Source organism: Leptodactylus fuscus, chromosome 1, assembly GCF_031893055.1.
Source record: "Leptodactylus fuscus isolate aLepFus1 chromosome 1, aLepFus1.hap2, whole genome shotgun sequence".
Lineage (NCBI taxonomy): Eukaryota > Metazoa > Chordata > Amphibia > Anura > Leptodactylidae > Leptodactylus > Leptodactylus fuscus.
The window spans coordinates 196,319,442-196,421,752 of NC_134265.1; the positions used below are offsets into that span (position 1 = coordinate 196,319,442).

Here is a 102,311-nt window from a genome sequence, read left to right on the forward strand (position 1 = left end):
ACATCAATCCAAATGAGATCAGCCTGGCTCAAGGTGGATCTGGGATTAAAGACGCCAGGCGGACACTTTTGGCTGGTGATTTTAAAGGATAAATTACTTTAGGCCACAGATCACTTATCTTAGCAACCTGTAATAGACATAATAGATATAAATCCAGCACGGTCATCTTGTAAAATATCCCCCGCTTAAAAACACAATGGGGTGCAAATCCAAAAAAATCCAGAAAACTGCAGACATGTTTCAAACTCATGCAATGGTTCTTTATGATAGCTAGCCTATACACTGCAAGGGCACACAGTTCTACCTCAGCCAGGGGCAATGCTATTCAACTCCCCCTAAGTGGCTTGCTATACTGTACACCAAAACACACAGAACTGGATACAACAATTAATAAACGATAAGCCATATCCTAAATGATATTTATTAACTTGTCAATACAAATACATGAGATCTGTCCTAAAACTCAGCTCCTTAGGAGCTCGTGTCCACGTTTAAGATCCAGAATGCTTCCCAGATAAAATGTGCTCTAGACCAATTTCCACCTCTCAGAGGCCTGTTACCCCTTTCAGTTTCAAATGCTCTTACAACATCACCTTGATGAGTCTCAAGGAAGTGTTGCGAAACTTGCAACCCACATAATGAAGGTTACAGAGATGCAGGTGACCACATAAGCAATGTGTGTACTGTTACAGTTAATGAAAGATTGGATAGGATAAGCCACATTGCTGTGAATGGAAGTGAAGATTTTTTTTCTTGTCTGCAAATTTGCATAAATTATATCTGGATAAACCACATTTCTGACAACCATGTTTGTTTTAAGCAGGTATCCTTTGTATAACTAATGATAAATACACTGGGTGGCATACCAAGATTCTGACCATACCAATAAGGGCTCGTTCACATCTGCGCCCGGCATCTCCGTTTATACAGGTTTCCATTTCCTGCCCGAAACTGAGCAGGAAACGGAAACCTGCAGGCATGTTTGAAAAGTGTCCGGCCGTGAGCGCCGGTGAATGTTTACAAAAAGGGGTATGTATTTGTAGAACAGGAATGTAATATTACGACTTTATAAAGCATTGTTGCAGCACCATGTGGATTATACAGGGTGGGGCAAAAGGTGTGAACCGGTTTTAAAGGGATATAAAACAAAAACAACTCAACTTACAGAAATTATGTTTATATTGCTTAATTCAGTTCAGAATCTAGTTTTTTTACATTAAGTTTTAAAGATGATATCAGGAAGATGGCGGCCGTCAGCAGCCATACACTCTTGAAGGCGAATTCTGAAGTTTTCAACAGCTCTTCTGCACATTTGGATGGGTATTGCCGTAACTTCCTCCCTGATTCTGTCCTTAAGTTCTTCCAGGGTATGTGGACGATTCTTAAAAACCTTTTCCTTTAGGTACCCCCAAAGGAAAAAGTCACAAATGCTCAAATCTGGTGAGTGCACAGGCCACTCCACGTCACCCCTCACAGAGACGACGGTTTCCGTCTTCTGCTGGCCTGAGTACGGAGTAGTGTGAACCCAGCGTAAGGGAAAATCTTTTGCAAACAAGAAAGTGATCCACCATGAAAGAACATTCCAGTTGTATTAAAACTTAACTTTTAATATCAAAAATCATCAATCCACAAGGAAAAATCACAAGATACTGAGTGAAAATATAAAAAATTACGAAGGCATACTGAAAGACAGACGGAAAAAAGCCACATGAAAAGCCGCTGATGCGTTTCAGGGCGTATGCCCCTTAGTCTTAGTCAAGGGAAAATCTTTACCTAGCATCACTTTTTCCACACCCTATTGTGCACAATACTAGGAGATTGTGAAAATCATCCCAAAACATTACTAAAATGTCACTTTATCCCCAAAGTTTTCATTTTCACAAGGGGTTAAATAATTGCTCCTGAACACGGCAATACCCCACATGTGATTATAATCGGCTGTATGGGTACATAGAGGGGATCGGAATGGAAAGAGCGCTATTTGGCTTTTGGAGGGCGGATTTTGCTGAAATAGATTTTGGGTGTCCTGTCGCATTTGCAACTAGAGTACCAATACAGTGGAAATCCGCAGACATGTGACTCCATTTTGGAAACTACACCCCTAACAGAATACACCAAGGGGTATAATGAGTAGTTTGACTTTACAGCTTTTATTTAAGAGATTCTACCATTAAAACACTTTTTTTTTCTGGTTGAAACATAGGCTTAAGAACGGCTATTCTTCTCCTACCTTTAGACGTCTTCTCCACGCCACCGTTCCGTAGAAATCACGATTTTCGTTGGTATGCAAATGAGTTCTCTTGCATCACTGAGGGCGGTCTCCAGCGCTCAAACAGCACGGGGGGGGGTGTCCCAAATGCTGCGAGAGAACTCTCCAGCGACGCCTCCTCTTCAGGAACCTCCTCTTCACACGTCCTCTTCCAGTGAGGGCGGTGAAACTTGTAGGCCTCGGGCAGAGCCGACTGCGCACGCCTGCGGCCACAAGACAAGTGGCTGCTTACACAGTAAGTAAGCGGCCATTTTCTTGTGGCCTGTGGGCATGCACATCAACCAGAAAAAAAGTGTTTTAATGGTAGAATCCCTTTAACATTGGAACGTGAAAATGAAAAATTACTTTTTTCCCAATAAATCGTCCGTTTAGTCCCAATTGTTATATTTTCAGAAGAGGATAAATGAGAAGAAACTCCCTAAAGTTTGTTATACAATTTCTCCTGAACAAGCCAATGCCCCATATGTGGTTACAAACTGCTGTTTGGGTACATGGTTGGGCTCGTAATGGTAAGAGTGCTATTTGGATGGCAGATTTTGCTAGAATAGTTTTTGTGTGCCATGTTGCATTAGCAGAGCCCCTAGAGTACCAATACAGTGGAAATACCCTAAAAGTGACCCCATTTTGGAAACTACACCCCTCACAGAACATATCAAGGAAGCATTTTGACCCTACAGCTGCTTCACAGAGTTTAACATTGGGACATGAAAATGAAAAATTACTACTTTTTTTTTTTTTTCCAAAAAACAGAAATACGCTCACAGAGTTTATATATTCCCTTCCTGACACAGCCAATTGTGTTTTAAAGGGTTTTTATCTTCACATTAAACAAGCTACAATATATTTCCTTTATTTTTCTCATGATGTATCCATATGAGGGATGTTTTTTTTGCGGGATGAGATGCATTTTGTAATGACACCCTTTTTAGTGCCTACGACTCATTAAATACATTTTATTAACTCTTGGCGGATTTTAAAAAAAAAGCAAAAAAAAAAAAAACCCCAATCAATTCTGGCATTGTGTTTTACCTTTTACATTTTTGGCCATGCAGCATACAGCATAAGTAACATGTTCCCTTCAATCTGTGGGTTGGTACGATTATGGCGATGCTCAAATTATATTTTTTTTACACGTTACTAATTCTGCAGAACAAAAACACATTAGGGGCGATCAATGATTTTTGCATTGCCAAGAAATGCGTAACATTTTTATTTTTCAGTTGACAAGAGTTGATGGCTTATTTTTTGTAGGACAATCTGTGCCTTCTATCGGTACTGGTTTGGGTACGTATGACTTTCAATCGATTTTATATTTTGCTGCATCCCTATTCTTATTTATTAGGTATTCTGTAGTGACTGGTACAGTGCCAAACAACTGATTAATGCGTTTTGTTTTTTTTTAATAAAATGGGCTAAAGGTTTTCTCCCACTAATTACAGACCAATGAGTTTAATGTCTTTTGTAGGGAAACAGTTTTAGGGGCACTTAAAAAGGACCTTTCATGTCCTCATGCACATGCGGTTTTATCTACAATTAGAAAGCTGACAGCGCGCTGAATTCAGCACAATGTCGGCTTTTTCCCGTTATGTGCCTCGGGGCTGGAGATATCAGTGACGTTAGTTTCCGCACCAATCTTTGCCCACTGTCAGAAGGGCTTTCCTGATAGTCTAGCAGGGCTGTGAGGAACGCCCCTCCTGACAGTGCTCATCCATAGACTTGTACTGGGGGGACGAGCCTCAAAGCTTAGCTTCAGGAACTCACCCTCTGACAGTACAGGACTATGGATGAGTACCTGTTAAGAGGGGCATTCCTCACAGCCCAACTAGACAGCCAGGAACACCAATCTCTCCAACCCGGGGCACATAACGGGAAAGCCAACAGTGCATGAGGACATGAAAGGTCCTCTTTAAGTGACTATATACGGGAGTATGAAACTGTACATAATAAGTTATTATAAGAGACAGACAGCATGGTTTTTCTAAGGCTTTTGACACCATCCCTCATAGACTTTTAATGGGTAAAATCAGGTCCATTGACTTGGAAAATATAGTTTGTAACTACATTGAAAGCTGGTTAAAGGATCTTATCCAGATCCGTATCATCAGTTATAAGTGGTGTTCCCCAGGGATCTGAGCTAGGTCCATTGTTAACTCATTTAATAATGATATAGAAGATGGGATTAATAGAACGGCCTGTATTTTTACAGGTAACACCAAGCTATGTAGTACAGTGCAGTCTATGAAGGATGTACCTGATACCTGCTGGCTTGGACAGACAGTGATTGAGCATCCACTTGGAAAATGAAGTTTGATGTGCTTGTATATAAAGTTATGCATCTGGGTAAAAATAATTTTTATGCAACATATATCCTGGTGGGAGTAAAGCTCATATAGAAGGACCTGGGTGTACTTGTAGATAATAGATTGAACAACAGCATGCAATGTCAATTGGCTCCTTCTAAGGGCAGCAGGATATGGTCATGTATTAAAAGGGGTATGTATTTGTAGAACAGGAATGTAATATTACGACTTTATAAAGCATTGTTGCAGCACCATGTGGATTATACAGGGTGGGGCAAAAGGTATGAACCGGTTTTAAAGGGATATAAAACAAAAACAACTCAACTTACAGAAATTAAGTTTATATTGCTTAATTCAGTTCAGAATCTAGTTTTTTTACATTAAGTTTTAAAGATGATATCAGGAAGATGGCGGCTGTCAGCAGCCATACACTCTTGAAGGCGAATTCTGAAGTTTTCAACAGCTCTTCTGCACATTTGGATGGGTATTGCCGTAACTTCCTCCCTGATTCTGTCCTTAAGTTCTTCCAGGGTATGTGGACGATTCTTAAAAACCTTTTCCTTTAGGTACCCCCAAAGGAAAAAGTCACAAATGCTCAAATCTGGTGAGTGCACAGGCCACTCCACGTCACCCCTCACAGAGACAAGGCGATGGGGGAACATTTGCCTCAATCTCGCCATTGAAATCCTAGCAGTGTGGGATGTAGCCCCGTCCTGTTGGAACCAGATGTCTCCCAGATTACCGTATTTTTCGGACTATAAGACGCACTTTTTTCCCCAAAATTTTTGGGGAAAAGAAGGGTGCGTCTTATAGTCTGAAGGTGGCGCCTGGCATTCGCTGTAATAGAGAGGCGGAAGCCGGCAAGTGATAGACGCCATTACAGGTGCCGGGGCCTGAGACATCGCTGCGCTCCTCTGCCCTGCATGAAGCCAGCAGCGGCAGGGGCTCCTCCGTCCCCCCCGCTGCTGGCTTCATGAAGGGCAGAGGATTGTAGCGATGTCTCAGGCCCCGGCGTCTATCCCTCCCCGGCATCCGCCTCTCTAGTACAGCGGATGCTGGGTCAGTATCCGTGGCCCCTTCTCCCCCGGGGCCAGTCCCCACCGGCCCCATACCTGTAAAGTTGCAGGCCGGCTCCTGCGCGGCGATATCGCAGGAGCCGACCTGTTCGGGTGACAGCCGGGAGACTAATGAGGCTCCCAGGCCTGTCACTGCTGTATTAGTATTGCGGCTGGTCTCTATGACCAGCCGCCATAATACTAATACACAGAATGTCCCATAGACGGCAATACAGTTGTATTGCCGTCTATGGGACTTGCGATCAAGTGACCGCAGGTTCAAGCCCCCGGGGGGGAATAAAATAGTAAAAAAAAAAAAAAAAAAAAAAAAAAAAAAAAAAGCTTTAAAATATGAAATAAATAAAAGTTCTAAATCACCTCCTGTTTTTTTTTTCAATACAAGGTGATCTAAGCAATAGATATCCCCCAAAATGGTATAACTAAAAAGTACAGCTGGCCCCGCAAAAAAAACACTCTATGCATCCCCGTACAGCTGCAGGGTCACCTGTCAATGTGGCCTTGCAGCTGTTGCAAAACTACAACTCCCATATATTAAATATTTTACCAGTTTTTGCTTCAAAATTTTTTTCCCTATTTTCCTCCTCTAAAACCTAGGTGCGTCTTATAGTCCAGTGCGTCTTATAGTCCGAAAAATACGGTAGTTGCTTCACTCAATTCTTCCAACTGAGGTTCAAAAAAACTCTTCTAACATTGTCACATAATGCTCAGCGGTGACAGTGACGGTTCGCCCATTATCCTCAAAAAAGTAAGGACCAATAATCCCAAACTGGGATACTGCACACCATACAGTCACTTTAGGGGAGTGAAGTGGCCTCTGGTGAATTTCCCTTGGGTTTTCATTAGCTCAATAGTGAAAATTCTGCTTATTAAATAGGATCTTTCATCAGATCGGGCACATGCAGTTTTATATACTGCTGGAAAGCTGACAGTGCGCTGAATTCAGCGCACTGTCGGCTTTCCTGATCTGTGCCCAGTGTAAAGCGCTATCGGTCCTGGTACCGTAGCGCTTTAGTGTCAGAAGGGCATTTCTGACAGCCAGGGACACCCTTCTGCCCAGCAGCGCCTATCGCGCTGTACTGTGGAGCGGGGAGGAACGCCCCCTCCCTCTGCTCACAGTGCTCGTCCATAGACGAGTATTATCAGGAGCGGGAGGGGGGAGTTACTCCCCGCTCCACAGTACAGTGCGATAGGCGCTGCTGGGCAGAAGGGCGTCCCTGGCTAAGTGTCAGAAACGCCCTTCTGACTGTAAAGCCCTACGGTACCAGGACCGATAGCGCTTTACACCGGGCACAGATCGGGAAAGCCGACAGTGTGCCAAATTCAGCGCACTATCAGTTTTCCAGCAGTATATAAAACCGCATGTGCCCGATCTGATGAAAGGTCCTCTTTAACAGCTCCACACAGGTGGAAGTGGCCTCGTCACTACTGAAAAATGTTGAATTTGCTGGAATTCTCTCCAACATTTCTTGGCAGCAGTTTAGACGATTTTCAAAGTCACGGGGAAACAGCTCTTGAACCACCATTATTTTGTATGGGTGAAACTGTAAATCTTCGTGCAAAATTCTCCTTAAAGATCTGCTAGACATGCCCAAAGCAACTCCATGCCTACGGGCTGAGCGCCTGGGAGACACTTCAATAGCATTTCTTACCAGGATGACATTTTGAGGTATTCTTACTGTTCTGGGTCTTCCAATTGCTGAAGGAGTTGCTGTTGAACCAGTTTTTTCCAATGTCCTAGCCCAACGTCTAATTGCATTACGCCCAGGGACGTTACCCCCAACAGGGATATTGAAGTGTAGTCGGAAGGCCCTCTGCGTGGTGATAACAGAACGGCCATTTTCAAAAAACGTCCTCACAGCAAACCCACGATGCTCTCCCGTCCAAGGCATAGATGCTACTGACAACTAGACCCTCCCACTCCCACAACGAGGCCCCACCACTCTTTCCACCACCACCACAGGCTGAGTGCTAGCGGTCAAAACCGGTTCATACCTTTTGCCCCACCCTTGTAGTTTAGTTCTGGGCATCAGTTCATAGAAAGGATGTCCTAGAGTTGGAAAAGGTACAACAGAGGACCTCAAAGCTAATATGATTAGCCTTGAAGAGATGATGCCTTTTGCACATCAAAATAGCATAGATGCTATGGAAATGTAGAACGCTCATTTTCTTCACTTGTCCCTTAAGTAGCGTCCTTTCCCATCTCTTGGAGATCCATTCCACTGGATCTATCCCCTGTCCATACACACACACACACAAAGCTTTTTCATTCTCAGTGCACTGCAGAGAAGAAATAATTTTGTGCCCCCAATGAAAATTTATCTATGACAATACTGTCCGAATGCCTGATCTGACTTGGATACTGTGATCCTTCACTTGACACTACCTTCCAAACTGTACTACACTCCTTGAACTTTAAACACAATCATATTTGTGACTGGGACCAGAAACCTGTAAAGAAAGATAAAATCAATGTAACACTAGACCTTCAGACTTGAGACTGCGGTAATGTTTACCCAAAGAACTCCTCCCTCTAGATTTTCCCTCCATCTGGCTCAGGGTAAAGAATGTATTAAATCGAGAGATATGACCATCTGCCTTTGCAGGGAGTGTGTTTTTCTTCTTCCAGTGTTGCATAATGAAATTCAAAAGGACCCAGTTGTAGAGTTGAGCCCATTTGACTACATGCAGTCAAGCAGCCCATAAGAGACATGACATGCCGAACGAACAGAAGCATTGCTTGAAGTTGAACTTTTAATTCTAATATATATATATATATATATATATATATATATATATATATATTTTATTGCGCTTCTTAGAACCCCTAGGGGTCTTGAAGCTCAGGAGATCTGATCACCAATGCAGTGCAAGCGGCATAAAGCCTGGGTAGGAAAGCTAATGCCCAAGATCACTGATAAATGTGTAGTCTCCCATTAGTGAAGGGTCTGATGGAGAGAGTAGTACGCTTCAAGGAATTTTTGTTGTAGAGCTTTATTTAACCCCTGATTGCAGGCATTAGGGCCAGGTCTTTGCTGTATATTACACTCCTGGGCCCCCTGTGTAATATACTCCTACAGGAAAAAGAAGCAGTAACATGAGCAGCTGCTGAGCCTACACTTCTAAACCTTGTAATGAACCAACAGCAAGACAGGGAGAAAAAAAATGGAAAATATCAACCATATGGAGAACAAACCAAAGATGGACTAAAAATATCCCAATGAAGAAATACAGACAAGAGGGGAAACAACACACATCATGGAGAAACTAAACTAAACTCTACAGCCACCTACAGCAGAGACCCGGAGGCTATGGCGTCTGCTCAGCTCCAGTGCAGCTGCCATATTTAAATACCAGACATCCGCCGTACTATTATGGCAGATGTTAGAGAGGGGTTAAAGTCCTTACAGATGGTGTGCTCACCTAAGGCAGTTGTGTTAAGCCACAGCTACAAAAACAGCATTGATCATCCAAAGAGGGCAGCAATCACTGGGATGTGTCAATTCAGGATTTCCAATACTGTAAAATTTGATGAAGGATTGGGGGGGGGGTGTCAACAAATGGCTGAAATTCAATCTCTGAATTCTAAGAGAGGGTGAGGAGCACAGATCTTGGGAGTTTTCTGACTTTTTATAAAGCTTTAGAATGAAAATTCCTTGAAGCATACTACTCTCTCCATCAGACCCTTCTCTAATGGGAGACAATACATTTATTTCAATGAATGTATTAAAAGTTCCAACCAAAAATGTCTGGATATTTTTTTTTCTTTTTTAATATCCAACATAACATACCAGAATTAGTCTTACCAGCACCTGTGATTCTGCCATCAGAAGGTTAAAGTGGAGAACTATCATATTCTACTTTTTACCTTGAAAGTTGTGAATGGAGGAAGAGAGCACTTCGGATTTTTTGATATACTTTTTTTTTTTTTAATTCTGGATTCTTTTCCGCACACATTGCTTCTGGTATTTCTGTTGAAGATTCATCATTTTTGGCATTAAAGAAAAACACCTTGTTTCTTTCCCACTCTGGCATTTTAATTTGTCACTCTTATTCTATTTATCGGATGGATCATGTTGCCTAAGAAAAGGAAATTTCCTCTTTTTCTCATCCGTCAGAAAATGGCAAGTTTTGTATCATACATTTATGATAGAAACCCTTCCATTTCTATTTAAAAGTGCATATAATTTTTTTTTTTTTTATACACTGGAATTTTTTTTTTCCCGCTGTGCTCGTCATGAGCTGGTCTTTCTGCTTTCTCTGCCTGAAAATCAATCACAGCTTGTACAACCTTTAATAATCATTTTGCTTCATTAGAATTTTTTTTCTTATATTTTTTTATGAGAATTTGATGAACCATCTGAATACAAGCAAATTTGTAAATCCTCATCCATACATGTTTTAGAGGAGAGGTAGGAGAACAATGGGGAGACATCTTTTCTTCTTTATCTTTAAAAGGTTGATGATGGAGCATGGAATGCATCTGGGTTTGCTGGAAAAATTCTCTCCAAAGCTGAGCGTCCTAAATCCTTCAAGACTTTCTTCCTCACAATATTATCCATACTTTTTTTTTTTTTTTTAAAGAGTTTTTAGTTTAGTAGCTACATCCTTACCATTGCACAGAAGAGGAAAAGTGGAGTGGAGTAACTTCCACCACTTTTCTGTCCCAAACATTTTGTGGCAACATTGAGCAGGGATCCACCTTAAGTAGTCTAACCTCAGATCAGAGGCATGATTGTGTCGTACCTGGCACGCTGCATTTCAACCATGTGCCTCCCTCCTATTGGATGCAGTGTAGAATAGAGGTAGAGGCATCACACCTAGTCTACTACACTGCTCCCTTTCTACCCAGTCATAGAGAGAAAAGTATGAATATACTTAAACAAGGTGGGCAGAAGGACTCAAATGTCTAAAAACTAAACTTACTTAGCCAAGATGACAAAATGTGCTAGCTCATATTGATACTTTATTACTCATCTGGAAGGGACAGGAAGACACCAAAGAGTTGCTGTAAGAGGACTTTTTAAGCTTCCTGTCCATACCTGGTGGGAGAAGTTGTTTATCAGAGCATTATAGAAGGTGCAGATTGAAAAGCCCTGGCATGGTATGGACTGTGGATCTTCAACAGAGACATTAGGGTTTTCTTGTCCCTGGAGCTCTCATAAGTGATAGGGAAAGTTATAAAAACTGCCATTTGTTCACTTGGCCAATTGTTTAACCTATTTGAATAGTAACTTCCCTGAGAGCTAATTTGGTGCTGAGCATATCTTAACCCCTTCCCGCCGATGGCACTTTTTGACTTCCTGACCAAGCTCGATTTTTCAAAACTGACATGTGTCACTTTATATGGCAATAACTTTGGAACGCTTTAACTTACCAAAGTGATTTTAGATTGTTTTTTCGTAACACATTGTACTTCATGTTAGTGGTAAATTTTGGTTGATATGTTTTGTGTTTAATTATGAAAAAATTTGAAATTTGGTGGAAACTTTGAAAAATATGCATTTTACAAAGTTTGAAATGATGTACATTACATACAGATAGTCAGACTGCCAAAATTATATCCTAAATCTCATGTCCCAGATCTCTGCTTTATGTCGGCATCAAACTTTAGGCGCCCTTTTAATTTTTACAGACATTATAAGATTTACAAGTGAAACAACAATATTCAAAATTTTCAAGAAATTTCCAAAACCCATTTTTTAAAGGGACTAATCCAGTTATGAAGGGGTTTTGAAAGACCCTTGTATTAAAGCCCCCCATAAATCACCCCATTTTCAAAACTGCACCCCTTAAATAAGCCAAAACAACATATACCTAGTAATTTAACCCTATAAGTGCTTAACAGGAATTAATACAAAATGGAGGTGAAATTTTCAAATTTGAATTTTACTAATATTTTCGTTTAGCCCTAGAATTTGCACATTCACAAGGGGTTAAAGGAGAAAACGCATCCCACAATTTGTTAGGCAAGTTCTCCCGACTACCATAGTACCCCACTTGTGGGTGTAAACTAATATATGGACGCTCAGCGAGACGCAAAAGGGAAGGCGTGCCAAAGAGCTTTTAGAGGGCAGATCTGGCTGTGATCAGTTTCAGGAGCCATGTCGCATTTACAAAGCCCTTGAGGTGTCAAAACAGTGGAAACCTCTATAAAGTGACCCCATTTTGAAAACTGCACCCCTCAAAGAATTTATCAAGTGATGTAGTGAGCATTAGTAACCCCGAAGTGAATATGTAAGCTGTGCGGAGTAAATTGGGTACACCAAATCCTATTCTATTTTCCCACCAGCTCCTATGACATGGACGAGGAAGAGGGGCATTCTGGGGGATCAGCGCTGGTGTATTCTCTCTCATAAGCTCTAAATATGGGGGGTCCCCTGAAAACGCTCGCACAGCTTATACATTTCCTTCTAGTCGCAACCACTTATGTCCTAATGATTTGGCGCCTTTTAGTGTTTTTGTCTTCACATTGTACAAGCTAGATTTTTATTTTCTGGCAATGTGGCCATATGAGGGCTTGTGGTTTTAGATGTGCTTTTCAATGCCACCATTTTGGGGCCTGTAACTTATTGACTACATTTTATTAACTCTTTCTGGGTGGGATGTAAAAGGAAACATCAATTCTGGCATTGCTTTTTAGCATTTATTTTTTTTCCCGCGCCGCATACAGCATAAGTAAAATGTTACCTTTATTCTGCGTGTCGGTACGGTTACGGCGATACCTCATTTATATTATTTTTTAATGCTTTGCTATTTGTGCAGAATAAAATTCAATTTAGGGAAAAAAATCATTATTTTTGCATCGCCATCTTCTGAAAGGCATAACATTTTTATTTTTCGCTAGACAGAGCTGGTTGAGGGCTTATTTTTTGCGGGAAGATCTCTTCTTTTTATTGGTACCATTTTGGTTTTCATCTGACCATTTGATTACTTTTTATTGAGCATTTTGTAAGGGAAAGGTGGTGAATCATTATTTTGTGCGGTTTTCTACGTTTTTTTTTACGCCGTTCGGGTTAAATAATGTTTTAATTTCATTGTTCAGGTTATTACGGACGCGGCGATACCAAATATGTAATGTTTTTTTCTATTTTTCTTTATTTTACATAATAAAACATTTTATATAATAAAACATTTTATATGGGGAAAATGGGATTTTTGGGGCTTTATTTATTTATAATTTATTTTAAACTTATTTAAACTTTTTTATTTTTACTTTTTTTTTCTGTCCCCATGGGGGATTGAAGCAGTGATCGGCTGATCACCGCTTCAATACATATACACTGCAATACACGTGTTACACGTGTATTGCAGAGTATAGGAAGCTGTCAGCCTGTGTAGACGCACAGGCTGACCGCTTCATTTACGGCAGGATCAGCCAGGAGTGAGGACGGGGTAAGTGATGGGGCAGACCCGGGGTCACTGATCAGACCCCAGGCTGCCCCCTACGAACACCGGCACCCCCCGAAACCGGCGCGGGGGGTGCCGATCGGCACCATACTACACTGTAACCCCGGAGGTGCCGGCGGTCATGTTGATCGCCGGCATATCAGGGGTTAACACCCGCGATCGGACCCGGTTCCGACCGCGGGTGTTACAGGGCATTGTCAGCCGTGTATTACGGCTGACACCCGCTGTGCATGGTGCGCACACAGTTTCTGTGTGCGCACCATGCATCCGCAGTAATAGTACGGCGGTTTGCGGGAAGCCCTTCCCTGCAGCGCCGTACTATTACGGCGAATGTCGGAAAAGGGTTAAAGGAGCTGTCCAGGATAAACTGATAATTAACACCTAAACTAAACTCGATTCCGCCACCTAAATTCTAATTTACATCAATTGAAAAAAACAAATTGTATTTACCCATATCGCTGGAGCAGTCATGTGACCACCCCTGGACACTTTCTGATAATCCAGTGATGTTCCATTTCATCACTTCCAAAATGTAACGTCGCCACTACTCTTCCCGCTCCCCATCAATACTTACCAAGGCTTCCTGTGTCTGGGGAACAGGTCTTCCTCTTATCTTCTAGTAGTGGGCTAATTAGCTTAGCCAGGGACACTGGGAGGGGCTAGTAAATGGGCAGGATCACTAGTCAGTGAGAGTGGCAGAGGCTAGGCTTAGTGGGACAGGCAGGGTGGGATTGGCTAGTGAGATGGAGGATTTCGTTACATGAATGAGGGAGGACGAGGCTGAGGGAGTTAGTGCAGCAACGACACAGGAAGCAGCACAGCAGGAAGCTACAGCATGTAAACCAACACAGAGAATGCAGCAGCAACCGGAGACGCCCAGAAATCACTCCAATAACTGCTAAAGGTATATGGGTGTACTTATTAACCCATCACTAGCACTAAAACACTTTTTTTTTTTTTTTTTTAAAAAAAAAAAGGAGGTTTTTCTGTCTGGAAAACTCCTTTAACTCTAGAACACTACTGTATCCAGTATGGAAAACTTACTTCATTTAGAATTGAAATGTTACATTTAGTACTGCTTCTGTCTTCCCACTTTACAACAGATACTGGAGATTTGATTTTAGGCAAACAACGTCTTTTTCTTTTAATAAATAAAAGTGTATTCAGTGGAAAGAAACTCAGTTGTGTTAAACTGGTACACATCTCCATTATTCCATACAACATGTCCATATGTCCCCTGGATGTCTGTCTATCCTGATAGAAGAGAGCAGTGAAGACAAAAATTGCAGAAAGACGACCAGTGAGGAAACTAGACCCAAGGAATATGTTACAATGGCAGAAATGATTGAAATCAATGTCATTCGAGACAAAACTCAAATAGAACTGCACTTAAAAAAAAAAAAGAATTATAAATATATTTATTTTTTAATACAATGCTTTCACTTGACCAATTCTTTTACATACTTCCAGCCCTCTGCTGTGTAATCACAGATGTTGGTTGGGGCTGCAGAAAGAGCGGACACAGACTTCTGTACTCCTAGAAATAAAAGCAGAGCATAAACAGAAAAAGCAAGTTAGTAAGAGAGATGCAATGAAACATGATGAAGCTTTAATAGCATTCATTTGCGCTCCTGAAATAATACATATATCGTCAAAGTTATATAATGTTGCAATACATTGTTCACATCTCTGTGGCTTCCTTATAAAGTGAAATCCATGACTATGTTAGATCCCTCTTACTATAAAAATGATTGAACTCCATTAAATGCAAAGAGCTGCACTGCAAGAACAGTGAAGATAGAACCAAGGGTGAATCAGAAAAAAAACCCAAAAAACAGCTGATGCAAAAGAAGGTTATAACCTACATTTTCATGTTTACACTAGGCCTAATGTCCTATCTAAGTTTTTTCCATCTAAGTTTTGGTTCTTCTAAAACCAAAGATCAGTTTTAGGCTAGGTGCACACTTGTGCTGGGCTCTTCATCTGGAAAGCTGGACCGCTAAACATCGGTTACCCGCGGACACCATAAACTACAATAGGGTATGCTGGGTTTCCGTAGTTTTTATACTGAAGCCAGAAGAGAAAAGTCCACTGTGCAAATGTGCACCTAGCCTTAATGCAATTCTATACATATGAACCAAAACTGGAATCAGCCTTTAGGTTCTGTGCATACAGAAGTACTCTAGCAATATGCACACATGTCATTGTGGATAGAGAATTACTATTAGATGACAACATCTGGAGTCTTATCTGAGGGAACACCACTAGCATGATATATTAGTACTGAATAACTGCTCTGCGTTCATCATGGGCATTCTAAAGAAGGCATAATACGTACCCCAGTTCCAAGATTCACCGACGGAGAAGTCCAACTTTGGTGTAGTTGGAAGCTGTAAAGAAAAGAGGTTGCATTAAAAGCTGCCATGATCAGATTTTTTTTTTTTTTTTTTTTTTAAATCTTGTGCAACAAAACAACATTAAAGGGTTTGGCCACTTTCAGACCAATAATAAGAGACAAATATTATTTGAACAATTAAAAGTTGTACAATTTCCCAATATACTTTCTGTATTAATTCCTCACAGTTTTCTAGATTTCGGCTTGCTGTCATTCATTCTGTCATTTCTAGTGGATAAAAGTCTGACCATGGTCATGTGATTTACCGTCCATGGTCATGTGATGAGGACACAGGTGCACAGCTGATTACCAGATTACTGTGCTGTGACTGTAACGAGCGGCACCTGTGTGTTCATCACATGACCATGGACTGTAAGTCACATGACCAGGGTCAGACTGTTATCCTCTAGAAGTAACAGAATGAATGACAGCAAGCCGAGATCTAGAAAAGTGTGAGGAATTGATACAGAAAATATATTGGAAAATCGTACAACTTTTTATTATACAAACAATAACATTTGTCTCTCAATATTGGTCTGAAAGTGGCCAACCCTTTAAAGCTGAGGCCCCACGGGCCGTAATCGGAAAGAACCGCGGTGTGAACGCATTGCGGTTCTTTCCATAGCGCTTTTAAGTTCACAAAGTTTTCCTCTGCGAACTTTCTCTTAACATTATATCTACGGGAAAGCCGCCTGCGTTTCCGTAGATATAATTGAACAGCTGCAACGGCTTTGCAAATCACAGTGTGTCCTCGCTGCAATTTTTTCCGCAAAGTGGGGATGGGATTTGCATGAATCCCATCCACTTTGCCTGCACTGTACAACGTTGCAATTTTTCCCACAGCGGAGACGTTTACGTCCCGTTGGGCCCCGGCATTAAGGCCCCAATGCAAAAAAGCACTGTCGGAAAACCACTGTGACAATGCACCACGGTCTTTCCCTCATTGCTTTACACAAAAAGCAAAAGACTTTCTGCTTCCATTATACCTATAGGGAAACTGACAACGTTTCCACAGGTATAAATGACATGCTGCGATTTCCAAATCCGTGACCATTTTGGAAATTGCTGCGCGTATTTTCCCTACTGTGAGTGTATGGGATTCGCTAGAGGTAGGCTGATGTCTTCTCCGTCACGTGCTGACGTGTGGCGAAAATCCTAGGCACACGTGACCGCTGAGGCCAATCAGCAGAAGGGATCCATGATGTCACAGCTAGTGAATAGTTTCACTTTGAGAAGACATCGGAGCAGAAGGACTGGAACATGACAGGCGAGTATGATTTATTTTTTTATTTACCTCCCCCCACCATTGTCCAGGCATTGGAAAAAACAAAAACACCTGGGCAACCTCTTTAAGGACACATCCCAAATTTAGCAATTGCACATAAAACTCAAGCCTCTCAACCACACTATCTACCTGTACACCAAAGTAATCTGCCCACTCATGTAGTGCAGGGGGCACAGCTGCAGAGGTCTTCTTCAGAACGTCTTGGCCTTGAGCTCCACTTCCCAGCAGGCCATAGTCATAGGCCACATAGACAGCCCCTCCTGTCAGCAGCACCTTGGTGGTAAACCTGCAATGAATTGTTAACCAGAGTCAGCCTTTTATCATTACAACTACAGTAATAACCGTTTCGCTTTCCGGTAATTTCAGGAGATATTAGGCGGCCTGCATTAGTACCAAACAGTCCAATACCGACACTCACATCCATGGAAACCAGGGTCATATGAACTGCACTACTTACTTCAGCAGTCTCACAACGGCAGGAGCCATGACTCTAACAAGGACACCCTGAAGCCTCGGCGCATCCGGTCACGTGGATACGAACTGCAATGCACGCCGGTACTTGTAGTTCTCTTGCCCTATTCTTCATGTCACCGTGCCTCTTGGGGTGACGGGTAATGTAGTTTTCGGGCATTGCTTTATTATGGTTTTATTCCTGGCGGTAACGTCTCCAGGACGAGACGAGTTCACACATGCTGGTTTCTCGTTCGGCCGTTTTGGAGCTGGTTTAAAAGAATCCTCAGAAAAATCCACCTGTTGTGTGAATTTTAGTTCTAGAGTTCCCATTTTCCAGACTAAAACAACAACCCATCGAAAGTTAGAAAAAACACAAAAAGTCCTTACAGTTTACATCTGGCAGTGGTGTTTTTTTGCTGAAAAACTTGTGTGTGAAAGCACATTATATTTTGTGAGCCAAATTCAGGATTGGCACACAGACGCCAGGTTCACATTTCGGTTTTCGTTCTTAGGGGGCGTTCACACTACCGTTGGTGACCATCAGCAGTGTCCGTAGCTGTTGTCCCTTACAAGATTTAAGCAATGGACACTAGTTGAATTGACAGAAATCTGTGAAAATTTCCATTAATTTCAGTGGGATTTTATCTTGTGTCCGTTTACACCCAAGTCCGTTTTTTTCCAGCGGACAAAAAAATCCTACATGCAGGAATTTTCTGTGTTAGAAAAAAACGGATGGCAGGTGTCCGTTATTTTTTTTAACATTGAAGCCTACGGGCAAAAGACTTATTATGGACAGTAACTGATAGCCATCAGTTACTGTCCGTTATGATAGGTGTCCTTTTTTTTTTTTTTTTTTTTTTTTTTTATGGACACCTTCATAACGGAATCCAACGGTAGTATGAAACCCTATCTTATTGTTTGCTTTGGGACCTGACCCTGTAGACCAGCGATAGCGAACCTTTTTGATACTGAGTGCCCAAACTGCAAGCCAAAACCCAATAAATTGTCGCGGAGTGCCAACACGTCAATTTAACCTTAAAACTCTGTGGATCTACAATTATGGACCCACAAATTACAGCAGTGTGAATGGGGCTCTACAGAGCTTGTACTGAAAGGTAAAGGTCTCTGCATTTGGTACTTTTTGAACAATTAATATTCACATAACACAGGATCTGTTTTATAGTGACCGTGCAATGTTATTACAGCCTGAACTAATATCATGTCTGCTATAAAACAGATACTGTGATATAAGTAGTGAAGGGCCCCCACATACAATACAATCTGCCCCGCAGTGGCCCCCACACACAATACAATCTGCCCTGCAAGTGGCCCCCACACACAGTACAATCTGCACTGCAAGTGGTCCCACACACAGTACAGTCTGCCCACAAGTGGCCCCCACACACAGTACAATCTGCCCCACAAGTGGTCCCCACATACAGTACAATCTGCCCCGCAAGTGGCCCCCACACGCAGTACAATCTGCCCTGCAAGTGGCCCCCACACACAGTACAATCTGCCCCGCAAGTGGTCCCCACATACAGTACAATCTGCCTCGCAAGTGGCCCCCACACACAGTACAGTCTGCCCCGCAAGTGACCCCCACACACAGTACAGTCTGCCCTGCAAGTGACCCCCACACACAGTACAGTCTGCCCCGCAAGTGGCCCCCACACACAGTACAGTCTGCCCCGCAAGTGGCCCCCACACACAGTACAATCTGCCTCGCAAGTGGCCCCCACACACAGTACAGTCTGCCCCGCAAGTGGCCCCCACACACAGTACAATCTGCCCCGCAAGTGGCCCCCACACACAGTACAGTCTGCCCCGCAAGTGGCCCCCACACACAGTACAATCTGCCTCGCAAGTGGCCCCCACACACAGTACAGTCTGCCCCGCAAGTGGCCCCCACACACAGTACAATCTGCCCCGCAAGTGGCCCCCCCACACAATACAGTCTGCCCCACAAGTGGCCCCCACACACAGTACAATCTTCCCCGCAGTGGCCCCCACACACAGTACAATCTGCCCCGCAGTGGCCCCCACACACAGTACAATCTGCTCCGCAAGTGGCCCCCACACATAGTACAATCTGCCCCGCAGTGGCCCACACACACAGCATGAAATGGTCCACAGTAGCCCCCTCCCACACAGCATGAAATGGTCCACAGTAGCCCCCTCCCACACAGCGTGAAATGGTCCACAGTAGCCCCCTCCCAAAAAGCATGAAATGGTCCACAGTAGCCCCCTCCCACACAGCGTGAAATGGTCCACAGTAGCCCCCTCCCACACAGCATGAAAGGTCCACAGTAGCCCCTTCCCCAAACAGTAAACACACAAATATACTTACCTGAAGAGCTGCCGGGCGTCCTCTCTTCTGTTCCCTGCGCGCGCTGATGACTTACGGCATCACGCCCGCGCCGGTGCAGAGGTCACACTCAAATGCTCTGGATGAACATTTGCACAACCAGCTGAAGGCAGCGATTGCTCACTAACGGGGAATCCTGTACCGGATTCCCCGTTAGTCAGCGATCCAGGCAACCGCACGCATGCCGGCAGAGGGAGCTCTGTGTGCCCTCTCTGGCACGCATGCCATAGGTTCGCCATCACTGCCATAGACTGTAATGGGGCCCGCCAGGTTTCCACTCAGTTTCCACTCAAAAAATGCTGAGAGAAGAGTCCATCTTGCAGATCTTTTCTTTCAGCATTGGAAAATGCATGGACAATGAACAGAGTTTTTGAGTGCTGATTTTGATGCTGAGTTCTATGGGTTCCGCTCACTTTATTTTTACACTTGTGGAAATTTTCCGCTACTGGAAAAAAAGCTTCCTTCAGGCGGATTCTACTGCTAGCGATTTTTTTCAAGGTCCTTACACTGTGCTGGAGGAAAAAAACAAAAACCTCAAAAAATACTCCAAAAACTGCTTCGAAAAAACTTTTCCTAATTCCTGAAGCGGATTTTTTCCTTGCCAAAAAACTCCTTGTGCATTGACCCTAAGAGTTCATTCACATAGAGTTTTTTGGCGCTGATTTTTACACTGAATCCGCCTCCAAAAAAAGCCTCCTAATAGAACTGTATTGGGACGAATACAATGGACCCTTACATAGGTGATGCTCCACTAATTTTGGCACAGCTGGATTTTTTTTTTTCTGGCACCTACCATATTCAAGCATTCATTGCTGTTAATTTCAACATAGCTATGCTCTCTGCTGTTAGGTGGGTGGTCCCTGTGTTTGTACTGCAGGAGTGGAGTGGGTGCCATGGAGAACAGGTATCAGCAGTAAGAAATAGCTGACAGACACCCACCTGTAACACCCAGTGACTGCGGGTGTTAACCCCATAGATGCCATTAACAATCATGACTGCAGCATCTAGGTGTCTTTGAGTAGTGTCCCCCCCCCTCCCCATGATCAGCCATCCTGAGGCTCCTTTATGCTCAGGTGTTTCAATGGCAAACCAGAGCTGATGTGTTGCCCCAGGTCTGCCTAACCCCTTGTTCACATCTGCGTTGGTATTCCATCCGCGGGAGTCCACATGGGGACCCCCCTGAACGAACTATCGAACGCATTTGCAACGGTGTGCAGTGAAAGCACACGGACCCCATAGACTATAATGGGGCCCATATGCTCTCCGCGTGCTGCCCGCATGAATCATGCGAACAGGAAAGTAGATTGTGAAGTACTTTTCTGTCTGCATGTTCCCTGCGGAGATCTTGCGGCAAGCACACGGACCCCATTATAGTCTTTGGGGATCCGTGTGCTTTCACTGCAAACCGCTTGCAAATGTGTTCGGTAGTCTGTTCGGTGGAGTCCCCATGCAGATTCCCCAAACGGATTACTGACGCAGATGTGAACAGGGCCTTAGTTAGTTTAGATGCGCCTTTTTTGGCCATGTACCCTTTGCCCCTTTTTAGTCAAAAAGGTGAAATAGCCCCTTTCTGATTCATTGTAACCTTAAGGGCCCCTTTCCATTGCCCATGGACTGGAGTGCATAGTCATAAATGCAGCATGAAAAGGATCTCCATTTAGGCCATGCCCCCTTTTCTCACCAAAAAGCAAAAGTGCAAGAGCAGCTTTACAATGTGAAAAAAAGTGCAAATGCTTCAAAAATTACAAGATAAAATTATTGATAAAACCAGCAAGAGCTGCAGTCTTTTTAGGTAGTACATGAATGTTTCAAGCATGGGAGAACCCTCACAAAGAATTCATTTCATCAGCTGCTAATATTTATTTGCACACTACATTATTCTTGATTTCAGGCTTTTTTACGTGCTATAAGAACATAGCTAGAATGCTGACAGTGTCGGAGTTAAAGCCCTGACCTATTGTACACTTTCTGGAATGGTAATTTCCGGCATGTGATCACTTAAGTACCATAAATACAGCTCATAGGTTCCAGCTTAACAGGGTGTATTAATTTATTCAAGTTTTCAAAGACGTTGTGTGAAGTCAAACCCAGGAGTGGATTGTAAAAAAAAGCAGAAGCAGCAGCCGTCCTTCAAACCTAAACCTATAAACATACCCTGAGGATAAGCATCGACACAGAAAGGACTTTGACAGGCCCATAAACTGTGATTACATGCCGAAATATTCCACTTTCTAACATGGGCTACAAAATAAAGGGATTGTGCCTGGTCATACTTGTGGCACTAATGGCATACATGTACAGCGACACTTTTGATCCAGGTAAGTAAAATAAATTACATGACCAGTTTACAGGTGGTGGTTTGTATAACATGATAGCATTTCAATGAGGATGTGTTCCGTAAGTAGTATAGTCTTCTAAATGCATCAGCTAATGTGACGGTAAATGGTGTTTCATTGTTTTAGGGTGAGAAATGTTGTGCATTTTCTTTTGCCCATATTACAGATTCTCTTTAGTGTAAAACTGTGATCGTAGCCTTTTCCTTAACATCTTGAAGCACAAACTCTAGATGTTTTGAACAGTGACGCAGATTGCACTTGCTAGCACCTTAGACAAAATGATTATCATTAAATGTTTCCATCATAGCTACACCTGCCATTTCCCAGAAGACTTTTAACGGGAGCCTGGCATGTAAAAATTCCTGTTCACCCTGTAGGCATCGTGATATAGAGCAGATTGACGTTTAGTTTTGTAAAAAAAAAAAAAATTACCGTATTTTTCGGACTATAAGACGCACCTAGGTTTTAGAGGAGGAAAATAGGGAAAAAAAATTTTGAAGCAAAAAATGGTAAAATATTTAATATATGGGAGTTGTAGTTTTGCAACAGCTGCAAGGCCACATTGACAGGTGACCCTGCAGCTGTACGGGGACGCATAGAGTGTTTGGTTTTTTTTGCGGGGCCAGAAGTACTTTTTAGTTATACCATTTTGGGGAATATCTATTGCTTAGATCACCTTGTATTGAAAAAAAACCCGGTGGTTTATGATATATGATTTTCTACTTTTATATATACGGTATATTCTAGGGACAGGAGGTGATTTAGAACTTTTATTTATTTCATATTTTTAAAGCTTTTTTTAAATTTTTTTTTTACTATTTTGTTCCCCCCCGGGGGCTTGGACCTGCGGTCACTTGATTGCAAGTCCCATAGACGGCAATACAACTGTATTGCCGTCTATGGGCCATTCTGTATATTAGTATTACGGCTGGTCATAGACCCAGCCGCAATACTAATATAGCCGTGACAGGCCTGGGAGCCTCATTAGGCTCCCGGCTGTCACCCGAACAGGTCGGCTCCTGCGATATCGCCGCGCAGGAGCCGGCCTGCAACTTCACAGGTACGGGGCCGGTGGGGACCGGCCCCGGGGGAGAAGGGGCCGCCAGTCCAGACCCGGCAACCGCTGTAATACAGAGGCGGATGCCGGCAAGGGATAGACGCCAGCACAGGTGCCGGGGCCTGAGACATCGCTGCGCTCCTCTGCCCTGCATGAAGCCAGCGGCGGGGGGACGGAGGAGCGGAATAGCATCGCCGCTGCCGCTGCTGGCTTCATGCAGGGCAGAGGAGCGCAGCGATGTCGCAGGCCCCGGCACCTGTGCCGGCGTCTATCACTTGCCGGCTTCCGCCTCTCTATTACAGCGGATGCCAGGCGCCACATTCGGACTATAAGACGCACCCTTCTTTTCCCCAAAAATTTTGGGGAAAAAAAGTGCGTCTTATAGTCCGAAAAATACGGTAGTATAACTTTTTATCTGTTCTTTGATTTTTTCACTTTCTATCACTGATTGACAGCTATTGCTGTATATAGTCATAGAGGGAGTCTGTCAGTCGCTGATAGGACCACCTCCTTGACGTTTGAACATAGAACAAACAGCGCAGATAAATGACAATTTAGGGATCAGGGATGTCGCATATGCCCTGTGCCATTTTATTTTCACAGGTTTAAGATACATATGGTGTTAATGTCTTTGCCAATGTAATAGTAATTTTTAAGTTTTATAACATTTGGGGCTAAATTTTCAGTAAGGCCTGGTTCACATCTACGTTTGGTATTCCATTCGGTGAGTCTGCTTGGGGACCACCCGAACAGAATAACGAACACATTAAAAAGCAGTGAGCAATGAAAACACACAGACCCCTCAGACTATTATGGGGTCAGTGTATTTTCTGAGCAGTGTCCGCACGAATCAAGTAGAGACATAAGTGCTGCTTGAAGTACTTTTCTCTTCTCATGACTCATACGGACACCATGCGTAAAACACACGGACCTCATTATAGTCTATGGGGTCCATGTGTTTTCATTGCTCGCCGCTTTTTAATGCATCCGGTATTCGGGACTCCCCATACCAAACGGAATACCAAATGCAGATGTGAACCAGGCCTATGTAATGGGCTACAATACCAAAATGTTACTACTTGGTTGACAAAATAAACTCATACCAGAAAATATCATGAAATTTAAAAAAAACGTATAGATCTCCATTTTTGTTAATTTCTTTGTAGAAATACAACAAAAATGTAGCACAAATAGTGGTATAAAAAAGGGTTGTCCACAACCCAAGATAGGTAATCAGTATCAGATTAATAGTATCAGTTGTTTTAGCTGCTGAAAGCCATACACATGGTACAGTGGGGAAAATAAAGTATTTAGTCAGCCACCAATTATGCAAGTTCTCCCATTTAAAAAGATGAGGTCGGCCTATAATTGACATCATAGGTAGACCTCAGCTATGAGAGACAAAATGAGAAAACAAATCCAGAAAATCCCATTGTCTGATTTGGAAAGAATTTATTTGCAAATTATGGTGGAAAATAAGTATTTGGTCGATAACAAAAGTTCATCTTAGTACTTTGTTATTTATCATTTGTTGCCAATGACAGAAGTCAAACGTTTTCTGTAAGTCTTCACAAGGTTGGCACACACTGTTGTTGGTATGTTGGCCTATTCCTCCATCAGACCTCCTCTTGAGCAGTGATGTTTTGGGGCTGTTGCTGGGCGACATGGACTTTCAGCTCCCTCCAAAGGTTTTCTATAGGGTTGAGATATGGAGACTGGCTAGGCCACTCCAGGACCTTGAAATGCTTCTTACACTACTCCTTCATTGCCCTGGTGGTGTTCTTGGGATCATTGACATACTGAAAGACCCAGCCACGTTTCATCTTCAATGCCCTTGCTGATGGAAGGAGGTTTGCACTCAAAATCTCATGAGACATGGCCCCATTCATTCTTTCATGTACACGAATAAGTCGTCCTGGCCCCTTTGCAATGAAATATCCCCAAAACATGATGTTGCCACCCCCATGCTTTACAGTAGGTATGCTCTTTGGATGCAACTTAGCATTCTTTCTCCTCCAAACACATGAGTTGTGTTTCTACCTAGTAGTTCTACTTTGATCTCATCTGACCATATGACATTCTCCCAATACTCTTCTGGATCATCCAAATGCTCTCTAGCAAACTTCAGACAGGCCCGGACATGTACTGGCTTAAGCAGTGGGACACGTTTGGCACTGCAGGATCTGAGTCCCTGGCGGCGTAGTGTTAGGGTGCATTCAGACTACGTAACGCCGGGCGTGTATGAGAGCCGTACACGCCGGCATTACGGCAGACTGCCGAACACTTCCCATTCACTTCAATGGGAGCGCTCGTAACAGCGGCGTTTACGAGCGCTCCCATTGAAGTGAATGGGAAGTGTTCGGCAGTCTGCCGTAATGCCGGCGTGTACGGCTCTCATACACGCCCGGCGTTACGTAGTCTGAATGCACCCTTACTGATGGTAGGCTTTGTTACATTGGTCCCAGCTCTCTGCAAATCATTCACTAGATTCCCCCTGTGTGGTTCTGGGATTTTTGCTCACCGTTCTTGTGATCATTTTGACCTCACTGGGTGAGATCTTTCATGGAGCCCCAGATCGAGGGAGATTATCAGTGGTCTTGTATGTCTTCCATTTTCTAATTATTGCTCCTACAGTTTATTTGGTCTCACCAAGCTGCTTGCAGATTCAGTCTTCCCAGCCAGGTGCAGGGTTACAATTTTGTTTCTGCTGTCCTTCGACAGCTCTTTGGTCTTCATCAAAGTGGAGTTCGGAGTGTGACTGTTTGAGGTTGTGAACAAGTGTCTTTTATACTGATAACAAGTTGAAAAAGGAGCTATTACTACAGGTAAGGAGTGGAGGACGGAGGAGCTTCTTAAAGAGGACCTTTCACCACCTGGGGCTCATGTGGTGTAATACACCGCTAGAAAGCCAACAGTGCGCTGAATCGGCTTTCATGTTCTGTGCCCCCGATGAAGAGCTATCGGTGCTGGTACCGTAGCTCTTCACTGTCAGAGGGGTGTTTCTGACAGTCAGTCAGGAACGCCCTTCCTCACAGCAGCGTCTATAGCACTGTACTGTGAGAGGGGGGCGTTCTTTACTACCCAGTGATGACGCTGAGCAGTGAGGTACTATCAGGAGGGGAGGAAGGCGTTCCTCACCGCTCTCACAGTCAGCTTTCTAGCGGTATATAAAACCGCATGTGCCCCAGGTGTTGAAAGGTCCTCTTTAAAGAAGGAGTTACAGGTCTGTGAGACCAAGAAATCTTGCGTGTTTGTAGGTGACCAAATGCTTAATTTACACCATAATTGGTAAAAAAAAATTCTTTCCAAATCAGACAATGTGATTTTCTGGATTTGTTTTCTCATTTTTTCTCTCATAGTTGAGGTCTACCTATGATGTCCATTACAGGCCGACCTCATCTTTTTAAGTGGAAGAACTTGAACAATTGGTGGCTGATTAAATACTTTTTTCCCCACTATATATGGCCAGAAGCAACTCTTCTCCTCTTCAAGTGAATGGAAGGAGTGTTGCAGTTCCCAATGCCACCGCTATAGTGTACGGAATTACCGTATTTTTCGGACTATAAGACGCACTTTTTTCCCCCAAAATTTTGGGGGAAAAGAAGGGTGCGTCTTTGTTAAATATTATGTTTACAATATTCTCTAGCAGACATGGGGTTAACACTAGAGATGAGCGAAGAGTGTTCTATCGAACACATGTTCGATCGGATATCAGGCTGTTCGATGTGTTCGATTCGAATCGAACATCACGTGGCAAACTCCAAAAAAATTCGATTCCCCTCCCACTTTCCCTGGCGCTTTTTTTGCACCAATAACAGCGCAGGGGAGGTGGGACAGGAACTACGACACCGGAGGCATCGAAAAAAATCGGAAAAAGTCATTGGCTGCCGAAATCAGGTGACCTCCATTTTAGACGAATAGTGGATTTCAAATCCGGGTCATATGAGAATGTGAACTTTGTGACTAAGAGACAGGGATAGCTGTACAGGCAGGGATAACCTTTATTTAGGTAGGAATGTTATTAAAAATAACTTTTTGGGGCTCTATCGGGTGTGTAATTGTGATTTTTGTGACATAAACTTTTTCCAATAGGAATTGTAACATCTCTGCCTGTTCGGGTCACTGCACCACCCTCTGCTCGCATGCTGCGGCGCAGGAGGCGTTTGAAGTTTGAGAATCTGCTTAAAGTTTTTAGTTGCACTGTGTGAACACGGCTCTAGTCCTTAATTGGATTTGCACCACACCCGTCTTCTGCCAAGGTTGCCTCTGTCCATTAAGTGGTTAATCTTGCCTTGCCCTGTGATTGACAGCTGCCTTTCTGTGTACTCCATGGGCGGGTTCTTCCTCCCTATTTAGCCTTGGTTCCCATTCACACCAGTGCTTGTTATTGCCGTGCACATACCTGCTCTTACTGTCCCTGTTTGCTTATACTATTATACCTGACCTTTGGCTTTTCTCATTGACTGTTCTCTTGACTCCGATTTGGCACTGCATTACTCTCCTGTTACCGAACCCTGGCTAGCTGACCTCCCTTTGTTGTTGTTCGTCTTGTCTGCGTTTTGTGTTTCACATATTCAGGGAGGGTTTGTCCTCGTGGTTGTCGCCTATTACCTAGGATAGGGCCTGGCAATAGGAAGGGAAAGCGGGGGGCTTCACCTTAGGGCTCACTGTCTCTTGTGCCCCTCCCAGGGTTTAACAGTTCTGGGAATTGCTGTCTTAGCAATTCCCTTACATAATAACAAGCCCAAAAACCTACATCCATTGCTTCCCTACAGACAGCATGGATCCTATTCAGTGCTTTGCAGCCAAGTTGGAAGGTTTGACCGGCCTGGTAGCTGAGCTAGCTAAACAGGTTCAGACCCTAACTGACGCTGCTGCATCATCCCCAGCTGTTTTGGCACCTTACAAGGTCAAGATGTTACTCCCGGATCGTTTCTCAGGGGACCGTGAAAAATCTGAGACGTTCAGGGAGTCTTGTCGCTTGTATTTTCGGATTAATCCACATGTGACTCAGGCCCAAATGGTGGGAGTGGTTATATCTCTGCTACAGGGGGATCCACAAGCTTGGGCCCTTAAACTCCCTCCTGATGCTGATGAGTGGTCTGATGTGGAAAAATTTTTTAAGTCTCTGGGCTCTATCTATGCTGAGCCAGACCACATTGCGCTTGCGGAATCGCAACTCCTCACCATGCGGCAGGGAAAACGCTCTGCAGAGGAGTATTGCGCAGAGTTCCGTAAGTACAGTATAACTGCAGGTTGGTGTGAGTCAGCTCTAAAGGCTCACTTTAAAAAAGGTTTGTGTGACCGTGTTAAGGAGCTCTGGGTTGGTCACCCAGATCCCCCGACGCTTGAGAAAGCCATGACTTTGGCGGTCCGTATTGACCGCAAGATCCGAGAAAATTTAAAAGAGAGAGTAGGGTCTGTTGCCTCCAAGTTTTCTGTCTCTTCCTCTCTCTCCGCTGAAAAACCTACCTTTCCTCCCATCACTTCTGGTGAGGAACCCATGCAACTGGGAGCTATGGACGCCAGAACACGACGAGAACATCGTCTCAGGAATAACCTGTGCCTGTACTGTGGTTCCTCTGGTCATGTCATCCGAGACTGCCCTATCAGACCATTGTTACCTGCGAAAAAACTTCAGTGCCTGAGTGGTAATCAGAAGAACCACTCAGGCAACCAGGTATTTGGTGGGAATAACAATAAGATGTTGTTATCTGTGTCTTTGTCCTCTGGGGACAGATCTGTTTCTGGCAAGGCCCTAGTTGACTCTGGGTCTGCAGCAAATTTTGTTAAATATTCAGTTGTTGAATCTTTGGGCATTGAGCTTTTGCCACTGGACTCGCCTATGTCTGTTACTGGAGCAGATTCTACTCCACTGGCCAGGGGTAAAGTCAGTTTTAAAACCCCCTTGATCTCTTTGCAAGTGGGTTCTACACATTCAGAGGTCATAAGCCTGTTTGTTATGGAGAATCTCTCTGCTGATGTTATTTTGGGGTTCCCCTGGCTGAAGCTCCATAACCCTATTTTGGATTGGGGTAAAAAGGAGTTGGTAAAGTGGGGAGATCAGTGCTCATCCCACTCTATTGCTTTACATTCTGTAGATTGTGTCAGTGAGGAGAAGGTCTCAGCTACTAAAAGTTGGGAGCGCCCCTCCGGTATTAAAACCTGGTGGTATCAGAAACGCCGGATGAATAAAAAATGTTTGCCTGGTTCTCAAGCGTCTGTGGTTCAAGCAGAACCAAAATACAAGGCAGGGAAAACTCAGAATCCCTCTAGAACTGGTTTGTCTGGTGAGGGTCCGGTGGCCCCTCATAAAAGGGGGGGTACTGTAACATCTCTGCCTGTTCGGGTCACTGCACCACCCTCTGCTCGCATGCTGCGGCGCAGGAGGCGTTTGCAGTTTGAGAATCTGCTTAAAGTTTTTAGTTGCACTGTGTGAACACGGCTCTAGTCCTTAATTGGATTTGCACCACACCCGTCTTCTGCCAAGGTTGCCTCTGTCCATTAAGTGGTTAATCTTGCCTTGCCCTGTGATTGACAGCTGCCTTTCTGTGTACTCCATGGGCGGGTTCTTCCTCCCTATTTAGCCTTGGTTCCTATTCACACCAGTGCTTGTTATTGCCGTGCGCATACCTGCTCTTACTGTCCCTGTTTGCTTATACTATTATACCTGACCTTTGGCTTTTCTCATTGACTATTCTCTTGACTCCGATTTGGCACTGCATTACTCTCCTGTTACCGAACCCTGGCTAGCTGACCTCCCTTTGTTGTTGTTCGTCTTGTCTGCGTTTTGTGTTTCACATATTCAGGGAGGGTTTGTCCTCGTGGTTGTCGCCTATTACCTAGGATAGGGCCTGGCAATAGGAAGGGAAAGCGGGGGGCTTCAGCTTAGGGCTCACTGTCTCTTGTGCCCCTCCCAGGGTTTAACAGTTCTGGGAATTGCTGTCTTAGCAATTCCCTTACAGGAATGCATTGGACAGCGCTGATTGGCCAGAGTACGGAACTCGACCAATCAGCGCTGGCTCTGCTGGAGGAGGCGGAGTCTAAGATCGCTCCACACCAGTCTCCATTCAGGTCCGATCTTAGACTCCGCCTCCTCAGGCCAGCCTTCGGCCAATCAGCGCTGGCTCTGCCGGAGGAGGCGGAGTCTAAGGTCGGACCTGAATGGAGACTGGTGTGGAGCGATCTTAGACTCCGCCTCCTCCAGCAGAGCCAGCGCTGATTGGTCGAATTCCGTACTCTGGCCAATCAGCGCTGGCCAATGCATTTCTATGGGGAAAAGTTAGCTTGCGAAAATCGCAAGCTGACAGGGATTTCCATGAAATAAAGTGACTTTTATGCCCCCAGACATGCTTCCCCTGCTGTCCCAGTGTCATTCCAGGGTGTTGGTATCATTTCCTGTGGTGTGATAGTGGACTTGGTGACCCTCCAGACACGGATTTGGGTTTCCCCCTTAACGAGTATATGTTCCCCATAGACTATAATGGGGTTCGAAACCCGTCGAACACTCGAACAGTGAGCGGTTGTTCGAATCGAACCTCGAACATTTTAGTGTTCGCTCATCTCTAGTTAACACCCTACTGACATCATATCTGCTATATTCTGGGTACATGGGTGCGGTTAGAGTACACCATAGTAGAAATCTCCTTACATAGCAGCAAGATGGAAGGTAACACCCCCTCTCATGAATATAAATTAGTGACAAATACACATGTCTAGGTCTGTCTTTGGGAAGAAAACCAGGAGGTCGGTCGTTGGGAAGACCAGGGTGGGTGGTCCAGGCAGATGGTCATCCATGAGAGGGGATCCATGGGGAATCTATGGCAGGTCTGTCTGCTGTCCCTCTCTGTCATCCTGGACAAGATGTCGTGAATATCCCAGATGACCAGACCAGATGATCAAGCATGAACCAAGCTGTAACTTCAAGATATCCAGATAGAAACCCAACTTATCTGAAGATGTAAGCTATTGACAATTGATTGATATGTGTTATTTGGACATTTTCCCTGTTCCTGTGTTTTCCTTCAAGATGTTTAATTAAAGTCTACATTTTTATAACAAGCTGACTCCTCCCATCGTGATAAGGCCTACACCACGTGGCACAAGTCTCACCCGCAAATACAAGATATTTAACAGTCTTATAGTCTGAATGAGGCCGCAATACAGACCCGACATCCGCTGTAATAGGAAGGCGGATGCCGAGGAGGGTTAGATGCCAGCACATGTGCCGTGGCCCGAGACATCGCTATGCTCCTGCCCTGCATGAAGCCAACAGCGGCAGGAGTGATGCTGCTATTCCGCTCCTCCGTCCCTCTCCGCAATAGCGATGTCTCAGGCCCCGGCACATGTGCCGGCGTCTAACCCTCCCCAGCATCCGCCTATTACAGTGGATGCCAGGTCTGTATTGGCGGCCCCTTCCCCCCCACCCAAAGTGTAAACTCCCCCCCCCCCCCCCCCCCATACCTGTAAAGTTGCAGGCCGGCTCCTGCGTGACGATATCGCAGGAGCCGACCTGTTCGGGTGACAGCCGGGAGCCTACTGAAGGCTCCCAGGCCTGTCACTGCTATATTACCGTTACGGCTAGTCTATGATCAGCCGTAATAGTAATATACAGAATGTCCCATAGATGGCAATACAGTTGTATTGCCGTCTATGGGACTTGCAATCAAATGACCGCAGGTTCAAACCACCCGGGGGGAATAAAATAGTTAAAAAAAATAAAAAGCTTTAAAAATAATAAAAAAATGAAATAAATAAGAGTTCTAAATCACCTCTTTTCCCTAGAATACAATGTGGCCTTGCAGCTGTTGCAAAACTACAACTCCCATATATTAAATATTTTACCATTTTTTGCTTCAAAATTTTTTTCCCCTATTTCTTCCTCTAAAACCTAGATGCGTCTTATAGTCCAGTGCGTCTTATAGTCCGAAAAATACGGTACATACACTGCCCATAGGTGCCTGTCCATACACTGTAGCGCCTGGAATTGCAGCTCTGCTCTTATTCTCTTGAATAGGAGCAGACAGCTTCATTCAGCCGTATACCTCGTATATGGCTTTTGGCTGCTGATACTCATCTAGACCCTGACCGATCTGATACTGTTGACAAACTTTGCTGGTTTGTGGACAATTCCTATAATATAGTGCAAGCACATACAGCACTAGGTTTTATATATTTTGAAAAAACATGAGGTTAAAATTTTTTTTTCCAATTACCAATAAAAGACAATTGATACTGATATCTTTTTTAATAAAAATTTTCACTGTACAAAATCAATCAGTATGGAAAATTGTTGTTTTTTCGTCACTTTACCATCCTCAACAAGTAATAAAAAAATTATCAAAGTCATGCGTACCAGAAAATGGCATCAATAGAAATGAAAGGCGCCAGCATATGGTGTGAACAGGAATTAAAATGAAACATAGTTCCCTCAAGCACATTAGTAAAAGCTGAAAAAAAAGGATCTATCTCAAAATGATGCCATCACACAAAAAATTAGCCATCATATTGTCTCTTATTTTGATCGGAAGTTTTGAGTGATGTCTAGGTGTCTGTGGGAGCTCCTGGTATCTTCTGCCTTTGTTTACATGGTGTACCTTACACACTACCTCCCTATCACTTCTCCCCCCTCCTCTCTCAGGCTGTATTCACACAGAGTAACACCAGCCGTTTTTTGTGTGCTTTTTGCACATAGCGCCGCGTTAACGCCGCGTGTACGTGGCGTTAACGCCGCGCTATTTAGCGGTGGCGTTGCACGGCGTTAATGGCTGGCGTTACTCTGTGTGAATACAGCCTCACTGTGTTACATCCCCTCCCTGTCTCCCTAGCTAAGCTACGCTGAGCTATCCTGCCTAAGCCCACCGCATCATACTTGCCTAGCTTCCTATCTGTGAGATAGCTCCTCATTTCCTCTTCACTGTGCGCAGGCTGGAGACGCTGCACACAGTCCGGAAGTACCTGTGAGGCCTGCGCAGTAGAGATGGATTGCCATCTCTACTGCGCATGTCTTACAGTGACCGCCAGACTGCACAGGTGCTTCCAGGAGGAGGAGTAAACTAGAAAGTAAGGTGGGGGAGAGGGTTTAGTTTAGGGGAAGATTTGTAGTTTATCTCGGACAACCCCTTTAAATAGATTGACATTCAATGTATTCCAAAATATCATAAACATCTGCTTTTGATATTGGCTGCAGCGGCTCAGAAAACCATATTTACACACTTGGATTTCTCCTAGGGTTATCTCCATTGTTTTGTTCCATGGGAAGATACCTGGGGTATTTAATATGGATAGATTACATGCAACTCTGAATAAAGACACACAGACTAAAAGATTCTTTTTAATTTGGTGAAACTTTATTTGGACACCTCTTTTAGCAACAACAAAGGCTTTGGGGTCCATTCACACTATTTTGGCGCTGAATCCGTATCAGAATCCACGTGAAAAAAAACGCCTCCCCATAGAGTTTTATGGGTATAATTGACTTGCTGCGATTTTCTAAAGTGTGGCGTTTGAAAATGCAGCTTTTCCACTGCAGATTTTTTTCTGCAATGTGTGGATGGGATTAGCTGGAATTTTTTTCGCTAATACGTAGGAATAGCCTTAAGAAAGGCTATTCTTCTCCTACCTTTAGATGTCTTCTCCGCGCCATCATTCTGTAGGTAGGCACGATAGGCGCTGCCGTGGAGAAGGACGTACATGGTTCACTGTCAGGAACGCCCTTCTAACTGTAAAGAGCTACAGTATCGGGACCGATTGCTCTTCACCCGGGGCACAGATCGGGAAAACCGACAGTACGCTAAATTCAGCGCACTGTCAGCTTTTCAGCAGTATATAGAACTGCCTGTGCCCAAATCGGTGAAAGGTCCTCTTTAAGCAGGACCTCTTTTACCTAACCAGAAATCATTGTGATCAGCATATTTCTCTTCATGCCTCTTTCTCTTACAGCAAGCCTTGCGGATGCTAGGGTTCTAGTTACTGGTGCCAGCACTGGTATTGGGGAGGAGATGGCATATCACTACGCCAGGGCAGGAGCATATCTTGTGCTGACTGCAAGGAGGGAAAATGTTCTGATGACAGTAAGTATGTTATATAAATTGATATCTTTATAAAATGAAAGCTAAAATGCTGGCATACCATGGGCTTGTTTATTGCTGTGATTCATCCATGAATGCAGATTTCTTCCTGTAATTTTAGTTTTCTTGTCAATTTTAGTGAGTCTGAAGGCATTGTATACCTGTCTGTAAATAGAAAAGTGCACATTTTTAACTGATAAACTTTTTAACCACTTCTGTACTAGACTGTCTTGGTTGTGTCAATGCCCGAGAAATCGTATGCTGAATGCTGCTTGCTTCTCTATGGAAATGGGGTAGGAAAATTCTCCCTGGCACTACGACGGATGACTAGGCCCTGCCTGAGGGTGTTTGTCAGCTGTACTCAAGCTAAGCTTGGCCCCGACAACTTCTGGCTCTCTAAACACGGAGTCCTAAGAGACAGGTGGGGAGAGAACTGAAAGAGGCTAGGGACTGGGATACTAAAGGCGGTCATCATAATCCGCAGTGCTTTTACAGTGATATTGTCAACACTGTCCCAAGTAGGGCTCACAAACTAAATTCTTGATAGTATGTCTTTGTAGTGTGGGAGAAAACCTAGGCAAAACTCACGCAAACACAAGGAGAACATACAAACTCCTTGCAGATGTTGTCCTTGGCTGGATTTGAACCCAGGACTCTAGCGCTGCAAGGCTGCAGTGCTAATCAGAGTCTAAAAGTTATCTCTATGCAGCAAGTCAATGGGAGCTGAGCTGCAGTACCAACATTTGGCAACTACACAGGGCACAGAGCCAACTACTTCCATCTTTGTGCATGTTACGGTACACAGACTAAATGGCCCTCTAAACAGCTGACGTTGGGTTCACACCAGCGTTCGGTGTCCGTAGTCAGGTTTCCGTCTTCTTCCTCTTCATTTTCTGCTATGTGAACTTACTCTGAGGGCTAGGATAATAAAACTGTAATCGGACGTATTATGTTAGAGGCTGGGATTGGAAACTGAAATTCAACCCTGGCATTTGAAGCAAACAGGTCCACTTGCTGTATCGTAAATGTGAAATAAGTTTGCACACTTGTGGGTTGTGGCTAAAGTGGTTTATATAGCATTTATAGAATACAAATTGCATGTATGCTACTAGTAGCCCCCCTCTACACACCTACTTCCCTAGATTGGGTTCTCTTTTACAAATATGGCACAACTCCACACTGCTTACTTGATCTCTTATCACGGCAAGGGAAGAGTCCTCCCCATTAATGCTGAAACCTAAGACAAACAGCAGCCTGCTTTGGTGCTGCCACATATTGATGTTCCAACACTGCTCCCCGCTGTATCCTTACTGCACGTTTCTGAAAAACCCATAGACTTTCTTGGGTTTTAAGACAGCGAAGGCTCTCACATTTCCAATTTTCACTGATTTATCATGTAATTAAGGCCAAAATGGATCAATGCAGATCAGAACTGAGTCATGGATTTTGAGATTTGTGATAAAATGAATGGCCATGGGAATAAAGCTCTAGGGTCCTTTGACACTGTATATGTTTACTGTATGCACCAATACTGTTTGCAATGCTAGAACAATTTTGCTGCCTTTTGAGTTCTATAGCAGTTCACAAGTAATAATCTGAAGATATCTGACATCAATCTCTACTTGATTATAGGTGAGAAAGAAGTGCCTGGAACTTGGGGCAAAGAGTGTGTCTGTGGTTGTCGCTGACATGGGATCATCAGAGGCTCGGGAGAGGGTTCTAGAGAAAGCTGTTGCTGATATGGGTAAGACAAGGGAAAGCACTTTGCTCACCTTTATCCCGATGAGCAACAACCAAGCTGCTGACTCCTCGCCGCCGGTACGCGGAGCGGTGCAACATGCGCCGTGGCCTGGTACGGTTGGGGACCCCTGGTGTAAAAAATACAAGTGTAAAAATAAGACTCCCATTGACTTCAATTACATTTTTTTACATGTGCAAAAAAAACACGTCAAAATACACGTGTAAAATGTCATTGAAGTCAATGGAAGTCTTATTTTTACACGTGTATTCTTTATACGTGTACTTTGCCAAAATGAGCGCGCATTTACTTTGTGTGAATGGACCCTTAGATGATACTGAATTAAACCAGTCAGCTAAGCAAAATCAGGTGCTTCCACATCTAAGGCCTACAAAAAGAATTCTTTTTCTCTTTGGACTTTCTCCTGCTTTATTGTTTTTATAGTTTTATAACACATTGGATTTGATTACACGCCATACAAAATAATTAGAACAAAACGGTAAATTGTGATCTGCATCACTTGCAGTTATACCTTTATTGTACTCAGAGCTTTAGAGTTCTTTACAGAAGGGAATCTTGTTGCAAAGGTTCAACCTACTACATCTGTTTTGTTTTTTTCCCCAGTTTTGCAGCTGTTGCTCTTTTATAAAAGAGACTGGCTATGAACATTTTCCTAGATTTTTGTTTCTAGAAGATTGTGTCACTGTAACATGATAAAAAAACAACTTTGCTCCTATTTACCTGAATTCACCTGTATCAAAAATGGCCCCCAGCCCAGAAATCACCACGGAGACCAGTGGCTCTGGGTAAGATTGTGTGAAAGGAGTCTTTGCAATGATTAGAGACGTCTCCTCAGATGTTTTTCTGAAGGAAGCCTGATGACTGATTTAATCTAGAATCCCCTGGCATGTCCCAAGAAATGATGATCGGCAATCTATTTAAAGGAAAACTATAAGGGGTCAGTTATTATGTGTGCCTTTTTTCATGCATTTTTTTCATGCCTCTGCCTTCTGTTCAGCTGATTTACTAAAAAGGCAAATTGTGTCATAAATTTTGCATAAAATTAGTCTAATGAAACTTGTGATTTCAGAACTGTTAGATACCGTATCTTGGGTTATGTTAACTGTGTATTGGAGTGTGGTTGTCTCGGTTTTTTTTATGCCTTTATGAAAAAGGGGCATTTTATAAATTCAGTGGAAAATGTTACTCCAGACAAAACCCACTTTCACCGACAAATAAGCAATATGATGAGCCTTGTGTAAAAGCCTTAAAAATAGGTGTAGGTACTAGAGATGATCGAGTACAATTCAAAACTACCGTTTCGAATAGCACACTCCCATAGGAATGAATGGACACAGCCGGCACGCAGCCAAGGCTGGCATCCTGCCGCTTAACCCCCTGCGCGCCGGCCGCTCCCATTCATTCCTATGGGGGCGTGCTATTCGAAACGGTAGTTTCGAATAGTACTCGCTCATCTCTAGTAAGTACGTTGAATACTGCAACAAACCATTTCAGATGCTACTTTTGGCTAGTGTACCTCTTAGTGTAAGATTATTGACTACTAGATATGCCACTATGATGCACTCAAAGATATTTCGGTAACAAAAGATAATAGGTAATGAAACTGTATAAATGTTTTTTATATTTTTTTCACCTCCTATCCACCTATTATGTTCTGAGGCCTAAGGTGACCTCAGAGTATAATAATTTACAGTCATCTACAGCAATACATGTTGCGGCAGCCACTTTAGTTAATCCAAGATGAATCTGTCGTCCTACTCATTAACTGAACATTCTGGAGTATTCAGATCGAATCCAGTTCGTTACAAACCAAATCACCAATCAGCTTTCCTCTATAAACTTATCCGTTTGCTCTAATATTGTAATCGCTTACATATATAAGCATTGAAACTCACAATTTAATGATAAAAGAAAAAAAGATCAGCATCCCTCTATAGACAACGTTTTTGTAGCAGAATTCAAGAGTGTGCCTCTGTTTGCTTATGTGTCATAGATAGATAAGAAGGCTGCTTCTGATTTTTTTGAGAACCTTGGAGAAGAATCAATAAGAAAATTTTCTATTACAAATGTAATACAATAGCACCAGGACAACCAATAACAAGTGGGCATGGATGATGCTGTTGCTAGGTGGCTGACTTAACCCTTTATGTAATGCCGTTTGCAGTCATAAGCTGAGAAGATCCAACATCTACCTGCAGCAATTGTAAATGGAGGTCTGGAAATAATAAATACATTATTGATCGGTCCCTGTGGGGTTTAAAATAATTCAAGATAATTTTTTTTGGGTGCAAGAACAATACAGAGAGCTGCATTATCTTTGATAAAATCAAACTCCTCGGGAGAAGTATCTAGGTGAGCTGTTGTAGTTTTCCCTTTTGAGAATGACATGAGAGTCTCCAATAGTGACACAGCCATGGTTCACTGATATATAAAAGTCAATTCTACTGCCCTAGGCGCTCTAGCTAAGCGAACTAAGCATTCAGGAATACTGGGATCTGAAATGTTCCAAAGTATGATAGCAAAATAACTTTCCAACATTCCAGGTCACTGAATATTTAGGCATTAAAGGGGTAGAAGCAACTACTCCCCTCAGAAATCAGAAATAAAAATTGGGCAATTAGCAATTCAGCACTGAGCCTTTGGACTTTCACAAAGAGATATGGTTATCAGGAGAAACAAGATTGGAGGGTCACTTTGACTGCTCATAGCTCTACAGAAGGTGCATGACCAACTGTGAGACCTGGGAGAGTTGGACAGATGGGAGCAAGAATTAGATGGGGGAGGGATAACATGGCCTTCAGTTTTTTTGACCACTTGGCCTATACAAGAAATAGCCCTGTCCCACTTGGAACTGTTTTGTAACAGGGAAGAGAGCCATAGTTGCATTTTTTACAAGTGAATCTGGAAAGGGCTACACTATGTGTTCCTCTCAAGGACTCCCCAGGACATAGGGTAGCTGAGTTCTATGACTTAGCCTCCCCTATTTCCTCCAACATTTAAATAAGGGAATATATATATATATATATATATATATATATATATATATATATATATATATATATATATATATATATATTTTATCCCCCAGCATGAACTGTACCTTCAGGATGCTCTCCAGTCGTGCTGCTTTGGTTTCAAATATTGATAGCTCTGACACCATGCAAACTGGGAACGCAAAGTTAATCAAACTGGAAATGTATCCTTGGGTTAAAGTCAGGGAGATCTAGGTCTCCTTTCCACATAAAGCCCAAGGAAGTAAGATGGGAAATGTAACCCTTTCCTCATATAAATCCTCCCTACTACAATTTTTATCCTGCAAAGATAATTTTCATTAAGGGAGTTTGCACATAGTATCAGTTGTTCTCCTTTTCCCTCCATTTCCTGGTTTCATTCCATTTTTTTGGATGGGCTAGCTTGTGTGATGTATATCCCAGGCCAGCAGGGTGCTCCTGAGACTGGATTTGCAAACAGAGACAAAAGAGGCACTGAGGATAAGCACTGTCCTAGCCCTTCTGAGCACTTTGAGGACCTGACAGAAGACTCCATTAGCCATCAGTCAAACTGAAGAGAAGAGAATAGCAGTGGCAGGGAATAGGGTCTGACCTCACCAGCCTGACCACTGCAGCAAAAATGGTAAATGTGGTTGGCGTCCTAGGTTGGCTCCTGATTGACTGTCAGAATGATATTGCTGACTGGTTGCAGACATGATCGTCTGACAGGAGTCTTGCAATAATACAAGTTTTTCCAGTTAGATAGTGCTTGCTCTGAAGAAGCATCTGCCTTTCTGATAAACTCCCCACGGAAGATTTCTCCTGAAGGAAAATTCTCTAGAACTAGGAAGCACATCACCTGTTCTGAGGAAGGAGACATTGACCACATGAGTAAGTGGTGGGCTGCACTGTATGTTCCTGTCAGAGTTCCACAAGACATAGGTCTGAGGATATATATAAATAAGTACTGGACACCTGGAAAAGGAAGCACTATGTGTTCCCCAGGACTTCCCAGGACATGGGTTAGCTGAGTTCTATGACTTATCCTCCCCTATTTCCTCCAACAATTAAATAGGGAAATATATATATAAAAAGAGGGGCATGTTTTAGTTAAATACATGACCCTGAACTACCTTAGGCTGAGCTGGTTCAGAGTTACATACACCTCACTGCTTGAATGAAGACTTTTCTTTCCCTCACTTCCAGGTGGCTTCTGTGGTAGACAGGCAATGCAAAAATGTGCTCAGATCTGCTCCTTAGATAAAAAACAGAAGTTATTTAAAGATGAGCAGAGTGGGAAACTTTTTTTCTCAAGCAGATCGGTCCATTTAGGAGTTCTCAGATGTCATTGAATTTACACACTTATTGTTTGGGTCTATGTTCATTAAAGAGGATGACTTTGTTAATATATTGTTATTGGATTCCCAGACATTCAAGCCCTTATATTGACCCAGCAACCCAGCTTTGTTATCTATTACATGTCTGCACAACAACATCCTAGTGACATTGCACTTAAAAATGAACTGGCAGATGCTGCAAACCTCTATAATTTGTGTTTGATAAGGCAGACCATGAGGACATGTTTCGTCTCGAACAGTAGGGGCCCTGTTGTCATCCAAGATGGTGCAGATCTGCCCTTCTGATTGGCTCACATCAGCTGACATGGCTTATCTGTTGCCTAAAGCACATGACTTTCCTAATTTAGAATCTTCTAATCTGTTTGGCCCAGAGTTTATCAAGGCAGTTAAGATTGGGTCTAGGAAGTCTTTCACTGAATTGAAATGTGTATTTATAACTAATGGGCCCTTTGGTTAAGATGGTCGCTTTAACAAATCTTAGGGGCAGAGCCAGTGGCTTAACTAAGAATGGTGGGGCCCCATGGCGAACTTTTCACATGCCCCCCCTCCTCTCCGACCGCCTCCCTCCCCCGACCGAATCCCCCCAAGCACCCCCCCAACTGACCCCTCCAACAGTATTATGTCTCATGGTGACCCCTGTACATAGTATTGTGCTCTATAGTGGCCCCTGCATACATTAGTGGCCCCTACACACAGTATTATGCTGCATAGTGGTCCCTGCACACAGTATTATTTCCCGTTGTGGACCACTCATGAACAATTATTATACTCTGGGGTCTTTTCAGACTCCAGAGTATAATAATTGGAGACCCAGGGGAGGATACAAACATTTAAAACACTGTTACTTACCTCTCCCATGCTCAGGCGCACTCTGAGCTGATGTTGGCCATCTTCAATGATGGAAGAGACGTCAGTTGAGCTGGGGCTTGCGTCACGACGCATAAGGACACAAGCCCCAGCCCACGTGACATCTAGGACCTCACACAAGTAGGCCTAAAGCCTTCCGGAGCCAAGAGAGTTAAGTAACAGAGTTTTTTTTATGTTAAGCTCACCTTCCCTGGGCCTCCGATCATTATACTTGGTGGGTTTGAAAAGATATTGAACATTAGTGGCCCCTCTACACAGTACATGTGCCACAATGACCCGTATGGTTTTCTTTCCAGATGTTGCAAAAATTTCGGATTTTGTAGATCCCAAAATTTTTGGGGTACACTTGAGATCCCAGAGTGTAATGATTGGACAAATGATCGATGACAAACACAAAAAACAATGTTACTTACTCATAAAATTAACACTGTTACTTACCTCTCCTATGAACCCAAGGAATGGAAAGCTGAATGCAGGAGTGAACCTAGTGTATGAGCCGTAGTCCAAGTGTGGTAAGTAACAGTGTTTTTTTTTTACCTACGGTCATTATACTTGGTTCTCCAAAGAGACACCCCCCCCCCCTCCCCCCCCGAATATAATAATAGCAGTTTCAGTTCGGACATATTCAGTCCGAACAGAACCACCAGGCGAATCTCACGAGATGACTCTCATGAGGATTACCCAACAGATAACCTTACTGCGTCTGATATTATAGGGGCCCTCTGGAGGACAGAAGGGAAAGCGGAGGCTGCTGTGAACAGGGAAAGGGGTTAGGAAATTGGGCCTTTTACCTGCTGGGTTCACTTAAGCAGGTAACAACCTATTTATAAAAAAAAAAAAAAAAAAAACAGCAGAGGCCCACTAAGGTCCTGGGCCCTGTAGCCCTGTAGCAGCATACAAACAGGAGTCACAAAAGTACATACTTCCGTTACAAAAATAAATAAAAAAAACAGGATGGAAGATAGTGTCTGTCATCTTAGTTACTTTAGTGTCAAGTACCAAAAAACCCTGAAGTACACCATAATTTTATGTTCTTTAGAATAAATAGACAGAAATGACTTCTATCTATCTATCTATCTATCTATGTATATATATATATATATATATATATATATATATGCCCTGGAGGCCTCACCAACCCCAGGCCTCACCCTAAACGACCGGGAGGTGAAGTTCCTGCTATACGCCGACGGTCTCCTACTCCTGGCCCCCACCGAGAAAGACCTCCAAGAAAGCCTTTCAGTGCTGGAAAAATTCAGCACCACATGGGCCCTACCCATCAACCAGAAGAAGACCAAAGTCATGGTATTTCAAAAGAAGGGCCACAATAAAGCCTCCACCCCACAATTCACACTGAACAGCTCCACAGTGGAGAAAACCAACAGCTACACCTACCTGGGGCTGGAGCTCAGCCAATCAGAAAGCTTCAAAGCAGCAATAGAAACCCTGAAAGCAAAAGCCTGCAGAACCTTCTACGCCATCAGAAGACAACTGTACCACCTCAAACCACCGGTGAGGGTCTGGCTGAAGATATTTGACGCAGTCATCTCCCCGATCCTTCTCTATGGCAGCGAGGTTTGGGGCCCAACCACCTACCCAGACCAGTCAAAGTGGGATTCCAGCCCAACAGAGAACTTCCACCTGGAGTTCTGCAAATACCTGCTCCATGTCCATCGCAACACCTACAACATGGCCTGCAGGGCAGAGCTAGGCAGACTCCCCCTATGGCTCACCATACAGAAGAGGGCGCTAGCTTTCCAGGCACACATCCAGGGGAGCAAGCCTGACTCCTACCACCACCAAGCTTGGCTAAGCCACCTGAGCAAACCAGACACTCACCAACCAAACAACAGCCAACCATCAAACCAAAAACACCAACAGATGATAACCAAGGCCGAAATAAAGGTGACCACAGAGGCAAACAGAGAGCGGTACATTGAAGAATGGAAAAACGAAATAAATAACTCCAAGAAACTCACCATGTACCAATTCCTACAAAGGGACTACACCATGGCCACCTACCTGGAGAGAATACGCCACCCCAAACACAGACAGACCCTGAGCCGGTACAGACTGAGCGCCCACAACCTAGAGATAGAGACGGGGCGATACAGGCAGACGTACAAGCCACGGGAGAACAGACTGTGCCAGCACTGTGACCAGGGGGCCCTAGAAGACGAGACCCACTTCCTGCTATACTGCACCAAATACTCAGCTGTGAGGGCCGTCTACTACCAAAGACTGTCTGCCCACATCCCAGACTTCATATCTGCAGACGAGAAGAGGAAACTCTACATCCTACTGGGAGAAGAAGAGGCCACTGTGGAGATCGCTGCCCAATACGTGTCCAGCTGTCACCAAATAAGAGGAAGATGAGACTCCACGGACTGTTATATTTATCCCAATACATGTTATTCAATTGCCTGAATTCCATTGACTGAATAAAAGTGTCTGAAAGCTGCTTCACAACTGATCATGAATAATTCTGCTCCCCACTTGTATCTAATAGTAGAATCAATGGGATCTAGCTATCTGACATCCAGGAGTGTCTAATTTTGTAAGTCTTCTGTCCCAGTAGGTTCAGGAGCAGCAAACTCTTTCAAAACATTACAGCATAATAAAAACGAAAAAAAACAAACAGATATTCTGTTCTGCATATCCAGAATAAATAATCACTCTCTTAAGGGAGGGTTCACACAGAGTAACGTACCGCGTGATGTGGCATGTAGACGCCGCGTGAGCTTTTGTGGGCCGTATACGCTCCCATTGATTTCAATGGGAACGTGGATCATATACGCGGCGCTATTTTGCGGCCGTGATTTTGCCGCAAAATTACGGCCGCAAAATAGCGCTACGTATACGATCCACGCTCCCATTGAAATCAATGGGAGCGTATATGGCTCGCAAAGGCTCACGCGGCGTCTACGTGCCACATCACGCGGCACGTTACTCCATGTGAACCCTCCCTTATTAGATTTATCTGATAAGTAAAAAATGATTACTTATCAAAAGCCATTGATCTGAAATATGCCCAGAACGTGTCCTTTTGACATTTATTGGGCCAGTATATGTTGGTGTTGGCAAACCTTTTTTTTTTCCTAATGGTTCCTAGCCACCTCTGATACCCTGCTGTCTCCAATGGTAAACTAATCCACTGAAAGAGGCAGAGTAGTTTGATGTATATATTTGTAAGTGTATATCCAGTGTGTATGCATGTCTGTAACTATGTTTGTGTACTACATGCAAACAATGTAACATATTTATCAGTGTATTTCCACCAGTTTTCTGGTGTAGCTGTATTAAAATATGTTGTGATAGGACTGAAAGCCATACCGTGCAGTATTTACAACACTGTACCATTCTAGCCATAACTTTAGTCATAGATTTTGTTTTTCAGTCACCTTTCTAGATTTGAATAATTGTGTCAGCGACTATATTTTGTGCACTATACTATAGAGCAGTGATATGCAACCAGTGGTCCTATATCTGTTTCACATCTAATATATCACTGCACCACAAATCGGGGGGCCCCCATTCCCCCAAATATTGGAGATGTAGTTTCAGAACAGTTGGAGTACTGCAGGTTGTAGTATTTAAAGAGGACCTTTCATGTCCTCCTGCACATGTTGTTTTATATAGGGCCTATTAAGGTATCGCTAAGACTGAAACCAGTACTATGTAAATTTACCTTTAAAAAGTGTAATGAAATCCAGTTGCTTATGATTGTACATGGTGGAAAGTGAGGGTGCAACTTTCTTACAAGAGCACCAAATACCTTATCCCGGACCTGACTTGATGATATGTATCAATCTTTACTATCATATTTATTTGCTATGACCCATGCTAATAAGTAACTTTGTACTTTTTTACTGATAACACTGTCCAAGGTCCTTCACCATAGTGCTTACTATGCATGTTCTCTTAGGAATAAAGCATGTATGTATTTCTTTAGGTTCAAAGTACTGTAGTTAAATAAAAAGCCATACATTTTAGCCTCAGTTATTATAATTTAATGACAGATTTTCTCCATTATATTCACAATGTTTGAATGTTTACACATTAACTTTTCCAACTTTCTGCTGAGGAATCAACTGGATGGCATCCTTCTCCATTTACTTGAAAAGCTCCCATCCAAAGTGATTTCCCTCTATAGTGTTATATTGCTAGAACATAGAAGAAGAATAACTTGGTGGTGGGAATCAAATTTTCTGAGAATCTCACAATCTTTAAAATGAAGGGGCTTTGGTCCTAGATAAACACTGTTTTTTCACAGTCTTTTCCTGTATAGCAACATAATCTGTACAGTGAACTTCAGCACAGCCCTATTCACTTGATTTGGACAGCATTACAGTCGCCTGCAGAGTAAGTGGCCAAGACTTCCACTGTGCAGAACAGCCAGAAGGATCTTGGTCCCTTTGTTTTCAGGATTCTGGTGCCCAGAGATGTTTTGCCAGGTTTCTTTCTTGTTGGCGCATCCTTTATGTTTCTAGCAACTAACCATTTGCCCCATTGTAATTCAATCCCATAATCAAGTGTATCAACTGAGTCTACTGGAGGTGAGTATTATTTTGGCATTAGCAAAATTTTTCTCACAAATATCTGTGAGGTTCGCCTTGTGATTTATTTCTGACTGAACACATCTAAACCAGAATTGCTAATGGTTTTATACTCTGTTGTTTCTTCAGACCTCAACGTATAATAGGCAGAGGTGAGTAAACATAACAAACATTGTAACTTAACTCCCCTGGACTGCGGTACGTGAGTGCCCATCCTCTTTGGGTCTCTTCCGGCCTTCTAAATTATATCAGAACTGGTGTCATGACCCTCGTATCTGCTGAAGCTAATCAAAGGCACTAGTGACATCATCCAGGAGGCCCAAAAAGAATGGAAAGCGTGGGCTTCAGTTTTTTATACTCAAGGGTCTGAAGAGACCCCAAAGTATAAAAATAAAATAATAACATTTTTGGGTGAGGTGCCCCAAACAATTCCTGTTTGGCGGAACCTGAATATTTTGGAAAATTTTAACAAGAAAACTCTGTGACTGGGACTGCAGACAGAGCAGCAGAGAAGTGAGGAGAGGTGAGTATCAGTGTTTCTTTAAGTTAAACTTTGGTGTAAATTGAGGGGGAACATAAAGCTAGGGTCAGATAAAGGGGGGCATTAAACTTGGGACAGATGAATGGGGGCATGAAACTGGAGGCAGATGGAGGGAGGGACATTAAACTGGAGGAGATTGAGAGATATTAAACAATGGTGGTCACATTAAGCTGATGGCAACTGGAAAGGTACATTAACTTTAATGTCCCCCTCCATCTGCCGCTATGGTTTAATGTCCACTTCCAGCTGCCCCAGTTTAATGTCTCCCCTCCAGCTGTCCCAGGTTAATGTCCCCTTCTATTAGCCCCCAGTTTAAACTGGGGCATGAGGAGAGGGACTTCATACTATTGGGAAGTTGGAGGGGAAAATTATAATGTGGGGCATATAATGTTAGGGTGACTATAGAAGCATTATACTGTGTGGGGGCGCAAAGTAAAATGGATTACAATGGCAGAGTCAGCATATAAGTGAGTGGAGGTAAATTTGCTACAGTGCACATAGCGCACCGTACATTTGGTCCCTCTTTCTGTTCTTTGAAAGTTGGAAGGTATGCACATTATACTGTGTGGAAGAACCACTATGGAAGATTTTCCTGTCCACAGGGATCTTTGGCGTGAATGTGGGGTTGCAGCTTTCTGAAGAGTGGGGAGCCCATGGTTAATATGCCCTATAAGGCTTGACTGATTGATAGGGGTTTCAGCTGATCAGCAATGCGTCTTGAGAGAACCACTGTAATAAATTATTTTCAACATGATTGCAAATACCTGCAATGTTTCAATTTAAAGATGGCCGTAAATGTAAGGTAGATGTCACTAAATCCTATTATATCAGTGGGAATTAGCGACCACCTAATGTCTATGAGAGTGTCTTAATTTCAACATGCCCAACCCTTTCACACTCAATGTGCTTAAGACTAATGCCAAACATTGTGGAAATACAGCTTCTTTTTTTTTTAAATGCAGATGTTGCTGCAGTTTTTTGAGCCAAAGCCAGGAGTGGATTGAGCAGAAGGGGCAAGTATAAGAAATTCCTATATATTTCCTGTTGCTTTTGTAGCCATTCTTGGCTTTGGCTCAAAAAACTGCAGCAACATCTGCAACACAAAAAGCTGAATTTGTGCAATTTGTGACCTCAACCTTAGGGTGCATTCAGACTACGTAACGCCGGGCGTGTATGAGAGCCGTACACGCCGGCATTACGGCAGACTGCCGAACACTTCCCATTCACTTCAATGGGAGCGCTCGTAACAGCGGCGTTTACGAGCGCTCCCATTGAAGTGAATGGGAAGTGTTCGGCAGTCTGCCGTAATGCCGGCGTGTACGGCTCTCATACACGCCCGGCGTTACGTAGTCTGAATGCACCCTAACAGTGAGTCATTTCCCTCTCACTACTTGCACACTTGATTTTGCAGTATTCTAGAACTGTATAAAAACTGTTATTGGATACTTTTTTACTGGATGCAGCTACATGGAATAGTTCAGTCTGTTGTCTATTCTTTCGAAGCATGGATCACCCAGGGTGTGCCAAAATGGTTAAAGGGGTATTCCCACTTCGCATACTCACCAGTCTTCACTGCTGTAAAATCTTCTTTCTTCCTGGTTTCTTGCGTCATTTGGTGGGCGGGGTTTCACATGCAACCTGATGTTTAGCTCCGCCCGCAAATTAGCATGTAACTCCGCCTATGGGGCGGCTGAAGGACCTGTGATGTCATCAAAGGTCCTCAAACAACACTATATGCACAATATTGGACTATGAAGTACAGGCAGGAGCAACTCCATTCTGTGTTACATACAGAGACTGCCTGTCTCTGCCATAATGAACACAATTGAATTAGCTAGCCTGATAATTGGGAGAACAGAAGACGAGTTCAGAAATGAAAGCAGCTCCTCTCCCCTATCTGATAGCAGGAAGCTAGGTCATGTGGTGTAGACACAGGAATAGCTAGAAACACAGGCTCGCTCCCGTGCACTTAGCCCCTCCTCCCTCCCCCCTGAGAGCAGCAGATACATCACTTGACTTTTGAGCAGATAAGTCAAGGGCTGTGTCAAAAATGAATTGAATAAAGTAAGATAGTGGACAAACAAAGCAGTTTTGCTGAAGCAGTGTATTTAGGAAAAGTCTTAAATCCACATTAACAAGCAGTATAGATAGGATCCTTGTGATGGGACAACCCCTTTAAGAGACATACTCCTACTAATAATTTTAGAGCATCGACATCAATGTGGAATAGGTTAAGACTTGTGTAACAAACATCACTCTTAAAAAATTCTCCACATTGTGCCTGGGAACTTTGTGAATAATTTAACTGATTATTTCTATTTTATATTTTTTATTTTTTCTAAAGCAAAATGTAGTCACTGTTAACTACTCTTTTATAACCTTACAGGAGGTTTGGATTATGTGGTGCTAAATCACATTGGATACACCCCTTTTGAGATGTGGGATGGAGATGTAAATCACACGAGATGGCTAATGGAGGTTTGTTATATCCTGATACATACTGTAGAAAATACATTTATTGTCTAACCCATGGGAGAGATCAGTAACCTATATATTAAAAAAAAAAATTATTCTGAGTTAAAATTCCCTACACTTGTGCTAGGTTCACACTAGTGTTAGGGTAAATCCCCCCAAGATTCTGCATAAATCAACGGAGAGAAAAATCCTGCAAGCAAGTACTTTTCTCTCCAGCGATTTCAGTGTAAAATCGGGGTAAATCTGACAGACCCCATTATTGTTTTACACAATATAGTTTTGTGGATTTTCGCGTGTAACTGCTTTTTTAAGCGGACAGGGTTTCCTTCTTTCAGGTCCCCATGCAGACTCAAAATACTTAATCTTTAACTGGTCAGACATTAACTCAGCTACCCCAATAGGTGACACTAGAGAGAGTCTTCTACCTTTTGGAGCAGAACTAATTTACATACCTATTCCTATGGAGCAAAATGACTGAAAGGGCTCGTTCACACGGTGTAACGTGCCGCGTGATGTGGCACGTGTACGCCGCGTGACCCTTTGCGTGCCGTACACGCTCCCATTCATTTCAATGGGAGCGGGGATCGTATGCGCCGCACTAGTTTGCGGCCGTGAATAAATGCACGGCCGCAAACTAGCGCAGCGCATACGATCCCCGCTTCCATTGAAATGAATGGGAGCGTGTATGGCACGCAAAGTGTCACGCGGCGTACACGTGCCACATCACACGTGCCGCGTTACACCGTGTGAACGAGCCCAAAGACTCCCTATGTCAGCTCTACACAGGCAAACAGTACCGTCCAGAATTAGACCAAAACCGCTACCAAAACTTTGGAAACCCCCAACTAAAGCCCAATATAACGCATTTAAAGGGGTTGTAAGTTTCTAATATTGGTGGCCGATCCTTAGATGTTAGATCTACAAGGATCCAACACACAGGACCAACTGCTCCGGGACATTGTGTCTTCCTGTAATGCTTACATGCTGGGAGCTGTGCGTATGGTGAATGCCAAGGACTGCTAATGTATGTAAACATTACCGGGAGCCACACTGTCCCAGGGCAAGAGATCTGCAAGTGGAACCAGGTATCAGACCCTTGCACATCTAATATTGATTGCCTATCCTAAGAATAAAAAAAACAAAATGATTTGCTCAACCAAATATTAGAACCATGAGACATGAGTATGAATATTCATGGCTGCAAAAAATGTACTCCAGACTGAGATGGAGGCACAATTGGTATCAGAAAAACAATAAAAAATCCAGCATGCCAAAAAAATAAAATGTAACTTTTACGTCATATTAGATAAAAAATAGTCCATTAACATGAATACATGAATCAGATAAGAAGAAAATACACTTACGCGTTTTAGGAATGCATGGTGGATCGCTGTGAGTAAGGGAGCCACCATGCATTCCCGAAACGCGTCAGTGTATTTTCTTCTTATTTGATTCATATTATTGGACTATTTATTTATTTATTTTTTTTAATCTAATATGAAGTAAAAGTTAAACTTTATTTTTTTGGCATGCTGGATTTTTTATTGTTTTTCTGATACCAATTTATCCTAAGATTAGGCTATCAATATTAGAAAACAGATAACCCCTTTAAGGTCAACAGGGTCCATCTGCAAATGTGTGAAAGCTCAATGCAGTTTGGAACAGTATGATTTTGCAGAATTAGCTTTGTGTTTAGTGCATGTAGTGTATTTTAGAATATGTAACATTTTATTATGAATGCATTTCTTTGAATTGGATTCCCTATTTAGATATTTTGGATATTTATAGCATTTCATAGTATTTACCAAAAATGTCTGATAGGTGGGTTATTATCTCCTAACTCTACCTTCTGGATCTTCAAAACCAAGAGGGATGTCCCAACAGATAAATGTTAAATTGTTACTGTATTAACTCAAAATTGTTTCATTGCCTTCCAGGTAAACTTCCTCAGCTATATTCATCTTGCTACTATGGCTCTCCCTCACCTTGCAGAATCAAGTGGCTCTATTATTGTGCTGTCTTCTCTCACAGGTGTTGGCAAAATTTTTACAATGCGTTTATGTTCCTTTTGGTTGTTACCTTGTAACTCTCTCTTAGATAATAATAATGACCTTATTGAGGTTCTTTTGGGACTTGATGGATCTTCAAACATTTCTTCCATAACAAGAAAATGGCCTTCGGTTGCCAGAAGGAGCCCTTTTCATCATGGTAACCAATCTCATGCCATGTTCTCATTTGTGATGGTTTGCTGTGTAGGCACCATATTTAATGACATACATGTATGGCAGACTCCAAAATTAGCTAGAGGGGATTTCCAATCTTGATGAAGTATCCAGAGGATACATCATCCATGTCAGATTGGTGGGATTCCAATACCTGGCAGTCTCATTAAACACCTGTTCTCTGCAGTTGATAAACAGCCAATAGAGCAGAAAGCAGACAGTCGTGTTCCCTGTGTAGTGACATGGCACGGTTACTGCAGATCAGAACCCATTCAATAGACTGGGAACTAAGCTATTGTCTGCTTCCTTTTCCATTCTCCAAGTAGTGGTTGAATTGAGACACTACAGATCAGCTCCCATTCTATTAAATTTATTCTGTTCTGCAGTAACCTGGCCATGTCACTACTAAGGGAACACAGCTGTCTGCTTTCTGCTCTTTTGGCTGTGTATCTGCTGCTGGGGTAAGCTGATCCATGGGAGTGCTGGGCCCCCCCTTCAGTCCGATATTGATGACCTATTCTTCGGTTAGGTCATCAATATTTTTAGACTGGAAAACCCCTTACCCAAAACCCATACATACTCAAAATCACTTAAAAGCTATGGCCACACATAGTTAATTGGAGCCCAAAAATGCTGTGGGGAAAAAACCCAGCAGAAAAAAAGTAGCTTCACTGCTGTGTTTTCCATTTTGCCTCCATTCATAAGTCTATTCGGAAAACAGAGTGTTGTCACAGATAAAATGAACATGCTGCATTCTTTAAAAATGTTTGCCTTTTTGAAAGTGCCATGTTTTCCACAGCATTTGTTCTACAATGTGGTAATAAGATTAAAAAAATCTCATTCATTCAAAAAATCTCTGAGTGGCAAGAGCAATACTCCTAGGGCTGATGTCCCTCCCCAGTGCACAACTGCCTCATTTACATAAGACTTACATAAGACTTCAAAATCTGCAAAAGTCACATGCATAACAAAAAGGTTGCTTATCACGGTAGTGTGCTCTATAAATGGCCATATTAGCCATGTATATCACTGGGAAAATTCACAATGGGCCACTGGGCTGGCAAGCTACCTGCCCTGAGACTACAGTATTGCTGCAGAGTGCAGCCTGCCAGCCCCCGCTCTATACCTCCAGAGCGGAGTCCGCCGGGCGGCACTGAGAGTATGTGTTGGATAGATCTTGCAAGATTAGTAGCGCCAGATTTGCCTAGTGGTTTCATTCAGAGTGAAGAGGTCCGAACTGAAACTGCCACTACTATAGCTCTGTGGACTTTCTGTGAAGAGCGATGTGGGAAAAACAGTGATGCGTTACCGCCGCTGTTTTTCTTGCAGCGCTTTTTTGCTGTGGGAGGTTACATGGGGCCTTAGCTTTAGTAAAGCCCAAGTGCCACCATAATTAAGTGAATTTCTCCCTTATATTATGCCCCTGATTCCCCCTGACATAAATACCCTAAAGGCTCCTTATATAAATTATGTCCCCTAACCTCTCTCGTATTCATAATGCCACCTAATTGTCCTTATATAAATGACCCCGCTATTGTCATAATGCCCCCTGAATCTTTCCTTATAGTTATAATTCCCCCTTCTAACGACCCTTCATACTAGTAAAGCACCCACAAACTGCGCTAAAAAACAAAACAAAGAAAAGTCATACTCGCCAACCTGCCATCCTTTGGTGAATGAAGTCGCGTCCTCCTCTTCTTGGCCCTACGCTCTATGCGCAGGGTCTATGCATAGAACGTCTGCATCTAGGAGCAGGAGGCACGTTTCTACGGCATCATCGTGCCCACCTGTGCCAAGGGCATACGGTTCTGTCTGGTGTCAGTGTCTTGTAACCTGCAGGCCTGAAGTGGCTTGTGGCATGCAGACTCTGATCTAGTCAAAAGTAAAACATGTATTAATTGGAGCACCAGGGTGGGCCCCACAGAGGCAGTGGACCTGGGGCAGCCGCCCCCTTTACCCCCTCACTAGCTACACCACTGGCAAGTAAAGATATTTCTCTTTTGAATAAAGTATATTACAAAGTACCTTGCATTCTGTGCTAATAATTTATAATGGATTTCATAGTTGGATGTACGCTTTCGAAATAAGTTCAAAATACATTTCTTATATGTGCATACACATGGTTAATTGTATATATATATATATATATATATATATATATATATATATATATATATATATAATGTGTATATTTTTTTCGGAATTGTAGTGCAAGGACAACGCTTTGATTTCTGTGGGTTAGGCTCCCAGTTAGATCGTTTTTATGTGTTCCAATTATCAAAAAGTTCTTGTTCAATTGTGTAAATTGTGTATGTTTCCTTCTAGGTAAAATTGCAACCCCATACACCACATCATATGGTGCATCAAAGTTTGCCCTGGATGGTTTCTTTAGTTCATTGCGACATGAGCTAGCCATGAAAGGGATTCCCGTTTCCATCACACTTTGTATCTTGGGCCTAATCGATACTCAGTCAGCAATGGAGAAAGTAAAGTAAGTCTGGGTTTATGTCGTACAATTTTGTACGTGATCCAATAAAATCGGCTTTTATTTGGTAGGATTATTGTATTTAATTAACAATACATATTCAATTAATTGGACATGCTGCACAATAGATCTCATGATTTTACATCGTGAATGAATTTTATGCTTAAACGGGTTTTATTAAAGATTTTCAATATAATACAAAACGAACAGCAAACATGAAGTCGAGCAATAATGAAGAAGCATAACAGTCCGCGGGCCGGGAGGCCAAAAAGACCCCCCTCCGCACAAATCAAATATAGCCCAACGAGAAAAGAAAAAAAAAAAAAGGGAAAAGGAATAGACAAGAAACAAACAAACAAACACAAGACGAAGACTAAAAGAACCACAACGGAAGCAAAAGAAGAAAAGGAGAAGAAAACAGACGGCCATGTCACACTCAAGCAAAGGCAGAAGAGAAGGCAGACGACTCCTGGAACATAACCCAGGGACGCCAACGAAGTTCAAACTTGGAATAGTCAGGGGAATCCTCCGCCACCAAGGCCTCCATCCGCTGAATAAGAAGGAACTCCTGGAGGAACTCAATCAAGGAGGGAGGGGTAGGGCTGCGCCAGTGTCTGGGGATGACGGTCCTGGCGGCCACAAGAAAGTGCCCCAGGAGGTCCTTCTTAATCTCCGACAGCTTACCATGGATAACCGACAGAAGTGCCAGCTGGGGAGAGACAGTCACCGAGCGTCCACTGACCCTGGAATACAAAGAAAACACCGCGTCCCAAAAGGGGCGCAGAACGTCACAGTCCCACCATATGTGCAACATAGTACCCCTAGCGGAGCCACAGCGCCAACATAAGTCCGGAACAGCGGGAAAAATCCTATGGAGAAGCACTGGACACCTATACTACCGGGACAGAATCTTATCATTCCTCTCCTGAGCACTACACGGGAGGGCCAGCTTGTGAGATAGCAAAAAGGACCGGTCCCAATCCGCAGATGACAAACCCACAGGAAGGTCGGCGTTCCAAGCGGCAACGTAGGGAGGGAGTTCCGCAGTGACATCCGAGAGGAGAACATCATACAGTAGCGAAAGGGCACGAGAGGGGGGGGGGGGGTCTGACGCCCAACATAGGATTCAAGGGCTAATGAAGGAGAAGAGAGGCAAGGAGTGAGCGAAAACTGCTTCAGAAAGGACTGGAGTTGAGCGTACTCCAACCACGAGAGGCACAGGTCAGGGTGAGAACTACACAGCTGGGCGAACGGAAGGAGCGGAGAACCACCCACCACCTCCTGAAGACAAGTAGAATCCGCTCGGTCCCAGCAGAGGAACCGGTCAACCGAGCAGCCAGGAGGGAACATAGGGTTGTCAAAGAGGGGAGTCAAAGGGCCCGGGACACGGGCCAAGCGGCCAGAAGAACAGACCAGATCCCATACTTTCAGAAAATGCGAAGGGAGAACGTAGAGGCCAGGGGATTTAGGATGAATGTGCGGAGGGATCCATGGCCAAGAGGAAAGCGAAGACGAAATCAGATCGAATTCGATGGAAACCCACTGCTTATCATGGCGACGGAACTGCCAATCGAACAGACGAAGCAAAACCGAGGCACGATAGTAAAGGCGCACATCCGGGAGACCAACGCCACCCCTATATTTACGCCGGACAAGAGTACTGAACCCCAGTCTGCTCCGAGAGGAACCCCACACAAACTTCCCAAACAACAACTGTACCCTGGCTAAAAAAGCGCGTGGAAGAGGGATGGGCAAGGCCTGGAATAGGTACAGGAACCGAGGGAGGACATCCATCTTAAGGGCATGAATGCGACTAAACCAAGAGGGGAGACGAGCTCCATAAGAACGTAGATCAGAGGTAATAGTATCCAAAAGCGGGAGATAATTAAGCTGGAACAGGGAAGCAGGATCAGGAGAAATACGGATCCCCAAGTATTTGAAGGAGGAGGGTTGCCACCGAAACGGAAAAGATCGAGACAGGAACTCAGCCTCTGAAGGGGGAAGTGAGACATTAAGAGCCTCGCTCTTAGATAAATTGACCTTAAAATTGCTAAGGGCACCAAAACGGGAGAATTCACGTAAGACAGCCGGAAACGAAACCCGTGGTTCAGAGACATACAGCAGAAGATCGTCCGCATATAGCGCTGCCTTGACCATACGGGAACCCAACTGTATACCGTGGACATTGGGGCAACGACGCAACGCCACCGCCAGATGCTCCATCACCAAGGCAAAGAGCAACGGCGAGAGGGGGCAACCTTGGCGGGTACCATTGCGGACCGGAAAAAAATCCGAGATCACTCCGTTCACCCGGACCCGTGCCGACGCATTCCCATAAAGAGCCAAAATCTTGCCCAGGAAACCGGAGCCAACCCCAATCTGTGCAAGGGTCTCCCGGAGAAAACCCCAATGAATGCGATCAAACGCCTTCTCGGCATCGATCGAGAGCAAACAAAGAGGAACCTTAGAGGAGCGGGCTATAGAGATGGCCAAAACAGTTTTGCAAACGTTATCACGCGCTTCCCGACCCGGGATGAAGCCGACCTGATCACTATGAACCAAAGCGGGCATGAAGGAAGAGAGGCGATTCGCCAACAATTTCGCATATAATTTCACATCAATATTGATTAAGGAAATAGGCCGGTAACTCCCCGGGCATACAGGGTCCTTACCAGGCTTAGGAAGCACAGTGATCAGGGCAGATAAAGATTGCGCGGAGAACGGAGACGAGTCCCCCACACTATTAAACACCCGCGCCAGATCCGGGGAAAGGAGGGAACTGAAACATTTATAAAAGCGAGCAGGAAACCCGTCCGATCCCGGCGCTTTACCCGCGGGTGTAGACTGGATTACCGCGGCGACTTCCTCTAACGTAAATGGCGACTCAAGGGCTTCCGCGTCAGAGCTAGAAAGAGAGGGAAGAGCAGTGTCGGCTACATACTGTCGGATCTTGTCTCTAAGCACTGACGGGTCCAAATCCGCGTAATGACCGTGAATATCATACAAGTTTGAATAAAACGAGCGGAACTCCGCAGCAATATCAGTGGGGTTATGAACAAGACCACCCGACCCTGTACGCAGGCGCGGAACATACGCAGGGGAATCTCGCGGATGAAGACGACGAGCCAGCGAGCGACCACATTTATCAGCAAACTCATAATAGTGTTTCTTAACGCGGTCCCTAAAGCGCAGATATTTCCCGTCTAAGAGGGCGCGAAGTTCCTCCCTCGCATTAAGAAGCTCCGTAAAGGTTAAACGGGAGCCAGACTGTTTGTGAGACAGCTCAAGGTCATGAATATGGTCTAAAAGGGCGGTAACCCCAGCGGCTCGCTCTCTCTTAAGACGAGCGCCGTGTTGGATAAGAACCCCCCTCACCACGCACTTCATAGCCTCCCATTGCATAGGGAGAGAAGTGGGATCAAGAGCATGATCGAGCCAAAAATTCCGAATGGTCTCCCCGACAGCCTCCTTACAGGGGATGTCTTTCAAAAGGCCCTCATGCAAGCGCCAGTTAAAGGGGCGCCGGGACAGACCAGGAATGTCCAGGGACAAATGAACAGGAGCATGGTCCGACCAAAGAACCGAATCAATGCGAACTACCGGGGACCATGAAAGGGCATGATGGCTAGTCAGGAAAAAGTCAATGCGACTATGCGAGTTATGAGCCGGGGAGAAATAAGTATAATCTCGACCCTGAGGATTTAGAATGCGCCAAACATCAACCAATTGGGAGTTATGAAGAGCTGACAATAAGCGGCGCAATTGCGAGGGAGCGTGGGAGGGGCGCGGAGGGGAGGAGTCAACCTGAGGGTCCAGGACAAAGTTAAAATCACCACCCAAAACCACGACCCCCTCACTAAAGTCTGCCAATCTGCGGATAAGGGACCTGCAATACGCCAACTGACCCTGATTCGGGAGGTAGCAACCAGCCACGGTGAGAATCGTACCACCGGTGCGCAATTTCAAGAAGAGGAACCTACCCTCAGGGTCGATACAGGTGTCCAGAACCTCATGCTGCAGAGAACGGTGGATAGCAATCGAGACTCCCTTGGACTTAGCAACTGGGTTGACACTGTGGAACCACTTAGGGAAGTAACGGCTGCGGATATCTGGGACGTGGTCCTTCTTAAAATGGGTTTCCTGCAAAACAAGGACATGTGAGCGCTGTTTATGCAACTGATACAAAATCTGATTACGTTTTTGGGGGACATTGAGACCCCTGGCATTGAGGGTACAAAAGTTAACAGAGGACATGGCCAAGGAAAAAAAGAAGAGGGGAAAAAAAAAAAAAAGGGAACGAGACAACAAAGGGACAAACGAAGAACAATCAAGGGAAACAAATAAGAAAAGAAAAAGGAGAAGGAAAATAAACGAAAAATGGACAAACAAGACCAACTAAGTGGGGTGGAGGGAAGAACTCCACACAAGAAGGTGGGGAAACGGCAAAGAAAAGAGTTGCCAAAGACCACGCAAACAGAAAGCGTGGAGACCCCGGAGGGAAACGGGCTTTTCCAAATAAAGAAGCCGGCACCCCATCCCAGGCCCCCAGGCGAAAACCCCAAAACCATGAATATTCTAACACAAAATAAAACGCTGACCAACAAAATATAGCATCAGGGGTCCGCACGACACCACCTAGGGCATCTTTGCAAAAATAGGAAGAATAATGCAGGCGGACCAAACAAAACAACAAATCCGTAGAGAGGGCGGGAACCCTAAAGGAAAAAGACACAAGCAAAACATGTCCCAGAACCCTCCCACGAAAGACCACCCAAAAAAGGGGAAGAGAGTCCACTTCTAGCGAACAGGAATGACAGCAGAGACTTCAGCAATCAGGTGGAAGCGCCAGAAGCAGCCAGAGACAGAACCACCCCCTCCGGGGAGCGGGTCTTACGACGCCTCCTAGAGCGCCTCTGAGGACGAGCAGGGGGAGCCGACAGAAGATCACCAGGGAACGGGGGCCAGGAAAGGGCAGGAACCGACGGGAGACCCAAGGCAGAAGCAAAATTGTAGAGTTCATCCGGATGGGACATGGAGACGACCACCATGACGGACCTGTAGGCGGAAAGGGAAGCCCCATGTATACGGAACTTGGTGCTGGTTGAGAACTTCCAAGAGGGGTTTCAGTGCCCTCCGTTTAGCAAGGGTGAGGCGAGACAAATCTGGAAGCAGCTGCAACTCAGTGTTCTGAAACAGGACCTTCGGGGCTTCCCGGACTTTGCGCATAATCGCCTCCTTCAGCTGATAGCGGTGAACCCTGCAAATGATATCTCGAGGCCTATTGTCGCCAGGAGGGCGCGCACCCAGAGAGCGGTGCGCGCGGTCAAGTTCAATGGGCGAGTCCAAGGGGGCCCCCAGAATCGAATTGAAGATGGAGCGCAAGGTAGCATCCAAATGTTGTGGCTCAACGGATTCAGGAAGACCCCGCACTCTAATATTATTACGCCGATTGCGATTCTCCAGGTCATCCAACATATCGGACAGCAACCGCAGCTGTTGAGTGTGAGAAGCAATGGTAGCCTCATAAGAGGAAAGCTGAGACTCGTGGGAGGCAGAGGCCGCCTCAAGGGAATCCACCTTGGTTTCCAGTTGTTGTACAGAGGAACGGACCGCGGAGAGTTCCGATTTGTAAGACTGCTCAAGTCGCACCACATAATCCTCCATATCAGACTTGGTGGGGACTGCCGCCAAATGGGCACTAAGGTGGCACAACTCCACAAGAGTATCAGCAATGGAGGCAGAGGAAACACCAGAACCAGCAGAGTCATTAGCAATACAAAAACGAGGTCCACAATCCACAGGGGCTGAAGGCAATCCAGGAGGGACCGGCAGAGAAACAGATAAAGCTGGACAGTCCTGGAGAGGCCGGGGGGGGGGAGCAACAGGAAGGGAGCCGGAACCCCTAGGAGCAGCAGACAATGGGGATAGGTCACAGTCCGCAGGCCGGTCACAGGTTGGGGACAATTGAGTCAGGGGCACTGTCTTTGGAGCCAGGGACACTGCAGTAGGGCCCAAAAGGGATGCAAGGGACGGCTGTGAGGAGGGGGACACAGCATGGGGCCAGGCAGATCTGTCCTCATCCCAGGCAAGGCCCGTGGGAGCAACAGCCAGAGACTCCTGAGCAGGGGACAACATAGGGGCAGCAGGAGAGGGCGGCAGAGAAGGCCAGGAGCTGTCTTGACCAAGCGCAGGCAGGAGGGAGGGCAGAGGAGAGTCCAGGCCTACCTGACCATCGGCACCCATACCAGAGGACAGTAGAACAGGGCTGCAGGGGAGCCGCGTCGGTGGATGGGAGGCACAGGACGGCAGAACATCCGGGCCATCGCTGGAGACCGGAGAAGAGCCGCCCGCATCTTCAGAAACAGCCGGGGAGCGAGACGGAGATGTAGCAGGCCGGCCGCGTGGAGCGGCTGCAGTTGCGGGCGCCATCTTGGATCCGCCCGACAAGGAGACCTCTTCACTGCGCGGCACCCGGAGGAAGCGGGCGATAGAAGAAGATCCCGGAGGGGTGGATGAGGATCGCTGGGAAGGCCTGCGGTTCTTCCCCATCACCAGGTAGGTAAAAACAGCGTCGGTCAGCGGGATAGCAGCGTTTCACCCAGGGCCAGAGACGGAGCTGAGACAACGAGCGTCCTCACTCCTCCATGGCCAAGCCACGCCCCGTGAATGAATTTTAATATAAAAATGCATGCCTTTTTGGATATGTTTTGGTGGAGAGTACTTTCAATCTTTCAATTCGCATGTCTTTCATATACCCAAATTACTTCAAAACTATAATTTACCATATATATGCTTTATTTTGGCATGAAACTTTAATCACGCTATTATAAGGCTTTCAAGTGAAACAGCAATTTTCAACAACATTTCCTAAACCCATTTTCAAGGGACTAGTTCATTTCTAAAGGGGCCTTGAAAGATCTCTGTAATAGAAATCCCATAAATCACCCCATTCTCAAAATGCACTCCTGAAAGAATCCAAAACGATATTTATGCCGGGTCCCCACATGCTGTAAATCCGTTGCAGTTTTGGAAATCGCAAATTGTCAATTATATGTACAGAAACGCAGGTGATTTAATGGTATAATGGAACCAAAAAGGTCCGCAGAGCTTTTTGATGCAGCCCGCTACGTAGGGCCTTAGGATGTTTCTTAACCCTTTCAGCATATCACAGGAATTAAAACAAAATGGAATTTACAAATTTCAATATTTTCACTAATATATCCATTTTTCCCTAGAAGTTACACATTCACAAAGAGTTAAAGGACAAAATACATTCCACAATCTAATACGCAATTTCTCTCAAGCAAGAAATTATCCCACTTGTGGATATAAGCTGATGTATGGACACACAGTAGGGTGAAGAATAGAAGGAGCGCTATTGGCACCTGAAAATGATTCCAGTAAAATCTGCCCTCTAAAATACCATGTTGTCAGTGGCGTAACTAGGAATGGCGGGGCCCCGTGGCGAACTTTTGACATGCCCCCCCCCCCCCCAACCGACGCTGAAGACCTCGACCAACTGACCCCTACCACCGCCGCCACCCCCCCGCACATTTCTGCACACACTATATTGGCCCCCATATTGGCCCCTGCACACAGTATTGTGTCCCCATAGTGGCCCCTGCACACAGTATTGTGTCCCCATAGTGGCCCCTGCACACAGTATTATGTCCCCATAGTGGCCCCTGCACACAGTATTATGTCCCATAGTGGCCCCTGCACACAGTATTATGTCCCCATAGTGGCCCCTGCACACAGTATTATGTCCCCATAGTGGCCCCTGCACACAGTATTATGTCCCCATAGTGGCCCCTGCACACAGTATTATGTCCCCATAGTGGCCCCTGCACACAGTATTATGTCCCCATAGTGGCCCCTGCACACAGTATTATGTCCCATAGTGGCCCCTGCACACAGTATTATGCCCCATAGTGGCCTCAGTACACAGTATTATGTCCCCATAGTGGCCCCTGCACACAGTATTATGTCCCCATAGTGGCCCCTGCACACAGTATTATGTCCCCATAGTGGCCCCTGCACACAGTATTATGTCCCATAGTGGCCCCTGCACATAGTATTATACCCCAGAGCGGCCCCTGCATAAAGTATTATGTCCCATAGTGGCCCCTGCACACAGTATTATGTCCCCATAGTGGCCCCTGCACACAGTATTATGTCCCCATAGTGGCCCCTGCACACAGTATTATGTCCCATAGTGGCCCCTGCACACAGTATTATGCCCCATAGTGGCCTCAGTACACAGTATTATGTCCCTATAGTGGCCCCTGCACACAGCATTATGTCCCTATAGTGGCCCCTGCACACAGTATTATGTCCCTATAGTGGACACCCATGAACAATTATTATACTCTGGGGTCTTTTCAGACCCCAGAGTATAACAATCGGAGACCCAAGGGGGGGATACAAACATAAAAAACTCTCTTACTTACCTTTCTCCCGACTCCCCTCCTCTCCGTTGGCCATTTTCCGGGACGTCATGTGACAGGGCCCTGCGTCGCGGGTCATATGACGTCACGCAAGTAGGCCGAAGCCTGCGCGGAGACTGGAGAGGTAAGTAACAGTGTTTTTTATGTTTCTTACCTCTCCGGGCCTCCGATCGTTATAATCGGGGGGGTCCGAAAAGACCCCCGAGTATAACAGTGCTTGTGGGGCCCGCGGTGTCACTTACCGATCCCGGCCCCTGCCAGGATCGGTAAGTATATGGGGCCCGTTACCGGCTGGAGTAATTCCAGCCGGTAACGGCCTATTAAAAAAAACAAAAAACGCAGCAGTAGCGGCTGTCACCGGGCCCCCTAATGTCCCGGGCCCTGTGGCAGCTGCTACTGCTGCTACCACGGTAGTTACGCCACTGCATGTTGTATTTGCAGAGCCCCTGAGATACCAAAACCATACAAAATAAGTGACCCCATTATGGAAACTAGATTCATGAAGGAACTTATCAAGGGGTATAGTGAGCATTGTGACCCTACAAGTGCGTCACTGAATTTTTTACCAATGAATGTGAAAATGACAATTTTTTTTTTTCAAATAAAACCTCACTTTAGCCCCAAATTTTTAATCTCCACAAGGGATTTTAAGAGAAGATGCACTTCACATTTTGTTTCACAATTTCTCCTGAACACGACAATACGCTATATGCTGTTAGCTGGTAACATTAATGTACGGGCTCATGGCAGATCTCGGAACATAAAGTGCACAAATTAACTTTTTGAAGATAGATTTTGCTGGAGTTTTTTTCTTAGGTACAATGTCCCATTTGAAGGGCCCCAAGTTGCCAAAAGAGTGGAAAGCCCCAAAATCTGACCCCATTTTTTCAACTAGACCCCTCAAGGAGTTTATCAAGCTGTATAGTCACTATATTGACTACACGGCTGTTTCATGAAATTTGCTCTAAAGAATGAAAAATGACATTTTTTCTAATAAAACATGACTTTAGCCCCAAATATGTGATGTCCACTAGGGGATAAAGGAGAACAAGAACCCCAACATTGCTACGCAATTTCTCCTGAACATGGAAGTACCCCATTTGTGTATGTAGACTGCTGTATGGGTACACGGTAGGAATGATAGAATGCCATTGAGCTTTGAATGAGTTTTACACGCTATTTCTGCAGTGGTCTAAAGGGCCAGAACAAACAGTACGTCCTTCAAAGTATTAATCTAGGGGTATCATGGGAATTTTTAGGTTTTTTTTCTTTGGGGGTGAGGTTGGTATTATTGGAATACCAAATGGAAAAAACTGGAAATAAGTTATTCAAAATAAAATGTATTTTGGAAAATGAATACCCAGTAGAGGTGTAAAACTTAGAATGAATGTTAACAGAGGTATGATAAATGTGGAAGCAGTCTCCAATGCAGAGGCCTAGTTTACAGGGACAGGTCTGACAGTAGAGAGTGGTGTTTTTCCTAATCCCTCTAATGCAGCAGTCACACCAGCATTCAAGGACTCCGTCCCCTATTTTGCTTAAAATATGTAGAGAGAAAAGACGTGCAAGCAGGACTTTTCTCCCTGCCGATTTCAGGCAGAAACCCAGTGGAACACATTATAGCCTAAGTAGGGTTTCTATTTTTCGGGTCTCCAAGTGGATCAGAAGAACGGATACCCTCTCCATCCTGTTTTGCAAAAATAAGTGTTTTTATGATTTTTTTTCCTGAAAATTCAGTTGTTTTATACAGCACAAAGGCATTATAGTGGGCCTAGACTTTCTCATATGGCTGCAATACCTGATCTGAAAGATCCACTCCTCCCATGAAGTGGTTATAGTTTTATGTACATACAGGCTTGTTGGTTTGTTTGTTTTTCGAATTGTGGCACATGTTGGGGTACCTTTGGCAGCAAGACACGTTAGAAGGGGTACTGTTTTATAGAAATTATCTATATATAAATAATATCCGTGGTCCAGTATGGGGTGGACAAAATCCCATACTGTACTCCCACTTGTTCCCAGGACAGGGGGAAAACTGGTGGCTCAATTTTGGAATCTTTGCCTTCATATACACAAAAGTGTACTGTGTATCCAGATATACTTCTCCAAGCTTTGTGCATCTTCACGCCATACTTGGACCTTGTGTTTGGGAAAAGTATAATCTGCATTTAAGACTGAGGCTCCACAAGCACTGTGGGAAAACCATGGCAGAAATGCATTGTGGTTTTTCCCACAGTGATTTTCACAGAAAGTCTGCAGAGGTTTCCTAATAATTGACATGCAGTGATTTGCAAAACCGAAACGATTTTAGAAATTGAGCGTATTTTTCTGCAATGCGTGGATGGGATTCACTATAAATATAAATTCAGGCGACTGGACTACTAAATTAATTGCAGGGATCCATGTGAAGTCACATGAGCTAGGCTGCTCTCTAACAATCTGACGCCTTGGGGGGGGGGGGGGGGGGTTTCATCATTAGAGTAATCATTGGAGGATGACGACGATAAAAAATCTCACCTCTTTTCTACTCCTGGTGTCAATGTCTTCAAAAAGCAAGGAGAATGCCTCCTCAGCACTAAAAAGACACTTAGTAATTTTTGATTGTAAACTAGCCTCTGCCCACGACTTCGTCTGAGGGTTGTTGGCGTTGATGATCCACCTATATTCAGCAAATTGCTGCCGTCGATGGTTTGCCTGCTCCCGCATTTCGGCAGCTCTCAAGCTCTCCTACTGCTGAACTTGTTCCTCACACCATGCCTGTGATTGTTCCGGCGTGTCTGCAGCTCACTGGGGCGCCATATAATGAGTGTGTTGCTGGTGTTGATGATCCGCCTGCTCCAGCGTTTCAACAGCTGTGAAGCTGGCCTGCCACTGAACTTGTTCTTTGCGCTGTGCCTATGATTGTTCCGGCATCTCAGCAGCTCACTGGGAAGCAATATAATGAGCATGTTGTTGGCGCTGAAGATCCACATGCTCTGGCGTTTCGGCAGCTCTCAAGCTGGCCTGCCGCTGAACTTTTTTCTTGCAATGTGCCGACCGTCGATGGTTTGCCTGCTCTGGCATTTCGGCAGCTCTCAAGCTGTCCTGCTGCTGAACTTGTTCCTCACACTGTGTCGGTGATTGGTCCAGCATCTCAGCACCTCGCAGGAAAATCATATAATGAGCGTGTTGTTGGTGTTGATGATCCGCTTGCTCTGGTGTTTCAGCACCTGTCAAGCTGGCCTACCACTCTACTTGTTCCATGTGCTGTGCCTGTGATTGTTCCGGCATGTCAGCAGCTCGCTGGGATGCCATATAATGAGTGTGTTGTTAGAGTCGATGATTCCTCTCAGCTGCGCTTGAGGAGAACTGTGTGACTTCTGGGTCCTTCATAGCTCTCCTTGTTTGTGACAAATTTGATTTCTTTTTCCAGGCATGTTTAAAATGGGCAAACTGCCAATTTGGCTTAAAGGTGTTTGCCTACGTCCTTTTATGAGCACTGGAGTAGATCAGATAATATGCAAATGTGTATACACACTGTGGATTAGCGTGTGTTTACACAGTGTGATAACAGACCTGGCTGAGATAAGGGTGCTGCTAAGTGCTGTTTAATATAGTATGTGAACTTAAATTCATAACAGTCATGAAGCCATGTCATTTACTGGGATAAAAAGTAGCCTATATTTTAATCAAGGTTACAATCTATGTGCCGAATTTCATTCAAATCTGTTCAGCCGTTTTTGCGTGATTGAGGAACAAACATCCAAACACACAAACTTTCACATTTATAATATTAGTAGGATTAGTAAGATAGGATAGGATGTAATTTTTTTTATTTTTTTTCAGCTTTTTTAAGCACAGAAACCTTCTTCCTTAATGCCCAATTAATATCTTGATATGTTTATACTCTTGCTATATAACTGTGGGTATGCAGGTTTTTTGTTTTTTTATTCAAGGGCAAAACAAATTTTAACAGAAACTCCCTCCACAACACCGATTGTGTACATGTTTCTGGGACTGTGTGAGCAAGAACCAGATTCTGCTCACAGTGTGTATAGTACATGACATCTAGTCTCCATTCACCAACTGAAAACTACAAATAAAGCATGCAGAGAGAGAAAGTGCTGAAAAATGCAGAATGTAAATCATATTACTGCTCAAGTACACACACACGTTTATCACAAAAAGTCAGATTTCTATTAGTAACCAGTGTATATAGACTTTCTTTGTCGGTCATTAATGGGCCTTATTCAACCGCAATTGAGTTTCTAGGCCAGTTGAGCTGTAATAATTTGGGATCTCCTGTACTCTCACATGCAGGTGCCAGGCTGTGTACTCACAGGTAGGCACCTGCTCCAGTGTGTCTCCTGAAAGGAGACCCAGAGTGGTCATCAGTAGAAGGTGCTGTCCTTTCCCCTTCCTGTAATTTAACTTTTAAGGAGAGTCTATCATTGTTATAGTGATTTTTAACTAAGCATATATTTGCATAGCCTTTAGAAAGGCTATTCTAGACATACCTTTTATTTATTGATCTGTGCTGCTGTTTTTGAATTAGCCTGTTTTTCTTCATATGCTAATTATCCTGCATGGAGCACCAGAAGCCTTCTCGCCATTCCCTGAGCATGGCTCGCCTCATCAGCATTCCTTGGTTCTCACCACCCCTTCTTTACACTTGATCCCTCCTCCTACAGTTCTTCACTGCTTCCTTCGGACCAGCTAGTCACATACAGCAGGATTACAATGGCGGCGCTGATCAATTAAATAAAAGGTATACCTGGAATAGACTTTCTAAAGGCTATGCAAAGATATGCTCATTAAAAAACCAATATAGCCAATGATAGACTCCCTTTAAAAGTTAAATTACAAGAAGGGGAAATGACAGCATCTTCTCCTGATGACCACACTGGGTTGAGATTCCTTTCAGGAGACCCACTGGAGTTGGTCATTCGTGTCTTGGCTCAGTTCTCCTTTCTCCCTCAATTACCAGATCTCCTTCCAGATTAGCTGCCTTCATGTCAAAAGGAAGTCTAGCTCATTGCCCCAAGGAGAGGTAGGCAAAATAGTTCTGCTTTTTTCAGCAGTGGTCCCAGTTCTATCTACTTATCATATCTTTCGTTATCAGAGCTTCTGCTCGATGCTCTGACTAAACATAGAAGACAGTACATATTAAACCTATATACCGGTAATGGCACAGAATTATTCCTCAGGCCCTACCAATTGCAGCCTGTCTTCACAGAAGTGTGCCACTACTTTCGATTAATGTAATGATGTACTGTGAAAAAATAAAGAGGCTTCAAGGAAAGAGTCTTTGTATTTCCAGACACTTTAATTATTCTTGTTTTGTTACATTTAACAGGGATAAAATAGCCATGCCTGCATTTCCCGCCCATGATGCAGCGCTAGCAGTGGTGTCAGCTGGAACAAGTCGCATAGAGGAGATGTACTATCCCTGGTATGTAAGACCACTCTGCTTCTTCAGAGAATGGTTTCCACAAAGCAGATCCTGGATGATCCAGAAGTCATATCAGTACAAACCAGAAGAGACAGTGACAACATTCTGATAATGCACAGATTTTTTTTTATTTGGTTATGTGCGTGTTCACAGACATTGCAAGGCACGTATAGCTTTCATACATTAGTAAGGCTTGGAGTAATTGGCGTCCTGCCGAAATAATGACAGTCATTTCCAGACGGTGCCTATCATGCATTGTACAGAGGGTTTCCAGTACTTGTACTAAAGTCATCGAACACTCACATTCAACCGTTCCTGCTCCAATTGAAAAACTGATGTTACCCTGACAACTGCTGCTTTCCTCCTACAACATAATACAACTTTGGTGTCTGATGTGACTTTGTACAGATGTATTCACTCCTGTATTTTACATGATGAAGATCCATTACACTTTTTATCCGTAATAACAAAGAAATGTATTTTACTGTATGTAAAATCACCAGAAGTCATACAGTCCTATGAAAAAGTTTGGGCACCCCTATTAATCTTAATCATTTTTTGTTCTAAATATTTTGGTGTTTGCAACAGCCATTTCAGTTTGATATATCTAATAACTGATGGACACAGTAATATTTCAGGATTGAAATGAGGTTTATTGTACTAACAGAAAATGTGCAATATGCATTAAACCAAAATTTGACCAGTGCAAAAGTATGGGCACCCTTATCATTTTATTGATTTGAATTCCCCTAACTACTTTTTACTGACTTACTGAAGCACAAAATTGGTTTTGTAACCTCAGTGAGCTTTGAACTTCATAGCCAGATGTATCCAATCATAAGAAAAGGTATTTAAGGTGGCCAATTGCAAGTTGATCTCCTATTTGAATCTCCTCTGAAGAGTGGCATCATGGGCTACTCAAAACAACTCTCAAATGATCTGAAAAGAAAGATTGTTCAACATAGTTGTTCAGGGGAAGGATACAAAAAGTTGTCTCAGAGATTTAACCTGTCAGTTTCCACTGTGAGGAACATAGTAAGGAAATGGAAGACCACAGGGACAGTTCTTGTTAAGCCCAGAAGTGGCAGGCCAAGAAAAATATCAGAAAGGCAGAGAAGAATGGTGAGAACAGTCAAGGACAATCCACAGACCACCTCCAAAGAGCTGCAGCATCATCTTGCTGCAGATGGTGTCACTGTGCATCGGTCAACTATACAGCGCACTTTGCACAAATAAAAGCTGTATGGGAGAGTGATGAGAAAGAAGCCGTTTCTGCACGTACGCCACAAATAGAGTTGCCTGAGGTATGAAAAAGCACATTTGGACAAGGCAGCTTCATTTTGGAAACAAAAATTGAGTTGTTTGGTTATAAAAAAAAGGCGTTATGCATGGCGTCCAAAAAGAAACAGCATTCCAAGAAAAACACATGCTACCCACTGTAAAATTTGGTGGAGGTTCCATCATGCTTTGGGGCTGTGTGGCCAATGCCGGCATCGGGAATCTTGTTATAGTTGAGGGTCGCATGGATTCCACTCAGTATCAGCAGATTCTTGAGAATAATGTTCAAGAATCAGTGACGAAGTTGAAGTTACGCCGGGGATGGATATTTCAGCAAGACAATGATCCAAAACACCGCTCCAAATCCTCAGGCATTCATGCAGAGGAACAATTACAATGTTCTGGAATGGCCATCCCAGTCCCCAGACCTGAATATCATTGAACATCTGTGGGATGATTTGAAGCGGGCTGTCCATGCTCGGCGACCATCTAACTTAACTGAACTTGAATTGTTTGTCCAAAATACCTTTATCCAGGATCCAGGAACTGATTAAAAGCTACACGAAGCGACTAGAGGCTGTTATCTTTGCAAAAGGAGGATCTACTAAATATTAATGTCACTTTTCTGTTGAGGTGCCCATACTTTTGCACCGGTCAAATTTTGGTTTAATGCATATTGCACATTTTCTGTTAGTACAATAAACCTCATTTCAATCCTGAAATATTACTGTGTCCATCAGTTATTAGATATATCAAACTGAAATGGCTGTTATAAACACCAAAATATTTAGAACTAAAAATGATTAAGATTAATAGGGGTGCCCAAACTTTTTCATAGGACTGTATATGTCATGTCGTTTCTCTTTGATGATGTTGTATGCTTACTCTTATACATTACAAGAGTATTTTGTATCACTTTGCAGTAAAGAAAGCAGCTAAGCAAATAGTTAAGAAAAATACATTTTGGAAGTTGACATTAAATGCCTAACTTTTTAATGCTATATCAGTGTTTAACTCTTTCACTTCCATGGGCATAAGAGTCAGTGCTTAGATCTAGTATTAAAGTGCAGGATGAAAAGTTTTACTTATTAGCAGGGATGTATAAGGGGTTAAGCAGTCACTACCGGACCCTAGACTCTGAGAGGACCCCAAAGGTATCGCTACCAGATAAAATATACCGCTGTGTTAAATGGCATAAGGTAAGTAGGGGCCAAACAACAGAAGGTGCTGTGGTAAGTATTGTATTGTTTGACAGAGGGATCAAATACTTATTTCTCTATGCAAAATGCAAATAAATGTATAAAATTTATACAATGTGATTTTCTGGATTTTATTTTTGATATTCTATCTCTCACTTTTAAAATTAACCTACCCTTAAAATCAGGGTCAGACTGGCCCACCGGGAAACCGATGAATCCCTCGGTGGGCCCCGAGCCCTGACCGAAAGTCCTCATTATGCCAATGCAGATGCATTGGTCGGGGCCCCCCAATCGAGCTCCAGACCATTAGCTGATGCTGAAGCTGTACATAGTGTCCTCCCGATATATAGGAAAAGTACATATTATAGGACACCATGTGCAGCTTCAGCTAATGGCTGCTTCCTTCACTTACCTGCAACAGCTATCGCTGCTTTCCTATGAAGTCTGGTCCCAGCTTCCCAGACTTCCTCCCTCTCCCTCCTCCTCACAGTGAGTCCTCTCACATCACAGCATGTAGGAAAGACAGGGAGCAGTCTTCTGCGATACTTCTCTGCTGGCAAATGTGAGTATAGTCTGTTGGTAAAATATGTATGTTTAATATGTATACATTTGTGTAAAGTATATGTCTTGTATACTGTGTACTGTATGTTGTATACAGGTATGTGTGAGTATATATGCTATAATAAGTATAAGTATTTGTATGTTGTATACTGAGTACTGTATGTTTGTATACAGGTATGTGTGAGTATATATGCTATAATAATGTGTGAGTGTATGTATATATGTGAGTATGTATAGTATTCATACATTCATCTAAGTATATGTATGACTTATATATGGTATATAAATGTATATAAATCTATATGTGTGATTATATATGCTATAATAATGTGTGAGTATATATGGTATATGGATAAGGCCTGGTTCACGTCTGCATTCATTAATCCGCTCAGGAGTCTACATGGGAACCCCCTCCCCCCGAATGAACTAACAAATGCATTAGCAAGCGGTGTACAGTGAAAGCACGCAGACCCCATAGTCTATAATGGGGTTTGTGTGCTTTCCGCGCGGTATCTGCACGAGTCATGTGGACAGGAAAGTAGATCGTGAAGTACTTTTCTGTCCACATGTTCCATGCAGACTCCCTGAACAGAAAGCACACAGACCCCATTATAGTCTATGGGTCTGCGTGCTTTCACTGCATACTGCTTGCCAATGCACTCAGTAGTCTGTTTGAGGGGTCCTCATGCGGACTCCCTGAACGGATTACTGAACACAGATGTGAACCAGGCCTGAGTGTGTAGGTATATAGTGTGTGCAATCCCATCCACACATTGCAGAAAAATACACACAGCGGACACACTGCAATTTCCAAAACTTTTGTGGTTTTGGAAATTGCAGCGTGTCACTTATACCTACAAAAACACCGGCAGTGTCACTATAGGTATAAAGGAAGCAGAAAGTCCTCAGAGGAAACCACTGCAGAGTTTCTGCAATAAGCGCTGTGGGAAAAACTGATGCATTGACGCCAGGGTTTTTCCCGCAGCGCTTTTTGCTGCGGCCTGCTACATGGGGCCTTATCCTTATAGTGTGATGCTCAGTATATTGAGATAATAAGGATTAGGCCCAACAGCGAGATGCAGCTAAAAAACACATAGCACATAATGGTTCTGTAAAACACATTTTTTTTTTTTTCTGTAGTAGCCAAAGACTTTGTGTTTCTGCAATGTGGGGTTTCAGGTATTTCTGGCCTTTCCTGAGCATAGGCCATAAAAAAGATTAACCCTGGACAACCCCTTTAATATGCCCCACACATTTTAACATCTCCCTTCCGCACAGGATGTTAGCCCCATTCAGTGGCGTAACTAGGAATGACGGGGCCCCGTGGCGAACTTTTGACATGGGGCCCCCGACACCGAAGATCTCGACCGAGTCCCTCCTACGCATTCCTGCGCGCTCTATTATGACCAATAGTGGCCCCTGCACACAGTATTATGTCCCATAGTGGCCCCTACAGGACTAAATACTGTCACCTCACCCGCTGACCGCTATACCAGGATAATTGTGGATAAAAAATCTGGTCATGTGCATCACAATTTAGTAACTCCATGTGCCTCATATTAATAGAAGTTAACCCCATCATGTCCCTCACATTAACCCTTGTGTACCTCACATAAGAGTTACTGATATGTGAGAGACATGGAGGTAATAATAAAGTATCTTCATTATTATTACCCCCATATGTCTCACATATTAGTAACTCTTATGGTGAGGCACACAGGGGTTAATGTAAGGGACATGATAGGGTTAACTGCTATTAATATGAGGCACATGGAGTTACTAAAACAAAAGTAATCACCCCAAATGCCTGATATTAATAAGTATAGTAACCCCAGTATGTACCTGATATTAATAAGTATAGTAACCCCAGTATGTACCTGATATTAATAAGTATAGTAACCCCAGTATGTACCTGATATTAATAAGTATAGTAACCCCAGTATGTACCTGTGTACCTGATATTAATAAGTATAGTAACCCCAGTATGTACCTGTGTACCTGATATTAATAAGTATAGTAACCCCAGTATGTACCTGTGTACCTGATATTAATAAGTATAGTAACCCCAGTATGTACCTGTGTACCTGATATTAATAAGTATAGTAACCCCAGTATGTACCTGTGTACCTGATATTAATAAGTATAGTAACCCCAGTATGTGCCTGTGTACCTGATATTAATAAGTATAGTAACCCCAGTATGTGCCTGTGTACCTGATATTAATAAGTATAGTAACCCCAGTATGTACCTGTGTACCTGATATTAATAAGTATAGTAACCCCAGTATGTACCTGATATTAATAAGTGTAGTAACCCCAGTATGTACCTGTGTACCTGATATTAATAAGTATAGTAACCCCAGTATGTACCTGTGTACCTGATATTAATAAGTATAGTAACCCCAGTATGTACCTGATATTAATAAGTGTAGTAACCCCAGTATGTACCTGTGTACCTGATATTAGTAAGTATAGTAACCCCAGTATGTCCTGTGTACCTGATATTAATAAGTATAGTAACCCCAGTATGTCCTGTGTACCTGATATTAATAAGTATAGTAACCCCAGTATGTACCTGTGTACCTGATATTAATAAGTATAGTAACCCCACTATATACCTGTGTACCTGGTATTACTAAGCATAGTAACCCCAGTATGTACCTGTGTACCTGATATTAATAAGTATATTAACCCCAGTATGTACTGTGTACATGATATTAATAAGTATAGTAACCCCAGTATGTACCTGTGTACCTGATATTAATAAGTGTAGTAACCCCAGTATGTACCTGATATTAATAAGTGTAGTAACCCCAGTATGTACCTGTGTACCTGATATTAATAAGTATAGTAACCCCAGTATGTACCTGTGTACCTGATATTAATAAGTATAGTAACCCCAGTATGTACCTGATATTAATAAGTGTAGTAACCCCAGTATGTACCTGTGTACCTGATATTAGTAAGTATAGTAACCCCAGTATGTCCTGTGTACCTGATATTAATAAGTATAGTAACCCCAGTATGTCCTGTGTACCTGATATTAATAAGTATAGTAACCCCAGTATGTACCTGTGTACCTGATATTAATAAGTATAGTAACCCCAGTATGTACCTGTGTACCAGGGGCGGATCTAGGGCCGGGCGAGCCGGGCAACCGCTCGGGGCCCCGCGCCTAGCGGGGCCCCGCGGCAGTGCCCGCACCTAACAAAATGCAGGTTGGGTCGGTCGGCAGGGCAATTGCCGAGGGCCCCAGCACTGCAGCAGCGGCTAACAGAGTAGAGCAGCCAGCGCAGGGAGCTGCAGCTATTGATCCAGGAAACTCCACTCAGCGCTGTCAGGACGCTCCTCCTCACCCCCCTTCTCTGGCTGCCCTCTGTCAACCAATGAGAGGGTGAGGAGAGCCCAGGAGGCGGAGCTTATCGCTCTACAGAAGATCCCTGCCATCCTGCACACATGAGAGGGAGAAGAGGAAGCTTCAGTAAACTGAAAGTAAAGAAGGAACACACAGGTACAGGCTGGAGGGGGGAGGGGGGTTACACTTACTATGCCTATTAATGTCAGGCATTTGGAGTTATTCATTTAGTTTTAGTAACTCCTTGTGCCTCATATTAATAGCAACTAACCCCATCATGTCCCTCACATTAACCCCCTGTGTACTTCACCATAAGGGTTACTGATGTGTGAGATATATGGGGGTACTAATCATGAAGATACTTCATTATTACCTCCATGTCTCTCACATATCAGTAACTCTTATGTGAGGCACACAGGGGGTTAATGTGAAGGACATGATGGGGTTAATTGCTATTAATATGAGGCACATGGAGTATCTAAGCTGTAATGCACATGACTGTACTTTTTAGGGCTCGTTCACATCTGCGCCCGGTCTCCATTCTGCAGGTTTCCGTTTCCTGCATAAAACAGAGGCAGGAGACGGAAACCTGCAGGACTCTTTCATTTGAATGGGTGAGAAAGCTGTCCGGCTGTGAGCGGCAGTGAGCGTTTTACGCTGTCCGCCGCAAAACCGTTTTTTTAAATCCGGACACAGAGTCGGATATGCAGTACTCTGTGTCCAGATTAAAAAAACGGTTTTGCGGCGGAGAGCATAAAAAGCTCACGGCCGGATCCGGTCTGTGGTTTCCGTCTTCTTGCATGCAGAAGACGAAAACCACAGAACGGAGACCCGAACGCAGGTGTGAACCTAGCGTCATCCTCAATTGTGGATAAAAGTATGTACTATTATATTTCAATGGGCCCAGTACACATGGCCATTGTTTTTGCGGCTGTGTTTTAGGGCCACATTGAAGAGCTGCAAATTATGGAGCAGGTCCTATATGTGTCCTATACCTAGACCAGTCATGTCCTCATAAATGGGTGGTATTACACAGGGGCGGATCCAGAGCCGGGCAACCACCTGGGGCCCCCGCCCAGCGGGGCCCCGCGGCGCGGACCTAACAAAATGGTCCTGGTTGGCGGGAGGTATGTCCTGATTTTAACTCATCGGTGTCCTACGGACGCCGATGAGCTGAATACATAGGTGTTTAAAGCAGGAGCTGTCAAAGTTCAGCTCCTGCTTTAATGCTGCACTCCGGCATTTGTAGCCGCGATGTGATGGCGTCACATCGTGCCTACAATATGTGTACGAGTGAGACTGCGGAGAGAGCGGCGGGGGAGCGAGGGAAGGAGAGTGTGTGGTTTTTTTTTTTTGTGTTAAACATTAAAATGGAACATAATATAGGGGGCCCATGAAACTGGGGGCAGATGAAGGGGGAGGGGGGAGAACGGCATGACACTGGGGCAGATGAAGGGGGAGAGAACAGCATGACACTGGCGCAGATGAAGGGAGAGAGAACAGCATGACACTGGGGCAGATGAAGGGAGAGAGAACAGCATGACACTGGGGCAAATGAAGGGGGGAGAATGGCATGACACTAAGGCAGATGAAGGGAGAGAAAACCGCATGACACTGGGGCAGATGAAGGGGGGAGAACAGCATGACACTGGGGCAGATGAAGGGAGAGAGAACAGCATGACACTGGGGCAAATGAGGGGGAGGGAGAATGGCATGACACTGGGGCAGATGAAGTGGGGAGAACAGCATGACACTGGGGCAGATGAAGGGGGAGAGAACAGCATGACACTGGGGCAGATGAAGGGGGAGAGAACAGCATGACACTGGGGAAAATGAAGGGGGCGGGGAGAACAGCATGACACGGGGCAGATGAAGGGGGTGAATGGCATGAAACTGGGCAGAAACGGGGGGACATGAAACTGGGGACAGAGATGGAGGGGGGGACATGAAACTAGGGGCAGATAAAGGGTGTATATGAAACTGGGGGAGAGATGGAGGGGGGACATATAATTTACGGGTGACTGTAGGAGGATTATACTGTGTGGGAGCACATGAAAAATGAATGAGAATGGGCGGAGTCAACATAAAAGTGGGCGGAGCCAAGTTTGCTGCGACGCGCACAGCGCGCCGCACATTTTCTCCCTCTTTCTTATCTTCAAAAGGGAGGTATGGGTTACAAGCACGAGGCTTGGTGGTGCTTCTATGCCACTGGCCTTGCGTGCACGCTCCTAATGCAGCTAATAGTACACAAATAAGGTCAGTTTTATAAGGTGTGCAAGCACGGCTAACTAGTTAAAAAAAACGCCTCAAAAATGCATTTTTTGGGCTAATGTTTTAAAAAAAAATCCTGGGGGGGACCCCCAGACCCCCCGGTAAGTAGGGCCCCGCCAAAGTCAATTGCCCAGGGCCCCGCAAAGCCTGGATCCGCCACTGCTGTGTACCTGTTTTCTTTCTTTAGTTTCATTTTCCTGGAGCAGCTTCTTCTTCTTCTCTTGTGTGCAGCTCGGCAGGGATAAGCCCCATCTCCTGGGCTCCCCTCAGCCCTCTCATTGGTGGACAGAGGACAGGCAGAGAAAGGGAGGGAGAGCGTCCTGAAGCGCTGAGAGGAGCCAGACCTGCAGCTCCTGTGTGTCAGCCGTTGCTGCAGCTTCGGGGCCCCCTGTTGGTGGAATACTTTCCACCAACAGGGGGCCCCAATCATTATACTCAGGGGTCCGAAAAGACCTCCGAGAATAATGATAGCAGCGGTAGCAGCTGTCACCGGGCCCCTAATGTCCCGGGCCCTGTGGCAGCTGCTTCTGCTGCTATGGTGGTAGTTACGCCACTGGCCCCATCACTGCTCCCACACAATATAATCGCGCCATCACTATTCCCCATACATTATGGGGGACCAGTGAAGAGGCCACTGTATGGAGAGATCAATGAAGTGGCCCAGACAACACCTTAAAAGAGGTTGTCTATAAACTGGAGTGATCACTGTGGTGGCCGCCAGGGAGGTGTAAAAAGAAAAAAAAAAAAAAAAGCATACACACCTGTCCCCAGAACCCCATTGTCCCCTGTCTGTGTCTGTTTGGTCTCATGGCCTCATTTCTTTAAATCATGTCGCTTCGTTTTTCTGCTACTAGCGGGGAAAAAAAACGAGTGGCTCTCATTGAAGTCAATGGGAGCCATTTTTTGCAGGTGGAATATGAGGCGGATTCCGCCTCAAAATCCACCTTCAAAAAATTCTGTGTGAACATACCCCAATAGTGCAGCACAGCTGGGAAGGGTTCCCCATACTCTGCTGTACTACCACAGCACAAGCATAGTGCGCACTTGAAGTTGAGCGTGTACTCTGCCGAGTGGGTGCCAGCTGTGTAATTTTGCTGACACTGTTCCCTAACACCTGCAGTCTGATCATGGGTTTAGACTGACTGTAGCATCTAAGAGGCTTATCAGTATTTTGTGGCTTCCGATGGCCCCCTGCTGTGGCACATTAAAGGGGCTCTATCATTGGGAAAAGTCATTTTTAACTAATCACAACCTTGCATAGGCTTTAGAAAGGCTATTCCACACCTACCTTTAGTATGTAAATTGTCTCAGTGTTTTCTGAATAAGTTTGATTGAATAAACATCAATCCAATACCCCAGATCCTACAGGATACAGTCCCATGTAAAAAATCACTCTTTTTTTCAACTCCTCAACATGCAGTCCCATGTAAATATATCACTCCCACCCCTGAGCCTCCTCCAACATGCAGTCCCACTAAAACAATCCAATCACTCCCCTTCTCTTTTCCATCCACATGTGCTCCAATCCTGCTTCCTCTATAGAGCACAGAGCTGTGATAAAAGAGACCCCGCCCTCCTTGGAGAGGCCTTGCCCCTTCCTGTGACATCATACCTACCAGATGCAGCTCCATTCTAGTCATGACCCTTCCTATACATGAGTCCCCCTTTGACAACAATAACAAAGGATTAAGTCCCGCCCTTCCTATTTCCGGTCGAAGATCTCTTTCCGGTTTTGAGAGTTTGCCATGTCTAGCAGGGGTATAGGCATACTGTTTCGTGGTTACGACGAGCCTGCTGCAGAACCTCATTTGCTAAATGCTATACAGTATATATATTCATTTGCCGAATGCTATATATATGTATAGCATTCGGCAAATGAACACTGATTCTGCAGCAGGCACGTCCTTGCTACGGGCAGGCAAGAGTTTTTCTCATTGGAATGAATAGTCCGATGTTAGACTCCGCCTCCTCAGACGAGCCTCTGGCAGAACCAGCGTTGATTGGCCAAATCACTGGCAACTGGCCAATCAACGCTGGTCTATTCATTTCAATGAGAAAAAGTCAACTGGTAACAGCATACTTACCTGCTCGTAGCAAGGACGAGCCTGCTACACAATCAGCCTTCATTTGCCGAATGCTATACACTGTATAGCATTCAGAAAATGAGGTTCTGCAGCAGGCTCGTCGTAACCCGAGGACCATACCCTGAAGTACATACCCAGCCCTGGTTAATTCACTAAGGAACAGGAAGTCTTCTTGCCGCCCTTCCATTGCGCATGTGCCAACCGGAAGTTCGCAGGGGGACTCATGTATATAGAACAGAGTTGTGATACAAGAAACCCCACCCTCCTCGGTGAGGCTCCGCCCTTTCCTGTGACAGTAACCATCCAGGAGCAGCTTCATTCTAGTCATGACCGAGCACGCAGGGACACAGTGATGAGGCAGGAGCTATCCGCTCCTGCTTCATCACTGTATTCAACTCATCTCTCTGGATACATATGAAGTTTTAGGTAAAACCTTACAGCTTTTCTTATTACAAGTTTTCCTAGATGCTCTTAGAACAAGCTAGACTCTCAGAATAATAGGATATCATACCCTTCTTGGGCTTCTTTGTGTGAATTTGCTGCTTTAAATATGTACTAAGGCTAAGTTCACACCTGCACCTGCTCTCTGCAGAGAGAAAAGCGCAGACTCCAGAGTATAATGATCGGAGACCCAGAGGACGTAATGAACATAAAAAACACTTACTTACCTCTCTCTGGCTTTGGTGGACTCCCCGCTGCTTTTGGCCCTCTTCAATGTTGGACCAGATGTCATCCGAGACATGGCTGGTATTGCAACGCATGATGGCACTGGCCTAACTCATGTGACGTCTGGGACATCATCAAATAGGCCTGAATACTGCCGATGTGCAGAAGAGGTAAGTACAGGGCCGGCGTCAGCGCACGGCATAGTCGGGCAAGTGCCGGGGCCCACAGAGCCTCTTGGGGCCCCCCGGCACTTGCCCGCCCTAGCACATAACGCAGGTGCAGTGTTCTGTGCTGATGCCTGACTGCCGTGCTCACTCACCCACTCCACCCGCGAACTCACTCAGAGTAGGTGACGCTGTGCTCCTGTGTGACGTCACACGCGTCATCCAGCCGCAGCGGCGCGCAGTGTCCTGACTCCAGTCCCACCTCCTGCAAGAAAGCAAGAAGTACAGGACCGCGCTCCGGGCCGCTGGTGAGTATTCTTCAGGGGGGAGAGGGAGGGGGGACCCGGGGCAGAGAAGGGGAGGGGGAGAGAGGCAGGGGGGAAGAGGGGGGTATGGAATTTTCAGCTGTTTTTATTAGGGGGTCTCAGTACAGGCTGGGGAGAGCAAGAGCCTGAGACCCCTTAATAGTGTCAGCAAGTGAAAGTGTCTTTATTTATTTAATTTATTTTACTTTACAGGTTGAAATAAAGAAGACCGGACTACTTCGGATAGAAGATTGTTGCTTTTTTATATAATAAAAGGATTAACGAGGGTTCTCTGGGGAGTTTTATTTCAATAAACATTTTTTTAAAGTTGTGTTTTTTTCTTACTTATTGTTGGCTTAGTAGTGGAAGCTGTCTAATAGACGGCGTCCATTACTAAGCTGGGGCTTAGTTTTAGCCAATAGAATGGCTAACACTAACCCCCCACTTATTACCCCGGTACCCACCGCCACCAGGGGTATCGGGAAGAGCCAGATACTGTCAGGCCTGGACCGTCAGAAACTGACGATGCAGGACTGGGCGGCAGCAGGCTGGTGTTATTAGGCTGGCAACGGCCAAAATAAATGGCCTTTGCCACCCTGATAGTGTCAGGCTGCTGCTGCTTGGTTTTGTATCTGGCTGGTTATGGAAAACATTTTTTAAAAAATTATTTATTTATTAAATTAAACTAAAGCATAGGGTCCCCCCAATTTTCCATAACCAGCCAGATACAAAACCAAGCAGCAGCAGCCTGTTCGTTAATGTCCGTTCAAAATCTTGTGCGGACATTAGCAGTGGACACTAGCTGTGTCCGTGACATTTTGCATTGATTTAAATGGACATCGGGTGCGTTCTTTTACAGTTTGTGTCTGTCATTAACTGTCCGTTCCCAAAGATGTCCGACTTTTCAAGCGGACAGCAAAAACCTACATGTTTGGTTTTGCTGTCCGCTTGAAAAGTCGGACATCTTTGAGAACGAACAGTAAAAGAACGCACCCGATGTCCATTTACATCAATGCAAAATGTCACGGACACAGCTAATGTCCGATGCTAATGTCCGCACAAGATTTTGAACGGACATTAGCAGCAGACACTAGTTGTCGGACACCGACGGTAGTGTGAACGCTCCCTTACACTAAGCCCCAGCTTAGTAATGGACGCAGTCTATTAGACAGCTTCCACTACTAAGCCAACAATAAGTAAGAAAAAAACACAACTTTAAAAAAATGTTTATTGAAATAAAACACCCCAGAGAACCCTCGTTAATCCTTTTATTATATAAGAAAAGCAACAATCTTCTATCCGAAGTAGTCCGGTCTTCTTTATTTCAACCTGTAAAGTACAATAAATAAATAAAGACACTCTCACTGAGTAATAAGCAGGTGTCTACTGTCACTATTAGGGGATCTTAGAAGAGGCTCTTACCCTCCGCAGTCTGTGCTGAGACCCCTAATAATGACAGTAGACTACATGCCACATTCCCCCTTCCCATCTAGACAACCTCTCCCAATCAATCACCTCCTGGCCCCAAGCATAGGGGCATTTACTATTAGGTGGCACTAGGTTTATGTGAATGCCTATAACATGGGGAAACTACCTATTGGGGGAATCTACTGGGATTATCTACAGGGGGATGCCTACACCATGGGGGATACTACCTAATGGGGGGCTATAGCTGCATAATCATGTTATATGGGGAACTACCTGTATTTTTTTGTAAAAAGTTGAGGATGGTGGTGGAAATGTGAGAAGTCTAAGATATTTGTCTGACAGGTTCTGAAGAGACAAGTCGTTTGTTCTGTGATTTGCTCCTTGTGATTTGTTCCACAAGGGGGCCCACTGAGGCTCTGTCGCCCAAGGACCCATAAAAACCTGGAGTCGGCCCTGGGTAAGTAACAGTGTTTTTTATGTTCCCTCTCCTCCCCTGGGCCTCCGATCATTAGACTCAGTGGTCTGAAAAGATCCCAGAGTACAATGATATGTGTTGGGGTTTGCAGGCCTGCGGCTTCACTTACTGTTACCCGCTCCTGATCACAGCTGCACTCCAGCAGGTAACGGCCTATTTAAAAAAAATAAATAAAAAAAACATCATGGGCTGCCGGACCCCTTAAAGTCCTGGGCCCTGTGGCAGCTCCTACCGCTGCTACCCCAGTGTTTATGCCACTGCCTCAGACATCTAGCAGTGTCTAAGAAATGAAGTTTGGTCTTTTCAGAAATGGATGGATTAGGAAAAAACACCGGCAGTGATATCACTTGGTTCAAATTGGCATAGGATGGCACCTTAGTACAGAATCCTGGCATAAATCATAGCTGGAATCCTCGTGGATGGATATGTTTGGCTCCACAGAAGATAGTGCTTGTAGCTCCCCAATTTTAGCAAAGGTTACTGCCAACATGAACACTGTTTTGAAGGTAAGAAACTAAGTTTCACATCTTCCAGAGGCTCAAAGGGAGGTTTGCACAACCCTCTTAGAACTGTAGACAAAGAAAAATGCAATGCATTATAAGCGATCTCGGCCTGGAAGTTCCTCTAAGGAATGTCTTTAATAGAGGATCCTGAGACAGCTGCTTTCCTAAGCAGACTGACAAAGCCATAATCTGCCCCTTTGATGTAGAAGGAATAAGGCCTTTGTCCAGGCAATGCTGAAGAAACACCAGAATATTTGGAATGGAAAGATTAATTTCCTCAATCCCTTTCCTTAAAGAGAGGAAAATGAAGATGGAACATATCCTGGTATAGTTCCTCTTAGTAGACTCTGTCCTAGAGAGCGTGTTCTGGACAGCTTGAAAGAGTCCTCTAGCTTGTCGTAGGGACTGGTCAATCTTCAGTCTGTAAGATTGAAGAATTTCAGATCTGGGCAGAGCTGAGAGCCCTGAGATACCAGGTTCTAAATTGCAGGAAACCTCCAGTACGTTCCACGACTCATCTATAGGATTTGGAAAACCAAGCTCTCTTCGGCCAGAATGGTATGATGGCGATTACCAAGGCTTGGTCCTGTCTGATTTTCATCAATACCTTCAGAATCATGGAAACTGAAGGGAATATATACGCCATCCTCCACCTCCATGGGATGGACAGGGCAGCCACAGCCAAGGGATTGTCCTCATGGTAAAGAGAGCAGAACTACTTCACTTTGGCATTGAGTCTGGTGGCCATCAGTTCTACTTCTGGATACCCCCACCTCCTTGTGATCACCTGGAAGACTTCTGGATGAAGAGATCATTCCCCTAGAATGGAGAGACCTCAACCCAGTTGGACCACTATTACATTTAGTGACCATTTGAAATGAACGGCAGAGAGATGAGTTAAGTACCTCTCTACCCACCTCAAGGTCACCTCCACATCGCTGAGAAGGCGTTGGGATCAAGCTTCATCCTTGTTTGTTCAAGTAGACAACTGTCATCATATTGTCTGAGAGCACTAGAGTAGTAGAAGAGAAGTAGAGGTGCAGGAGTGCCAATCGTACAGCTTGGAGTTCTCTCCAGTTGGAGGGGGGAAAAGCCACAGTGCCCATTGAACCGCATCTATTGATTAGGACTGGATGGGGAACTGATAGAAACCATGTGACTGCTACAATCCTCTCCTTGCTGGAGGGTAGGAGTGAGATCTTCATCAGGCCAGAATCCATAACTAAACCTAAAAACTGTTTCTGGGTTGCTGGAGTTATATGGGACTTCTTGAAATTCACAATGCAACCTAGCTGTTGGAGGAAACTGATAGTAGTATTGAGATTTTGCTGAAGCCCTGCTCTGGAGGAGGCTTTTATCAGCCAATTGTCCAGGTAAGGGACAATGGAGATCCCCTGGACGCTGAGCAATGCAGCCACTGAGGATACCACCTTGGTGAAGACATATGGTGCTGACGTTATTCCGAATGGGAGAGAGGTGAACTGTAGTTGTCTTAAGCGCCCCTCTATGACCACCACAATCCTCAATTATTTCTTGGGAGAAGGAAAAATTGGGATGTGTAGATAAGCGTCCTTGAGATCATGCTTGGCCATATAGTCTCCCTGCTGAAAGATAGAGATAACCGATCCTACAGTCTCCATTTGGAATTTTCTCTACTGGTTGAGGTATCTTGTGCCATCTCTCTCTGCCGTTTGCACAGCCGCACGACCTGCCTGCTCATACTCCATTAGCATATCTGAAATCCTCCTCTGGGGACTTGGCACCTGCTTCTCCCGTCCAAGTCCCGTTGCAGCACCAGACCCTGGATCGCTCGGATGCCATCTTGGGGGCCTTTCCACATGGTAGATCGGTGCCATCTTCTCCTCAATGATGCTGGCACAGAGACAGCCTCCAAGTAAGAAACTCTGCCTCTCTCCTGCTGTCTCATGCAGCTCACTAGCCCTCATTCTTCTCGGGACCCCAAGGACTCCCTGCTGGACTCTCTCCACCCAGGAGGCCCTCCAGGATACTACCTCTCTAGAGGCCCTCACCTCTCTTCTAGCAGACCCTGGACCTTTCTCCTCTTTCCACCCTGTACTGTTCTCTGCCTTTTCTCCCCTGCTGGGGATGCCCCTGACACTCCATCATCTGGATGCTTCAGGTATGGTGAGGCTGGCAGTGGTGGACAACCTCAGGGATATACTAACATCAGGTTTCATGCCAACCCCTCGCACTCCCAGTGCATGTCTGCTCCAGATCCCTTTCTGCCATGGCAGTCCATGCTTCAGCAGTTTCCCACTAAACAGGACTTTAAATTCTCAGAGATGAGGTTAAGCACACCTTTAAGCAGGAAATTGCTGCCATCCAGGTTGACCTACCCCATCTAGCTGTAAGGATGGCTTCACTTGAAACTACCCATGATGAGACCTGCACCTATGTCTCCCAGATGCATGAAGTGGTCTCTACAAAGTCTAAGATTCTTAAAGCATCAACCCGCCATGTTGAGGATCTGGACAACCATGGCTGGAGACATAATATTAGAGTCCGCGGCCTCCCCGAGGCTGAGGATGAAGATTTAAAAGTTATACTGGAAGTTATTTTCAACATGCACCAAGGCAAAACCCCTGATCACCACATTAAACTAGACAGGGCGCAAAGGGCCCTCCACTCCAAGGGTGTCACCACCACACTGAGGAATGTCATCTGCAGTGTGCGAGACTTTGAGCTCAAGGAGGCTATTATGGGCCAAGGCCACTCCAAGAGAGAAATTGACTTTGATGGTGCTAAGGACCAACTCTACCCTGATCTCACCTGGATCACCCTCCAGAAACGGTGAATGCTCCGACCTCTCCTAACAGTCCTGTGTGATCACCAGCAGCCATACTGCATGGACTTCCCCTTTGACTTCACTGTCAGGAAGAATGGTTGCACTCCTACCCTTGAAATCTTACGCTGATTTGCAGTACATTCTCTGGCCTACCCTTGAGTACTGGGAGGTTGCTGCCCTGCCTCCTCCTCTGCCTCTGGTTTGGTAGACTGTGTAATCAAAGCAGCGGCGCCTGTCTTCTGTGGACTATACTCCTGTCTCCAGTCCCCCCCCCCCCCCGCCTGCATCATTGAGCCTCCTCTCTCTGATTCTGCTTCTTTCTATAACATTTATTTATTTTTTTCCATCCAGTATTGATGTTGCCTAGACCCTTTGTTAGGGAATTGCTAGGACAGCAATTCCCCGGTAGCTGTTGAACCCTGGGACGGGACACAAGAGACAATGAGCCCTAAGCTGAAGCCCCCAACTGACCCTTCCTATTGCCAGGCCCTATCCTACGTAATAGGCGGCAACCACGAAGACAGTCCCTTCCTGGATATGTGAGACACAAAACGCAGACAAGACGAACAACAACAAAGGGAGGTCAGCTAGCCAAGGGTCAGTAACAGTCGAGCGATGCAGTTCCAAATCGGAGTCCAAAGAATAGTCAGTAGGGAAAGCCAAAGGTCAAGGATAAGAATTCAAGTAGAAATAGTGATAGTAGGGAGCAAGTATGCACACGACAATAGCAAGCATAGGTGTGAATGAGAGTCAAGTCTCATAGGGAGGAAGAACCTGCCCCTGGAGTTGACAGGAAGGCAGGCTGTCAATCACACAAATTAACACTTCAAGAACGAGGCAAACAAGGGCAGAAGACGGGTGTGGTGCAAATACAATCACAGAACTAGAGCCGTGTTCACACAGTGCGACCAAAAACTTTAAGCCGAGAACCAAACTGCACCCGCCTCCTGCACTGCCGCATGCGAGCAGAGGGTGGTACAGTGACCCGAACAGGCAGAGATGTTGCACCCTTTCTCTGTTGTTTTCTCCTGGGTCCTGGCTATTCTGCATTTCTTTCCTTCCCTGCTACTCTGTTGGCGTGGTTGTTTATTACTATATGTTTTCACCCCATGGCGGGAGAGGCTGTTGTGACTCAGCTCTGGCCTGACCAACTTGGTTCTTTCTCAACTGCCTGGGGGACTTATACAGCCTCGCCTCCCAGTAACACAAGGGGCGCATTGCCTTTGCTGTTACTGTTATTCTACGACACAACACCATAGCTGACTTTGCAGTTTGTGTTTTTTTATCTTTGCATTTTCTTTTAGCCCCAATTAGGAGTATTCTTCCCTGGATCTATTGGTGCTCTTTTATATGTTTTATTTCATATGTTCTCTGTCCTGTCTCTCTCCTATATCTTTGTTCCTCCCTGTGTCTCCTAGTTCTTACCTTTGTTCACTCTGCCTCTGCTGTCACGACTTCCCTGGACCCTACTCTGCATCCCTGTGGAGTCTGCAACTCCTTCGTTCTACGGTGGTAAGCTGCATTAATTAGGTGTTCTGCTTTCTACATTCCTCCATGGCTAAGATTGTATCTATTAATGTCAAGGGTCTCAACCCTAATGTGAAGCGGAAGCTAGCCTTGGCAGAATTGCGGGTCCTTAAAGCTGATATTGCATTTCTCCAAGAGATCTAGCTTGACAGTTCTTCCTCCAGAATTTTCCTTTTGCTTTTTTCCCACAGTATATTCTATATTTGCTGATGATATTTTCTTGACTCTTACTAACCTCCACGTATCCCTTCCCAATCTCCATAACCTTCTCTCTCATTTTGACTGTCTATCTGGCTACAAGATTAGTGCCCTGAAACGCATAGGTTTTTCATTGTTCAGTACTCCTGCTTTTTGTAACTTAGGTTAATTTTTTATTCATGACCAATTAAAATTAATAATAAATAAATAAAAATAATTTTTATAATAGTGGATTTCCTGTCAGTTGATGCTGGAATACGTATTTTATAATGGCTCATCATCTTACCTGCTTGTAAAGAGTCCATACAGCAATTCCCTGCATTCTGACATTGAGTCAATCTAATGGATATGGTGAGCTGAATGACACTACTTTTTTGGATATGTAAAAGATTAATACATCAAAGAAAGAGGCCCTACCTATCCAATCCCCCCCCCCCCCCAAGCTTGGCTGGCTTTAAGGCATTTTTCCGGTATAAGTGGCAGTCCTCCTCTTTTAAGTACCTGGGTGTTTATCTGACTGGGTCCTTTTCCCAATTGTAGCAGGCAAACTTCCCTCCACCCTTTAGACATATTCGAGCCCTCCTAAGTGGCTGATGATGTCTCTGTCTCTCTTCGGCCATATAGCCGTGGTAAAGATGACCATCTTGCCTAAGGTGCCTTACCCTCTTTGAGACCCTCCCTGTACCGGTGCCCTTTCAGAACCTCCATGCACTGCAGAGCTTTATTCTGCGGTTTGTCTGGCCCAAAAGGGAGACATAGGATTTACAGACAGATTATGATGGCTCCTAGGGCAAGGGGTGACCTTTCCCTTTTTAACCTTGTTTTATACTATTGGAAAACCCAGATGTTCAAGATACCGGCCTAGTCTACTCTACAGGCGTACTCCAAATGGATGGAGATAGAGAAGTTGTAGCTTGCTCTGTAACACCCTAATTCCTTGCTTTGGTCCAATCCCCACTCTCCTCATGGGACTGATCTATTGGGCCCTATGGCACTTATGAGGGATGTCTAGGATACCTGTGTGGATTGCTTTCCTCTATCCTCTTCACATTCCTCTATGACAGCTTTTTTTCCTCTACGCCTATTATCCACTGGGACTCACTATGCCGGTAGCCAACCCTTGTCTTTGATCTGGCTTGTTTAGGTTTGCTGACTTTATGGACTACAGGACCCATACTCTCCTTTTGTTTGCTGACTTCCAGTCCAGATTTGGTCTTCCCCAGTCTAGTGAGTTTCCTACATCACAAATCTTCCACCTAGCAGTAGCTGGTTCTAAGTCCCCGACTCCCACAATTTTTAGCGGCTCTGCAAATCCGGTGTTGCTACTGCTGGACTTATCTACAACATATATCTGCTCCTCTTGGACCCCACACTTGACGCTTTGCTTGTTTATAATTATGTGTCTAGGTGGGAGAGCTATTTGGATACACCCATCTCAAATACTGATTGGTCGCTCATCTGGAGTCGTGCGACTAAGATTTCCAGATGTGTCACACATAAAGAGAACTTCTACAAGATGCTGATGCACCATATGATGCATACCATACCATATGATAGCCCATTGACTTCAATGGGTGCTGTATCATACCATATGTATGCATACCATATGATGTACCATACACCAGCTCTTCTCCAATCTTTTGATCGGAACATTCCAGATAATAGGTGGCGTTGTAGTTCCCGTCCAGAACACATTTGCCTTCTTTTCTGGTCCTGTCCCTATATCCAGCCCTTCTGGTGCTAGGTCCAGAACTTGTTGAAACAGACACCATTTGCGGTGTGCATGTGTTAGATGTTTAGCGGGTGACGTGTCTACCACCTTCTCCTGATGACAGTGGATAAGGGGGACATGGTCTTGCCCATATGCCACCAGCACACGGTGTAAACCTACACCGAGGGCCGACCCCCCCTCCAACAGCATAAACAAAGCCCACTCTATACCGTCTTGGACACCTGACAAGAAAATGTCCAAGCCAACGTCCGTCAAGTGAACACCATCCCTCCGCAGATGCGAACAGGCTAACTCACCCAAAGGGATTGCTGCTGGCTGGGCCGGGAGAATCAGGGGAGGAGGCTGCAGAGCTGGGGGAGGAGCCGGAACTGGAGCTGCTACAGCAGGCACAGCCTGACCGCCCTGGGCAGACCCAGAATCCCGTCTCCTACTCCAACTCCTTGAACTCCTGCTAAAGCGTGACCGCCTGGATCCATAGGAACACCGAGAGGAGGAAGAGGAACCAGTCTCAGACTGCCCCACATAAGAGCCCCGGGAGCTCCGCCTTTCTGATAGTAAGATGGCCATGGCGACTACGCCTGCTGCACGACCCAGACCTACTATAGGGGCCCCGACGCCTATACTCCCAGCCACTAAGTGGGGGACTAAACGCAGAACGAGAATCAACCTCAGCCTCAGATCCCCTGTAGGGGCGGGCTCGGGGGTCGCCGACAACACCAAGGGGCAGAAAAAGTGCATCCGCAGGCAGAGCCTGCGGTGTACCCGGGATATAATCTATGTCAAAAAATTCCTCCCCGCTCTCCTGGACCACGCTAGGGGAAGGAAAAGCAGCCACCTGCCCAATAACCTGTGCCGAAGGCGGGTCATGGTAAACCAAAGGGGCAGCAGGGGGATCAACAGCTGCTGCTTCGCTAGTGGAAGCCCTGCCAAACCACCTGGCAAACATGCCCAGCAGAGGAGGAGGGGGCATATTTATTGACTGCACCGAGGGGGCACTGCTTGGCACTGCAACAGCGGGTAAAGAAGCGACCGCCTGGGACCCCGCCTGAGTTATGGCACTAGATGGCCCAGCAGCATTAGTGCCCACCAATGTGCCCACAGCGGCACCACTGAGGCCCGCTGTCGGCAAATCGGCCGACACTGACGGCAAAACGGCCACCTGGGGTGTGGCCACGCCCCCTACAGCCCAGTCCGTCGCCAAAGAAGCAGAAGGCCGGCGCCAGTACTTCCTGCCGCAGAGCTAGCCCGCCACCCGATACGTGCAGGAGCCCGGGCGGCGCGATGCAGACCTGGCGGTACCCCTGGCCGGAGCCCTGCTCCGTGAGCCGGGGACCGTGCTGGGGGACAATCTGCGTCGGGGAAGGAGCGGGAGCTTGGCCTGGCACCCCACTTGTAGCAAGCAGGGATGCCAGCCAAGCTGTCCCCTCCTCATTCACCTTTAGGTGCAGCAGCTCCATTAGCTGCTGGTCGCGATCTCTGGCTGCAATGCTCTGGGGAAGGCCGCTGTAAAAATAACTTGACGCCGGTGGGGATCCAAGAAGAAGTCCCTGCCTGGCGCCAATCTATATAAAGGGGGGGGAGCTCCGCCCCCCTTTCCCATCAGACAACGGGAGTGCCGGCCTCTGGGGGAAGGGAAAAGGAGGGGCGAGCAATGAAGCATGCCCAGTCAGGAGTCGTGCGGCTTATGCAACCGTCCGGCTAACATTCTGTTTCATATGGGTCTGAGATGGCCCCTGTACTGTAACAATTCTCCTGTGCCTTACGCTTTGTTCCAGGATGCTTCATGCTCTTTGACTACAGGCATCATTATATTTGCATTCTTGTTCTTGTCTACTTGTATTTTCTGTTTCTTTGTGAAAATTTCTAAAGAAACATACAGTTATTGAAAAAAGGGACATCACAGGTTCTGCAAGCAAAATGTTAATGCTCATGTTTATGCATAGAAATTGGATAAATTACTAGGATCCCTAAAGCCCCATGTTGCAGTAAAGCTCCGTTTTTTGTTGCAAATTTTTCAGCGTTTTTTTTTTTTTTGTGGCCAAAGCCAGGTGTGGATGGAGCAGAAGGCAGAAGTATAAGTGTTCCCTGTATATAGTTCACATTCCTTTTGTAGCCACTACTGGCTTTGTCTCAAAAAACCCGCAGCAAAATCTGCAACAACAAAAGCAGTTTTTCTGTGAAAAAAAAAAACATGATGTGTTTCCACTGTGGTGTTTTGTGTTTATCTGGCTGCAGCTCACTACGTGGGGCCTTAGGCCCCGTTCCCACGGATTAACGAGCCGCTCATTCTGACACGTAAACATGTGTTGAGAGTGAGCGCTTCAAAACAGAGCCCATTGACTTCAATGGGTGCTGTCTTAAGCGCGCTACACATTTTTAACCCATTGATTTCAATGTGTAGCGTGCGTAAGATGGCACCCGTTGAAATCAATGGGATCTGTTTTGAAGCGATCATTCTGACACGTGTTTACGTGTCAGAATGAGTGGCGCATTACTCCATGGGAACGGGGCCTTAGCCTGAGGCAGGATTTACTAGGTGCTTCTTTAGGTTAAGGCCCCACATAAGCCGAGTTCACACAGGGTTTTTTGGTCAGGATTTTTATGCGGAATCCGCGTCAAAATCCATCTCAAAAAACTTCCTCCCATTGAATTCAATGGGTTCCTTTGAGAAACTGGTCACAGAAAAAAGAAGCGATCTGCCCTTTCTTGCCACGGAATCCGCCACAGAGTCCACGGTGCAAACACTCCCTCCCGACTAGGCCCATTCATTTGGGCCTAATCCAGAGCAGAATGCCGCGACTGGATGCCAGTGCACTTTATACAATACATTACACCGGCATCCAGTTACGGCTAGCTGTTTTTTGAACCGGATTCTGAGGTGGCCTCCACGCAGCGCCGCACCTCCCATGAGGCGACCTGAAGCGAGCGCTTCAGGCAGCGCTATGTCAGGACCCCAGGGAGGGCGGCATTTTTGATTACCTAAGCCAGTCCAGGACAAGCTGTCCTGGACTGGCTTAGCACCGAGTGGTGGTTTGGGGAGGCCACTGGAGCAGCGCCGCTCCAGCGGCCACCCCTCACGCTCAGGCAGAGAGCAGGTCCTCTCCGTGCCTGCTCTCTGCCTGCAAATGGCGCTAAGCCCCGCCCCCTTGGCTCTGCCACGCTCCCTTCGCTCGGCCACGCCCCTTCACTCCGCCCCCTCCTCCGGGGGGGGGGGATGGCTTTCTGCAGTTCGCGGCGAAAGGGGTAGATTCACCCCTGCCTCCACGTCAAAATCCGGTCCAAAAATCCCCGTCTGAACCCCTCCTTAGTGGGGCTGCAGCCAAAAAGCACTGCAGGAAAAACTGTGGTGGAAATATATAGTGGATTATCCTTTGCGGACTTTCTGCTTCAATTATAAAATTATACCTATATGGAACCCACCAGCGTTCCTGTAGGTATAGCTAACATCCTGCAATTTCGAAAAAAACACGTTTTTTTGCTGCGGGTATTTTTCTGCAATATGTGAATGGGATTTGCAGTGACTGTAAAATGCCACGGTGTTTATGTCATGTGGGGTTTCAGCCTCAGAGCTGCATGCAGTGTATAATTGGGGACTTTCTGACCCTATAATACTTAAAATTATACCTACAACTGACATACTGCGATTAACAAAAATGCTGTGGTTTCCACTGTGGATATTTTTTGCAATGAGTGGATGGGATTAGCCAATATCCCATCCACTTTGCAGGTACTGTGAAATCACAGCATCTTCGCAGTGTGGGATGGCCTTAGGCATACCTCCCAACTTTTACAGAAAGAGGGCCAATACGTGCACTGCACCATGTGAACTGCAGAAAATTTAGCTCCACTTTCTTTTATGTTGACTCCACCCACTCCAATGCATTTTTCTACGTTTCCCCACACAGTATAATACTCCTACAGTCACCTATTATATGCCCCCATATTACAATACAATTACTCCACAGTATGAAGTCCCTCTCCTGGTGCTCCAGTTTAAACTAGGGGAAACTAGAGGGGGACATTAAACTGGTGCATCTGGAGGATGACATTAAACCATGGGGGTAACTGGAGGGTGACAATAAACTGAGGGCAACTAGAGGTAGACATGTCCCCCTCCAGTTACCCCCACGGTTTAATGTCCCCCTCCAGTTGCCCCCAGTTTACTGTCCCCTTCCAAGTTGCCCCTAGTTTAATGACATGCTCTTTCTGCCCCCTTTCATCTGTCCCCAGCTTAATGCCCCCCTCCATCTGCCCCAGCTTAATGTCAGGAATGCCAATGTGCAGGGAAACTATTTGAGTGAGTTAAATTGCTAAATCTGTGCTGCAGCCCCTTATTGACAGGATCAGTGGTAGTCTCGGTTGGACCCCCACCAGTATATTCTTTGCCTATACCAACTGTCTGTAATAGAGAAACTAGAAGTGTACCTTTAAAAAACAGGAATTTGATCACTTTTCAGTTATATATACAGTATATGTCAGTATATCTACTAGTGATTATATAAAGTCCCACCTTTTCAAAGCAAGCAAAAAAAAAAAATCATCTGAGCTCATTATACACATTAGTATGATTAATAATAAATAATAATAGAGTCATCAAATGCCTAATAAACAGGTGCTGGGTGCAAGGACCCTCTGGTATGTCATTCCAATTGGAGGGTAATTCCATACCTCCTATACAGAAGGCATCTTACACTTGTTACACTTGCTTGTATTCTTGCTTTGAGTACAATGGCAACTTCTAATTATCTGCGCATGACATGAGTGCTTGGCTAGCAACCTGCTAATTATGGCCGTCTTTCTGAACTGCATGCTGTTCTATGCGTTCCTGGATTTTATCAGATACAAATTCTAGCTTAGTTCATGATGCAGTCATTGTGAAATGAGGTCTAAGGCAGAAAAAATAGGCAATTTGTTAAGCCTACATTATCAGACACCTTGTACAGCTCCATCAATGCAACTGTATCCTTAAAGAGGACCTTTCACCACTTTTGGGCACATGCAGTGTTATATACTGCTGGAAAGCTGACAGTGCGCTGAATTCAGCGCACTGTCCACTTTCCCGATCTGTGCCCGGTGTAAAGAGCTTACGGTGCCGGTACCGTAGTGCTCTATGGTCAGAAGGGCGTTTCTGACCATTAGCCAGAGACGTCCTTCTGCCTCGCGGCGCCAACCGCGCTGTGCTGTGGAGCGGGGAGGAACTCCCCCCTCCCGCTCCTGATAATGCTGGTCTATGGACGAGCTGTGTGAGCAGAGGGAGGGGGCGTTCCTCCCCGCTCCACAGCACAGCGCGATAGGCGCCGTGAGGCAGAAGGACGTCTCTGGCTAATGGTCAGAAACGCCCTTCTGACCATAGAGCACTACGGTACCGGCACCGTAAGCTCTTTACACCGGGCACAGATCGGGAAAGCCGACAGCGCACTGTCAGCGCACTGTCAGCTTTCCAGCAGTATATAACACTGCATGTGCCCAAAAGTGGTGAAAGGTCCTCTTTAAAGGGTTTTCCCATGAATAGAACTGTATTTAAATTTGGGGTCAGCAAAAAGTTAAACATTTTTGCAAATATAAATAATTACAAATTTGCAGAGTATTAAAGGTTTTTTTTCTACCTTAATGGTCTGTTGTCTTGATTGGTTGACAATGGATACGGCCATGAATGCAGGAATTTTCACTTCTCTAAAAGTCAGACGTCATTTTCTTAATGTTGTTCGGGTTATCTTATGCATGTAATGTCACTGCCTAAAAGCCTGTTCACAATACAGAAATCATGGCTCAGTGTCTGATAAGCACCAGACCATTGAAAGATCCAGCATTCATGGTCCAATCCATCTGCATTCGATCAAGACAAAAGATTTAGAAAATCTTTAAAGGGGCTCTATCAGCAGATTTACGGGTAATGAGCTAAAGATTTGCCTGAATAGCCTTTCAAAAAGGTTATTCAGGTGCTGCTATTAGTTTGTAAAAAGACCCCCCCCCCATTTTTATTAATTACCTTGGTAATCGACATGTAAATGAGCTTGATCGTGCACTGTGGGCGTGTCGTGCACCCCTTAGCTTCATAGTTTCTGCACACCCTCCGCTGCCTCCAAGCCCCTCTACTCCTTCTTAGTCACGGCGGTTTCTATTGAAAGCCATTGAAAGCATGCACAGTAGCGCTCCCTCCAGCGCGCTAGTGCGCATTTTCTAGCTCGCAATGTTCTCTATGGGAAAATAGCTCTGGAGCATGCGCCGGAGGGAGTGCTACTGCGCATGCGCGCATATCTCTAGCTCATAACCTGTAAATCCGCTGATAGAGCCCCTTTAAGGGTCCATGCACACAAAGCAAAATGGCGCTGTTTATGGCAGCGAATTTTCTGTGCGTAAAAAAAAGCGTCCCATTGATTTCAATGGGTGCCGCTTGCTTTTTTCAACGCGTGGAATTTACCGCGCGGTAAATTTCGCACAAAGAAAAAAGCGACCAGCACCGATTGAAATCAATGGGATGCTTTTTTTTATACGCGGACAATTCGACGCCATAAACAGCGCCATTTTGCTCAGTGTGCATGGACCCTAATACATTTCAGAGTGGGTTAGGTCAAAAATTGCAGTAAAACTATGTGTGCTCAAAAACCTCCAAAACAAAAAATACCCCAAATCATCAATACTGGTGTTTTTATGCAAATCACCAGGTCTAAGACACTGGTGATCTTGTGTGACCGCAAAAAAATCGCAAAAAAAACGCTCAAACCCAACTTTTGACATGGAGTAGACACATATACTGAGGGCTGCACGGAGTAACTCCCGACTGGGAAGGAGGAGAATTGCGATGAAAAATTGTAAAAAAAATCCTCCAAAGCGCCAGTGAAGTTGAATTTAAAAATAACCTTTACTAAATTCACATTAAAAACAGTTTACAAATGGATCCAAAATTGCAATTTTGGATCCATTTGTAAACTGTTTTTAATGTGAACAATGTTACAGGTTAAGGATGAACGGGTCGCAAGTTCAAATTTAAAAACATTTAAAGCAAGTAAAAAAAATTTTTTAAAGACTAAAAAATTCGAAACCTTGCCTTCCCCATTTTACATATAAAAATATATTCAAATAAATATATTAGGTATGGCTATGCCTAAAAAGCCTGGACTATTCAAACATAAAAGTATTTATCCCATAAGGTGAGGGCCATAACTGGAAAATCAATTACAATACACAAAACTTAAAAAATTAAAATGGAGTAAAAAGTAATCATAAAGTTATATTAACCTCCATAATGGTACCAATAAAAAGTGCATCCTGCACCACAAAAAAAAGCTCTAAAGCCGGGGCCCCTTGTTGCGGAAAAGATCACAGTGATTTACAGTCAATGTGTAGTGGGTGGGATTCTACCGAAGACCATCCCCACAGTGCAGTAAAATACGCACAATGGACACTCTGTGATTTCCGAAGCTGTTTTGGAACTTTGCGTGTCAATTATACCAACAGTACGCCATCAGAAATCTAAAAATGTAAGTAGCCTAAAAATATGGTAAGGTATTAAAATATAACAAAAACTATATGCAGTATCGCCATACTAACCTGCAGAATAAATGTAAAGTATCCTTAAAACAAGTCCTCATAAGGCTATGTTAAATGAAAACAAAGACAGGAAGGAAAAAAAAAAAAAAATTGCACTGTATTTGAGGGGCTAATGCTGTCACTGCCAGGGGTCTCTGGAAATTTTGCACCTCGGGTAGCCAGAGCAATTTTCACAGTTTTGAGATGCGTTGAAAGCTTCCTATATATTTTCCTTTCCTTTTGTAGTCATTCTTGGCTTTGGCTCAAAAAACTTCAGCAAAATCTACAACAAAAAAGCTGTGATTCTGCAACGTGGGGCCTCAATCTTAGGCTAAGGCCCCACTGAACGTCCCACAGCAAAAAAGCGCTTGCGGGCAAAACCGCGGCGGGAACGCATCATGCTTCTTCCTGCAGCATTTTAAACAGAAAATTTGCAGAGTTTTCCTCTGCGGACTTTCTGTTACATTTATATCTATGGGGAAACCCGCAGCGTTTCCGTAGATATAATTGACATGCTGTGATTTCCAAAACTGTGCCGGTTTTGGAAGTCGTGGCATGTCAGCACCATGGTTTTTACCACAAAGTGGTCATGGAATTCACTAGAATCCCATCCACTTTGCACTTACTGTAAAACGCCACAATATTTCCCATGTCTTTTCTGCTGTGGGGCAAATTGCGGCTTCTCCATCACACCCTCTCGCAGTCACCCCCTCTCATAGTTCACCCCCTCTTACAGTCAAGTCACTATTCCCCCATTACCTTCCTCAGCAGGGGTGTAAGTATCGCAGTACCAGCTGTACTGCTGCCACAGGGCCTGGGACCTTAGGGAGCTTGGCGGGCCCCTGCTATTTTTTGGGGGTTTTTTTGTTAGGCCAATCCCTGTCTGACCCCTGGTTCACATTAGCGTTTGGATTCTGTCCAGGGGAGTCCGCATGAGGACCCCCCGAACGGAACACCAATGCAGTTGCAAGCGCTGTGCTGTAAAAGCACATGGACCCCATAGACTATAATGCACATTCGTGCAGGCAGTGCCCGGCAAGCACACGGACCCCATTATAGTCTATGGGGTCCGTGTGCTTTTACAGCAGAGCACTTGCAATTGCATTGGTATTCTGTTCGGGGGGTTTCCATGCATGCAGACTCTAACCGTACGGAATACATACTTAGCTGTGAACCAACCCTGAGATCCTCAAAGATATGTGTAAGTATTAGCTCTGCAGTGTTTTGCAGAAATGGGAAATTTATATGGGTACGTATACTAGACATGGGTGACGTCAGCAGTAGCAGATTTTGAATCTAGTTTGTTGACTTCCTTGCTAAACTTAAAAAAGAAAGGCATTTTAAGCTTTTTTTTTATTGCTTTTAGTGGATTCCGTTCACAACCAATGCTGCAAGCAGCAAAGCCTTACACTAGGTTGACACTAACCCCAAATATGAAAACCCAATCTGCTTAAAAAGTGATTACCTGCAGAAAACTCATGGACCCAATAAACCAACAGAGAATAGAGTCCAACTTGCAGGACTTTTCTCTCTGCATATTTCAAACAGAATCAGAATGTGTGATGTAATAAAAATAATTGTAAAAGCCTATAGGACAATGTAGTATTATCATAAGTTCATCATGGACTGGCCATGATCTGTTTACATCAGCAGAATGTGATTTGTTCAGACTACGAGTGTAGACAAAAGAAGAACATGGTGGCCTGAAAGAAGCTTGGTTTGTCATCAGTAAACAGGAAAGTGCAGCTTTAGCAGAAATACATGAATCTTTGTATCCAAATATTCTGTAGCATAGCAGGTTTAGACCTTCTCTTCCGCACTATAGTATACATATTCTACTTATCTTTTAGTGAGCTGTCTTTTCACATTATGATTGATGATCAGCGCCCAAATGTGGTCAAATGATCGGTGTTTCTTCAAGTCATGCTTTAAGATGTTCTTCCATTTTGCAAAACTGGACATTGCTATCCATTGCACCCAGAACAGTGTGGGGAATTTATCAAGACCAGCACATTTATTAAGATCATTCTAGTTATTTTCTGTGCTGGCGCCAAAGGTGTTAGACTTATTAAGAGGTTCCATCTCCTTAATAATTTGTGTGCATCGCATGAGGTCCTGTGCGCAAGAAATGTGATCTATAGCAATCAGGAACCGGAGTAGATTTCAGGCATAAATGAACTTTCTAATGTGAGTTATAGTAAATCAAATGAGCCTAGGTGTCCCATAATAGCAGCAGCACTGCAGTTCACCAGAACTACTGCTACGCAGTAAACAGGGCTATTGCACAGTTCCATTACTTGAATAGGAGAGGCGCTGCATACCAGGCCCATCTGTTAGCAACTTCCGACACCTGGAAGCTGCTAGAACAGATGATCTGTGCGGGTTCTGGGTATCAGACCCTGACAAATCACATAATGATGACTTATCCTGTGGATTGGTTCAGGGCCAGTTTAACCATAGGACCAACCGTGCACTTGGCCTGCATATGCTGTCGCTATGGGGCTGCCCTAGTTGCATAGAATAATTAAGCAGAGAGCCCTCCGCTTCCTGCTTCACTATTCTTCTGTGGGAGCTGCTGGCGTGATGTGATGACGTCACTTACATCGCGCCTGCAGATCACTGAAGACACCGGACCGAGACAGCAGGGAAGAGAGGAGAGGTGAGTATTACTGTTTTTGTTTTTTTTTGTGTGTGTGTAGGAGAGGAACATTAAACTGTGGAGGCAACTGATGTGATATAAAGATAACCTTGGATTCATTTTGAAGATGAGAATCTGATACCAAGATTATCATGATAGCAGTTACAGATTCTGGGCTTTGCTGCTGAAAATTATGTTTGGCATTGAGATCCCAATGCAGATCTAAATTCCCGACAGTGTTTTTAATAGTGAATCGCTCTGGATATGTAAGGGCTATCATGATGATCTTGGTATCAGATTCTCATTTTTAAAATGAATCCAAGGTAATTTCCATTCTCATAGTTGGATAATGTAATATTCTTCTGAGTTAATCACAGGGGTATTCTTATGTAATACCCCTCTGATCATAACTGGGAAGTTTACTGGCTCTGTGACCAGGACGTTTACCATTGTTGAGGTCACAGCACCAAAAGAGTTGCACCAAACACTTACACAACACATGCACAAAGTCATCAATAAAGTTTCATTTGACCCAATCTTTGTCCTGTCCATACCTGATTGTTATAGAGTAAAATACACAACCGCCTTTCTAGCGATATCCATTACACACTAAAATAATAGCAATAACAATTATTACTAGAGATAAACGTATAAAATATTTCTGACAGGTGGAAAAGTTTTGTTGCTATGAAAATTTGGCCTTGTGACTCCTCTCCCTTCTTTTCTCTCCTTTCTCACTGGCTTGATTTGTTAATTGTTGTATAAAGCTTTATTTGAATGTTGATGTGCTGCACACACAGTATACCGTATTTTACGGACTATAAGGCGCACTGGACTATAAGGCGCATTGCCCATGAGCGCCTTATAGTCCGTCTCGGTTCATATATAAGGCGCATCGGACTATAAGGCGCAGTCCGGTGCGCCTTATATGTTATTGAAAGCGGCGGCATGCAGACTTTGCCAGCGGCCGCTTAACCCCCCGCATGCCAGCCGCTTCTATTGGAAGCGCTCGGCAGGCGAGGAGTTACAGGGGCCAACCGTAAAAGTTATATTAAACTACCCCCCCTGAAACAGAATGTGAAACTTACCGAACGGTGCAGGGTGGGCGGGCATTCAGGCCTCCTCTTCCTCCGATGTTCCGTCCTCCTCCTCCGGAGCTCGCGAACTGATAATGGCCTGGGCGCATGCGCAGTAGCCGTAGTAGAAGCATTATGATATTGCGCATGCGCCCAGGCCATTATCAGTTCGCGAGCGCCGGAGGAAGTGGTCAGGACATCGGAGGAAGAGGAGGCCTGAATGCCCGCCCACCCTGCACCGTTCGGTAAGTTTCACACTCTGTTTCGGGGGGGTAGTTTAATATAACTTTTAAGGGTGCATTCACACTATGGAACGCCAGCGTGTATCACAGCCGTACACGCCGGCGTTACAGCAGGGCTGCCGGACACTTCCCATTCATTTCTATGGGAGCCGGCATGCGAGCTCTCCCCATAGAAATGAAGGGACTGCTTTTTTCCATTCATTTCTATGGGGAGCACTCGCATGCCGGCTCCCATAGAAATGAATGGGAAGTGTCCGGCAGCCCTGCTGTAACGCCGGCGTGTACGGCTGTGATACACGCTGGCGTTCCGTAGTGTGAATGCACCCTTATGGTGCCTTTTATGTATGTATGGAAGCGGCACGCAGACTTTGCCGCCGCTTCCATCCATATATAAGGCGCACCGGACTATAAGGCGCACTTACGATTTCTGAGGAAATCGTAGGTTTTTATGTGCGCCTTATAGTCCGGAAAATACGGTAATATACCATATAGTGTAGGATCGGTACCTTACTGTATGTTGTCCTGTGTGACACATTCTTCTTTTTGTCCTCCCTTGTCAACTGGTGGTGCCTTGGACATGATTTATACACATGTTCTTAGGGAAGTCAAGGCTTTGGAGTTATCTGTCCGGGGTGAACAAAGAGCACTTAAAGGGATTCTACCATTAAAACCTTTTTTTTTTGTGGATAAGACGTCGGAATAGCCTTTAGAAAGGCTATTCGTCTCTTACCTTTAGATGTGGTCTCCGCTGCGCCGTTACTTAGAAATACCGGTTTTTACCGGTATACAAATGAGTCCTTCCGCAGCGATGGGGCAGGCCCCAGCGCTCAAACAGCGATGGAGGCGTCTCCACTGCTGCCAGAGAAGTGTCTCCAAGCGCCGCCTCCTTCTTTGTCCACCGCGTCCTTCTTCGTCCGCCGCGTCAACTTCAAAGTATTCTTCCGACACAGTCTCATAACTTCTAGCAGAGCAGACTGCGCAGGCGTACAGGCCACGGGAAAATGGCCACTAACAATACTGTGCAAGCGGCCATTTTCCTGTGACCTGTGCGCCTGCGCAGTCTGCTCTGCCCAAGGCCTGAGGCCTAGAAGTTAAGAGTCTGCGCCGGAAAAAGACATTGAAGTTGACGCGGTGGATGAAGAAGGAGGCGGCGCTTGGAGACACTTCTTTGGCAGCAGTGGGGTGAGAACTCATTTACATACTGGTAAAGACTGGTATTTCTAAGGAACGGCGCAGCGGAGACCACGTCTAAAGGTAAGAGACGAATAGCCTTTCTAAAGGCACAAAAAAAAGGTTTTAATGGTAGAATCCCTTTAAGTACTTATGAACGGGACTTGGTGGTTAAAGCCAGCTGACAAGGGAGGCAATATTGTGTCAATGACTCTGGATTACTACATTAAAGAAACTGAGAGGCAACTGAATGACTCAATTACCTATGAGGTGTTAAAGGGGAACCTCACTTTGAAATTTCAATCTCAGTTGCAAACATTATTGCGAACTGCAGTTGCAAAATAAATACTGACCAGTAGGACAGATAGATTGTATCTCCATCATCCACAAAAACCTTGCTGGTATTTCATAACAATAATTCAGACGTCTATAACAACTCGTCACCTAATTGTGCCGGGCATCAAGGGTGTCCCCTCACCTCAATGTCACCGAATAGCTAGACTAGTTATTATCTCCCTTATTGGAGGATATTCATTTCTGACAATCTTGAAGGATATTTATTACCTGGCAGGAAGGATTCCATTTAGTGTCTATTGACATGGAGAGACTTTATACCTGAATTCCACAAGGGATTCAATCAGTGTTGGAAGCGGTAACACGTACAAACAAAAGTGTTGACTTTGTGAACTTTGTGATGGTTTATTGACCCATAACGTCTTTCAATTTGGAAATATATGGTTTAGTCAAAAGAACTGGGACCGTTATGGAGACGCCAGTAGCATGTACTTTGGCTAATGTTTACCTAGCGGTCTTTGAGGATAGTTTCTTCACAATTCAGAACCTATGCTAAGTACATGCATACATTTTTTAGGTAGGTGGACGATATCTTCATTATATGGGAGGGTACTCCATCACAATTTGAGGACTTGGTCACATATCTCAATTATGTAAATAATATGAATATGAAATTCACATCAAATTTTGGGGCCACACAGATGGAGTTCCTGGACTTTATGGTTACAATAGAGGGGGGAGTAGTCAGAACAGCAGTACACTGTAAACACATGGTAGGGAATAAACTTTTCCCTCCGGAACATGTAACTGGGCTGTTTATTTGCCTCAGGAGGTTGAATAGTGACTGCAGATTTAAAGAAACCTTTTCTCCCAAAAGGGTACCTGGGACACTTATTGGATAATAAAAAAGCTAAAAAATTTTTACAAGCCAATTTGCTGAGAAGAAGATGAAAAAGGTTTGCCATTTCTTTTCAATTCAGTCCACACATGGCAGAGGTTGGTTCAGCAATCATGTATTATTGGCATATAGTTATGAGAGGAGAGACCCTGATCTGGAAGATATATATATATATATATATATATATATATATATATATATATGTATATATATGCCACAACATATAGTAGAATCCAGACACTTAAAGGGATTCTACCATTAAAGCAGCTTTTTTCTAATTACCACATCGGAATAGCCTTAAGAAAGGCTATTTGTCTCCTACCTTTAGATGTGGTCTCCGTTGCGCCGTTCCTTAGAAATACTGGTACTTACCGGTATGCTAAAGAGGTCTCGGCAGCAATGGGGGCGTCCTTCTGCTTCATCTGCCTCCTCCCCTTGTCTGTCGTCTTCTTTCTTCGTCATGTCTGACGCCTGCACAGTCGGCTCTGACAGCGAGACCCTGTTAGAGCCTACTGCGCATGCTCAGTAAGGTCCGTACATCCCTCAGACATGCGAGTGAACTCATCCAGGCGTCGGAGGGCTGTACGGACCTTACTGAGCATGCACAGTTGGCTCTAACAGGGTCTCCGAGCCAACTGCGCAGGCGTCAAACATGATGAAGAAAGAAGACAACAGACAAGGGGAGGAGGCAGATGAAGAAGAAGGACACAGCAATTCAATCAGGCTATATAAGCACAATCCAATTTTTAAGGGTCTACCCCCAAAG

At 44.7% G+C, this 102,311-nt stretch overlaps 2 protein-coding genes across 3 annotated transcripts; one reads left to right on the forward strand and one right to left on the reverse strand.

Moving 5' to 3' along the window:
• Nucleotides 1–14,453: 14,453 nt before the first annotated feature.
• Nucleotides 14,454–17,276, reverse strand: MICOS13 (mitochondrial contact site and cristae organizing system subunit 13). The gene is made up of 4 exons (XM_075264232.1): nt 17,190–17,276; nt 16,862–17,018; nt 15,391–15,442; nt 14,454–14,589 (listed from the first exon to the last, which is right to left on the reverse strand). The coding sequence occupies exons 1-4, from the start codon at nt 17,216–17,218 to the stop codon at nt 14,492–14,494; spliced, it is 336 nt and encodes a 111-aa protein (XP_075120333.1). The 5' UTR covers nt 17,219–17,276; the 3' UTR covers nt 14,454–14,491.
• Nucleotides 17,277–21,741: 4,465 nt separating this feature from the next.
• On the forward strand, nt 21,742–67,649 carry HSD11B1L (hydroxysteroid 11-beta dehydrogenase 1 like). 2 transcript variants are annotated; one of them, XM_075281734.1, is made up of 7 exons: nt 21,742–21,871; nt 33,888–34,018; nt 35,648–35,759; nt 48,473–48,564; nt 50,499–50,592; nt 53,109–53,274; nt 67,051–67,649. In XM_075281734.1, exons 1-7 carry the CDS (start codon nt 21,790–21,792, stop codon nt 67,253–67,255), a joined length of 882 nt encoding a protein of 293 aa, XP_075137835.1. In that variant the 5' UTR covers nt 21,742–21,789; the 3' UTR covers nt 67,256–67,649. The 2 variants fall into 2 exon arrangements, with proteins under 2 accessions (XP_075137835.1, XP_075137842.1); XM_075281741.1 differs by having other exon boundaries at nt 21,791–21,871; nt 33,892–34,018.
• The last annotated feature ends 34,662 nt before the right edge of the window (nt 67,650–102,311 follow it).

Bases quoted from the DNA above. Each gene is read 5' to 3' on its own strand.
- HSD11B1L (XM_075281734.1), top strand. From the start codon at position 21,790: ATGGGCTACAAAATAAAGGGATTGTGCCTGGTCATACTTGTGGCACTA. The intron at 50,593-53,108 runs GTGTTGGCAAAA...GTTTCCTTCTAG, and splicing joins TGTGCTGTCTTCTCTCACAG to GTAAAATTGCAACCCCATAC. The intron at 53,275-67,050 runs GTAAGTCTGGGT...TACATTTAACAG, and splicing joins TCAGCAATGGAGAAAGTAAA to GGATAAAATAGCCATGCCTG.
- MICOS13 (XM_075264232.1), bottom strand. From the start codon at position 17,218: ATGGCTCCTGCCGTTGTGAGACTGCTGAA. The intron at 17,019-17,189 runs GTAAGTAGTGCA...AATTCATTGCAG, and splicing joins GCCGTTGTGAGACTGCTGAA to GTTTACCACCAAGGTGCTGC. The intron at 14,590-15,390 runs GTACGTATTATG...TTTTATTTCTAG, and splicing joins CGGTGAATCTTGGAACTGGG to GAGTACAGAAGTCTGTGTCC.